The sequence below is a fragment of the Mytilus edulis genome, chromosome 2 (assembly GCF_963676685.1).
Source record: "Mytilus edulis chromosome 2, xbMytEdul2.2, whole genome shotgun sequence".
Classification (NCBI taxonomy): domain Eukaryota; kingdom Metazoa; phylum Mollusca; class Bivalvia; order Mytilida; family Mytilidae; genus Mytilus; species Mytilus edulis.
In genome coordinates, this window is record NC_092345.1 from 41,413,913 (window position 1) to 41,539,247 (window position 125,335).

Sequence of the window (125,335 nt, forward strand, 5' to 3'; positions counted from 1 at the left end):
ACTATAAAAATCCGTTGAAAAGGCTTAACTTATTAGATACAACAGAACCACAACATTAAAATGTAACACACACAGAAACGAACTATAATATAACAATGGTCATTTTCAGAAAAAAAATGGTGGGTTGAACCTGGTTTTGTGGCATGCCAAACCTCCCGCTTTAATAGCAATGTTAAATATAACATTAAAATGACAACATTACATGACAGGACTACAATACAAATACATGGGAGAAAATATAGGACAGAGAAACACACGAATAATAGCTAACAAAAAGTATCGGGTTTAAAATTTAATACGCCAGACGTGCTTTTGGTCCACACAAGACTAAACAGTGACCCTTATGAAAAAAAGTTCGAAAGCCAACACAAGTACAAAGTTGAAGAGCACTGAAAACGGAAAAAGTTCAAAAAAGTTGTGACCAATACGGCTAAGGTTTTCTGTCTGGGATAAGGACATCCTTATCATTTAGAATAATTCATGTTATGCAAACAGTCAATTTTATAAAATTTTATATAATAGATATACATGATAAAACCGAAGTGGTGACTAACTACAGAATAAAAACCGATACATTACATAAAACAACTTAAACCAGCGCATCAGCCGAGTTAGCCAAAGTCATCAACGCACTTGCTGACGTCACATTTGAATTTCTTAAAATATTTTCCCAAAATAAGATAGAATTAGGATAGAATTCAAGATTAGATTTGTAAGACTGATAAAACATTTATTAATATCTATGAAAATTACAATACTTATTTATATCAAATTGTGGTAGTAATTAGATAATTAATTATATTATCTATAGATGCTTACCAAAATTGGGATACACAAAGTGGAAAACATAGAGACAGCACTTTAAGTTACACCAGCTACGTTCTCTCGAACACGATGGACATATTAAGAAATATGATACAGTTTTATCATAAAAAATAGGAAGTAATCTTGAAGTTCATATCAATGACAGAACCCAATTAGATTTGAAAAAAAAGAACAATAAGCTGTATCTATTCCTTATCAGAAATAGTCCTAGTTTTTGTTGTAGTTAGTGTTTCCGAGTTATTGGTATTCTAATATGCTGTGATTTCAATACTGTTGATTCTATATTGATCTTTTTTGTCATGGTATTGCCGATTGTTTTCGACTAAGAAGTTTCAATATATCTTTCGATTCGCTAATCAGCCTCCGTCCGATTGCATCTGGATGGTGCACGCGCCCGATGAAGCTAGTCTGTCCGGGAAAATATTGCTGGATCCTATAAAGTATAAGACAAATTTTATAACACACTAGTTAAAGTAACATTCTTATGCATTTATAAATCAGTTATTTAGTAACTGCATTGATTTATTTTCAAACTAATCCACACTTAAATGGATGGAATAATCCACACTTAAATGGATGGAATGGTGATTGTTGCTTTGTCTATAACCTATATATATATGTGTGTGTATCTTTTATATTTCAGGCAGCTTTCAAGTATTTCAAATAAGCACTGTCCTAGGCTTAAATCTACTTGTTACAATTACCAAATTTAGATCATATAGATGCAATGGTAACTCATTGGTTGCTGTAAGGAAGAAATCTGTATTAATTTCTATGTGTGTCGTTCTGATGTTTTCATTTACTGCTGCTGCATTGTTCATTTGTTATCAGATGCATGGAAACAAGTTTGCTGGATACAGAATCAACTCTGACATTAAGTTGATAGCAGAAATGTTGTATTACCATCTTTTTGAAATAATCCCTACTGTTAGTGTCAACATCATTATTCTAGTCTTCGCGTATAGATACTATACAAATTCTCCACTCAACAACCATACAATTCAACCATCTTCACCAAAGAAACAATTTCTTGCAATCAAAAAGCGTTTTCAAATCAATTTAATCATTTTCTTAAGTTCGTGGTTACCTTTTATAGTTTTCAATGTACTTTATGACTTTCAAAGAAATGGTTCGATGTTTTTCATATGTTATTATTTCATAATTTTCACCAAACTTGTAATGTTTGCACTTAATCCATTTTCTGATGGTTTGTGGACAACCTACTGCAGAAGAAAGGTCAGACTGATTTTGTTTAATTCAGTTTGCTATAAAATAACACAGTATTGTAAAGAACACAACAATATCTCAAAGAATAAGACCAAAGAATCACACCAGGCATCGAATTTGTCTGTATTGACAAAAGAGTTGCCACCTAAAGAAAGACCGCACATAAAATTGAATAAGAATGCCAACATAGAAATGGCAGTTGTCAGTTTCAGAAACATTTTTTCAAACACTACTGTTGACCCAAAGACAGATGAAATATCAAATAGACTATATGCTAGACGAGGAAAACAACATATGCCAATGCTCCAGCTTCGATCAGTATTATCGAAAGAGTTTTTTAAAGGTTTGTCACCATACCGCGATAAGACGGCTGGGTTATCATCTGATAAATTATTAAATGGCAACTGTTTTAAGGATTTCTCTGGTAATATGTCACCTAATCCAGCCACGTCAAAACACGCGTCATGTTGTTCGTCTCCTTATTTAACTTTATCATGTGGTTCATCTATCACTACGCCACTTTTTCAAATGTCGTGCCAGCAATCGTTTGACATAAGTTCTGATTTTGAAATACCAACGTGTTCAACATCTGATATATCACCACATCCGGACAATTTTTACAAATCAATCGATACATTGTCATCTAATGAGTCTGTTTTTCAATGTCACCTGAAACGTCCACCTATTTCTCCGTCAAGTCCGTACTGAGTAAACTACGTTCAATGTCATCACGATCTGATATGACATATGTTACGCTGCGCTCTCCATTGTCTGAGCAAGTGAAGTTAGATTCAACGAGGACTGAAGATGTAACGTCAGGTGCAAAAAGGACCGAACTAGTGGAGTCTCGTGCAATAGGGACCGAACAGGTTCAGTGTAATTCAACACGGATTATGACGATATTATCATTAACAGCATACCCTAATAGTGCGAAATCAACCCACTCGTTTACTTTCTCGCCTCCTCGAGAATTAACACACGAAATGGAGTCGGACGTCCGAGGGTTAAAGAAATTTATGTTACTTACATTGACACCTGCCTGGTCCTAAAAGTGCACGCCCAAGATCATTTTCATTTCCAACTTAAGAACTCGTTCATCATTTTTGTCAACAAGTTGTTTGGAAAGTAAATCACGGTAGGATGAAAAATGCATTATACTCAGTACTCGTTCTTTTTTATTTCGTTGTGAATGCCATTGGTCGACAGCTGTGGTTATAAGTCGGATATGATGTGATGGTAATTCGAATATGACAAGGGCGGTAATTAAATACGTCACTAAGACTGAGTACCGGGAGTCCTTGATATTATTATATATATACGAATTATATGTCCGTATTGTTTATTTTCATTGTTTTACTGTACAATAGTACATTAATTTTTCTTTTTAACTGTGATAGTTTATCGGACATGCCAACAAAAAGATAAATAATTGCTGCAAGAATTTTAAAAATATCGACCCTTACCAATAATCTGATATGGTTAATGAAAAATGAAGATGAGAATTTGTTATCAGAATTATTGTTATCAGAATTATGCATGTTGATTAAGAAAAATGAAAAGTTTCAATGGGATTTTTCTCCTTCTACCACTTGTAATTTGAACTTTATATTTTCCTTATAGTTAGTTCTAGAGCACCGTCCCTTGATGAATCTTGCACAGTAGCAATGTCAAACCTTGATGGTGTGCATTAGTCATGAGGAAAATCACTATTGATTTCACTATATTGGAGTAATCTCATAATATCTGTAGCTAGTTCTGATTGATCTCCCCTTGATGACTTCTGCGTCGTTGTGATATAAAGTCCCTCACTGCTGTGAACTGGTCATAAGGAGAACTACTACAAAATGATATTCTATATTTCTGGTTCTACATTTTATATCATATTCTTTTAATTATTTTTGGGGGATTAAATCGACCTCGTTACACTCAGTGGTTCTTACCATAATTATATCCTACATTGCTCATATTATCACTTTATTACTTTGTGTATTATAAACAGTCCAAATTTGACCTTAACCTTAAAGAAGTTGCAACAGAAGATTTAAAGTTTTAATCTTTAGCATTATACCCCTAATATACACAGAAAAAAAGTCGAACAAAAGAATACTTTAATTTTTCAAAATGGCCACAAAGCCACAAATTCTTTAATGAAAATAAAACACCTATAACACTTCGGTTTTGTACATCTCATGAGCAGGAGATGATGAATCGATGATATAATATAGTCAAATACAAACTTACAACCCAATCAAAGTTTCATGCTTTACATGAATTTTTAAGAAAGTCAATCAAAAACTGACAAAAAAAGAATAATTTTTGCGAAGTTATCTTTCCTTTTCAATTTTAATTTCATTGGAAATAAAAGTGCTGATTTTGAGTTTTCCTCAAGTTAGATTTTATGGGACTTTTTTCTGTGTAAATTTGGGGCGTAATGCTAAAGATTAGAACTACAACATTTTCTGTTGCAATTAGTTGGATACGAGTACACTTTAAGATACAGCAATATTAATCAAAGAATCCTTTTGTATGGCGTATATAACTATGTACATTTCTGAAAAAGATTGTGTTTTGTTCAACAGTAATTTCGTCTGTTCCAAATAAAATATGTTCTACGGAGAGATCAGCTAAGTGTTGAATGTTTTTAAAGAGCTGATTTCTAAAACTTATGTAGAGTGGACATTCTAAGAAAAAATGAATCGAATCTTCTAATGGACACCCACATTCACAACTTGGGTCATTTACTAAATTAACTCTGTATAAATCAGCTTTTAAACTACATCTGTGTCGTAATTTTGTATGTATAGTATTTCTTCCATGCTGTTTCCAATGAAATAATATTTAGGTCTTTTGGAAAATGTTGTTTTTGCTGTATTTAGACCCCTCTACAACGAAATTTGTAACATGCACGTATAAAAATTGCGGTTTTTATTCAACACAATCATAGGTTTGAACGTTGTTTCGACTTGTAGATCTGTAAATTTACTTTCGCAATTATTTTGTTCTTCCCTCGCTGGGATTCGAACTCATGCTACTGAGATATCGTGACACCACAAATGAAGATGGTATTGTTACAGATCAGCTGGCTTATCTATTGTAAAGGATCCTACAAATTAATGCAAGATATACATGCAGTCACGGAAATAATTATATTTATAAGTACGTCTGAACCAGTGACAACTCTACAACGTCGTCTAGCGCGACGGATACAGTGCAGGCGATTTGGTGTCACGATAACTCAGAAGTATGAGTTCGAATCCCGACGAGGGAAGAACAAAAAATTTGCGAAAGCAAATTTACAGATCTTACATTGTTGGGCTGATGTTTAGACGAGTGACATATACAGATTGTACACAGCTATGTATCACCATCACTGCTGGTGATCCCATGGATAAATCTGTTGCAGAGTTGTCACTGGTTCAGACGTACTTATATAAAATAAAATCGGAGTCTAGTATGACGTCCATTATCACTGAACTAGTACACATTTTTGTTTAGGGGTCAGCTGAAGCACGCCTCTGGTGTGGGATTTTCTCGATGTGTTGAAGAGCTATTGGTGGCCTTAAGTTGTTTTCTGCTGTTTGGTCGGGTTGTTGTCTCTTTGACAAATTCCCCATTTTCATTCTCAATTTTGCATATAACTATTTTCGATTGTAAGATGTAATATTTTCTACAGCCGTCGTAGTCGATTAATGGAGAAATAAGTAAAAAGACACATCAAAATGGTGAATTGAGTGAAACTTGCTTCCAATGTTTAAATTCTCTTTTAAACTCATTGTACGGGAAATAAGTTTATGTCCGTGTAAAATTTGAAGTGCTGTTTTTTTCTTATATAGATATAGATCGCTTTCTGACTGCTTTTGTCGAACAATTTCCGTTTTTCCACAAATATATGGCGTAAATCCTTCTTGCATACGCTATGACACTTGTGCCACGCACGCTCGGCTTTACATACATCGTTCCAAAGTAGTGTTAAGTTGTCGTTCCACCACGATTTTTTCATACGTCTCCTTTTGTTACTTTTGCCATCATATATATTAGTTTTACGTTTGACTAGCTTTAAATCCATTTCAGTATGTACAATTTTAACAAAATCTTCATATTTATTGTCTAAATTTAACTGGTTTATTTCTGATTCTTCTAATTCAGTGATAAATGTGTTCAGTTTGGAAATTGTTTCACTGTCGGACATCCAATCGTTCGGAATACTCCGTGTGTCGTATTTAACTGATCTTACATTACCGTTATCTGTTAATTGATGGGACACGGTTTGTTGAACAACATAACCAGGTGTGACAAATGTCCAGCATAACAAAGAATGATCCGGTATATGTTTCGGGTCATAAGAGCCTACAGCTGCATTTTCTTCAATTAATGTTCTTGCTCGAATGACTTCAAAGTTTTGAAAAAATGACAGTTTCTCATAAGGTACTACGCAATAGTCAACGACTGATGATCCTCTGGTCGACACAAACGTAAAGTCATTGTTGAGGGCCCTCATGGGGTTTTTGATTATGTGATTACTTGGCCGTTTTTTTAATGATTATTTGATTATTAAGCCAAATATTTCATGATTATTTGATTACCTAGGACTGTATTTTTAGTTTATGATTATTTGATTACTAAAGATAAGCAAATATTTAATGATTATGTGATTACTAGTATATTGGCACAAAAATGGTGATTATGTGATTACTAGGACCCCCCCCCCCCCCCCCATGAGGGGCCTTATTGTTGATAAAATTTCGGCCATTTAAAATACAACAATTTATATTGCTCAAAAATTCACAAAACAAGTCGCCGTAACTATTAGGTGTAAAATCTACGACATTACGTTCTGGTAAAAAGTCAATTTGTATATGATATCGCACAGTTATTGCGCTTTTGACACTGCTTAGTCGAAGACTTTTTATTGTTAGGGTTATCTCCCCAAACACTGTTTTCTTTGTTCTGAGATCTCCTCCGTAACTGCAAAAAAAAAAGCAACAAATTTATTTCATCAAATTGCTCGCTATCCTCAGGATTTTTTGTCTAATTTTGACGGAAGCGATACGTAAACTCCATATGAGAGTTATTTCCCTTTCTGAATTTGACATAATAAATATATATTAAATGTAAAGCGTGAATGTGAAATAGACCTAAGATATATTGATTTGATGTCTTTGGTTCATTTGAATAAAATTAAGACCAAGGTCACTGAAGGTCAAGGTCATATTCTAAATTTTGACTTCCTTGTTCCATTATCTCCTCTGTCACTTTTAAAGATACATCTGAAAGAATGAGTGCAAACTGTTTGCTTTAATATGATTAAGATAGGATCGTTTGGTCTTGAACAATCCAATGACATTTTATAGGTGTTGTTGTAGCTGAAATAATTTAATTTGAGGTCAATTGAAAAACGGAGGGTCCGTGTGCTTGTTTTCGCGATATAAGCCGTTGAAAATTTGGCGGGAAATAATTCTTTCTAGATTTTTCTTTCACTTAACATGGCACCTTTTTTGTTTAAAAAACTATGAAAAAATAACAAGGATTTCATAAGACTTTGAAATATGGCTTTTTTAAAAATATGTCATAAAAATATGAAAAGAAAAGTACGGGTTAGTGGACATTTTTTTTAATGTTAATAGATAAACACAGAGGATTCAGAAAATCTGGCAAAAATTCAAAAAGTAAAGGAGCAAACAATAGTATTTGTTCATTTATGTATTAGACCGTTGGTTTTCCCGTTTGAATGGTTTTACACTAGTAATTTTGGGGCCCTTTATAGCTTGTTGTTCGGTGTGAGCCAAGGCTCCGTGTTGAAGGCCGTACTTTAACCTATAATGGTTTACTTTTTAAATTGTTATTTGTATGGAGAGTTGTCTCATTGGCACTCACACCACATCTTCCTATATGAGGCCCCTCATGGGAGGGTCCTAGTAATCACATAATCACCATTTTTTTGCCAATATAATCACATAATCATTAAATATTTGCTTATCTTTAGTAATCAAATAATCATAAACTAAAAATACAGTCCTAGGTAATCAAATAATCATGAAATATTTGGCTTAATAATCAAATAATCATTAAAAAAACGGCCAAGTAATCACATAATCAAAAACCCCATGAGGGCCCTCGTATAGATTTCTGTCGTTCATTCCAAACACCAACTTTACCAATCTTCTTCCAGAACTCTCGAGGATCCCGTTTTTGGTCATGTAGAAGTTGTTCCTGACTGTGGTACCAAAACTGACGTTTAGCTTTGAGGCCCCTCATGTGGGGGGGGGGGGGGGGGTCCTAGTAATCACATAATCACCATTTTTTTGCCAATATAATCACATAATCATTAAATATTTGCTTATCTTTAGTAATCAAATAATCATAAACTAAAAATACAGTCCTAGGTAATCAAATAATCATGAAATATTTGGCTTAATAATCAAATAATCATTAAAAAAACGGCCAAGTAATCACATAATCAAAAACCCCATGAGGGCCCTCGTATAGATTTCTGTCGTTCATTCCAAACACCAACTTTACCAATCTTCTTCCAGAACTCTCGAGGATCCCGTTTTTGGTCATGTAGAAGTTGTTCCTGACTGTGGTACCAAAACTGACGTTTAGCTTTGAGGCCCCTCATGTGGGGGGGGGGGGGGGTCCTAGTAATCACATAATCACCATTTTTTTGCCAATATAATCACATAATCATTAAATATTTGCTTATCTTTAGTAATCAAATAATCATAAACTAAAAATACAGTCCTAGGTAATCAAATAATCATGAAATATTTGGCTTAATAATCAAATAATCATTAAAAAAACGGCCAAGTAATCACATAATCAAAAACCCCATGAGGGCCCTCCTATACCGATGGAAGTCACACTAGACGATGGGACAACTAGTACAGATACAAACACTGTCTTAAATAAATGGAAAAACTGTTTTGATAAATTATTAAATTGTAATAATCAGACTATTGACACTAATGTTAATATTAATATTCCAGATGATTTTTTAGATAGGGAAATATTGTATGAAGAGGTAGTAAATGCTGTTATTAAAAGTAAAAATGGCAAGTCACCAGGTATTGATCAGTTGTCAGTAGAATTATTTAGAAATAATGCATTAATGTTAATTTTGCATAAGTTATTTAATATATGTTTCAAGTATGGAAAAGTTCCTTCTGTATGGGGTAAAAGTATTATAACCCCAATTCCTAAGTCTTCAACTTCAGATCCACGAGATCCTTTATCATACAGGGGCATAACTTTAGCGCCATGTGCATATAAATTATATTGCAGTATATTGAATGATAGATTAGTGTATTGGTTAGAAGAAAGAGATATTATTCATGACGAGCAAAATGGCTTCCGTAAAGGTAGAAGTACCATTGACCATCTAAGTACATTAACTTCAATTATTGAAACTAGAAAACTTAAAAAGTTATCAACATTTACAGCTTTCATAGATTTTAAAAAAGCGTATGATACTGTTAGTAGAAAATTGTTATTTACTAAATTGGATGATTTAGGAATTAGTACACATTTTTTATGTACATTGAAAGCTATATATTCACATATAGAATGTTGTATTAAACTTAATGGCAATATGACAGATTGGTTTAGCGTTAATTCAGGTTTAAAACAAGGATGTGTATTATCGCCTGTTATGTTCAATATTTTTATTAATAGTTTAATTGATGTAATAAAAGCACTAGACATTGGTGTAGACATTTATGGTGAAAAAATTGGTATACTATTATATGCTGATGACATTGTATTTATTGCTGAAAATGAAAATAATTTACAAACTCTATTAGATGTATTAAGTAATTGGTGTGTTACCAATTGTATGAATGTGAACTTAGATAAAACTAAAGTTGTCCATTTTAGGAACCCTTCGGTTCAACAAGCATCTAAATCTTTTTTGTTAAATAATAATACAGTACAAATAGTATCTTGTCACCAATATCTTGGTCTATTGCTGACAGAATATCTCGATTATAATGAAATGGCTAAAGCTGTAGCAAGGTCTGCAAGTCGAGCTCTAAGTTTATTAATTGTAAAATGTAAAGCACATGGTGGTTTCCAGCACAGTACCTTTACAACATTATTTGATACTCTGGTCTGGTCAGTCATAAGCTACGGTGCATCCATTTGGGGTACTCGTTCTTTTTCTTGTATCAACGCTGTGCAGAACAGAGCTATCAGGTTTTTTATGGGTGTTGGCAAGCATACGCCAAATGATGCAATTAACGGGGACACGGGCTGGAGACCACCTAGTGTAAAGCAATGGACATGTGTCTTCAGGCACTGGGCAAGATGTTGTGTCATGACCAATAACAGAATAAATTATAAAGTGTTCAAATGGTCACATAAAAACGCTGTAAACAATAAGAAAAACTGGTGTAATAGAGCCATGAAAAAACTTAAAGATTGTAATTTTGATTTGTATACTAGTATTGATTGTGTGCTGCATAAGAATATTGTTCGAGAAATTGAAAATGTTTTATTTAATAAATATATTGTAGAATGGCAAACAAAAATTTTGTCACAGAGTAATGGTAACAAGCTTCGTACTTATAAGCTATATAAATCTCAATATTGTACAGAGTTATATTTAAAACAAAATATGTCTATTAAATTTAGAAGTGCTTATGCAAAATTTAGATGTGGTGTTGCGCCACTTAAAATAGAAACAGGACGTTATGAGAATAAACCAATAAATGAAAGATGTTGTTTTATGTGAAAACATGAAATTGAAGACGAAAAACATGTATTTACTTTATGTCCTTTATATGCAGACCTTCGAAATATATTGTATAGTGAAGCTGTAAAACATAACGATCAATTTCATAACTTGTCTATTGACGAAAAGTTTATATTTTTATTCAGAAACGAAGAACTATGTCAGGTAGTTGCTAAAACCTGCTATAACATTTTATGTATAAGAACAAATTTTTTATTTGTATATAGCTGATGATATATTTTAAATCTTAGATATATATAGTTTTAAAATTGTATAAATTTTGTATATAATTAATCCTTTAATATTAGTCTCTCATAATTCTTAATAGAATGGCACTTGTATATGTTTTAGTATTTAAGCTAATGATATTTTACTGTTAGTTTTTATATACAATATGTTTTATAAATGTTATCCAATATTTCATGTTATACGCAATGTTTATATGTTTATTGGAAAATATAATGTTATACAAGTGGTGAGACTTTAATAAAAAAAAAAAAAAAAAAATATTGAATCTACAAAAAATTTAAGCGACATCTTGCGAAACCACAAAACATGTTTTAAAATTTGGCAGAAGAAAAAAATTTAATCAGAACAAATACAATAGGTCTTTCCAAAGAAAAGTGGAAAGACCTAATTAGTATGATAGTCTCAGGCCATTCAGAAAGTGTAATGACGATTTGTTGATCAGTAACTTTATAAATAAACGGTGTTCTCTCTCTTCATTGCGTTATTATTAACGTACATTGATGTAATATGTATAATATCGTATACCATCATAAAACTTAACAAAAACAGATCTAGAGACATACGCCGATTGCACATTTACTATAGAGGCTCAAATGGGTTGAAAATTTTCAACTGACTGATTTTTAGCTCACCTGGCCTAAAAGGCCATGTGAGCTTTTCTCATCACTTGGCGTCCGTCGTCGTCGACGTCGTCGTCGTCGTTAACAATTTTTCAAACATCTTCTCCTCTGAAACTACTGAATGGATTTGAATGAAACTTAACATGATTGTTCCTTAGTATATCCTGCACAAAATGTGCGCTTCGATTTTTGATCCGTCAAAAAACATGGCCGCCGTTACTTAAAATAGAACATAGGGGTCAAATGCAGTTTTGGGCTTATATCTCAAAAACGAAAGCATTTAGAGCAAATCTGACATGGGGTAAAAATGTTTATTAGGTCAAGATCTATCAGCCCTGAAATTTTCAGATGAATCAAACAAACCATTGTTGGGTTGCTGCCACTTAATTGGTAATTTTAAGGAAATTTTGCAGTTTTTGGTCATTATCTTGAATATTATTATAGATAAAGATAAACTGTAAACAGCAAAAAAGATCAGCAAAGTAAGATCTACAAATAAGTTAATATGACCAAAATTGTCAATTGACCCCTTAAGGGGTTATTGTCCTTTAATGACAATTTTTCACAATTTGTTCATCATATTTGGTAACTTTAAAAAATCTTCTCCTCTGAAACTACTGAATGGATTTGGTTAAAACTTAGCATGATTGTTCCTTAGATTATCCTGCACAAAGTGTGTGCTTTGATTTTTGATCCGTCAAAAAACATGGCCGCCGTTACTTAAAATAGAACATAGGGGTCAAATGCAGTTTTTGGCTTATATCTCAAAAACAAAAGCATTTAGAGCAAATCTGACATGGAGCAAAAATGTTCATTAGGTCAAGATCTATCAGCCCTGAAATTTTCAGATGAATCAAACAAACCATTGTTGGGTTGCTGCCACTTAATTGGTAATTTTAAGGAAATTTTGCAGTTTTTGGTCATTATCTTGAATATTATTATAGATAAAGATAACCTGTTAACAGCAAAAAAGATCAGCAAAGTAAGATCTACAAATAAGTTAATATGACCAAAATTGTCAATTGACCCCTTAAGGAGTTATTGTCCTTTAATGACAATTTTTCACAATTTGTTCATCATATTTGCTAACTTTAAAAATTCTTCTCCTCTGAAACTACTGAATGGATTTGGTTAAAACTTAGCATGGTTGTTCCTTAGATTATCCTGCACAAAGTGTGTGCTTTGATTTTTGATCCGTCAAAAAACATGGCCGCCGTTACTTAAAATAGAACATAGGGGTCAAATGCAGTTTTTGGCTTATATCTCAAAAACGAAAGCATTAAGAGCAAATCTGGCAAGAGTAAAAATGTTCATTAGGTCAATATCTATCAGACCTGAAATTTTCAGATGAATCAAACATCCAATTGTTGGGTTGCTGCCACCTAATTGATAATTTTAAGGAAATTTTGCAGTTTTTGGTCATTATCTTGAATATTATTATAGATAAAGATAAACTGTAAACAGCAAATATGATCAGCAAAGTTAGATCTACAAATAAGTCAATTTGACCAAAATTGTCAATTGACCTCTTTAGGAGTTATTGCCCTTTAAAGACTTTTTTCACAATTTGTTCATCATGTTGACTTACTTTAAAAAATCTTCTCTTATGAAACTGCTGTATCAATTTCGGCCAAACTTAGGCTAAATGAGTTTCAGAGTTTCAGAGTATCTAGTATAAATTTTATATTTCATTTCCTTGTATGTCAAGAAACATAGCTCCTATGGCTAAAATAGAACATAGGAGAAAATGATTTTTTTTTGCTTTTGAAGAAAATAGGACGATTCAAAGAACATTTAAATAAATTGAAAAGCCAAAATAATCATTGATGAGAGATTAAACCAAAAAAATTCAGGTGAGCGATTCAGGCTCTTGAGAGCCTCTTGTTATAGTTTTTATGTGGTGCTGTTATACCAGTTTTTTTTAGTTTTTGTTTTTTTGGGGGGAAGGGGCGCTTGTAAACACGTTCAACCCCGCCATAATGTGTTTGCCAGTACCGAATCAAGGAGCCTGTTAATCGGTGGTTGTATGTTGTTGCTTTGTATCATATTTGTTTTTCGTTTTTCATTTTAAACATAAATCAGGTCGTTAATATTTTTTTATATTTTCATTTCGGGGCCTTGTTTAGCTTGTTATACCGTATGGGTGTTTCTCATTGTTGTATGCCATACGGTGACCCATGTTTGTTAACTTTCGCGTCATTTGGTCTCAGTTGATGGACAGTTATCTTATTGTCATTTTTGCGGGTTAAATTGAATAGGTTGTTCTAAATAAGACGAAGATATTGGCACGTTATGATGTTGCAAATCAACTTTAATTTATCAAAGTACCGAGTGGCTATTTATCCGACCCGCATTGCAATGTGCATGTTATTTTATGTTCCGCAGAACCAAGTGTCTCGCCTACTTTTGCTGTTAGTCGAAGGCTCAACAAGAAAGGGGGGGGGGGGGGTATAAGAAATAAATCTAGATACTATAAACTATATTTGGTTGTAAGAAGATTCTTAGAAAAACTATGTACATTAGTAAGTACATGTAGTTAAAAACAGATGACAGCTAGTTTAAAGGCAATAACAACCAAAAAAAAAAACATGCATCTAAGACAAAATTATCAATCAGTACATATTATACACATCCAACATTCAGTTATGGATTTACGTGTAAAGACGCAATAAACAGTCAGAGATAAACATGACATAGTGCAATAATGCCGAGATACAAGTACCAACAGATTGGGGAGCCATGCATATTTTTTTAACAATGATATTTAGTTTGATTTAAATTTACCGATAACAAAATCAATATTAATACCAGTAAAAAAAATATTCAAAGATCTAATTACAATGTTGAATTGGTAACCTTTTCGATAGTTCATAAATTTATCTGGTTGGTTTTTAAATTTCCGGGCTCGGAAAACAGTGTCTCCATAAAATAAGGATGTGATATCCCGTTTGAAATAAGTTTTCTATAGGTACAACCAAACTTCAAAAATAAATCTTTATATCTATGGACGAATTTAGTATAGGTTTGAAGTACATGTAATATACGGAAGATCAGGAAATCTTTTTTTTACAAAATTTACTCCTAGATTCAAGCTTTTGATCATAAATAAGCTTCTGTCCAAGTTTGATAGAAAATCAGGATTACCGAATGACAATAAAGTAATACAAAAGCACTTTTAAGGATTAACAAAAGAATAACACAGTACGTGTAACACAAATATGTCGTTTAAGTTTTAAGTTGAATAGGCGCTAATTGAAATGACTAAAGGAATTAATTATTCTTTACGTAAGAAAACTAAGAATTATGCTAAGATGTGACTTTATCTATTATTTACAAAAAGAATTATCTTGAAACTTTCCGATTAGATTGATTTTAACCATATTTCACCTTCGAAATTTCTTTTCTGGTCTAAGTCATTAATTTTGCAGTTATTGTTGCTATATCGGCGTATAGTACATTTTTAATATAAAAAATGTATATTTAGCATATTTATAATTCTTACATTTCCAAACATAAGATGATACTAGCTTGCAATAGATATCATTATTGTGACATAACACGTTGGTAAAACATGACTCCATTATTATTTATTTGATTTTAACTATTTATTAATTATTAATTGCCTTGAGTATGTATACAATATCAACGAGAGTGATTTTCTCCATTTTAGAGCTTAAAATAAGTTGTCCACCTTATCCCTCGTAAACCTAGTAACATATTGACCATCATTTCGGTGATTTGTAGTTTCATTTAAAATGTATTCCCAACTAGTAACTGTATTGCAATGTGGGTGGATCGAGTCTGAGCAAGTATGGTATAACCTTATCCATCATATAGATATTTATACAGATAACTGTTTAAGTGAGTTTGTGTTGTTGAAATGTTTTACATACATGTATATTTATCCTTCATTCAATTTCTATAGAAAATAATCAGACCGCATTTTTAGCTGATCTCTAACTGAAAAAAATACAAAATTAATATTTCACAAAAGAAGGGCAAAATTATTTTCAATATAACAAATGAATTTTATGAACTGTTATGATCATTGATTTCAGAATTTCCCACTTAAAACATTGTAAACTTTCCTGGCTAAATCGTCAAAAGAGTTTTTAGAAGACTTTGTCCACTTTCTTCCGTATCTACTCCATGAGTTGCCGGTGACCACACCTCTGACTGGCCTTATATCCGGCTGATTAGAACATCGCACACCACTTATGTTAGACAGCCTATCAACAAGTGATTGGATATCTTTGGATTTCATTTTTTTGTCTCCAGTGAATTTTGCTTTAGCTGGCATCAAACTGTGTTCTTTGCAAACATGATCATGTGCAGTCGGACCTCTGATTGTATATCCGGTTTCTTCTTCTGGTTTAGAGAGTCTGTCACAAGATTCCATTATCTCAAAATGAGACATTGTTTTCGATGAGTAACGTGTTCTGTTTTTGTACCCTACCTTTCCATGTTGTCGGTGTTCCTGTTCTTCTTTCTCGGAAAAGGTATTCGAATGTGTTAGTCCTGTTTCCATGTTCTGCATTTCACATAGATAATTTCTATAAACAATTATGTTCTTCTGTGTTAATTGCCTCAATATCGACAGACAAATTTCAGCTATATATTATTGTAAATCTATTTCTGATAAATAAATATACAATCCTTTTTAAAGTCTATTGTTTGTGCATAACTATGATCGCTAAAATCGATTTCAAATGAATATTTGACAATGATACTACATACAGAGTATTTATGAAATATTTATGCTTGATTTTAATTGGATTATTAAACAATAATCAATTGCTAGCAGGCAATGCCTTTAAAATAATATGTGTATTTCTGTTTACATTAAAGATATTAAATTACAAATATTGATATGGTTTTTTGAAAGAATGACACAAAATGTCAGAATTATTAAAGGAGTAAAATGGTAGGTCATCTTTAAAAAGATAAACTGTCACGATTTATGATATATATACCGAGATTAACAAGCAATAAACCTTGTCTTTACGACAAAACCAAACCAGCTTGATTTGTTTTTGTTTTAAGATGACATGCACAGAAATTATTCCCTCTGTAATTTTCACCTAAATGCTTGTTATTTTTTTTAAAAACTTGAATGTTTTATTGCCCTCGTGCAAACTTTACTGGGAATTCATTTTGTAATGATATTGACCAGATAGCCCCAACGTATGCATAATATATATCAATTCAATTCAATTCAAAGTTTTATTGCCATATAAACTATACAGTTTGTGACATATAACAACAACAAAAACAAATAAAGACAATAACTAAGTAACTCAATATATATACATAAATTCAGGTAAATATTAAAGGGTCCCCTGTCCTCAGTTCCATTGACTTTTTTTTATAAAGGATCCTAGTTTATTCACTTGTGTTGGTGTTGATGGGTTAAGTATATATATAACTCTATCATTGTCAGTGAGATTAGCAAATGAATTACTTTCTCTGTTAATGCAATTAAAATATGTTAATCTAATATTTGAATTATGAGAACAATTTATTAAGAAATGTTTCCGGTGATCATCTAGTACTTTGCATTTTTTGCAAAGTCTCTCTTCGCGAGGAATTTTAAAATGCCTTCCTTGAATGGTCTGATTCTAAGTTTTGTGATTAATTTTCTAAATTCAAAGTTTGGGTTAGAGAGGTAAGGATCAATAGATTTGGCTCAAGTCCTTTATAAAAAAATAATTTACTTTTATCATCAATAGATTTCAACTTATCCATCAACAGGTTGTTGTAATATGAGTTTTTTTGGGGTTTAATATAGCTTTTAATATTTCTTAATTGTTTTAAATTATTACTTATATAATAGTTCTTGTAAAACTGGTCATTATCGTGATATATGGACTACCCACAGGACGGTGGTATTGACTAAGATAGTGATAATGACTGAGCCGAAGGTTGTATCACAATAATGACCAGTTTTTCAACAACTGTTATGTTTATTTCATTGAGAAACCATGTTTTGGCAAATTCGCATAACTTCAAAACGACTAAAGCAAACTCGATTAGTTGTATTTTTTTATGGCAAAGAGTGAAGAACAGTCGTAGTAATACTGCCATGAGTTTAAGTTCAATTTTTCAGTATATATAAATACTTAATCGAGTTCTCTATAATTTTATAATTAACGAAAACATCTTATAAACAATTCAACAACTTAAATATAGTATTGAAAACAGGAAAATGTTTTATTAAAGGGACAATAAAAAGGCAGGACAGAGATTACAACTAAAAAAAAATGAAGGACAAAATTTTTCATCCTAGCCCCCCCCCCCCCCCCCCCCCCCATAAAAATCAAATGGTAGCTCCCTTAGTGTGCAAATATAAAATATGAAAACTTGACGTTCGTGACGTCACATACCAAACAATGACGTCATTCAATAAATTGCGTCACGCCCAAATGACCGTTCTATTGGACCTATTTTGAGGAAATTTTTTCTTAAGCTTACATAGATAGAACCGGACTTTCTGTATAAAAAAAAAAAAAAAAAAAAGTAGGGGTGTGATAAAGGGTATGCGATAAAGGGTGCTCATCAAAGTTGTGCGATATGGATTAAACAGCAGGCTATTTATCAAATATGCAAAACTACTGTATTTACTACTAAACATATGATAAATATAAATATTGGGCTTATGATATATATATATATAACATCTCAATACCTTATATATCATGTACTGTAGTACGACGCTAGATTAAAACTGACGTGGAAAGATAAAACCCGGCCACCGAAATCTTCATTTTTATGGAGCCCAGGTGGTCGTGTGATCTAGCGGGACGGCTACAGTGCAGGCGATTTGGTGTCACGATATTTCAGTAGCACGGGTTCGAATCCTGGCGAGGGAAGAACAAAAAATTTGCGAAAGCAAATTTACAGATCTAACATTGTTGGGTTGATGTTTAGACGATATATATATTTATCATATGTTTAGTAGTAAATACAGTAGTTTTGCATATGTGATAAATAGCCTGCTGTTTAATCCATATCGCGCAACTTTGATGCGCACCCTTTATCGCATACCCTTTATCACACCCCTACTTTTTTTTTTTTTTTACATTGGTTTTTTTTTTTTGCTTAAATTTTTTTTCCCTCAAAATAGGTAAATTTTTTGAATGACGTCATTGTTTGGTATGTGACGTCACGAACGTCGAGTTTTCATATTGAATGTGACGTCACGAACGTCAAGTTTTCATATTTTTTGGCACATTAAATGCAACTATGAAAAATACATAGCCTAAAGGCCCTTGGGCTGATATTGATGTCTCGGGATGATACGACATATGATACGGATTTTGCCATGTATTATTCTCTATATATATCTATATAGGCGATTTGGTGTCACGATATCTCAGTAGCATGGTTTCGAATCCAGGCGAGGGAAGAACCAAAAATTTGCGAAAGCAAATTTACAGATCTAACATTGTTGGGTTGATGTTTAGACGAGTTGTATATATATATATAGATACATGCTACTGAGCTATCGTGACACCAAATCGCCTGCACTGTAGCCGTCCCGCTAAAGCACACGACCACCTGGGCTTCACAATAATAAAGCTTTCGGTGGTCGTGTGTTACCTTTCCTCGTCAGTTTTAATCTAGCGTCGTACTACTACAGTACATGATATATAAGGCATGGAGATGTTATTGTAACTTACAAATCAGCTCACTAGCTATTGTTTACAAAAAGCCAATACACCACCAATCACAGGATAGATTGAGTGGTCATGACTCAAGAAGAAATATCTATTAATTGATTGCTGCACGGAGGAGGAACAATGAATGAACTTAATGGTCAGTTGGAATCAAATAAGTCCATATACAAAAGAATTCTACTACTCTACACAAATTTTCTGATGCAAATGCAATCGTCTATCATGATTATCTCAACATCAAGTGATAACAAATAAATTTAAAAACACACAAATATTGATACGATCGTTTACCAGTCAAAAACGAAAGTCAAATCTCTTTGGCATTATACATCGGAATGCCCTCACAGTCATCGCAATGTAAAAATCAGATGAAAATTAACTCATCACTGATGAGTATATATACTGAATAGAAATAGACCTACTTCTATCAAAAGCATAGTGAACGTGGACATATGGTTTTCAATAATGTTTAGAAACGCGTGCGGTCTGATTTAATTTCTATAGTATTCATAGTGTAATGCGATATATGGAATGTATCTTCAATTGTATTCAACACATATTATGTTTAACCTTTTTACTCATTGATCAGACTTCAACAACTTGACAAATAATCAGTTTTGAAGACAATCTACATGATCTAGTAGATAATTTACAAAATAATACTGACTTTTACAATTAAAAATTAAAAGTATTACCTTATACATTTTCACATCGCACAGAAAAATATTTGGTACGAGTTGGTTGAGTATGAGAGGCCGAAGCTTCAAGGTACGAGTTAACATGTATCAGATTTTGTCCCTATTTGAGACTGAATTGGTAATTGGTGAGACCCGACGAGACTGGAAACGAGAGGCGCGTTTTAGAAGATTCAAGTAATTTATCAACATTGGAAAAAAGTAAACAAAAAATTCTTGTTTTTGTTTTGTGATCTGAATATCTGTCACTGCTCCACGAATAAAAGCTGATTATAAATGATCAAAGAGCTAACTGAGAGTGTATCATAAATCATTTCTAATTTAATTTCCATGGCATAGGCCATAGTTAATCTTCAAATTATCTTTGTCGTGATGACAGAGTAATCTCTCTTGTGAATAATTTATCCTCTCTTGTAAAATTATTATCACTAATGTAGTTACTCCTTTGTACTTAGATATTGTAGGTGGCGCTTTAAAAATATTATAGAATTATATAAATGTGTTAAGTGAAAAAAAAAGAAAAAAATGGTTAAGGTTCATCATAAGGAATTGAAAAATATGGCCGTGTTTACACCTCCAAAATTACTATGAGTACAGACAAACTGGTACATCAAGGAAAGTTTTAAGGCACGGCAGGAACTAGATATATAAAAGTTATATGAAGTCTACGTTTCAGAAAATTAAAAACTTACCTGGATTTTGATGTTCATTTTTTTCCAGTCTGCAGAAGATAGCAAAATAAACAAACACCCGAGTTTCATTTGATACGGTCCACTCAGTTACACAGTTTAAACCTGTTAAATCACCTATTGTTTACAGGTGTCTATTGTCCATCTATTGTCCATTTAAATCAATACTACTCACAACATTGATTATATGACTGGAGCTTCTCAATCGTTTTCGCTACTTAGTTAATTTTTGCACCTTCAGCAGGAACGAAAAAAAATGGATAGCAAAATCTAGAAAAGTTTATAATTTTCTGAAACATAAAATGCATTTAAAATTTATATATCTAGTTCCTGCCATCCCTTAAAACTGTTGCAGGTGTATAGGTTAGTGTGTACTCAGAGTAAAATTTGGGGTGTAAATACGGCCATTTTAGCCAAAAGGTTATGATGAACCTTAATTAGGTTATCGAAATGGCTAGTCCAAATAATTATGACGCCTTGGACGGCTATTTTATAATTTTTTTTGGACGCCCTCCTGCAAATCCAAATATAAAAATACCCTCAGAAGACGGCATGATTATCTGGACTACGAAATGGCATGAAAAAATTAAAAATATTAAAAATTAAAAGAAATTTGTATTATATTAAATTATCCACTAAAATGGTTTGTTTCCTCTATGTACTCCGCATAGTCACAGCGCACAGGTACTTGTTTCTATCCATGGGCATGGGAAGACCCACTATCAACTGATCAACGTAAATATACGTTGATAGTGGTCTTCCCATGGACAGTAACAAGTGCCTGTGGCATAGAGTCTGTTCGCCCTTGGTTGTGGGGGTTATGATCACAGATTCTGCTTACTGTTTTGTTAGATTCCCGTATCCAGCTTACACTATGTACGTAAGCAATTATCATTTTTTTTGTAATTTCCTGTGTCCTGTTAGACTTCATTTCTCGTTTTCACGGCACAATAATTTGACTTTCACATGTCATGCCTACAAAAAATCAGCAATCCCGCATCACGCTTAAACCTAGTCCAAATAATTATGACATCTGGCAAGGCTATTTTAATTTTTTTCTGGGACTGCCTATGACGTCCTAATGCTGAAGCCATTTTTTACGTCTGGAGTTTGAGAGCAAATTTTGGGGGGAACTTTGAGATCTAATTTTGACATAAAATTTTCTTTGCAGGTTTAAAATTTTTACCTTTTTTGTGCTTATTGATGTAAAATATTTCCAGAAATATCTAGAAGAAATGGTAAAATAAGATACGATTCCATTTGAGTCGGGCAAATATTTATTTTGTTTCAAAAACATTTCCCACAATTATCAATGAAACCTCTCTTCCGGTAATTATAAAATATTAAAATCGGTAAGATTCATTGGACCCTAATTTCCGGAACATTCGATTTACATTATCCAGAAATTCGGGTCTTTCAAAATGTGCCGGTTTTAATATCATGAATATTTTATATTCACTCGAAGTGTCGTTTCATTGATAGTTCTGGGAAATCTTTTTTTTAATTTATGTGTTGAAAAGAAAAAGGCATTGAGTATTATATGTAAGAACACATTTCTGTTTACTCTTTTTACTGATTTGTCTACATACGATTACAAAATATATAAAAGCAAATGTCCGCATTTACACTACCAAAAAAACATGATAGCTGAAATGCGGACACAAGATTTTTTGGACAAGTGTAGTGGTGCAATGTCAATACCATGATGTGGAACATACGCAAAATTCTCTTAGTATCTATATATACAGTAATAATGCGAATCCGATACATAAATATGATATCAATAAAGATTTGGATTGATTTGTTTTTTATTTCATTCTTCATATTACAAATATTATGCATTTGGCAGTCTGATTTTTTCTACTGTCAACTGACACGTATTCTGCGGGTGTGACCCGAGAATTTCACAATTTTGAGGGATCAACCGGCACACCCGCCGGGTCATTGAAAAACCCTGGAATTCTGAAAATGACCCGTTTTCACCTGGATTTCTTAGCCTTCAGATTGATTTCATAAGTGATTTTCCCTTGAAATACCGACAAATTCGTAATTCTTCCATGTACAGAAAGTTCATCTAGCTGTGTAAACTGTCAAATTAAGTGACTCATTTAGTGCATGGCTTCACTTGACAGCTTTGGTGTCAAACACATTGTTAATAAACAAGTACCTTAGCTTTAGATCGTAAATAAAACAACTGGAGTTCCTTCCCCTTATTTGTCACCATTCAAAATTGTTCCTTAAATTTACGTTTTTGGGGTGAAAAAAGATAAAATCGAAAGCAAATAGAATGCAAATACATATTGAAAAATTACTTTTCATTATTTTTATACCTTAATAGAAATATAAAATAAATAGTTGAAATTTCTTTTTTTATCAATACTTCCTTTAACTGTTTAACTTTATTTTACTATACTCTAATTTTGATACAAGAAATTTAAATAAAAGAGGGACTTTTTATTATTATTTTTTCACCTTTCCACGTGTATTACAAATTTACGAGCGAAACCTATTTTCAGACATGCTTTAAGATTAGATGCAATGAAAGGGTATTCATGAAAGGTAATTGTATATAGTAATTTCGTTTTGAATGGCGAGAGTAGTTAAAGAAAATAAGTGTTCTCCATTTGACGACAAGGTGTCCGTATTTTAACTCCCTATGTCCGCATTTACATGACTGCGCATTTCCGCGGGTTTTAGATATTTCCAATCTACCAATCAAGAGAGGTGACATAAAAACGCGGGAAATAGTCCGTTTGATACCCCTCTATCCTTTCCTGTCCAATGCAACCACCAGTATGTCCGCAATTGGCCTCTATGGTATCCAAACTTTCGGATTTTAAAAAGTGTCATCAATTAGACGAATCTCCCCTATTGTATTTTAATGTATGAATGAATGAATGTTAACTTTATGCATGTATTTTGTGTGAGGGCCTCAATGAAAATTAGACTAGTTCTAATTGAGTTACCCTCTTTAGATAAAGAATTTATTATTATTATTATTATATTCATTGGGGTGTAAAACGTTGACCAAATATAAAAAAGCAAAGTTCATTTTGTATGATGCGCGGAAGCACTTCATTCTAAAAATGTATGCACGGTCAAAGCTTTTACATCCCTATGAAATTACTTAAAGAAGCATTCAATGGTATTTGGTATGCATCTGTATTACCATTGGCACATCTCATTTCTATGGAGATTGATTAGCCTTCAGTCATGGTTCATTGACTTTAATTTTTATCATACATTGTAACAAACAGAGATGCAACTAATCGTCGGACCTGTCAGACCTAAGGGGCAGAATTTATGCAGGTCCGGCAAAACTGGTTGCTGTGCAGGACCTGATGGCCGGCAATATTTTAGTCTGCTTGGGTCAGCCAAAACTTAATTCCCCGTCGGTCCTGGCAGAGTATTTTGTTTATAAAATTGTGAATTTACAACCACGTTGCATGATTAGATAGAACAACATTCAAGGCTTCGATTACATAATAGAAATCGGGAGTTCAAACTGTTTTAATGATAACTATTATAGCCTGACACCTTCCAAATATCCTTCCTTAAAAAATGAAAATAAAACCTTTTGCAGTATAAATTTCAGTTTTGAAATCGTATGTTTGACATTGTTAATTTATTGAAATATTTATATCAAACGCAGTTATTTAGTTGTAACAGAGAATACACACCATTGGTTTGAAAAATGACGTAACTTTAACCTCCGTAGCAGAGTTCAAAAAATCTATGGGTCACTGAATATTCACAATATATTTTATTTTTTAAACTTTTCTTTCAAATTAGTTTTAATCCAGAAAAAAGTAAAAACATTGCCTGACTGTACCTTAAGTTGAATATCTATATCCAAATTCAATTAATTAAAGCTGTAAATTCCATGATCACAAATTGAATGCTTTGTTTACAATTGTTGAAAGCCATGTGCTTTTTAGCGGGAAAATTCGGGAAACCCCTTAACAGGAAACAGTTACATTTCATTGTTATTTATAGACATATTACAAAGTTTTTACATAGATTATTTTGAGTGAAAATATAGGTCTGGCAGAAATGTGATGGGTCTGGCAAAACTTCGTACCCTGTAGGCCCCAATGTCTGACAGGAAAAAAAAACTGTTTGCATCTCTGAACAAATGGACAAATATGGCCATATTTTCACCTTACAAACTACTCTGTGAACAGACTAAACTGTGCAGTTTGAAAATTTTAAAGGCCTGAGATCCGCTAGATATAAAGTTAAATGTATTTTGGATTTTAATGGGCTTTTTTTACTTAAAGTGTTGCTAGCCTATTGCAATTTCAACATTTGCATTATCAAAATTACAAGACATATCTCTGTGATAACAGTTAATTACATGTACATGACATGATCATGATGTATTAACAATTTTCTTTTCTGCCGTTCATGATTTATTGTCCATGGTCCATAGAATATAGCAAGATTCACAAAATCCAGTTCACTGTCAATTTGGCACAAAACTGTAAAAATTATCAGTTACATTTGTTGTAATTAGTAAGACTAGATCAACTTATTCGCCAACATGCCTGAAATTGTCAGTCATAAAGATTCTGAAAAGTTGTAGGCATGGTCTTTACAAATGTACTTAACTTTATTATCAAATTTTATTTATAGAATTTTTAAACATGCAGAACACACGAGAAGAATTGATAAGTGTTGCAGAAAGGGGAGAACTTGATCAGTTTGTCTCTTTCTTGAAATTGGTAAGTAATAATGTTGAATCTGCAATTTAAAGCTGATTCATTATTATATGTTTGAAACTGTCTTTGTTAGTGTTGGTTTATCATGAATTCAAGTAATCAGCACTTTTTGGCTTTTATGCAGAATTTGCAAAACATGAATTAAATATAAATATCCACAATTAAAAATATGATTTTACCTAAAAAATCCATGAAAATTGGTACTAAAACAAAATGAATTCACATAGATTAAAAGTTGGGTAATTTTCAACATGTTCAAAAACATACTGAGCTAAAAGATAGACACAACATTCCCTTAATTCAAGGACAGATCAGAATTAAAAACGAATCATTATTTTAAATAAACCAGATATACTTATCAGTACATTTAATTTGTATCATAGAAAAATGTAATTTGCCTCATACATTTCATATATACCTGATCATGTCAGAGATAACAATGATTTTTACATGGCTATGACCGTGAGGGCATTCCAATGTATTGTTGCCACAGAGATTTCTACTTGTGTAACCTTTGTGTTTGACTGGTTACCGATCTATAAATAAATGGAAATTATCGAGTGCAAAATAACATTCTTTATTACTAGTCATAAATGAATTTCTCAATGAATACTTATAAAGATATGTTTTTGTTTAGAACATAATTAATATTATGAAATGTATATATAAAAGTAAAATAAATCTTTAATATTTATGCACATGTACTGTGTACAGAAAAATTGTCTTAACAAGTGTGGAAGAATATCTCAAGAACATATTGCGAGAAAATATGAATGCCTACTCAAATCCATTCTATTAGAAAAATTGAATTATTACAGAAGAGCATCCACTATAAACTTGTACTGCACTATAATTAAAATAGTAGAATAAAAAGACATACAAATGCATGAAAATAATATATACATGTAACTGTTATATACAAATATTATTATAATATACATTGTATAACAACAAACCAAAGTATACTGATTTGTATCACTACAATATAATAGTTATTACGGTGAGGCTGAATTCCTTGTCATTTATTCATCATTCACGTATGAACTTGTCGCAGAAAAAAATATATATCTGCACATGAACCTCACTTTCAGGTTTATAGAGATGTGATATTTTTTTCTGACAATCAACAATAACTTGCTGTCATCCGATGTTCAGTACATCAGTACTTTGATTTTTCTTTAGTGCAAAACAGATGGGCATGATTTACAAGAGGTGTTGAGTGGCTGTAGCAAGCCTCAACTGGATAAATTATGGGACAGTATACAACAGAAATGTGCCACTACTTTTATGAGTTTAGAGGTTGCAGAAGAGAATGAAGATCAAATGCAAGAGGTACACTACCACATTGTTAATACAGTCAAATCTGCTTAAAAGGTCAACTCTATTTGTCTAGTCCCACTGTTGGTAGATCACCTCTCTTGTAAGGTTAATTTTCCTTTCCTGTTATAACGAAACTTATGTATACAACACCTATGGTTATAAATGTCGGTTTGACTGAATTCACAAGACTTATTTCATCAATTGCTGTTTTTATAAGCCAGTCTAATTATGGTTTACATTTGTCCATTCATCCACTGACTGTCAGTCTGTAAAACATGTTAAAACTTAGAACAAGTACTCAAATTTCCTTTTTACCTTCTCTGATGTTATTTTAACACAACATAAGGATTTACATGTACTTAAAGTCAGCTCTTGATTTTAACAGTTTCAACTAAAGCAGTTGTTTACATATTGTGCACTACATGTACATGCATACATTTTGTAGGATCTATTTTTCTATGATGATTTACAAATGTAGATATAGGTTCTAAACATAACAGAATTATATCAAATGTGAAATAAATTTGTATGGTATATGTGAAGATGACCACCAAAGCAAGGCCAAACTTCGACCACCCACCCAGTAACCTATATTAACTCTACCATGTGATAGTCACTCATCCCCCTAAAAAACCGTTCATGATGAGGATCAGGCCTCGACAATAACGCTTGTCCGATTGTCCGGTACCAGAGGTAAAAAAGGTCAGACAAGTAAAAGCTATACCAAGCTTGTCCGATGGGACAAGTAGAATCATTCTGCAGAAAATAAATTTTAATCCAACTTTGATGAACAAAGTATAATTATTAACAAAAAAAACAAGAAAAGAAGATTTGTTTGACATCTTTCCTTTTTAAACTGAAACTAATTGAAACTTTTTATTTCTCAGTCGAATAATAAAATCAGACCCCTCAGACTTGCAATCGATAATTTAAACTGGTTCTTTGTCAAGTACTTTTAACAGGTAAAAAGCACACTTTTCTCGGAAACCAGTCTTACCGATCTAATTCAACCATGGGCATTTTAGATAAGGTAACCTTAAAAGACAGTTCGTCACCAGCTCGGAAATGATTCGGCTCCAAGTTTAATAGACAGTTGGGCACTGTAGGAGACATATTTCATAAACATGATTAATAGACAGTTTGGCAAGGCAGTAGACATTTCTGGACCAAGACAAATCAGAACTTCTTTTCGTACCTTATTTTGTTGCTCTATAATGATTAATATCGATGTCCATAACGTATTTTTTAAATAAGAATGAGGAAATTATTTACCATAAAAATCATCAAATCATGTTTGATCTTTATGTAGAAAAAACAATACCAATGCAATGCAGTGACCTATAAGTGTTAATTTCTGTGTCATTTGGTCTTTTGTCTAATTGACAATCATGCCTCATATTCTTTTTATTGATTGCATTTGAATAAACTTTTTTCAACTTTTAAAAAAATAGGATAAAAATCCAATGAGTGTACATTTAGAGGCCAATTAGATGGTGCCTCATGTGCAAAGTATGATGAGACTTTAGCATTGATAAAAACTAGAACCTAAGTCCTGTGACACAACTCAATTCAGTTGTTCATGGCTCATATCTTTTAAAAGTATTTCAAAGGATATAAATCAAATTCTGTTCAATTTCTTTTTAATTCATTTTGTTCCTTGAATCAACTTGAAATGCAAAAAAGGTTAATATTAAGATTTGTTTTGGACAAGTTACAATTTCATTCGGACAAGTAAGTTTTGGTATGTACTTGTCCTACTGGACAAGTTGGAAAAAAAGTTGTTGTAGAGGCCTGAGTGTTCAGATGCACACTGAAGTACATCTCATTCTTGTCAAATTTACTGTTTCATGTTTTAGGAATATTTTCAACCAGTGATTTTCAACTGATTGATTGAACTTGCAATTGCCTTTTGTACTTTATCACCTCAGAACCACATTTTTCTTCCCAACACTAAATGAACAAGGATTTTACCCGGTACTTCCCAAGGTATTTTAAACTTTATCTGACATTTGGTCTAGTTAATGTGGGGACTGAACTGGACTGAAAACCAATTTTAATGGTCATTTTGTTTGTTTCTTGTTTCATATAAAAAAAATATATGGATTATTTACTGGACACTTTGTCAAGTTGAGTAACAGCTTTTAAAGTTTTAAATTGGATTAAACCCATTTTCTTCAGTCATTAGCCAATATCTGATCATGCTGATAGACCTTCTGAATGACAGATTTTCAAATTAAATATTGTTTTGTCTAGTTTTATTGTCTCATCAGGTTTTAACGATGAGAATTGCATGTTTTATCCACTGCAGATGTTTGCATGTCATGTATTAAGTAGATTATTAAGTAAATACCATATATATATCCTACTTTCAGTATGCTTTTCTGATTTACAGGAATTGGAGAAATTGCTAGAAGTTTTGGAAGGAGTTGTAAACCTAGCATCAGCAGCTATAAATCAACAAGAAATCTATGTTCCTGTCTCCTTATATTCCACTTCAGTTGTTTTAAATGGTACTTTTTATTATTTACAAGAAACAGTTAAAATGCCCTTGTGTCCTAAAAAGGAGAAGGGGTTGCTGTACAGTATATAATTTCTTTTAAAAGTAAAATCATAATTGAGATAATGTTGAAAGAGCCACATAAAATACTGTGCTTGATAATTTCATCTTTCTTTTTTAGGTTTTATTAACAACAGGATTTTTGTGACAAAAAATGTCGGTTATTGATTTGGGGATGTACGGTGGGCGGGCGGCCGGTTGAGGTCAAGTTCAATAATGACGATTTTGAATTTTACCGTTCAGGAGTTATGGTTCTTAAAAGATTGAAAAATGACGTTTCCAGTCGTGTCCGTGCATTTACTTGTGAACTGTTCCACCAAAGCTTTTCAAATTTTAATATGTTGTTACTGATGACAAAATGGAGGTCAAGTTCAATAATGTTGATTTTGACCTTTAACGTTCAGGAGTTATGGTTCTTGAAAGATTGAAAAATAGTGTTTCCTTTCATGTTGTTGCATTTACTCATGAACCATTCAACCTAAGCTTGGTACTGATGGCAAAATGGAGGTCAAATTTGATATTAACGATTTTCACTTTCACCGTTTATCAGTTATGGTTTTTGTGATTTTGCCAGGACACAAATAAATGTTAATAATTCCGGTTTGCTGTCGATGTGACAGCCTCTTGTCTTGTTTTAAACTGTTTATTGGATTATCTAGGTACTCATACTTCTCAATCTTTTTAAGTAAACTTGATTGCCATACATACATCATCAAAATCAGGATATTCACCTTGTACACAGATTTTTTTCTCTAATGCATATTCTTGAACATTTTGATAATACAAACTAATTAGGCCAAAGATTTTTCCACTCAAAAATTGGGGAGAGCAAGCGATTTAAAAATTTTGATAAAAAAAATTATTTGCAAATTTTTGAGATGAAGCTTGAAAATTAAGGCGAGCGATTATTTATTTTTTTGTAAACATAAAATCATAGGTTCTGACATTATAGATCAAAACAAGATGGTATAAAATTTGATTTACCACTTGCCTTTTGACATTTCTTTACTTTTAGCAACTGCTGAAGTTTTCCCTAGTTCACAGAGGCATGTAATGCTTACTTTTAAATGCAGCATATATATGAATTCTTGTATTAGGGAGCAACCATTTAACTTCAAAACGGGGAGGGGAATGGTGTTTTGTCTGAGTCAGAATTTTTTTATGCAAAGTGTGATTAATTTTATTTAGTTTTTCAACGCTTTCAATCAAATTTTATTTTTTCAATATTTAAGGTATCTGGATTCAGAATAATTTTTTTTGTCATTTGCTTGACCAGAATATTTTTTTTCAATCAAATTGGTAATCAGAATATTTTTTTCTAGAAAAAACCATAACCCCCCTTAAAGTCAAATGATGGTTGCCTTACTGTTAGTTTCTGAGGATATCAGATCTTGAAATGAATTATTGAATATATATTTCAACTGCTTACAATGATCTTCTTTGAATTACCATAAATGGCTTTCCTCCTGCACAGGACATGACTTATAACTAGCAACACAGCTGTGTCTTGCAAGAAGCAGGAACTGCTCATTCTTTCAGGACACCTGTGTTCTCCAGTTTTTTTGGATTATCTAGAGCTGTTCTTTGATGTGTGTTCATTTTAGCTTTTTAGCTCACCTGGCACCTTCACATATTTAGTCTGAAGTATTTGAGTTTTCTATGATGAGTTCAAGATCAAGTTTATGTTGCTCAAATTACTGTTTTTTGGACTTTGAAAATTTCAAGAAAATAACAGTTATACAGACTATTTTCTAAATGCCTTCTATAAATGGCTTCAAGCTTTTTTGTGAACAGGATCACTTCTGTCATTTCTAACACATCAAATTAAATAAACATATTAGTTAAAATAAGAATAAATATGGACTTTTTCAAGTACACCTATTAAAAGAGCACTCGACTTAATTCGCTCAGCACAATGGTTTTTGGGGATTGTTAAGAACTTTCTGTAAACAGTAAAGGCTAGCACAACAAAAAAAACAACTGAATAATGTTTAAAATGTTACACGTGTAGCATTAAAATCTATGTAATAAAGCAAAGCCAGCAGATAATCTGTAAAAGTCTTAGATTGATTTGCCACAAAATTCCATTTGGCACATGTACAAAATGACACATATCTTTTATTCAGTATTTTTGCTGTTTTGAAATTGATCCACTTTTAAAAATTTCACAATGCTCCTGCCTACAGTATGGGTCATAAACTTTAGGAACAAGATTAATGTATTTCAATTATTTCAGGATTGCTTTTGCCTTTGCCAGAGAAAGCAGAAAAATTGAAAAATGCAATGTCACATTTATTTGAAGTTTGGTGGCAGAAAGAGATACAGGGGGCAGAAGAATTAATGTCTAACACATTTATCTATCTTTTGCAAAGGAGTCTGCAAACTCAAACAGTAAGTCATCAAAGACAAATGAAAAAAATAAAAGCCAAAACTGATTATTTGTAAGAATTTATTTTTAAACAGACAAGACAAAGCTGAAGTATGTTTCAAGAGAATCTCCCTTGGATCGTGGCTTTAAATTTTGTTAACAATATGAAATGCTTAAAATTTCATGTAGTTAGCCTTCCTAATAAGTAGAGAATTTATTGGTATTTTCAATAGATGTTTTAAAATTACTAATTTAAGGCATGTTTTTAATCTCCAACTGCTTTTACCCTTGTCTGTCCATACCTCAACACAACTTTAGTTTATTGTTGTCAACTATCTTCTTAAAAGCTTAATATTTTAGAAGGTGTATGCTTCATACTTTGTATACAGATTCCTTATGTTACAAAGTTTTTGTTTGTCACATGTCCATTGTCCTTGACCTTATTTTCATGGTTCAGTGACTACTTGAAAAAAAGTAGATTGTTTGTAATGTTAATTTCTTTCCTATCATGAGTAATATGATAATTATATTAAGTATGTGCGTACCTTTGCAAGGTCCTCATGTCTGTCACACAGTTTTCATATGACCTGGACCTCATTTCATGTATCAGTGAACAAGGATAAGTTTTGGTGGTCAAGTCCATATATCAGATACTATAAGCAATAGGTTTAATATATTTGGTGTATGGAATGATTGTAAGGTGAACATGTCCAACTAGCAGGTTTCATCTGACCTTGACATCATTTTCATGGTTCAGTGGTCAAAGTGAAGTTTTTTTAAGTTTTGGTCTTTTTTTCTAATACTGCATTTGTATATGCAATATGTCAACTATATTTGGTGTATGGAGATACTTTATGATGTCAGTCTCGCAGGTGTTATCTGACCATGACCTCATTTTCATAATTCATTGCTCAGTGTTAAGTTTTTGTGCTTTAGTCAGGTTTTTATACAAAAAATCTTTTTTGGTTCGTATAATGCTATGATGTCTGCGTCGTCTCGGTTTTCTGGACAATAACTTAAGTACAAGTGAATGGATCCCTATGAAATTTTTACAAGAAGGTTCAATTCCACAAAAGAAAGGTTGGGATTGATTTTAGGGATTATGGTACCAACAGTGTAGGAATTAGGGGCAAAAAAAAAAGCATTTATAGTTTCCGGGCAATAACTTGTGTTTAGGTGTATGTCTCTCTCTAAAATTGTTCTACAAGGTTCAATACTACAAAGGGAAGGCTGTGTGCACAGTCTTGTTTATATTCTGGTTTGTTGTTCAAGAGTTATAGGACTTTTATAGTCAGATTAAAGTTAATTTTTACATGTTGTACAAAAAAGTTTGTTTGCATTGAATTGACAGAACGGGTGATAACAGATCAACTTGTCAACATTCCCATTCTTATCTGATATATAACTAAATTAGCATAAAGGGTGATGAAGTTTGTACTTATAATTTTATCTGATTGTGTTTTGATTGAAGATTTTACCAAATTTATAATTTCTATAAAAATTATTTTTTATACAGATAGTGGATGTAAAGAGAGTGTGGACAGTACACGAAGCTTTAAGTCAAGTTGATTTAACAAATGAAAGCAGTAAAAGCTTGAAAAACCTGTTGAAACAATGTACATACAATATTGCATACCTTAGATGCTCTGAGGTTAGTGGTTTTAAAAATTGCATATATAATGTACATACAATTTGATGTTGTAATAGACAAAATGTGAATATTCATATTGAATATAAATATTAGTCGCATTTCAGCATTTTTTTTTCTCCTATTTTGTGCACAGTGTGGGACAAAATTAAAAACTTCAATATATATATATGTTGTGTACAAGATGTAAGTTTGTAAAAATTAAAATTTGTACAGGGTTTTTGTCGAGCCTGCAACTTTTGTTGCAGAAAGCTCGACATAGGGATAGTGATCCGGCGGCGGCGGCGGCGGTGTTAGCTCACTTCTTAAAAGCTTTATATTTTAGAAGGTGGAAGACCTGGATGCTTCATACTTTGTATATAGATGCCTCATGTTACGAAGTTTCCGTCAGTCACATGTCCAATGTCCTTGACCTCATTTTCATGGTTCAGTGACCACTTGAAAAAAAAGTTCAGATTTTTTGTAATGTTGAATTCTCTCTTATTATAAGTAATAGGATAAATATATTTGACATGTGCGTACCTTGCAAGGTCCTCATGTCTGTCAGACAGTTTTCACTTGACCTCGACCTCATTTCATGGATCAGTGAACAAGGTTAAGTTTTGGTGGTCAAGTCCATATCTCAGATACTATAAGCAATAGGGCTAGTATATTCGGTGTATGGAAGGACTGTAAGGTGTACATGTCCAACTGGCAGGTGTCATCTGACCTTGACCTCATTTTCATGGTTCAGTGGTTATAGTTAAATTTTTGTGTTTTGGTCTGTTTTTCTCATACTATATGCAATAAGTCTACTATATTTGTTGTATGGAATGATTGTAAGGTGTACATGTCTAGCGGGCAGATGTCATGTGACCTTGACCTCATTTTCATGGTTCAGTGGTCAAAGTTAAGTTTTTGAGTTTTGGTCTTTTTTTCTAATACTATATGCCATAGGTCAACTATATTTGGTGTATGGAAATATTTTATGATCTTTATGTCAGTCGTGCAGGTTTTATTTGACCGTGACCTCATTTTCACGGTTCATTGCACAGTGTTAAGTTTTTGTGTTTTGGTCTATTTTTTTCTTAAACTATAAGTAATAGGTCAACTATATATATTGTATAGAAGCATTGTTAACTGAACATGTCTGCCTGGCATGGTTCATCTGACCTTGACCTCATTTTCAAGGTTCATTGGTCTTTGTTTAGTTATCTTGGTTAATGTTATGTTTATGTGACAGTTGTAATAAAGCTTAGCTTTATACTAAGGACTATCAACATAAAATCAATGATTAGTATAGAAGGCGAGACATTTCAGTGTGTGCACTCTTGTTGTACAAGATATGAGTTTTTTGACACATACCTTCTTGCACCAGGTGATACAGTTGTATCTTCTAAAATGTACTAGTTTAATGTTTTAAGTTCAAATTTATAAACTTCAACCTAACATTTAGTGCTATTCTACTTGTCATCCAACTGGAATTGTGGATACCTGAATGGTTTAAATTCAAATTCTATTTTTCTCCTGATACCATATTCATATCCATAAAACGTCTTTTTGTTGTGCCTTCGACTTTAGTCGAATTTCTCCTGATACCATATTCATATCCATAAAACGTCTTTTTGTTGTGCCTTCGACTTTAGTCGAAAAAGCAAGACATAGCGATCCTACATTCTGTATTTTACTTATAAATGGAATTAGTTTTTTCTGCAGGGAAACATTACATTTACTCTGTGGTTAAAGTTTTTAAAATTTTAATAACTTTCTTATACTATTTTGGATTTGTACCAAACTTGGACAGAAGCTTGATTATGATCAAAAGCTAGTATCTAGAATGACATTTTGTTAAAATTTGTACCTGTGTATCTGTATTTTACTTATAAATAGACTTAGTTTTTCTTCCAGTTAATATTACAAACAGTCTGCAGGTAAAGTTTTTAAAACTTTTATAAGATTCATAAATTATCCTGGATTTTTACCAAACTTGGACCGAAGCTTCTTACAATCAAAAGATAGTATCAAGAGAAATAATTTTATTGATTTTATTCCTCATCTTTGTAGAGCCTGCAATTAACAGCAAAATTAGGCGAGACACTTGGTTACGCGGAACCCTTACAAATTTTTGTGGTCTTATAATTTTTTTTGTATCAATGCTCAATATTAGATTGTATCATGTAGTTGTGAAAATATGACAGAAATATGAGAAACAAAAGACTGTGTGCTTGAGTCATCCATTTGTGTTAAGCAGTTCATAAAACACTGATAACTTGTACAAAATATCTGATAATTTGTACAACATTACAACTTGTACACAACATATATATGTATATACGTGTTTTTCAGGGATGCAGGTTTCTGGCTTATATTTTAAGCCAAGAAGTAGACCTTACAAAGATTCTGCACAATACAATAAAAAATCATTTATCTACTACAGCCAGGTATTTATGTTTACCTTAAGCATGTTAAGTATCTCTTATATTAAGTCTTTTCAATTTTTGAAGGATCCAAAGATGACCTGTTGCAAGGGTTATTAGCTGTCCTTACCTAAAAGTGATGCTTAAAAGTTGCAATTAAACAAAGAAAATCAAAATTAAATCAAACTATATCTTGTTTAATTCTATCAACGAAGAAATATTTATTTCTTTCCTTTCAGATCATGGTTAGTTAAGTATGGAGAGATTTACTTTAGAGCATGGCAAAGAGCTGCAGGACCAGTTTTAGAGGTACAAATGTTGGATAACAGCACTAACAGAAACCTTAAAATTTACATTTTTTTGTTAGTGTCCAGGTAGAAATTATAGTTTTGTTTTTACAAGATCTTTTGAGATTTTGACACAATGTTATGGAACATAGAATATTTGTATTCTGGTTTTGGCATTTATGTCTAAATCCAGTTAAATAGTATCTCCAAATGGGATATCTGTCATCATAAGATTAGCAAATTCTTGTCTTATATGCCATGATAATATCCTAACACCACTAGAATTTGTTGTAATGGAGTTACTTCTATAGAGGAAGAGGGACATTTCTTAGTTAGTAAACTGTTTCACTTAGTTGTAACCAAATTTAATCTTGCTCAAGAATTCATTAATTAATTTTCCCAATATTTGATAAAAGTTTTGACTAAGGAGATACATATAATTTGCAAGACTGTTGGTGTATCCATGTTTGAAGTTATGATAATTTTATAGCTTTGATTCCTGATTTTAGTTGGTCCATTAAAACTCATGAATCAATCATACTATTTAGGTTTAAAATCAAGGAAAATAACATTTGTAATATAAATTGTGAACCTTAGTTAAAAAAAATCAAAGTTAGTTAAAAAAAATCAAAGTAAACTTGATCAATTCTTGATTAATTTACAATATACAGTCATAAGAATCGTTGCAATTTATAGAGATGAATTCAAATATCAATTTTACCCTTTTTTTAATGGATAATGATTATGCAGTGAAATGGTTGTTACAGGTTCATTTATGCTGCAATTACTGCATATTGATTTAAAAAAAAAAAGGAATCCAACTTTGCTTGAACAGGAATGTCCCTGAAAATAAATGAAGTGAAATTGTGAACTAGATTTCCAAAACATTATTATTATCTTCATATATAAGCAGCACATATATCAAATAATGCAATGACTGCTTAAGATGACTTAGTCCTTCAAAGATGTATAGCTAGAAATACATATTTTTGGTTCCTTTTTGTTGCCCAAAATAAGGTTGATTTTCATCTCACACAATTGACTAAAGCCCTCAAAATCCTAGCTGAAACCATGAAGGGGGGCTAGGAATGATCTGCTTTATTAAGAGCTTGTTTTATTTAATTATGCTCTTTTAAAAGAACAGATATATAAATCTGCCTATAACTGTTTTCAGTGCTGTAAAATGTCTACAGGGCTCACACTACTTCAGAATTATAGGGAGAAGTGACTTCTCTTTTTGAAACTGATAGGGAGAAGTGGTGAGATTTGAAAGAGAAGTGCTCATTCGTGCGGGTGCGCTACAATGTTTGGATTTTACAATAGTATAAAGGGCCATATGTAAATAATGTTCTTTTTATGCTGTTCAATTCATATGATTAAAAAATTACAATTAAAGTAACATTTGAAATTAAAAGTTGTTTAAGTTTTACTAAGGTTCTTGTGAGAAACTATCAACTAAATATCTAGCACTAAAAAAAAAAAAATTTATTTTAAAAAATGTAAAGAAATTATATCAATTACAATTTAATTAAAAATTGTCTTGTGTATGAAATTCAGTGTTTCTCATAAAAAAATATAAAAGTTATTAAGCTGGGTCATAATATATTGATATTAGCAGAGACATATATACACATGTATATATGTCTCTGATATTAGTAACATTTGAAACATTCATAAAAAATATAGGGAATTATATACACCAATCAATTAGATGTAACCAAAAGTCTCTTAATGCGTGTGGGATGCGTAATTTTTCCCTTTGGGATCAATATTCTTCTGTCAGCTGTTCCATCCGTGCGTCCGTAGTAATTATTGTAAAAGTACGGATTTCGGTCATAGCTGGTCCGGTTCAGATCCGTAGTTTAGAAATCGGTCAATGGCGGACGAATGCAAGAAAATTTACAAAAATAAACGATGTTTGACAAGTTATTTGGAAAGGAACATGACGGTTTTAATGCAATAAATGGATTAAACATTTACTGGAGTCAACTTTTATCACGTTTAAATGAAGTAACAAACTTATTTTGCCGCCGAAATTTAGGTTGATGTACGTTTTCGAGTAACAAGCACCGAACTTGCGAAAATGCACGAAGTGATAAAAAGTTGTATTTTTATCAAATAACCTGATACACACTGCGAAGACAATGCTTCAACCTCTTTTCTAAAGATAATGAATAGTTTATGTCTGAATTTCTTTAATTATCAGTTAAAAATTAATGTTTCATCAACTTGGTAAAAATTGAAAATGTCCGATGACGGAAGCGACTGAAAGCGACTTTCGTCAAGAACAGGGCGACTTGTTTTCGCTTTTGGGGGTCGGGGAAAGCGAAGTGACGGTCGGGAGGGCGACTTCTTCGCCCAAGTCGCCTGGTAGCGTGAGCCCTGGTCTATAGTTATTTATTTTTGCTTATTCCAGAAATTAGAAACTAGTTGTATTCAAGATCTAATGTATTATGCTGTACATGCAAGAAAACCACTCTGCCAAAGTCTTAGAAGGGTAGGCATTAATGATTATTTGCATGCACCTGTAAGGACACACATATATAAATGTTCTATGTATAAATGATCACAACTGAAAAACACAATATAACAAGAAATCATATTTCTGAGATTGCAGAAAGCAGACAAGAACATTTATTTCAGAAGCTCTAGTAACTTTTCATCTTTAGTTATGCCTCCTTGTTCAAGTTCAATCTATTGTTTATGTTATCATATTTATGCCTGCCTATATGTAAAAATAGCATTTTACCTGTCTCGTTTACCGGTTTATAGTATTTTCAATTTGCATCAGTAAAATGTTGTGTGGGTTAAACTTAAAATAAAATACAGTTATCCCTAAAATCATATTTCATATTTTTTAATTCAGTTTTTGAGGATTGGTGATAAAATGATATTAAACTTGTTCTTTTCACACATATTGTTTATTACAGATTCTGTGTTATATACATAATCAAAAGAAACAGAAAGGAGTAGAAGATATGTTACTGAAATTGTATGACCCTATTTTATGGAGGTCTCTAAAGGTACTAGAATATTGTTAAATTAGTTTTTAAAATACATTTTTTTTTTATATAAACAGGACAAAATAACTGCTGGTTTTTGTGCCCCTTTCATAGACAATGGGGGCATGAATTGTTACCCTCAGGCGCGTAGCTCCCTATACGCCAACACGCAGTTGCGTGCACATCAATTTGGCATGCAAAATAAAATTGCAAAATAAACATTTATAAATTAAATGTTTAAAGTAAACACATATGTTGTCACTTTTTTAATTGATGAAATGTCATTAAATAACGGCATTTGGCTTTCAAAAGAGAAGTTCTATTGGAGATCATGAAAAAATCGGACAGTAACTTGTATCTTTTTCAAGATTTGAATTTGTTATACTCAGTCTAAGACATGTTATTTCGGAGCACATTTTACAGAGTATGGTTTATCTGTTTGGAATGAGATGTACCAATCGGCATTAGATTTATCAGAACCCCTCGATAACGTTGAAAATATATCACGGCGATGTGTTCGACAGACTACCATGCAGAGCCAATCCCCCTGCAAACACGCCAAAACAGTATTGGAAAGTCTCATTATAATTTGCGTTTATATACCATATGATAATGGAACTGGAGAGTGTAGTCGCGTCTGGTATTATCAGAAAATCGCTTCTTTGTGTCGTATCTGCTTCTTCGTGTTGTAGGAAATATAACAAACTAACAAATCTCAACATTGTCTGAGACATACGAAACTGACCTGGTATGTAGTTTTGACGAATTCAATTGGGATGTCGCTCGATGGCGAATACGTACGTTGCATGGTTTATAACATCTCGCAAGTGCTACCGTAGAGATCTATCAGTGTACAACGTCTGTTGAAATCAAATGTACGATCAACAATGAACAATGACAGGTTATATCATCGCTAGCATTACTGCATATTCATCGGCGTTTCAGTGTGAATATTGACAAAGTAATAGAGAAGTTCGTTTCTGCCTAGGCCCGAAGAGCAGATTTTGGACAATTTTGAGTACTAGTAAATTCTGTATCCGTCAGAAAAATGCGTAGTTTATGTTTTCAATTAACTATGATATACTCTATTCAGCTTTATTAATAGTTTTACATTCATAAATTGTTTATAAGTCCTATCTACATGTAGCTCCTCTGTCAACTGTCCTATAACCGAAAACCGAAAAAAAAAAAAAAAAACATTTTTCTGCGTAAAAGGGTCCCAAAATTTACATTTTCTTCTATGTATCTTCATTCAAACAGATCAAATTACTGTCCTTGAAAAAACTGTTTTTAATGACAGTTCTTGAAGTTAAGTTGAATTTAATTGCATTCGGGAAACAATATCAGATTGCAGTAATTGTATCATTTTTTTTAGCATAGGTTAAATAATATAAAATAATAAACAGATTAATTGTTCTATAAACATTAAAAGTATTTAGAGACTTATCAAATGACAACAAGTTTAAACTGAGCATTTAAGTGTACATCTAGATTTATTTTTTTAAGGAGGTAAGAATGGAGAGTCAAGGGTCAGGGGCGTAGCTAGAAAGAAACAATGTGCAATCAACTACTTTTGGTTTTCTTCTATCAGACTATATTTTCTTTAACAACATTTCAGACAACTTAATACGTGAAAAACTAATATATTACTGAACAATTTATTTATTGGGAGTTTTCATATTTTTATGCCCCACCTACAATTGCCCCTCCTACGATAGTAAAGGGGCATTATGTTTTCTGGTCTGTGGGTCCATTCTTTCGTCCGTCTGTTCGTTCGTCCCGCTTCAGGTTAAAGTTTTTGGTCAAGGTAGTTTTTGATGAAGTTGAAGTCCAATCAACTTGAAACTTAGTTCACATGTTCCCCATGATATGATCTTTTTAATTGTAATTCCAAATTAAAGTTTTGACCCCAATTTCACGGTCCACTGAACATAGAAAATGATAGTGCAAAGTTCAGGTTAAAATTTGGTTTAAGTTTTTGGTCAAGGTAGTTTTTGATGAAGTTGAAGTCACATCAAATTGAAACTTAGTACACATGTTCCCTATGATATGATCTTTCTAATTTTAATTCTAAATTAAAGTTTTGACCCCAATTTCATGCTCCACTGAACATGGAAAATGATAGTGGAGTGTGGCATCCGTGTACTATGGACACATTCTTGTTTTTATGAGTGTTTAGTTTAATTTCAAGACGAAATGTTAATTATAGTACATGTTACATGTATGACATAGGTATAAAAAAAAAATTACAGGTAAATGTGGCCCAATTTGATTCTTTTTATTGGCACAATTAATACCATCAGAAAAATACCTTTCAAAACTGTAATTTGAGCAAATTGATTCTGCCCATTTCATGTGTCAGTGAAAGGTATAAGTTTTTTTTATACCTTTAATTATATTTTGCATTGAACACATAATAAAGTAATGTCAGTAAATTATTGTTTTAGTGTTTAGAAAATCATGGCCAATGACGATGTCTAACTTACTGTGTGCTTAAAGTTTTTGTCTCATGCTATCGTAGTTCGGAGACATAAGTATACCTTTTATGTTTACAATTAGTTAAATTTAGTTATGCAATTAGGTTAGTTTAAGGAAAATCACTTTAAGTCCTGAGTGATATTTCACATGCCTTTATATTAGTATTTGCTTATCTCATTTCAATAGAGATAATATGACCCTAACCCTAAGAAATGGTGCATTAACATTGAAGCTTTACATGTGAAAGTTTCTGATTAGGTTATTTTAAAGGTAATTACTAATTGTATTAGCAGATGATATTTGATATGCAACAGTTAGAGTTCATTGACTTTGAATTTTTTTTTTCAAATTAATTTTTGATGTTAAAGTGTTGCCATTTTGATTTAAACATTGCAATCTACTATCAAAATCACTCAAAGAAGAGACATATCTGTGATAACTGTTATATTTCCTGGCTAAACGATGTTTTACTTATTTATTATTTCAATACCGATATGTTTTAAGAAAATGTTTTGTTACAATTACAGGTAGCGAATCCTCAGGTGAGAGTCAATGCCACAGCAATATTGATGGATGTTTTTCCACTACAAGATCCAGATTCTAAAATTGAAGAGACAAACAAACTAATGCAAAAACAATTTGATACTATAATGGTATGAGATTATCTGTTTATATCTTATTTTGACTAATGATGGATAGACAATATCAAAAAAATGAATCTTTATGATAGCCATATTGCTTCTATGTTAATAGTTTACCAGTCTGCTAGGCTTTAAAAATGAAATGATTATACTAATAATTTAGAAATTATTGGAAAGTTTTTATTAATGTGAATTTTGCAACTCCCAGTGTATTGCAATAATAAGAACTTGTGTTCTGATATCTGGTTTGTATATCTGTGTGAAGATTTTCAAAAATTGCAACAATTCTGGTATTTTTGTTCATTCTTCCTAAATCTCAATTATATTTCTGAATGTACAGTAGTTTGCCTTCTTGTGAGCTTGATAATCAAAGCAGAATTTGCAGTACTCAATAATATTGACTGAGAATAAAGTGTTAGTAAAATTAAAGATAATATCATGGTATATATACTATTGTCTATTTGTCTATTATACTCCTTTTCGAAGAAAAAAAAAGCAAGATAATGCATTGAACAGATATCATAAAATCAGAAAACGTGAATCAATGAGTATGATTGGAGAAAGCTCTCTTTACCCTTTGGGGAATTTTCAATTAGTTGTTCCGTATTTGTTCAAATGAAGCTATCAAATTTTAGGAAATTTTTCACAAATCACACTTAAACTCAAGTACAATGTACATGGCTGTGATTTGCTAAATCTATAAAAAATATTGTGAAAGAATAGGTATAGATGATCCAATACTGCAATCTAATATTGTTTTCTGAATGCAATTAAATTCATTTCAACTTCAAGAACTGTCATTAAAACAGTTGTTTTATAAAGCCTGTCATTCTGTTTTTCAAGGACAGTAATTTGATCTGTTTGAATGAAGATTCATAAAAGAAAAGTTTGTTTATTGAGTAGGCTACTAGTTAATTGTGGGCAAATTGTAAAAATATTGCATCAAAATTTATACATTTTTTTATAAATTGGGTATTTCACAAAATGATTCAGCATTACTATAAATAAGATCAACAATAAATTTGAGATTTAAATATGTGTAATCAAGCTCTGAATAAAACTGAACGGTATCAAGATTATATAATTCTTGATAAGAAATTAAAAAAAAACTAAACTAATGGTGAAAGTTGCAGCTCTTTATGATACTTTATGTAACCAGAATTTACAACTGTGATGTGATTCATTTGTTGGATTTTAAAAATGACTTTTCAATATGAAATCAACAGGAGGTAAGCTTTTGGCAGCAGCATAGAAATCATATATTCTTGCTTGTATGATTGTACTATAATAAGATTTGTTTGATGAAGAAATGTGTAATTATTTTCCAAACATTTAGACTATATGTGACTTCAGATCTTACTGGATGACCCTGTTCCTGTTGTGAGAAGTACTGCTGTGGCTGGAGTGTTTAAGATCATGTCCGTTTACTGGGAGATGATCCCTGCAGAAATAATACAAAGTCTGATATCTAAAGTTATCCTAGAACTAATGTGGGATGCTTCCTCAGCTGATGTCAGGGAGAATGTCATCAAGGTATGCATTGTATTCATTCATCAAGTAGTGAAGGGCATACACTAGTTTTAATCCCAAGATGATTTTTTACAAAAATTTGCCTACAAGCTGTTTCACAACTAAACAATTCAAATATGTTATTAAAATATACAATTTACCTTCATGTGCTGCTTTAAGAGACAAAAGGGGTCCAAATTTTAGACAAAATTCAAAATTTCATTTTTTTTTTTAGATTTCTATCCTTTGGATACACACACCTAACTTTATTTGTTTCAACAAATTTTTGTTAAAACATTATGAAAATCTTATTTACATAAATATGCTCTTGATATGTACAATAATTAAGCTTAAGAATATACTTAATAAAAATTAAGAATTTAAAATTGATATTATAAATCGGAAGAGCATTTAGTAAAGGAACAAAATAAGATGAAAAAATAGATAGGTTATAGAGCTCCATTTTGAGATATTTGATTTTTTTTTAAATGGTGGGAAAAGGCTGGCTCAGACTTGTCAATCAAAACTGAACAACAAGCATGACAGGAAATCTCAGTCAAGCCTCATGATATTTAAAGGAACTTATACAGAAGGCATACTGCACAGTTATTTTAACACAAATTTCACATTTATTTTGTATAACTTTTACTTTTAAGATAGATTATGTCAGTGGACCTCAATAACACTCAGAATTGCACCACCAATAGAAATTGGCTGCAAAGATCTCTAATATTGGTTTTTAACAAACACCAACAATTAACCTGATAGTGCTAGTTCCACTTCGCATCCTTTCTCGTCTTGTACATTATATTGCATGAGATTGCTCAAATCTTATATGATGCATGTTGTATGGTAAAGACATGAAAACAGGCTTTAAATTGATACACATTATAATTTATGTCTTATTTTCTCTTCTTAGGGTCTTATAGTCCTCCTGGATAATCCTTTATGCCACTCAGTTTTGAAACCAATTCTTCCTGAGTTGAAGAACTTTGTCCATGATTCCTCAGAAAAGGTCAGGGTAGCCATGTTAGATATGTTGCTGAAAGTCAAAGGTCTTAGAGCAATCAGGGTAACTTAGATTAATTTTTGTGCTTGCCTAAAGAAATCTTTAAAATGATAGATTTTAGTTTAATTGATTATGTAAAAATTATTGATGATTGTAATATCTATGATTCCAGAATAATAATTTTTGTTACACTTTGACAATAGGTTTCCATAATTGATGTAGTATACTGTAAATTCAGAAATTATTGCAAGGTTTTTATTATTGCCAAAAATGCGACAGAGTTGTTAACACAATAATTTAAACTCGTATTTTGAAATATTTTTCTCAAAATCTTAAAAATTAAAACTGCATTTAAGTGGAAAATGACAAAATTGCAATAATAAATACATGCAACAATTTCTGAATTTACAGTATTAGTATTGTATTTTCCCTAAAATCCCATCTTTACATACACTAATACAATATAGACACATGCAATTTCATATTATTTATCAGTTGATTTGTCAGTTCATGTTTTTATTATTTTGACAGTCATTGACTGGGTCTTACTAAAATATATATTTTTTTAATGTCTCAACTACACTTCAATAAAATGATGAATGCATTAAATTTATGTTTTTTTATATCAATGCATATATGATGTACATTTCAAAATGTGAGCAAATTAGTATCAATATATAGAATAAATAAACATATAAACATGATAAACACTGGCAACCATAAAACACAAAAATGCCCTTATCCTATAAATGTATACATCAGTTTTTAGCATAACTTTGCTGCCCTGGAAAAAAACACAAAAACTTAACAAAAGAAAATCTATATGGAAACCTATGTTTTGTTGAGATATTAACATTTAAATCATTTGGACTGAAGGATTAGCAATGTTCACTTAGTGGAGAATATCCCCTATGACTGGAAATATTCTCTTTGGAAATCAAAATATATTGAATAAACATTATTAATAATGTCATGCCTTTTTAGTTGAAGATATTTAGCCTGTATAAGATAGTTAAAAGAAAGAAAAAAAATATTTGTATGTCTTTTGACAAATTAAATCTGCACACAACACAGGGGACATATGAATGATGTTCTTTTATTTTTGTACTGGTAACCTGATTTTCCTCAAAATGGATGATAGATAAAATTTTCACTGTGCTTTGTTTTTTTTCAGTTTTGGAGCATTGTCCCTGTTGAGCATCTTCTTGCCAGACTAGAGATAGACACACCTCCTATTGCTAGGCGTATAATGAAGTTGATCTTCTCTAGCTTTATGCCAGCAGATAAACCTGCCGATGTGCAGATCGGTAGATGTGTGACTCTAATACAAACAAACATTGGGGCAGCCAGACAGTTTTATAACAAAGCACAAAACCATATGAGTATACAGGATACAGGTATATGATTTATAACTGGTTATTAGATGACCATTGGTAACGATATATTTATATTCCAGACACAATAAGTTAACACCAATAATCTAACCAATCACATTGAGAACATATGTAAAAATAAAAAAAACTCTGATATGATAAAGTGATTTTGATGTGGTTTTCATAAGTGGGTGAATTTGCATGAATGAAACATATACTGAATGGGAAGTATATTTGGACTATATGGAGCTCAAATGTACTTATGCTTAAATATGCATTTCAGTCCTAAGGAAACTGTGACACATAGTATACTATATATATAGAATTTCTGAAAAATAAAGTGCTATTTTAGTAGTTGATTCCTTTTAGAAAGCATGCATCACATCAAGACTTTAAACATTGGTCATCATACCACATCTTCTAATTTTCATATGAAGACCAAAGAAGATTTGATTTATTTTTTCCAGAAAAAATTGAGAGTAAAAATCTAGTCAACTGAATGTTATCTGAAAATCAACAAATTAAAATATCCCTCTCTGTATGTTGTATAATAATTGCAAGAGATATCAAGCATCGGTGACAATATAATGGAATGTGATACGACTGTCATACAAGTGAGAGGTTTGGCTAGCTGTAAGACCAGGTTCAATCCACCATTTTCTACATTTGAAAATGCCTGTACTAATTCAGGATTATGACAGTTCTTGTCCATTCGTTTTTGTTGTGTTTTGTTATTTGATTTTGCCATGTGATTATGGACTTTCCGAATTGATTTTCCTCTGAGTTCAGTATTTTTGTGATTTTACTTTTTATGCATTATTATAGGTGATAGATAAATTTAAGATTTTATGATTTGCCTACAAATGGAAAGAGCATGTACAAGCTGCCATGTAATCTATTGTAACAAAAGTATAATTGTGTTTTTCCAGTGAATTACATCACACTGTTGTGTAGATGTATACTACAATGTATGAAGGCAGAAGCAATAAAGAACAGATTGAATGACAGTGCTTCTGGTGACGGTGGTAAACTTGATCAAGATGACTCTCAGGTTTGTTAACTGACCTTTTATCAATCCTTTGACCTTGAACAATACATTTCATCAGTACAATCATGGTTTAAAAGTTTGTTTAGCATAGTTTCCACAGCTGTGCATGACAAGGGTAAAATATGGTCATATTTGCCAGACATGACCGATTTGGGGTTTAGGTTAAGAAAAAAAGTTATTCAAATAATCAAAATTAATTTTGGTGATTTCATTGAAATCTGGATTTTTAATCACCATTTTGCACCAATTTTTGTTGGCATTGCTTTTCCACAATAAAATTATTTCTTAATATTTCTTGATAATCATAAGAGCCTTCTAAACCTCAAATCAATAATCTTTTTTAAGTACAATCTTAATTGACTAGGATTGTCAGTTTTCCTATTAAAGGGAGGTTGTTTTCTCCTAGCAATCAGGCTTTCTCTACCAAAAAAGTGCGGCCATGAATGGCACTTAAGTACTGAAAGTGGCAATAAACATCAATCAATTAGTTATAAGCAAAAGGTTAGCTATATCTTGTACCGTATAGCAGGTTATTTCTCAGATGTAAAATTTCAAGCTTTTCATTGAATAGGGTATACAAACTATTTTACACCCTGCAAAAATAACCCGCTTTACGGTATATGGATTTATTGTAAATTTACCATGATTGTATAGTTTACATGTCTTTGTTTTGATAGTCGTCTGACCTAGATCTCATTTCCATGTCTCATTGATAATATTAAGCTTAATTGAAACATATTTTTAAGAGTAAGACTCCTTACATATAAATCAATCATGACTTCTGAAGGATGATTTGAGAAATTTTACATGAAATGACGGATTTTAACCATTAAATATATTGAAAACCATAAACGATAGATTGAAAATTTGAAAATGCAAATAATCAGGAACACGCTCTAAATAGACTGAAAAGAAGAAGGTTCAGGAAGGGTTAAAATTGGCCCTGAATTTTTTATGTTTTATTAAATCGGGCCAAAAAATTACAAATTTCACATAGAAATACTTGTGATAATACTAGTAAGACAAAAATATTTTTTCTGGCACTTTCCTTTAAAATTTATGGAGCTATGACCCCTTAAATAAACATAATTTGTATTACAAGGTCAATTTTGGTACTTTTTCCCCATAATCTGAATTGTTTTTGGCATAGTTAACCTTGGCCTCCATCTACGATCCAAAAAGTTTTTATATTGATGAAATCTATATCAAAATTGGAATCTTTTGGTTACAACACATTTTGGATCGTAGGTGGCGGCCAACGTGTTTCTAAAGCTTTTAGGTCTGAAAAATGCACAAAATCATCATATTTTGACAAAATGTCAAAAATGGGCAAACTTTGGAGAATATTTTGTACTTTTTAGAAAAGAATTGATATATTTAGCATTTAGACTTTTGAAAAAGACCCATTTAAGAACCAAATTGAGACCTTTTTGGTGTTTTACGATTAAGTTGATATTTTAGGCCATTTTGTGCCATAAGTGAACCTTGTCCTTTGAAAGTGAAAATGATCAGTAACACACTATCTAAAAATAAGACAATATCGTGTATATTGACTTATTTCTAGATCCTATCTTACAGATCAGTTTTAATTATTCCATTTCTCTTTTTCCACAATAATATATCCCAAATGTACCATTAAAAACTGGATAAACAATTTTTCTCTAACCTGCAAATTCTGTTGCATTGGGATAGTGATCTGGCAGCGGCTGCATTTAACTAACATGGAATGTTGCTAACCCTGAACACTGCAGTGCTATACGTAGGGTACAGGGTACATCACCACAATGTTTGTATCAAAAATAATGAGCTGGTTATGTAAAGGTCATACTTGTTAACTGCCTTTGTTTATTTTCCCTTACAATTTGGGGGTTTTATTATTATGGTCTCTAACCTAAATACTGGTTTTTTTTGCTCAAATGGCTAGCCATACATTTGGAGGTTAATTGTATGAATGTATTTCAAAAATAGATGCATGTTTCTCTGGTCTAAAGTGCAGTTACTAACCTTTTCAAAATGTCTGATATTGTGTTTGTAGATTCCTTTTAGGAGATGTTGTTTTTAAATAACAATTTTTACCTATGTTTGTGACTTATTACCCTTTTTTGGCAAATTTGGCTATTATCTTAAAGATTTAATTAGAGATTTCATGTATGTGAAATTCATGGAATATTAATGTCTTTATATTTCTTTTAAGTCACAGATGATTGATTCAAGCTAATTTGAGCCTCTTGTTATTGAAATTCTAGTCCTCATAATATAATTACACATGAAATTGACTTGCCATCAGCTTTTGACAAGTAAAATATGGCTGTTTCTAATCCTTATATTCTAGAATTGAAATCATACACTGACAGCACCAGTAAAAATATTTTAATTATTGTATTTTATAAAGATACTTTTATTGCAAATAACATGTTTCAGATTGATGTATCAGAAGATGAACTTTCAGTACACAACATCAAACTTATGTCAGGAATTCTTGAAGCTATAGTGTTGTTGTGGAACTCAGTTTCTGTGGAGTTAGACAAGGTAAATATGCAACACTACATTGAAAGATTTTGCTACCTAATTTTGAAAATCACTGTGCAGTAAACATGTTAAATAATAAAGTTTTGCACTAAAGTTAGTAAGCTTGTCCTGCATTATGAGCATGTTGTCCTATTTAAGTAAAACAATAGGGTTCAATTCTAATTGAATGCAAAGTGCTAAGTAATATATTTATTATGTCTCATTATGGGCATTATTTTTTCTGGTCTGTGGGTCGGTTCATTCATTCTTCCAAACGTACTTCCTTCTGTTGGGCTTCAGGTTAAAGTTTTTGGTCAAGGTAATTTTTGATGAAATTGAAGTCCTATCAACTTGAAACCTAGTACTCATGTTCCCAGTTATACGATCTTTCTAATTTTAATGCCAAATTAGAGCTTTGACCTCAATATCACGGTCCACTGTGCAATTGGGGCATCCATCCATGGACTGTGAACACATTCTTGTTGTCTGTTGATGTATGATCCTTTATAAAACTGCTTCATTTTGTAGCGTTCACATAAGAAATTGCCCTCAAAGCTAATATTTGCTTCTAATTTGAATATTTTGAAAAATCTCTAAAATTACATTTGGAAATATTTAAAACATTAAGGGATTGATAAGAAGGCCTATCAAATTTTGTCATTGAATGTTGATTTTGTAGCAAACATGGTGGGGATTAGGGACACATAATATAATGCACAAAGACGTCCCATTGAAAATTAATTTTTTTTTTCCTTATAACTGTTTTGTCCAAATAGAACATACTTTTTTTATGCGATAAGGTGTTATAGTGTGAAAGTTTAAGGGATTTATGCATGAAAATTAAAAAGTCCTGATTAAACATCAATGGGTGCAGATACACTGGAGTTAAATCCAATTAAACCCTAATGTAAATCACATTTTTCATTTAATTCTATTCTGTCCATCTTAAGGAAGGGTATATCTGGTTTTATTCCAATGACAAATGTAGCACAAATCACAATATAAGAGCCGTGGTGTAGTGGTTAGCGCTTGGACTACAAACACACAGGTTCCTGGTTCAATCCTCGTTTTTGGGAGAAAATTTCAGGGACTGAGTTTTCGGCCCTCCCTTTACACCATTTGTGAGTATGGTCTAAAAAACTATAATAGTCTGTTGGAAGGGGACGATAATTAGCTGACCAATTTTAAAAGAGAGCAATTTCTCTCACACGTAAAAGACACCCTTGTAGATTTTGAAAAAGAGCAGGCTAATTCTGTTCTGCTACTAGGCAGCACTCACAATAGCAAAGTGGTGAAGGATTGATATAAGTTGTTATAATTTGTTTTTCCAATCCACTATAAATAAATATGTTTTAACTAAACTGCAATTTTTTATTCTCATAGGCCAATAAAAAAAACTTTTTTGAAACTATTTGGCATATATTTTGAAAGTTTATTCAAGCATCCTCATTAAATGTTGATTATCTGGATTTTGTAACCATTGAAACCCTAATGACACCAATTGTTCACAGTCTCAAAAGCTTGGAAGAAGCATTGCAAATTCACTAATAGTGGTAAGATCACTACTTAAAATTCAAAGTATAGTGAATTATAAAATTATTCTGGTGGAATATAGCACTGTTTTTAAGCATACCTTCATATAATACTTAATCATGATTGATATTTCATCCAAAGCCAGTCTGAAGAAACATTGCTGTTATCAGAGGCGGATTAAGCGGGGTTTCCCCCCCCCCCCCCCCTCCCTTTTGTGGGAAAAAATTGGTTGATTATATAGGGAATCACTGAAGCTGGCCCCTTCTTAGGCAGGCAGTGGGCCCCCACTTATGAAAACTTCTGGATCTGCCACTGGTTATATCAGTGTGTTAAAATGAGACCCAAAAAGTGATATAATCCCCTTCCCCAATTGCCATCACTATTTAAAAAAAAATCCTAGAAATTTACATTTTAAATGCTATTCTTTGGTTTAATGAAAGTCAAATTTGTTTTCCAGATTTTATATGCCTTAAGTTTTGAATGTATTTAAATGACTGCTTATATGGTATTTTATTTTACAGACATGTAACAAAGAGATTTTAGTTGGATTACAGAATAAGTTCATGGTTGCTTTACCTGAAATGTTTAAAGCCTTCAGTGTAAGACATTATTAAACACCTCTATTGTAATTTAACCCATGTTTATTATAAAAGCATGTATTGTTCAATCAATGTAAATAATCAGATCAAACTTTGCAAGGACAAGTACATACAATGAGCTAGCTAGCACATATCATATGGTTGGAATTCTCCTTGCTCTAAAGAAATGCTTGAAACAGAACGTAAATTAATCTGTAGTTCACATAAGGTCAAGCAATACATCATTGGAATGCAACTGCAATACACATTCTGAGGTCACGTAGGTTCATACAACACTCATCAACAGCAATACACACACGTAGTCCAGCTGTGGGCGGAGCTTTTATGCGATATCTCTGTATAGCATACAGATACAGCCTAGGGATATCTGTTGGGTTGTATATGTAAAATAAGACACCCAATTGCAGGATAACTACATGCCATATAATACTAAAACTTATACTACTGTATATAGTATTACAACATTGAATAGCAGAAATTATAAGTAATACATGATCTACAAACAAGTCAATATTATTGAAATTGTCACTTGACTGTAAACAGGAATGTGTTTCCCTCAACACAAATTTCACCCAAACCACCCAGTTTTAATTCATCATAATATTTTTTGCTCTCTGTCTTAAGGGAAAATTCCATCTGAGTTCATTAAATATTAAAAAAAATTGTAACAATTTTGCATCATGAATTGCATTTCTTAAAGAGTATATTTATATATATCTTGTAAACACATCTCCTCTGAACTTAGTTGGTGTTATTGTACATTTGATATAATTGTTCATATAAACTTTTTTATTTAAGGATTCACAGATATTGACGTCACTGATTATGATAGCTGGTAACCTGCCCTCTAAATCTGTACCTAGTGTCAGGTAACTATAGTTTTATGTCATTGAAAGGTACTAGTTATCCTGGATATCAGCAATCTTTAGGGGTTTTCAAAGGAAGGTATCATAAATCAGTGAAATATATATGATTTTGCCTGTGTTTTGGAAGAAGGCAAGTAGTAATCTTTAGAAATATAAAAAAAAATACATAAAAAAGCAAAGACTATGTTAAGAAGTGAGGCTAACTGGCAGATTTTTTGGCAGATTACTCATCTAGACTAGAGGGAGCTGGATTGGTCGCTTTAGAAAAGCATTTGACCTCCAAGTGCATATATATATATCTCGGTAACTAGTTTAATTATGAGGATTTTATAATAGTGTGCATTTTGAAAACTTGTCTTTCCAAAAAAAATACTTGAGTCATATTTTACTGATAAATTGACTGACTTTTTACAGGCAACATCACATTTTAAAATTCAAATCTGCCGTTTTAGGTGAGACACAGGGTTTCCAGAATTTTATCATGAAGAAATTTCAGTTAAAAATTCATTTGTAATAATTCATTTCATTGTTCATTATCATTTTTCATTTACAAATTGTAAGTAAACATTAAAATCACAAAAATACTGCTTCAGAGGAAAATTCAAAATGGAAAGTCCCTAATCAAATGTCAGAATCAAAAGCTCAGACACATCAAATTAATGGATAACAACTGTCATATCACTGACTTGTTACAGGCATTTTCTTATGTAGAAAATGTTGGATTAAACCTGGTTTTTAGCTAGCTAAACCTCATTTGTATGACAGTCACATAAAATTTCATTATATTGACAAAGATGTGTGAACAAAACAAACAGACAGAATAGGTAAAAATGTAAAAAAATTAGGGTAATTGCAATAATTTTGAAAATATACAGAAATTTTCTATTTATAGTCGAAGTTGTCTGTCCAAATTGAGGAAAATGGAAGAAAATGAGACTGAGGACTATGGATGCTTTTTAGAGGTCATGTGTAACTGGGGGAAAATTGAGGATGTTTTTGAAATGGTGGATGAATGGATAAAAGCATCAATGCCTAAAGCAGTGAAGAACATTTTGGCATCTTATGCTACAGTAATATATTTTAGTTTGTATCTGTAGTTTTCAACTATTTCCATTTTCAATAAAGAGATATAGCCATCATTAACATGATTAAGCATTCCCTCATCCTTTGATTTTGTGTCGCTTATATCCTAATTGAAAAAAGGAAGACTTGGCCATGGGAATACTGTTTCCAACAATGAATTAGTTAGTGATTAGATCAGTTTATTGGGAACATCTAGATGCAGGTCAATTATATTTGTTATGATGTTGCATAAGTACTGGCAGGTCTCATTTCAATGAAGATGATTTTACTTTTCCAGCAGCAAATCAATTTTCCCCTGTCTACTTAAGGATTGTGACTAGCTATTTCTCCTAAACCACTTTACAGAATATTGTAAAACTTTAATAGAATTTTACATTTTTTCTTTAGCACCCCTTGATTTATTTCTGTATAATCTATTATCCAAATGTGTATTTAGTATGGAATCTACTCACTATTAGCAAGTTTTTATCAGATTCTCCATAACCCAAAATCAGAATTACATGAACCTTTGCCAGAATCTTCAACCTATACAGTCAAACCATTAGCCACTAGTCTGATGCCCCAGACTTTTAAAATTTTATTTGGACTAGCAAGTATTTGCAAAACTTAGTTTATGCACATAAGAATGGCGGAATATTGGTCTTCGGACTAGAAGTTGGAAAAGTTTTTGGCGCAGACTGCCTATACTTTTATTGTTGACCTCCTATTTTGTTTTTGGTGTCCAAATAATTTTGAGGTTTCCCTTATTCCTTCATAGACTTAAATAAAGATGAATTCAAGAATGCCATTTTGTATTAAGAAAGCTCTCCTTTTGGTATAACGTATGTGATATTTGCTTTCAGACTGTAAAAAGAACAAGGAAGAGTGTTGGTTTTGTAGAGCCTAGTGCACCACGGCCACAGCTGGGACTAGAGTATATATCCTACCTGATAAAGCATCCAACTTGTCAAGCTATTATTCTGTCAAAATATAGAGACAATGTAGTAGAACTGATAGCAACATTACAAGATGTCAGGGTGAGACATTTAAACAACCTTTCACTAAAGTACAGCTGTACTCAAGATTAAGTTAACAAAATTGCTTATAGTTAATGGTTTTAGGTCCCATTTTTTTTTACTTGTTTGAAGAGATATTTTGTAAATATATATACTTTTTTGGTGTGTAAAGTATCCATTATGGAATAGGTTTTTTTTATTGCCAGTGCAAATATCTCAAGAATGCTAGACAAAGGCTTTACACTCTGGTTGTGGCACATGGTCACATAAACTGATGGTATAAAGCTTTAAAAATATGAAATTAGAAGACCTGGAGGTTTTAAACCTTGTATACAGATGCCTTATGTTACAAAGTTTCTGTCTGTGATATGTCATTGTTCAATGACTGCTTGTAAAAAATGTATAGAATTTCACTTACTGTAAGTAATAGGCTAAGAATATTTGGCATATAGGTTCCTTGTGAGTTCTACATGTCTGTCAGTCAGGCTTACTATCCCCAACCTCATTTCTTCTGAACTTGACAATGTTTTCATTGATACTGTAATGTGTATGTGACACTAGTAATTTTGGGGCCCTTTATAGCTTGTTGTTCGGTGTGAGCCAAGGCTTTGTGTTGAAGGCCGTACATTAACCTATAATGGTTTACTTTTTTAAAATTGTTATTTGGATGGAGAGTTGTCTCATTGGCACTCACACCACACCTTCCTATATCTATGTGATTCTTGAAGTAACATCTATGTATAACAATTGTTACAGATTCAACATCAATCATGTTAAGTATAACAGGCAAGACATTTCAGTGTTTGCATCATTGGAATGAAATAGGCACTAAAAATTCTATTAAAGGTACATGTAGTTGGTAAGGACAGTTTCTTGCTAATTGAAATTTTGTATATTTTAACTATTATGTTACTGTTACAGAAATGTATTGAGGGAAGAATGACAAACAGGATACCCACAGAAGGTGACGACTTTACAGATGATTTGTTGGTGGAATGTTTTACAGTGTACCTAAAGCTACTTGTACTGCTGCATGATGATGTTAGTATATTGAAAAGAATTAGTTTTAACAAACATTTAAAAAAAAAAGCAGCATGTAGAAGAGTATGCCTGTGTTATTAGTAACACTTTTTTTTTAAGCTACCTGTTTTTCATGTTTAAAGATACTTGATAACAGCAATTAGAGATAACAATATTGCGGTCAGTATTGGTAATTGGACCATATGACTTAAATTTTATGTCAGTGGTAACCTATTATCTTGACCTTTGACCTCAAACATTAAATGTCCTCAAACTTGCACAAAAAATTAAAGGACAAAAATCTAAATTTTGAAGGAGTTCTATATCACAAGAAAAATCAAATGAAATATAGTCCCCAGAGATCTTTCCAAGCATCTTCTTTTTATGCCCCACCAACGAAGTAGAGGGGCATTATGTTTTCTGGTCTGTGTGTCTGTCTTTTCGTTGGTTTGTCCCTACGTCTGTTCTGCTTCAGGTTAAAGTTTTTGGTCAAGGAGCTGAAGTCCAATCAACTTGAGACTTAGTACACATGTTCCTTATGCTATGATCTTTCTAATTTTGAAGCCAAATTAGACTTTTGACCCCAATTTCACAGTCCACTGAACATAGAAAATGAAAGTGGGAGTTTCAGGTTAAATTTTTTTGTCAAGGTACTTTTTGATGAAGCTGAAGTCCAATCAACTAGAAACTTAGTACACATGTTCCTTATGATACGATCTTTCTAATTTTAAAGCCAAATTAGACTTTTGACCCAACTTCCACGGTTCATTGAACATAGAAAATGAAATAGCGAGTTTCAGATTAAAGTTTTTGGTCAAGGTATTTTTTGATGAAGTTAAAGTCCAGTCAACTTGAAACTTAGTACACATGTTCCCTGTTGTATGATCTTTCTTATTTTAATGCCAAATGAGATTTTTTACCCAATTTCAGGGTCCATTGAACAAGGAAAATGATAATGCGAGTGGGGCGTGTACTTTGAACACATTTTTGTTGACATTATTTTAATATCTTGAATATGGTTGAGATTCCCATTCGAAATCATGTATTTATGCCCCTGTCGCTAGATGTCGGAGGCATTAACCCTTTCACCTACAGCTGCCCCAAACAGAAGCTACTCTTGAGACGATGGCTTCCCTGGCTACTATGACTCAATTGGGAGATCTTCTTAATAAATATCAATAAAAACTTGTCTGAAATTATTTATGTCTTTATTTCATTCACTAACTCCATGTTCAGAGTTTTGTTCATGTTTTGATAATTTTTTCTTCATAAATTCTTTTATTTTTTGGCATTATTTTGATGAAAATCTCAAAATTCAACTTTTGGACCCAAATAGTACTCATAATCTATTGTAATTTTTTCAGGGTGATAATAGTGCAATACTGAAGCTTGGTCAAGTAATTACCTGGAGTGATTCTCACCTGCTACCTGTATTAGAATCACAAGATCAGTCAAGGTCAAATAATTCTACCAGTCTGTCTTCTGAAACAGATAACAACACTCATTCAAATACACAAGATTTTACTCAAGGTGTATTTAGCCGTACTTTATATAATGTAGATGCTACTGTGTTATTGTCTGGAGGTAGATCCAGAAAACGCTCTATTGGAAAGGCAAAACCACATGCAATTGACCTTGCATCAAATGTAATACAGGTGAGGAAAAAAAATAATTGAAAAGCTATATTATTGTATATTATAAAAAAAAATATGAAAAAGTGGAATATCTGCAGAATAATGATACTATGAACTTTGACCCTCCATTTTCCTACAGATATTCATTTTTCAAATCCTTTATTCCTTTGTTTAAAATCAGCTTGTAGTCCCATATTATGACATCCTTATAGAACAGAAAAATACTATAAATCAATAAACAAATGAAATATAAGCAAAGGAAAATAATTTAATGGCAGATGTTTAGTCATTCGAAGATTTTTGAGCTTGACAAATATTGTAGGCACATGTCTATATAGTTGCAGACTGTATATTAATTTCCTCTTGTTTGATCTCTGTCTCCTTCTCATGTCTCTATAACTACATAAGGCCACAATTAAAAATATTTCAGTTTGCCCAAACCCGACCCATGATGACTGGGTGTGGGTAGGTAGGTAGGCAAATTCTTTTTTTTTTTTTTTTTTTTTCAGAATTTGCATGAAAATATTAAAAGATCTTAAAACCGTATATCTTTTTTTTTCGTCAAACCTTTGTAGAGACAACCAAAAGCCATGACTTTAAAACCTCTATCAATAAATTAGTCTACCATATGATTTGTATCCTGAGATGTTTATAACCCTGACAATTGCTAACTGTGTGAAAGGGCTGGTGGATTTATGAAGTGATTTTCAACAGTTCCATCAACACGATGTTTATGTAAAAAAAAATATCAGCTGATTATGTAATGATTAAATTTGTTTGCAGTTTTTAAATCCTATTTCTATTAAAATAGATTAAATGTCCTAAAATATTAATATGAATTATTATCTACCATCCTTTAATAGTTTGTGTCTTTTTTATGTTTTGAAAACAAAAACAAATTTATATTTTACATTATCACACAGGTAAACTAATTTGGCTATAAATAGATCAAAGCATGTTCTGTAGAATCTCCAAACTAAAAACGTATTTGTTATAATTTTATTTCTTTAAATAATCAAGTTTAATTTTTGAAAATAATCATTATTGATAAAATATAATTGCATAAAGTTAACGTTTTCTGAAGACTATTTATTTTTAGGTCGTGGTTCTAGAGGCTTAATTCCTCACAAATTTGTATAAAAATCCAATATGGCGTTGATAACATGTTTTTACTTTTGCACATGTGAAAAAAATATTTCTGACAAAAGTCAGATTTCTCTTGTCAAAAGGGATTTATATTTATATTGCAATAAATTATTCAGAAGGAGTTACATTCAGTTAAGATTATATTTCTGATTCTGTGAGCAATTATAGTTTTTATCAAATTCTCCCAAACAGCAACGTACTGATCTTGTCTAATGAGACTTGTAAATTTGAACTATTTGAATAAAAGGGCATCTAATTTACATGATTAAGGAAGATTATAATTAAAGACAACAATTTATCAAGAAATAATTCCTTTTTAATCAGTAAAAACAAAATCTTCTTGCTAGATTGTAAATTCGCAACTTCCGGATCCATTTCCTGTCAGAATAACATTGAAAATATTCGATTGCACATGGTTTTGAACAAATCTACCTTAATATTCTTATCAGATATTCGATAACACGATGAAATTAACATTGAGCATATAGGTAAGGGTTTGGTAGTACAGACAACTACAGCGTAAATAAAACTGTGCCACTATACATGTTTTACTTCTTTACGTTCGTTAAATCAGAAGATAAAAACAGAGAACATCGAATATCGATTAACTGCGTCTCTTATACGCTTTCTTTTAATCTTATTCACAGTTACTTTCAAACGCAAAGACGACAAACATTAAGTTTTGTACGATGACGGAGCGGACCCAAAAAAAATCCGAAAAAAAAAATTTCTTCAAAAAAACGTAAAAAAAAGAATTTGAGTCGGCGGGTTTATTTTGGGTCGGTCGCGTTTGGGCAAACATACAATCTTTTTATTTTGGCCTAACCAGTCAAACTTAACTTTCCCAAAATTGATCCTTTCAGTGTCCTGTATTTATAAAGCAAGTTTATTAGGGACCTGCGAATAAGAATTTTCTAAATCTAACATCAAATTTAGTTCCTGACATTATCTCTAGAATTTGAAAACTAATCATAATTAAGGGGGTACCCAACACTTTGATTAGAATAGATTTGGATTGCTTAATTTTCATGAATTTTGACTAAACACTTGCTTTGAGGTGTTGAGAAAAATGCAAAAGCAAGAACTGAAAATCACTATTTAAAGGAATAATTTCATTAGATATATTTAGAAGTTAGACAAACACAGATTTAGATCACTGATAAGCTTGGTTTCCCTTTACTAATAGTATGTGATTTGATTTACAAAACATTCAGCTGCTTTTCAAGAAGTTAATTCCCTTTTGTGATCTGTTTACCCCCTACCTCTCCCCCCCCCCCCCCCCCTCCCCTCATTAAAGTAGCAATAGATTGTCTACGACTATCTTTTCTTGATGAATATATGCTTTGTTTGTATTCTTATCTAAATTTGCAATGTGCCTCACACTGTGCAACCAGGGCCCTTCCTGACCTGTCAGTTAGCTCACCTGGCCTCATCACTTGGTGCATAGATGCCAACCATTACGATTTTTCCGTAGTTTTTCCGATTTTGCGATAAAAACTACGCTATTACGGTCAAAGTCGAATAGTTACGGATTCCCAATCATCGACGTTCAATTTTGTAAAACGCGGATTTTTATGATTACTTTTCCGTCCTGGTCCAGTATTTAGGAAACGCCAATGTAATGCTTCCGGTTTCTCGGGAGTTATTAACCTATTGTTGGGTAACTAACTGACTTCCGAAGAGGCAAACTTGCATTTTATTAAGTAGCTTTTCCCCTTTCTCTACTTCTCCTTGACAAAACAAAAATGTTTGAGTCGAGAACATCTGAACAATTAATGAATGGAATACATACTACAGACAACATGTTAAATGACAAATTTTAGTGTACATCACTTTGCAACCACTCGTCAGTAATTTTTATTGGTAAATGCACGTTTATGAATGATCACTGAAAACTTTTCAAAAATACGGAAAATTTGATAGTTTGTTACTGATTGTGTCAAAAGGGGGTTGGCATCTATGTTGGTGTTCGTTGTCGTTGTTAACTTTTACAAAAATCTCCTGAAACTACGGCGCTTAATTTAACCAAACTTGGCCATGATCATCATTGAGGTATATAGTTTTAAAAATGTGTCTGGTGACCCGGCCAACCAACCAAGATAGCTGCTATGGCTAAAAATAGAACATAGGGGGTAAAATGTAGACTTTGGCTTATATCTCTGAAACCAAAGCATTTAGAGCAAATCTGACATTAAAAAAATTAATCAGGTCAACATCTATCTGCCCTGGAATTTTCAGATGGATCGTCCCAACCCCTTGTTGGGGTGCTGCCCCTGAATCAGCAATTTTAAGGAAATTTTCCTGTTTTTGGTTATCTTAAATATTATTAAAGATAGAGATAAACTGTAAATAGCAAAAATGTTCAGCAAAGTAAGATCTACTAACAAGTCAACATGACCAAAATGGTCAGTTGATCCCTTAAAGAGTTATTGCCCTTTATAGTCAATTTTTAACAAATTTTTGTAAATTTTTGTGATCTTTTACAAAAATCTTCTCCTCTGAATATACTGGGAAATTTAACCAAACCAGTCCACAATCATCATTAGGGTATCTAGTTTTAAAAATGTGTCACAGCAAAAAATAGTACATAGTGAAAATATCGTTTTTGGCACATATCTCTGAAACCAAAGTATTTAGAGCAAATCTGATAAAATTGTTCATTTAGTGAAAATCTTCCTGCCCTAAAATGTTTAAACCAATCAGGCAATCCCTTGTTAGTAAATTTTGTAACTTTTTGTAAATTTTTACAAAATATTTTCCTCTGTAACCACTAAGTTCATGTTAGATAGAGATAATTGTAATCAGCAAGAATGTTCAGTAAAGTAAGATCTACAAACACACCACCAATCCATCACCAAAACACAATTTTGTCAATAATCATCTGTGTTCTTTGTTTAATATGCACATAGATCAAGGTGAGAGTCACAGGCTCTTTAGAGCCTCTAGTTTAGTTGTTTTTAATATCTTCAAAACCATAATAGGTACAGAATTTGACATAATAAAATTTTCAAAACTATATATCTATCTTATCTTGAAAACAATAATAAATGGATAGAAAGTATTGACAACAAAATGTCCAAAAATAAAAAAAGCTAGCCATGAACTCCTTATAGGACTTACTGCCCTAAAATATTTATGCAATATTAGACATTGCATTGCTGAAGTGAGCAAAGAACCAACAGGATAGCCCCCCCCCCCCCCCCCCCCCCCTCTCCCCCTTGATAATGCAGACATGCAGACACCTATATTGTTAACATCCACAGTTGCAGATCCCAGACTGTGAAGTAGAAGGGCAATAAAGCAATGCATGGAGTGGGACTTGTAAAAAGACTGCATTAACCATATATGTAGCTTTATAAGTGGGTGGAGTAATCCACTTCTGATCCATGTGTTCAATATCTTAAAATGATCTTATGATGGCAATTAATCATTTGTATTTCAGGGTTTATTAAGTGTTTGCAGTAACATGTTTTTGATTGGGATAGCTGATGAAGATTTTTCCGTTCAAATTGCTTATTTTTGTTCAGATTGCTTACAAGCAGGTAAGGAAACATTATTTTTCAAAGTTTGACATTGACATTCCCCAAAAAAATAAAAAAAGTTTAATTTTTTGTCAATTGGTGAAACATCAGTAAAATTCAAGTTGTGTATGATCTTTTTCTATAATTCCATTGACAAATCGAATATTCTTTTTAGAAGAAAGTTGAAAGTTGAAAGTCTCAATAAATGATTATAGATCACTTCACAGGTGGTAGAAGAAGCCACAATCACCAACAACAACAAAAAAAAGTAACACTTATTAACCTAAAACTTTTAAATCTATTTAGTCAGATGAAGGTGTGCTTAAATCATGTATTTATGAATGATGCCTATTAATACTTCTCGAATGTAAAATAGTTCTGTTATTATAAAAGGCATCAGATCACAATTATTCTTCCCATTGGTTACAATGCATTTCTTTGTAAAAGTCAAATTGTATTAAAAAAATTGCACCACATCAAACATGAAATAAATTTAAATGCTTATAGACCATTATTATTCTAATAAAATAGACTTTTCCCAGGACAATCAATCATTGCTTTTTCTTATGAGAGCCACATTTACATGTCAATGGTATAATGTGAATCTTGAATAAATCCTGAGGGCTAATTTCTACCCTACTTTCATTTAGGCCGAAAAACTAATTTCACTTTCAACAATAAATTTTTCTCACAAGTTTCACTTATTTCAATATAAATGCAACTGATAGGACCACTTTAATAGTAAACATTTCAAAGAAAACAGTAGTCAGAATACTTAAGAAAAAATACCCCATATTATAGGAACGAACAAAGGAAATTTATTGTGGTCTGAAGCCATAATACAGCTTTTTGTTCACCTTAAATGTCATGTTTTCTTTGCATATACTTAAAAAACTTGGGCAAACAAATTTTTCGACATTTGAGCAAAAACAAAAGAAAAAACAAAACATTTTTAAGCCCCACCTAGGGGCATTATTTTTTCGGTCTGTGCATCTGTTCGAGACAGACAAAGAAGGAATGATGATTGATTGTACATACAATTAGTGTTTGTATATTAGTTTCCTCATGGAGATTGGTGGTTGGGTGGAGATTGGATATGTTCTTCTATCAAAATGTAATCTCTGGTATCATAGGTATGATAGTGATATTATTTGAATGTTAATTCATTATCTCTTTTTTTCAGATTCTGCATTGATCTTACTGCCACAGATAATAACATGTTTTTATCAGGTGACTGAGTTTATTTTGCTCAGTTACCATGTTGTTGACAACAATAGTAACAGCCACCATGGTAACCTCATATCAGACTTTTTTGGCAAGACATTTGTTTCCTTGGCAGTTCACATAAGCAAAAACAAAGAAAATGGAATAAAGGTATTTTTTTTATTCATATCTGATAGAACCACCTTGAAGGCCAAGTGGCCTAAATATTTCATTTATCTTACCTCCAATACATTTCTTGGCATATGATTGGTTAAAAGCAATTTCATAAAAGGTTAGTAGGCCAGGCTTATTTCAATACTCAGTTGCATAAAAACAACACATAGCTCTTAGAATATGTAGTCATTCTGCTCTGTAGTTAAGAAATATGTGACAAAAAGTTTATTTTCTATTGATCCTGATTGCTATCTTTATTCAGGTATTGAACTCATTGAAAGGACCAGTAACAGAAATATTGATGTCTGTATATAAAAGTAATGTGTTGGAATCTACTGTTATCAGAGACCTCAGTGCTACAATGGTGGCTGCTGTCTTGGCTGAGATGTCTAATGCTAGTAGAAATGTAAGTAATGAAGCTATTTTAATCATTTTGTTCTTTTTTCAGGACTATTCAAAAACCCAATGATGGTATTAGGGCCATTATGTTTCTTGTCTGTGCAAATTAGGAATATATTAAAATGCAGGAATGCAAAACTGAAAGTCAGTAAAATATTGAAATGTTAACAAATCTGAATAAAAAAATTGTTGACATCCTTTCATCCTAATCGACAAGTTAGATAATTACTAACACCAAATATATGCCTTCACACTAATATTGATTTTAACACATAATGGCTCTTTATACCATATTTTACCTTTCTCTGTCACTTATGGTTAACTATTTAGAATAAAGGGCCAACCTGTGGTAAATTCTTAATGAATTTAAGCCCAATGAATTATTTCTTAATTAAAATAATGATAGTTAATTCAGTAAAATGCCAATATCAAGCAATTTTTTTACAATTTGACTGTTATATACTTAGAATTAATATAGAGCTTAACATAGGGCCAAACATAATATTCATAGACAGTAAACATATTTTTTGTTGATCTTTTTCAATGGTAAAAGGGCCAGTGTGGTCTAATGTAGTCCAACAACTGTCTCATTTGTCTGTCAATACTGTGGTTGTCAGTTCAAATCCTGCTCATAGCAGGAGCCTTCTGACTTCAATCTTAATTGTCTCAGATTTTCAGTTTTGCTACTGAAGGTCAATAGTTATCACTGAAGGTCAATAGTTATTACTGAAGGTCAATAGTTATTACTGAAGGTCAATAGTTTTTACTGAAGGTCAATAGTTATTACTGAAGGTCAATAGTTATTACTGAAGGTCAATAGTTATTTGAGGTACTCTGGCTTCCTCTATCAATAAAAACTGACTGCCACAAAACAGCCAGTTGTACTGAAAGTGATGTAAAGTCAACTGATATTTTATAGTATGTCTTTCTATGTGGTGATGTTACACTTTTGTTTCAGGTAGGGATGAAGATTGGTACTTATTAAAATGTTTAAACTTGCTGCATTTGTTTGCACCTGTCTTAAGTCAGGAACCTGATGTTCTGTGGTTGTCATTTGTTGATGTGGTTCATAAGTGTTTTTTTTATATAAATTAGATGGTTTGTTTTCCTGTTTTAATGGCTTTACAATAGTCATTTTTATGGACTTTTATAGCTTGCTGGTTGGCGTGAGCCAAGGCTCCGTGTTGAAGACTGTTCTTTGACCTATAATAATTTACTTTTAATAATTCTGACTTGGATGGAGAGTTGTCTCACTGGCACTCATACCACATCTTGTATCTTTAAAGCATTACTTGATAAATGTCAATAAAATATTTTGAGTGTGACTAATGCTCTAAATTATTTAATATACATGTATAATATATTTTAATAATGTCTAAATATTCTTCAAATTTGCCTATTTTTGCTAAACGTATACAAAATCTGACTAATTACATCTCTGTCTAATAGTGTTGTCAAAGCTTGGCTAACATGAACATTTTCAGAAAGCCTTCCTACTAATTTTTAAAAATTACATTAGTAATAGTATCATAACAACTTTTAATTTTTGGTGAATTTCAAGTTCCAAATTACCAGTAGCCCCAGAATGTACCTACCACTTATACCAGGTGACGAAACTTGCTTCAGGAAAATGTTTTCACTAACCTGAACTGCATATATATGTGCGCCAGTAGAATTTGAATAATTAAAACATTGTTTTTCTTATTTACAGTTTGATCTTGATGAACTTTGTGACAGTTTTACTTCATTACCTATTTTGTCAGCATGGCTGTGTGAAATTGTTTGCAGGAAATCTTTTATTGCAAGGTTAGTGATACATATAAGCTAAAAGAAAGGTGAAAGATACCAAAGCTATATTCAAATCATAAAGGGTCTTAAAAATTACTTATCTTTTGAGAAATAAGTTATGATTATTTACTTTTAAACAAAAATTGGGGAGCATCATTATATAGTGGTTGCTATGTCAATATGCCAAAGTCTTGAACAATAAAACTTATATGATTTGAAGATGTAGGCAATGGGAATAAGCCTATCGATTTTTTAGTGAATAGTAGAAAGGCCAAAGAAAAACTTTCAATAGAATCTATATTTGTTACAACTTTGCCACAAACATTTGTTACCATGGAAATTAATTTTTCCTCTGCATGTTTGCTGCAAATTTGCAAAAGAAATTACACAAATATTAGCATGGTATACATCAATGTCATGTTATCTATACAAATTACTGTGCAGTTTTTGAAAAAAAATCTGATCTTTTGGAAAATCATTTTAGTATCAGTTAATATTTATCAAGATACCATAAATTGGGAAATAGTGGTGTTATATGATATTGTGGCATTTTCCTCTCAAAAGACTTGTTTTATTTTGGTGTGTGTAATTTTGGTGCTTTGTCCAATTGATGTGTTTAATATTGGCACAATAGTAGTGAGAGAGCTCTTTCATATATGCCTTTATTTACCTGTTAATTGACAAAATGTCTCAGTTCTGTGGTAACTTTCAATAACCTACACAAACTAGAAACACGATGAAGTTAAATAAATGGTGGAATCGGATATGGATGTAATTGCAAATAATTCCTTAGAGATCTTGGGGATTCAAAGCTGAAAGAAAAGGTGAAATTAAAATGTACATTTTATTAGCAATAAAATCTAAAACATTAAAATTACAAAACAACGGATGGTCATTGAATAAATTCTAATCATTATCTCTCTTGCAGTATATGTTTATCTATTGCCGATCAAGGATTTAAATTTTAATCCTTGTGCCTCCAGCAGTACATGCTAATTTATTGAAGATCAAAAATTACAAGGACTGTTGATTTTCTAATTAATTGTATTTGAAGCTTTAAGGACGTCCATCGGTAGTTTTACTGTCGCAAATTTAGTTTACCTGGTGACGCTGAGCGGAGACAGGTAAACAGGTATTTGCGACAGTAAAACTACCGATGGACGTCCGCAAAGCTTCAAATACAATGCAAAACAATTTCATTATTAAATTTCAATCATGATTTCTGTGTAAAATCTTCATTAAAGAAAATTCCGCGAAAAGATGTTATCTTCTTTGGTCCCTACACTAGGTGACATCATAGTTATGCTTCCGGCGTCAAACATAAACATCAGGCGTTTTCTGGCTTCTGTACCGCTTCAGAATGTTATAAAATTTGATAAAAAGAAGATTTTTAGGTGCAACATGTGAGTTTTTTTGGCTTATTATTGTAGAAATTACATGTCAATATATTCAGCAATTCAAAATGTCGGCTTCCTTAGTTACAGACAAGGAGATAGAGAATTTTACGCTTACTGTCATCCAATCAGAACCATTGTTACAAAATAATTGCATTAGAATGACCAATAACTGCATCTATCAATTATGCTGATAGTCTGGCATATTAATGCAAGTGTAAATAGCAATTCATGTGATTTTTTTCTTAACAATTTTAGAAAATTGACAATTTAATTAGAATCATATGGTGTTGTTGTCATTATACCTATTATTTAATTGTAGGAAATTAACTGAAGACATAAAAGCATTAAAATATTTGCCTGTAATATCAATTTTACCACATGTACATTATTCCCAACATTAAACATTATGATATTGTCATAACTTAGACATTTTTGGTGTTTAATGATCAAAGCTACAGCAATCTTAATGTGAACATGATTGTGTTCGAGAAGTTGCAGCAAAAACTTCAATGTTTGCAAGAAGTTTGCAGCTAACAGCAAACATTATGTACAGGTTTCCTGCAATCATCTTACAGAATTACAAGAAGTTTTGCAGGAAACCTGTACATAATGTTTTGGGGGATTGAGTTTGTAAATTGTATTGTTGGAAGTTTTTATGTTATTTTTCCATTTATTTAAATGTTCATTTAAATCATTCTCAATTGTTGAACAAACAATCTTCACAATCCAGCAATTGAAGTCTTTCATACATTTTTCTCTTATAGGAATTTTCTTACTGAATTGTCAGTATGTATTGATTCAGGTGCCATAACAGACCTACACAACCTTCATGGTGCATCACATTTATTAGGGACTATTGTAAACGGTAAGCCAATATATTTTTGCTCCTAACCGCATATGGTAGAGTCTTTTTTTACTCTGGAAAATTAATCAATAACTGATAGATTTTTCCTAGAATAGTTTTAAAGGTCCCAGTAAATAAACTACACAGAGAACAATACCTATTGTATTTATTTGATGGGACAAAAAAACTTGCAATAGTATTAATTGACAGGTAACTTTCAAGGGAATCTGTGGAAAAGTTTCATTGGGTTCACAATAATAACCATACTATTTCAAATGTCTTGCGGTTTAAACTTTGGACATACTGTGGATTAATTTATTTATTGATGGATTGAGGGAAAAAAATGTCTTTTGTGTGTATTTGATTTCAGGGTCTTGCCATTTCTACATATTTACTTATATAATGTATGTACCTCATTAAACATTTAAAATCATAGTTAACCTATACCAACCAAACTATCCCCAATTATCTTTGTATAATAATTAATCAATGGCTTATTCACGAAAAAAAAAACAGCAATCCACAATAACTACTGAATTACAGGATCCTCACTTGGGATAGTAAACATTTTTGTTAATGCTCAACCCTCCCCTAGCAGTGATTTAACAATTCAAAATAGAAACTAACTGTAAAAATCAGATGGAAATGGCTTTTCTAATGAGATTGGCACAAAAAAAAAAACTAACATAAAGAAATAAGTACTCACAGTTTAAACTGAAAGCTATTTCAAATCCAATTACAACAAATAAATAAATGATGTCCCAGACTGAAGTTTTAAGCAGTACACATCCAATGGATTTAATGTACATCTATATCTATCTTGATAACTTGAAAAAGGTCAGCTTCCCATCACTCAGGTAAACTGTATTGTCATAGTCTTACATGCATCTTTTAAATTCAAAGTGAAATTATACCTTAAACAGTCAGCGAAAAAGAATGATCTTGTGCAATGCAAAGATATAAGAGCATTTTGTTAATAGTAAATATTTATGATATAGATAATTTATTTAAAGGTAAGATAGCTTTCCCAGGAACCAAGGACTGTTGGGAATCGATACACAGGGAATTAGAGAAACTGAATAGGAAAGACATGGAACTGCTTGATGGGAGTGCTGAACAGTTAGTATATATACATGTATAATGATAGTACATGTATTTCTTAGACACAAATTTCACAGTGTTTGTTTTACATGGCCAATGGTAAGTGAAAACTTATCAAATGTCTTATCAATTGGCATCCATCAGTTTTTGGAAGGTCTTCACCACTGATAAGCAATTAGATCTTGTAAAGTTATCAGCACAGAACTTTTTACCATCTCAATCTCCTGTCTCTTAGACTAGTTGCACTACATTTAGTGTCCAATGCTGGAGGTTTAAGCGTCTCTCAGACTTCAGCTTAGACAGCAATTGACAAGACTATGAAGGTGTTAAAGTACTACTGGCACTATAATGTCCTGTACAGTATTTAAAACTGTCTCTGATCAAACTACTTGGACTATAGCTGAGACTTGTGACCCTTACTACTTTTTCTTAAGGGCCTAACACTTAAATTATAATCCTCTATCTAATACTACTTGTACGTCTATTGTTATAGCTATAGCTATTAAAGACAGAGATTGTCACAGCCAACACTGCCACTTGGTCAGTAGCTTTCATTGCAATGACATTTCTACCCTAATATGATAGGCTTATATGTACAAAAATGTATAAAGGCAACTGTTTGTTCATTACATTTATATACAACTAATTGCCAATTTCTTCCCACATCGACAATGGACAAGAACAATAGTTTGGAATTTAATATTCTGACAAATCTAAACAATACCACATTTTCTTATTTTTATATTGGAAAGTCAAGATTTACTGTTAATCAAAACAAATTAATACACACGTCTTTAGTGGAGTTATAGTCTTTTAATGATCAAGTTTGCATTTGTTTTCTTTTAATTACTTGCAATCACTGTTAAATGAAATGCTCTCTGAAGCTTGAAATTATTTATGAAAATTTGAAATATATTGTAATCTTTTGACAATAATGTAATTCTTTTCTTTTACAGAGAAAGCAAGAGATTAATGGATCAGAAATTGGCTTTGATATCCAATGGATTGACAAAACAGTGACAAACAAGTTAATGTGTGATAGCCCAGAGAATAATCTATTATTGTCAATTTACCTATTTTATTACAAAAATGTCATATTAAAAACAAATATATTCATTGCAGTGAACATGTTGAAGTTTTCAATCACAGTTTAGAGATTATACTTTAATGACATAACTGCAAAAATGTTGCAAAATGCCAAATGTTGGAACATCCTCTCCAACAATTTTATTTCAGGACAAAATCTCTTGAACCATAAAGAATATTTTTTTTAGTGCCCTTTTAAAATGGTTAAAATCTAAATTTAAGATTTTATTATGGTGTTGAATTGATATGATTTCAGCCATGCCAATTCAATACCAAGCTAGTTCCTCTAATTCCGCACTGTTGAAAAAGATTTGACATGAAAAAAAAACCAAATCCTTCAAAGCTTCAAATCCAAATTTTAACCCAAATATGAAGTTCAGAGGGCTCAGGGTAAAAAATCCATATCTTTTTAACTATAGGATTTCGCTATTTTTTTCTATAAATGATTTTTATCATATACTTGATAGAAAAATGAAATTTAAAAAAATGGTGTCACCTGTTCATTTAAGCTCTCAATCTGCCTTTGAAAGATGCATGCATTTTTGCTGAGATACTTTTTTTCTGTTGAACTAACAAGAAGAAATAGAGGTAATATGGAAATAAAGAAAAACTAAATTATTTAGTTTAAGTACAGCTTATTTGAAAAAAATAATAAAACATAGGTCACTGATGAGTTAAAAAAGATCTTTAAATTTTAATGGAAAAAACATGGTGTTTTTGAATCAAAGGGAGATAATTTGGAGCTTTTACAATGATACAACATTCTAAAAGTCATCTGGGGCCAGAATTGATTTTTTTTGGTTGATTTTTATATTATATCATAAAATTAACAACTTATAGTGTAATAAATAAAATGTGTAATACATTTTTTTTTGTACAAAAAAAATATTGAAATTTTTGCTGAAATTGTTGTGCCCTCGATTCTTTTAAGTAGTATGTTTGAAATTATTATAACAATGACATTGGAAACTAAAAAATCTTGATTTAAAATTAAAGTAACATGCTTTGATCATAAGCTAAATGTTTAGAGTGGTTATCTTATGAATCAGTTTTATTGTTAATGATTTGATTTTATGTAGGAAGATGTGGCATGAGTGCCAATGAGACAACTCTCCATTCAAATAACAATTTATTAAAGTAAACCATTATAGATCAATGTGTTTTAATGTCACTTTTAAACACTGCTTTTGGGCTATTTCATTGCCAGTTTTTATTGGTGGAGGAAGCTGTAGTTCCCGTATAAAATCACAGACCTTTGATAGGAAAATGACAATCCTAGTCAATTAAGATTGGAGTCTTGTGCAGGAGCAGGGTTTAAACTCATTACCTCAGTGTTGACAGGCTAGTAATTATAGTAGTAACTACTATGACCTTTCGGCTACTAAGGCCTGTTATTGTAAATGAGAGCAAGTTGGAATAATTCAGATGTGTCATTGATTCATTTAATGTGCTTATTAAATGTGGGAAAACCCTTATGACATTTTATGAAACTTAAACCTCAACATAGAATAATTTTATCAAGTATTTAGTCAGTGAGAACATGACTTATTTATTAGTTTAAGCTGGTTTTTAACTAGCTCTCAGTAATTGTTTGTACTCTTTTTATGTTGATTAGTTGTTTTTGTGTCTCTTATTGTCTTTTGAGTTTAGCCAATTAAAGTTTTTGGTCGAGGTAGTTTGATGAAGTTGAAGTCCAATCAACTTGATACTTAGTACACATGTTCCGTATGATATGATCTTTCTAATTTTAATGCCAAATTAGAGTTTTAACCCCAATTTCACTGACCACTAACATAGAAAATGATAGTGCGACTGGGGCGGACACATTCATAAGGGTTTTTCATTGTTGAAGGCCATATTGTTGCCTATAGTTTATTACATCCACTTCATATAAAGTCTGGTGAATATTTCCCGTATTTAAATCATATCACATCTCCTTATTTTTAGCTCACCTGGCCCAAAGGGCCAAGTGAGCTTTTCCAATCACTTGGCGTCAGTCGTTGTCCGTTGTCTGTCGTCGTTAACTTTTACAAAAATCTTCTCCTCTGAAACTACTGGGCCAAATTCAACCAAACTTTGCCACAATCATCACTAGGCTATATCTAGTTTTAAAAATGTGTCCGGTTACCCGGCCAACCAACCAAGATGGCCACCATGGCTAAAAATAGATCATAGGGGTAAAATGTAGATTTTGGCTATAACTCTGAAACCAAAGCATTCAGAGCAAATCTTACAGGGTTTAATTGCTTATCAAGTCATATATCTATCTGCCCTGAAATTGTCAGATAATTGGACAACTGGTTGTTGGGTTACTGAAATTTTTCTGTATTGGTTATTATCTTGAATACTATTATAGATCGAGATAAACTGTAAACAGCAATAATGTTCAGCAAAGTAAGATAAAAAATAAGTCAACATAACCGAAATGATCAGTTGACCCCTTAGGAGTAATTGCCCTTTATAGTCAATTTTTAACAATTTTTATTAATTTGGTATTTTACAAAATATTTTCTTCTGTATCTTAAGGGCCAAATTTATTATAGATAGAGAAAATTTGAAGTAGCAAGAATGTTCAGTAAAGTAAGATCTACAAACACATCACCATCACCAAAACATATTTTTGTCATGAATCCATCTGTGTCCTTTGTTTAATATGCAAATAGACCAAGGTGAGCATCACAGGCTCTTTAGAGCCTCTAGTTATGTTGAAAAAATACAAAATAAAATTGAAAAAGGAAATGGGGAATGTGTCAAAGCAACAACAACCCGACCATAGAGCAGACAATAGCCAAAAGGCTGTTTAATCAGAAAACGGACTTTGCAATAAAATAAGCAATCATAAGAGCAATCATAAAATTTTAATTTGATATCTCGTCTCTCTATTTTTAATATATACCAGCTATAAATAGTGTTTGGTATGACTATATACTACTTCTGTTCTCGTACTATGAACAACAAAATTATTGTGGAAAATATTTCTGTTCTCCATTTATCTTACAACTAAATTGTTAGCTCACCTGTCCCGAAGGGACAAGTGAGCATATGCCATCACTTGGCGTCCGTCGTCGTCTGTCGTCGTAAACTATTTCAAGAATCTTCTCCTCTGAAACTACTGGGCCAAATACTTTCAAACTTTAACTGAATGTTCCTTAGGGTATCTTATTTATAAATTGTATCCGAAGTTTTGATCTATCAACAAACATGGTCGCCATTGCTAAAAATAGAACATAGGGGTCAAATGCAGTTTTTGGCTTATAACTCAAAAACCAAAGCATTTAGAGCAAATCTGACATGGGGTAATATTGTTTATCAGGTCAAGATCTATCTGCCCTGAAATTTTCAGATGAATCAGACAACCCGTTGTTGGGTTGCTGCCCCTGAATTGGTAATTTTAAGGAAATTTTGCTGTTTTTGGTTATTATCTTGAATATTATTATAGATAGAGATAAACTGTAAACAGGAATAATGTTCAGCAAAGTAAGATTTACAAATAAGTCAACATGACGGAAATGGTCAGTTGACCCCTTTAGGAGTTATTGCCCTTTATAGTCAATTTTTAACCATTTTTCGTAAATCTTAGTAATCTTTTACAAAAATCTTCTCCTCTGAAACTACTGGGCCAAATACTTCCAAACTTTAATTGAATGTTCCTTAGGGTATCTAGTTTGTAAATTGTATCCGAAGTTATGATCTATCAACAAACATGGTCGCCATTGCTAAAAATAGAACATAGGGGTCAAATGCAGTTTTTGGCTTATAACTCAAAAACTAAAGCATTTAGAGCCAATCTGACGTTGGGTAATATTGTTTATCAGGTCAAGATCTCTCTGCCCTGAAATTTTCAGATGAATCAGACAACCTGTTGTTGGGTTGCTGCCCCTGAATTGGTAATTTTAAGGAAATTTTGCTGTTTTTGGTTATTATCTTGAATATTATTATACATAGAGATAAACTGTAAACAGGAATAATGTTCAGCAAAGTAAGATTTACAAATAAGTCAACATGACGGAAATGGTCAGTTGACCCCTTAGGAGTTATTGCCCTTTATAGTCAATTTTTAACCATTTTTCGTAAATCTTAGTAATCTTTAACAAAAATCTTCTCCTCTGAAACTACTGGGCTAAATACTTCCAAACTTTAACTGAATGTTCCTTAGGTTATCTAGTTTGTAAATTGTATCAGAAGTTGTGATCTATCAACAAACATGGTCGCCATTGCTAAAAATAGAACATAGGGGTCAAATGCAGTTTTTGGCTTGTAACTCAAAAACCAAAGCATTTAGAGCAAATCTGACATGGGGTAATATTGTTTATCAGGTCAAGATCTATCTGCCCTGAAATTTTCAGATGAATCAGACAACCTGTTGTTGGGTTACTGCCCCTGAATTGGTAATTTTAAGGAAATTTTGCTGTTTTTGGTTATTATCTTGAATATTTTGTACATAGAGATAAACTGTAAACAGCAATAATGTTCAGCAAAGTAAGATTTACAAATAAGTCAACATGACGGAAATGGTCAGTTGACCCCTTTAGGAGTTATTGCCCTTTATAGTCAATTTTTAACCATTTTTCGTAAATCTTAGTAATCTTTAACAAAAATCTTCTCCTCTGAAACTACTGGGCCAAATACTTCCAAACTTTAACTGAATGTTCCTTAGGGTATCTAGTTTGTAAATTTTATCAGAAGTTGTGATCTATCAACAAACATGGTCGCCATTGCTAAAAATAGAACATAGGGGTCAAATGCAGTTTTTGGCTTATAACTCAAAAACCAAAGCATTTAGAGCAAATCTGACATGGGATAATATTGTTTATCAGGTCAAGATCTATCTGCCCTGAAATTTTCAGATGAATCAGACAACCTGTTGTTGGGTTACTGCCCCTGAATTGGTAATTTTAAAGAAATTTTGCTGTTTTTGGTTATTATCTTGAATATTATTATACATAGAGATAAACTGTAAACAGCAATAATGTTCAGCAAAGTAAGATTTACAAATAAGTCAACATGACGGAAATGGTCAGTTGACCCCTTTAGGAGTTATAGCCCTTTATAGTCAATTTTTAACCATTTTTCGTAAATCTTAGTAATCTTTTACAAAAATCTTCTCCTGAAACTACTGGGCCAAATACTTCCAAACTTTAACTGAATGTTCCTTAGGGTATCTAGTTTGTAAATTGTATCCGAAGTTATGATCTATCAACAAACATGGTCGCCATTGCTAAAAATAGAACATAGGGGTCAAATGCAGTTTTTGGCTTATAACTCAAAAACCAAAGCATTTAGAGCAAATCTGACGTTGGGTAATATTGTTTATCAGGTCAAGATCTATCTGCCCTGAAATTTTCAGATGAATCAGACAACCTGTTGTTGGGTTGCTGCCCCTGAATTGATAATTTTAAGGAAATTTTGCTGTTTTGGTTTATTATCTTGAATATAATTATAGATAGAAATAAACTGTAAACAGCAATAATGTTCAGCAAAGTAAGATCTTCAATTCAGTCAATTTGACCAAAATTGTCAATTGACCCCTTAAGGAGTTATTGCCCTTTAAAGACTTTTTTTTCACTATTTGTTCATCATGTTGACTTACTTTAAAAAATCTTCTCCTTTGAAACTGCTGTATCAATTTCAGCCAAACTTAGGCTAAATGAGTTTCAGAGTATCTAGTATAAATTTTATATTTTATTTCCTTGTATGTCAAGAAACATAGCTCCTATGGCTAAAATAGAACATAGGAGAAAATGATTATTTTTTTTGGCTTTTGAAGAAAATAGGACGATCCAAAAAACATTTAAATAAATTAAAAAGCCAAAATAATCATTGATGAGAGATTTAACCAAAAGAATTAAGGTGAGCGATTCAGGCTCTTGAGAGCCTCTTGTTTTCATTTACCTGTATACATTCTATTTGGCAGCATTTCGTTCAAGGTTATGGTTGTTTTTCTGAAATTGTTTAACACCTATTTGATTGATTTTGTATTTAGATTGTGTCAAAAATCAAATTTATACATTCGATGTATGCATATATGTCTCACTTGTATTATGTCTTTTGATTGAGTTACGCCATTTCAAATGATATTTTATAGTTTGTCTTTTTATATTGTGATGTTACACTAGTACTATTGTTTCAGATAAGGGAGTAGGTTGGTACCTTTTAAGATTAGACAGTTGGCTTTCCCCATTTGAATGGTTTTACACTAGCAATTTCGGGGCCCTTTTTAGCTTGTTGTTCAGTGTGAGCCAAGGCTCTTTGCTGAAGGCCGCACTTTGACCTATAATGGTTTACTTTTACAAATTGTGACTTGGATGGAGTCTGTCAGAGCTGTTACATGTCCAGTATTTTCACACTTCTTAGGGTCACTCCTGTATGGGATGAAGGAACTAATTGTAATACTTGAAGGGCATAGCTTGACCCTTATTTCTAATGAGTGTAACTTCACTGTAAGGATTTGAGGCCTTGGAGTCCATGTCCTAGCATGTTTCTAAGACCAGGAAGCAGATATTTAATGGACATACATGTAAATGGCACAACACTGGCTTTACCATGTTTACAATAAAGTTTTCAGAAACTACAAATACAATTGGTCAAATTTTATTCAGGTTTGATTCCTTTATTGATTGTTGTTTTCCTAACATAAAGTGATAATTATTGCATGCAGATATAAAAAAATGAACAATTAAACAATAATCTTACAGAGAGGTTCAGTCTGTTGACCAGGATGAAAACAGGAATTTCAACTGCAATTGGGTAAATAGCATAGCAAGAGCAGACTTTCTTGCAACAGATCCTCTATTGACTTTAGTTGTTTTAAGGATTCTCTAACATAACATTGCTTTATTCCTACATCAGATTGATGTAGTATTCCATTCAACTAGACATGGTTGCATATTAATACAGCCCAACAGATGTCACTTTTAATTAAAAGCATAGGTTTCATTTTTTGTATAGAGTACTTTTCTTTTCTTAATAAGTATTAGTTGTTTTGTTGAATAACAAATATTTCCAAATATTAGAAGATGAGGGTAGCAACCTAACACTACAATCTATCTTAATTTTAAAGAAATGAATTTTAAGGAAAACGCCTTGCTCAAACTGAAGTTATGTTGTGGACACATTTAGAATCTTCATGTAGGCACAATTTTTTTTATTTGTTTGATAGAAGTATTTGGTATGTAGTTTTGAATGCAGAATTCTATAAATAGTAGATTATTTTAATATTTGTGGCAACTCAAATGTTATTCCTTTTCTTCAATGGTGATCTAACTTGGGATTGCCTCCACATTAAATTATGCAAATGAGTATTTCAAGGATCCATATTCCAAGTTAATATAACATGTGTTTAAAGAAAACAATATCCACAGAAAACCTAAACAGTGACTCGTAAAATGATAGACAATGTCACCTGCAAAATACATAAATAATACAAACATTTAAACAACCTGGTGGAAACACTTGAGACAAGTGTAAATATAATTTGGCAGGAAATCTGTATAGTAATTTAAGTTATTTGTTTCTTCTGCATACAATTCTATTAATAACTTGCAGAAATAGAGTAAATGAAATAGCACTTATAAGAGGAATTATCTTATATATCAACACAAAATAGCTGTAAAAATAAAATATATACCATATATTGCACGGGTACTATCTAGTCAAATAAAATATATCTAGAGGATAAAATGCAGTCTAAAAAAAAGACTGAAAGTATACTTTAACAAGATTTTGCAAGTTTTTTTTACAAATTCAGGATTTTGAATCTTTTACATGGTGACTGTGGCTAACTTGAAAGTGAGCTGTTGCTTCATCCAGACTGTGGGATTCAAAACTACACTTGCAGCACTTTAATGGGAAAGATTTTGTATGTCTATGAATATGTGATTGAAGGTGTTCTTTCCTATGAAAGGCTTTATCACACAGAAAACAACGGAATTTTTTTTCTCCATGAATTCTCTTGTGTCTGAAGTAGGATGATCTGTTTGTAAATGTTCCACCACAGAGTTCACAAACAAATTTTCCTGATGAAGGGTCTCTAGGGACTTGATTTGACAAACAGTGTAGCTGTCTTTTCTTGTTACTTCTTGGCCTCATTATCTTACTTTCATGTTGGTCCATTCCTATAATGAGAGAAAGTTCACATTTAAAAAAATATTTGTGTATTCCCTTTGTTAAAATTGTTTGCTTGTCAGTCAATTTCAAGTTTGTTGAGTTTCATTAATGTAATTGGCCAAATGGTGACAGTAGTTCAATAACTGTATCACTAGCCTGGTGCGTTTGACATGTGAATCTTAATTATATGAAAGTCGTTTTTCAAGCCAAAGGTCTGTAGTTTTCTCTGGACACTCTTGGCTTCCACCACTAATAAAAAACTGGCTGAAGCAAAAAAAAGTAGTCCATGTATGAATGGACTATACTGAGAATTCCAATTAAAAAATATTTCCTCTCTTGTCAGACAGACATGTAAACCTTACAAATATTTAATGTACCAAATATAGTTAAGGTAATTGAAAAACAGATCAAAACATAAAAACTAAAAATTGACCAATGAACCATGAAATTAAGGTCAAGGTCAAATTATTCCTGCTGGACAGAAATGAATATCTTACAATAATGTTATAAATCAGATATAGTTAACCAGCTGCTTATTGTATCTGCAAAAACTGACCAAAACACAACCAGGTGCTCCGCAAGGCGCAGCTTTATACGACCGCAGAGGTCGAACCCTGAACAGTTGGGGCAAGTATGGACAAAACATTCAAGCGTGATACAGCTCTGAATTTGGATTGTGATCAAATTTTTGACATTACATGGTTTTTTTTTTACACAAAACAAATGTCAAGATTTTACAAATCAATTAAAGATTTCTTCTTCAAACTTTTTAAATCTAAAATTAAATAGTTGACACAGCATAGGTTTCTGACACAGAATGAATGTGGTCTAATGAACTTAAAAGTTTTTTTTTGCCTTTGAGCAATTCACTATGCTGTTGAATATTAATCCTCTCAAAAAAATGTTTGAAGAAATTTTCTTTTTATTTATGAAATCTGAAATGAGAAAAATTTAAACCCCCCCCCCCCCCCCCCCCCCCCCCCCCCCCCCCCCTTTTTTTTAAATCCCCGTTTCCCTTTCTCCAAAACTGATATCAATTCAAATTTCTAATGGAGTTTGCAACAATAACTACTCTTTTAAATACATCACAAAATATTAAAATGTAAAATAAAGTGCTTGTTATCACTGAATGGTAAAGATTGGTTGGTAGTAAAAGTGAATATACATTGTTTATTGTATACTTCATCAGCAACATTTTATATTGGCAAATTTCCAATGAAGTTATTTACATAAAGTTATTGGCAAATAAAAATAGAAAATGACATCATAGTCATGTCTGGCAAATGTCCAACATACATTATCTAAAAACATTTTAGATAAGATAAGGAAAAAAAGCTTCATCAGCAACATTTTATATTGGCAAATTTCCAATGAAGTTATTTACATAAAGTTATTGGCAAATAAAATAGAAAATGACATCATAGTCATGTCTGGCAAATTTCCAACATATATTATCAACTACTATTCTATACAAAGAAAGATAACTCCAATTGAAAATTTCTTGCTATTGCACAATATTGTGCAATTAGATATTTCTTGCTATTGTGCAATACTGTGCAATTGAAAATTTCTTGCTATTGCACAATACTTGATATGGAATCCTGATTTGGACCAACTTGAAAACTGGGCCCATAATCAAAAATCAAAGTACATATTTAGATAAAGCATATCAAATAAGCCCAAGAATTTAATTTTTGTTAAAATCAAACTTAGTTTAATTTTGGACCCTTTGGACCTTAATGTAGACCAATTTGAAAACGGGACCAAAAATTAAGAATCTACATATATAGTTAGATTCGGCATATCAAAGAACCCCAATTATTCAATTTTTGATGAAATCACACAAAGTTCAATTTTGGACCCTTTGGGCCCCTTATTCCTAAACTGTTAGGACCAAAACTCCCAAAATCAAACCCAACCTTCCTTTTATGGTCATAAACCTTGTATTTAAATTTCATAGATTTCTATTTACTTATACTAAAGTTATGGTGCAAAAACCAAAAATAATGCTTATTTGGGCCCCTTTTTGGCCCTTAATTCATAAACTGTTGTGACCTCAACTCCAAAAATCAATCCCAACCTTCCTTTTGTGGTCATAAACCTTGTGTTAAAATTTCATTGATTTCTATTTACTTATACTAAAGTTATTGTGCGAAAACCAAGAATAATGCTTATTTGGGCCCTTTTTTGGCCCTTAATTCCTAAACTGTTGGAACCAAAACTCCCAAAATCAATCCCAACCTTCCTTTTGTGGTCATAAACCTTGTGTCAAAATTTCATAGATTTCTATTCACTTAAACTAAAGTTATAGTGCGAAAACCAAGAAAATGCATATTTGGGCCCTTTTTGGCCCCTAATTCCTAAAATGTTGGGACCAAAACTCCTAAAATCAATCCCAACCTTCCTTTTGTGGTCATAAACCTTGTGTTAAAATTTCATTGATTTCTATTCACTTTTACTAAAGTTAGAGTGCGAAAACTAAAAGTATTCGGACGACGACGACGCCAACGTGATAGCAATATACGACGAAACAATTTTTCAAATTTTGCGGTCGTATAAAAACGTAATTTGCCCAATACACCATAAAAAATTATGTCAAGGTCAGATGACCACCGCCAGATGAACATGTACAACTTACAAAACACTTCATACAGATAGTAGACCCCTTGCTTATATGGTACCTGAGATATGGACTTGATCAGGAAATCTTAACCTAATATACCGATCAATGAAATGAATCTGAAAGGCATGAGGATCTTGGATAGTATGAATATACTAAATATAGGTATCATTTTACATATAAAAAGAGAGAAATGAACATTTAAAAAACCACAATTTTTTCAAGTAGCCATGAAAATGAGGTCAAGGGTAGAGACGAATAACCTGGGATCACTATCCCTATGTCAGACAGACATATATGCATGTCCACCTTACAATCACGCCATACACCATAATAGTTTACCTACTGCTTAAAGTATTTGAAAATCAGACCAAAACACAAAAACTTATTAACGAATGAACCATGAAAATAAGGTCAAGGTCAGATACCTGCAAGACAGACATGTACACCTCAAAATAATTATATACACCAAATATAGTTAACCAACTGCTTATAGTACTTTAAAACAGACCTAAGCACAAAAACTTTAAAGTGACCAATGAACCATGAAATTGAGATCAAGGTCACATGAATCTAACAGTTGGACATGTACACCATACAATCACTGCATGTACCAAATATAGTTGAAATATTGCTTACAATATTTGAGATATAGACTAAACCACAAAAACCTACTCTTATTCACTGATCAATGAAATGAGGTCAAGGTTGAGTGAAAACTGTCTAACAGGCATTTGTATTTGTAGTATTTATATTTTTATCCATCTGATGAGAAAAGCCTTTTTCAACCAATTTTTATTGTTCGTTCTTATGTTGTACTGTTACACCACTGTCCTAGGTTAGGGGAGGGTTGGGATCCTGCCACATTCTCTATGAATGTGCCTGCCCCAAGTCAGGAGCCTGTAATTTAGTGGTTGTCATTTGTTTATGTGTTGCATATTTGTTTTTCGTTCATTTTTTGTACATAAATTAGGCCATTATTTTTCTAGTTTGAATTCTTTTACATAGTCATTTCAGTGCTTATAGCTGACTATGCAGTATGAGCTTTGCTCATTGTTGAAGGCTGTACCTTGAGTCAGTGACCTGTAGTTGTTAATTTCTGTGTCATTCTTGTCTCTTGTAGAAAGTTGTCTCATTGGCAATCATACCACATCTCCTCTTTTTATATATAATATTAAAATCATCAAATCCTACATGTCCTAGGAGTCTGATAATTTGGCCATGTTAACTTATATTTTCTACTTTTTGATTTTATTTTTTGGATATTTTTGTTTTTAAAGTTTCTCTGTATTATCTTGTTTTTGACAAAAATGCATAATATATCACCATGGGCAATGACTTCTATAAGGTATCGGTTGACTCTATTATGGATAATATTGTGCTGAACATTTTAGCTTCTACTATTCACCCTCTCTATCTTTTATAGTTACAGAAAAGCCCTTGAAATAGATTATTTAAAAATTAAGCGTTTTTCAAGTGTGATTACTCCTATATGAGGTGAATTAACAATTTTGTCCATGTTAACAGTGATATTTATAGATCTTAATTTTACTTTTATAAGATTGTCTTTATCTCTTTGTTTCTGCAAAAAGGGTAAAAATCATCATTAAAATGCAATACCTCCAATGAGGGGGGACATTAACAATCTCTGCTCAGTTCACTTTTGGTGGATCTTGTGGTCATTATAAAAAAGAAGACGTGGTTTGATTGCCATTGTCTTTTTTTGCTAATTTATATTTTTACTCCATTGGTTGAAATTTTTAAAATAATTACCAAAATCTTCTAAATTTGGAAAAAACTAATATTAAGGGGAGGATAAATCCCAAATAGGTTTTCCCCTTTCCTCAAAGTTTCATGGAAGATAGACCTTCACCAGTTGTTCATTTTTACCCATGCCACTTTTGCTCTAACTGCATACATGTATTTTAAGTATATATATATAAGCTATAAATGCTGTGAAATTTTCCCCAAAAAAATATATTTTAAGGGTCATAACTCCAAAATGATTAAGATGGAATTAAAATTAAAAGTCTTTGAGAAAATGGCAATACAACAAGTTTTACACAAAATTATGATTATAAATTATCAAAGTTTATATAAACCCTCCCCGCTAAGAAGCTTGTAAGTCAGTAGAAGTTGAATTGGTTGCTGTCTAATGTAATTGGTTTTTTTTCATTTATTGTTTTGTCAGCTAATAAAGGCTGTTGGTATTTTCATTTTTTATTTGAATTATTACACGTCATGTAAGTGTCTTTTATATAGCTGACTACAAGTATACAGCATAGTTTCTTGCTTCCGCTTCATTTGAATTTTATTGGATATTCTTTTTAATGGCAATCATACTATATCTCCTTATTTTAGATTTAAAATCTACAGGAACCTTTAACTTTTTTTCAATGTCACTTGAAAAACAAAAGACCATTGTCTTGTTTCCCTTGATTTTGAATTCCATTTTCATACTGATTTACTTTCTCACTGAATATTCTATAAATGTTGCTGTCTATAGTTTTTGGAATACATGTGAACAGTATACTTACAAATGTAGGACACACTAACAGACCTTCAAAAAGTATAAAATTATCAGTAAAGTATTGTCTATGAAGGTATATAAAACAAGGAATTAATACAAATTTTAAGTGGCAACACAAGACACTTACAATATCAATTATTTTCATAAATGGACAATATAGATGTTACAACATACCTGGTATCCCCTGTAGCAAATCACTATTATCCTCTCCATATATTTCAGAATTACTTAGCATGTAAGAATCTTCTGCAGTATCATCTCCATTGTATTCATAATGTGTTGAAATATCATGGTTACTGGAAGTGTCCCCTTCTGAACTGAAACTGTGATTGTCATAATTTCCTGTTGTAGAAGGACAACAATATTCATCATCATTGTTTGGCTCTGACTTAACAACAAATGCTTCCCTATTTCGGTGAGCAATAACTCCATCATCAGTTATAGACATACTGCTATGATTATGTCTATCAAAAATCTGATGAGGAATTAAACTTTCATCTTGTTCTGACAATTTCTCTCCTATAACTTCATGATTTCTTGGACTTTTATTTTCATTTCTGAATGATGGCACAAATTCCTGTTTTACTGTTATATTCTGGTGATTTTGCACAGATAGATTATTCCTCATTAGGTCATCTTTCTCGTCATTATTTTTTGCTGTCACTCTACAGACATTTTGTTTAGCTCTCCTTACAGCAAATTGTTCATCTAGTTGGTTTTGAGAAAAATAAAAATCAGCAAGGCTTTGAGATTTTGGTTCTTCTTCATATGTTTGTGAAATTTCATTATCTTTGGTAGAAATCAAGGGATAAGTAATTTCATCATTTGATGACCTTCGTCTTCTTCCTCGTGACCTTGAAAGGGAAATTAATGAACTAAATTGTTGGCTCTTATATAAAGGTGTATTATCCTCATCAAATACAGCTGATTCTTGAGAAGCAGAAATTTCGGTTTTAGTTGTTGTCCCTGCTGGTATAATAATATCATCAGGTAAATCTTCAGTTAGTAATTTTTGTTTTGTTTTTGTTAAGCTTGTTATCTCTTGGCTGTTTTGAATGTTGATACCATTGTTTTCACTTTTTTCTTTGGAAACACCTACCTCTTTTGTTTTATCTAAATGATATCTAGTATGGGCAAAGTCAGGTTGAATTTCTCTCTCAGGTAATTCATTCTCCATGTTCTTTATTTGGCATACATTTGGTCCTGAGTATCCCACAAGTGGATTCTTAATGCAGCTCTGCTTTAAATTATTAACAATACTGTGTAAGAAATTGCCTGGCTTTCGCTGTTTTCTTTGGTTCTGAATTACTTTTTCATTTGAATTATTTTTACAGTTCTCTTGACGTCCAGAAACAGATGTTTGTCTATCAATCTCTACTTTCTGACTTTTCAGCTTAACACATTTCAATTCAATGTTTGTTCTTTCAGATACAAAAGCCCCAGGTGTATTGAGACTCTCCTGTTTATTCGAAAGTTCTATAAGATTTTCATATTCAGTATTATCGTTAGTTATATTTGGTGAACCATTCTGTTTGACACATTTTTCCTGTGTTGGTATGATATACATATGTTCACTTGAAGATGCTGAAGCTGGAGATGAAGTATTGGTTCTACTTGTTTGATTGTACAATGTTGTATGATTTTTATCATAAATTGACCTCTTATCTGAAATTATCAATACAATAACATATATATTACAATGGTAATTAACATTAATTTCACATAAATAGCTCATTAAAAATCATTTTTTGTTAAAGTCTACATTTCATTCATTTAACTGACTCCTTAAATTAAGAAAATAACGACCCAAGAATCTAATGTTGACTGCAAATATAAAAGGAAAACTTGTTCAACTTGTATTGAGACTTATTTCGTTTGAGTTCTGACTCTTTAAATCCACCACAATTTCCTCAACATCTTGTTATCTAAGGCCATTCATAACTATATACTACATGGTATGTATAATTCAAAATAAGAAAATGTGGAGAAAACTCTCAAACCAGAGACTAAATTGAATTAAAAGTAGGCAACTGTAGGTAACCATAAGGCCTTCAACAATAAGCAAAACCCATTCCGTACCGTGAAAGAGGGGAAATAATATATGTAAAAAAACTATTTAAAAAAAACAACTAATGGCTTCATTCTTGTACAAAACAATGAATTGGAAAATAATACAATAAAATTTACTGATAATTTTTGCTATAAAAATGTTAATCTATCTAATCTATTTCAGTTTTCAAGATAAAAGGCAAAAACACTAAAAATAGATACCAACACTTTTATAGGCTTTATAGATGATGTTCTCTCAGGCAATATAGGAAAGGTGTACTGACATAAGAGGTATCTAAATGGAGCATTTGTTGGTAGAAGCCATATTAATAATGTGTATCAGCAGGGGGAAATATGAAAGCATAAAAATATAGCATATGTCAATACACATAATTAACAGGGCCTGGCAATGTTTCATAGCCTAACCGGTTTCAGTCTAAAATGGACCTTCATCAGAGACAGAAAGGTGGATTAATGTTTGCACCCTATTTATATAGATACGGTTACAATGGTGACCAGCGTATCAAAGTGATCAGAGTTTTCAGCTGTTCAGAGATAACCGGAGGATTAGTAGTTTAGTTTCCCGTTTTGTCAATAATGAATTTTTTAAATATGAAAGTTTTTGTACAATAAATAATGATAAAGTTGATTTTCAGATAGCTGAAGAATAATATAGCCTTTCAAATGGGTTTATATGAACATTTAGATTGTTTTAAGCATGTTTTATAGGCCATTGTTTGGTTTGACAGTCTGTCCCACACTTATAGGTACAGAAATTATTGTATAATTTTTAAACAAAGAACCCTAAATCTTTTCAATTCAATTTTATGGAAAATTGAGCAGAAATGCATGATTTTTTTTTACTTCTTGATTGATAAATGTATATGGTTTCAGGGAAAGTATTACTCTAATGGGTTCAAATTCTCTTTTGGAGAGAGTTTTGAAACATTTTCATTTTGCAATATTTTGTAATAAATATATGCAGATTGTTGCCATGGTTACACCGGAAAGAGATTATATTTCACCTTTAAAAGTTTTGGTAAATCTATGGAGGATGCTCTTTCTATAAATATATACATGCATAACACAAATATTATGGCTTATTTGTTAGGTTGGAAGGGAAAAAGGGTTGTTAGAAATTATTCTTACTGTGTATTGCTATTTTAAATGGCGGTTCAGATATCCGGCGGATCAGAGTTATCTTACGCTTAGAGCTCCTTATTGTCAGTGATAAATAAGAAAGGCAATATCAGAAAGGTGAACTGACATAAGAGGTGTCTAAACACATTAGCTTCAAATGGATAACTCCATTATAATTAGATGATGTTCTCTCACATCGTTGACTATGTTGAACACATCCATCTCATTTTACTTTAGTATACAAGTGCAGTCAAGTTTACCTGATACCTTGACTTACAATTTAGTAATTGCCGTTAAAAGTTAGTTGAAATCAAAAGTTTACGACAAAATAGATAATTTCAGCATTCCAGTTGTGAACCTTCCATTTCTAAATATGTATCAACAATCCAGTGCCTGCATACATAATATATATCTCCCTGTTGATACAATATTCTAGGGCTAGTATTTCCTATCATGATTTTCTTGATAGAGGGTTGCTGCTCACAAACAAAGCTATCAACAATCGAAATCACCCCTTTGTAAGGGAAAGGGGCATTAAGGCCTGGTTTCGGCCCAAGAAAATAAAATGTTTGATAAATATTTCAAATTGGCACATAATGTTTAGAAATGCATAGGATTTAGAAATATATATGAAAAACAGAAAAAAAATTATCTGATGACGTCACAATTACGTCATAATATGTATTGTTTTCACAAAATCGATGAAAAATACAGAATTAATGCAGTTTTTATCTTTATTTCCATTGTGGAAACATCATGGGCAGCCGAGAAACAACAAAATAATTTAACAGAAGCTTTATTATATAATTATCGACATAATCTCACCAAATATAAAGTTGTTTCTTGGGTGCGCACATACTTTTTCAATCTAAAATATTCTTAGAAGGAGTAGGTCCGGTAAGGGCAGATTTTGGCCTCAAATTTCAAGTTCATCTAACGAAAGTTTTTGGACACTTTTTAAACACTTACGTGCTTAAGTGTCTATTTTAATTGATTCGATTAGTTTATGTGAAAAAATTTAACAGATTTAGTCATTGAAAACGCTCTGATTCAAGCTTAATTATGAAAAATCTATCAAATATGCAAAAAAAACGTCACTTTTCAGAGGGTTTTTGTCAAAATGAAAGTGGCCACATCCGTGTTCATCCTCAACCTTTATATAGTTTTTGTTTTATCATCAAATACATCTTACATTTCAATATTATGAATGAACACGAATGTGGCCACTTTCATTTTAGACGGAAACCGTCTAAAAGTTAACCAGAATGCTAAAACTTTGAAGATTTCAGTAATTTAGCATGACTTAATGATGCTAGCACTCCATATTTGTGCATTGTATTGTCAAAAACAGCTCATATTTATGTAGCAGAAGCATTTTCCTTTCCAAAATATAGCTTAAAGATAACATTTCCACAATTTTCAAAAATTACTAAATTTTGGGGCCAAAAATGGGTCTTACTGAACCTACTCCTTTGATGAAAAACGAGGAAATTCACAAAATTTTAGAAAATATGCAAATTAAGTCATGATTTGTTGCCATGGTAAGTTGTTCAATGCCAAATTTGTTTTGTTTTCCTGAATACCTAGTACCATATGTATGATAACTTTTAAATTTGCATTAATTTTTGGGCCTTATTGCCCCTACTCCTTTTATGGACGCCATCACAAGTTGGTTTACTATTATGCAATACCTGTTTCCCAGAGACAACAGATATGTTACAATTGTCCAACTATAAACCTGTCCCTTTTTTTTCTGAATGTGACCTACTATCTTATCTTATCACCAGATTTGTACTTCCATCAGCAAAATCATTAGTGCCACATGTAGAGCAGGACCTGTTTACCCTTCTGGGAGCACCTGAACTCACCCAGTTTTTGGTTGGGTTTCATATTGCTCAGTCTTTGGATTTCTGTGTTGTGTTTTGTGTACAGATGTTTAAACAGTTTATTTTCAACTTATGAGTTTCAATGTGACTTTGGTATCTTTCACCTTATTTTAAATTCATCATTAATGGTAATAACTCCAATTAGGAGTTGTCTGACAATTTTTATTATGTTAAATTATTTGAGAATCTTGTCAGATTGCTGCTGAACATATTGCTTTTTTAAATTTTCCTCTCTATCTATTTTAGTTTCAGAATAAGCATTTTTTACTAGAAAAATTTCACAAAAGGCAAATTTGACATCTTTTAAAATTGAAAACTTACCAAGAACCATATAGCCTAACACTTTGTATTCTGCTATTTTAAGGTCTAACCACATGATGAAATGAGAGAGAATCCATGGTTGTACCCTCTTCATCATGTTTGAAAACAATTGTTTGACATCCACCAAGTCTGCCTCCATTTTGTATGGCTATTCTCAGTTTAAAATTGACACAAATATTGGTGATGCACTTTAAAGTATTTACTCTATCATATGGCTTTAATTTTCTTTCTGAAATATAAAAATATTCTATTGTCCTTTTTTGTGCATAAGGGCAAAAAAAAATTATTTACTCAAATTTGTCTCCTTTATAGGAATATGTTGACCCCTGTTTGTCTATCATTGTTTCAAAGTCATATTGTTAAACACAATTTTTGGGTCCCTTTTTGACCCCTTATTCCTAAACTGTTGGGATCATTACCCCCAAAATCGATCCCAACCTTGTGGTAATAAACCTTGCGTTAATTTTTTTATATGGTGGTATAATAAGTTAACATGACCAAATTGTCAATCCTTTTTATTAAGGTATTTACCAATTTTTTGTGTTCTTGTCTAATATCTTAAAAACTATAAAAGATATAATGTACAATTCTAGCTAATCTTGTGGATCATTTTTGCTTTTTACAGTTTCTATCTATCCATTTCTTTTCTGTGGATATAAAGCAAACATGCCAAAAATAGGTGAAAAAAAGCATAAAAGGGCAATATTTCAATAACTGGGGTAATCTGATGATTTCAACAACAAAACTAATTTGTAGATCCTGTCTTAATAAGCATTATTGCTATTTAAAGTTTCTCTGTCTATCAAAATGTTCAAGAACATATAGGCAAAATGAACAAAATTGGTAAAATTCATCATTTAAGCCCTGGTCACAACGAACCTACCACACATCTATGCAGCTCCGCGACATGAAATTTTGTACAACAATTGCAAAATATTTTGAGCATCGTGGCACTGTCGTGTGTCATGGGACGAAAATTGAACATGCACCTTTTTTACTCTAAGATTTTTTGTCATGACACTGTCTTGTGGCTGTCGTGAGAATGTTTACCACAGTTGTGGGACTGTCATGCGATAAACACATTGTCGTGGGTACCAACATAAACAATTTTAATAAAAAATAATCATACGACAGTCGTAAGACAATCTCACGACTGACGCAAGACACTTGTGATACAGTCGCACGATTGTCTCACGAATACCAAATTTTGTACGATGCTCGCACAACATTGATTGTCTGTCTACAACAGTTGTACGTTCGTGCAACACATTTTCGTTTTATTGAGAAGTATTCAATTTGGAGGGAGTTTTATTTAGAAGAATACAATTCAGAGGGAATGAATGTTTGTAAAAACATACAGTCTGCCATTTAAAGAGAATGGTTATTCCACCAGAACGATTACGCTTGGCCCAGCTAAAGAGGCGCCTTGCCGAACTCCAACAAGAGCAAAATATGGTCCTGTTATAGTGTTGATTGAAGCCTGTGAACAGTATAGGAACCAGTGAAATGCCCAACATTGTTGGTTTAGGCCATGGATCGAACGGCGCCTAAGGTTTGAGCAGTATAGTACACTGATCCAAGAGTTGGAGCGGGAATCTGCCGGTGATTTCGTTGGATTCATGTAGATGGAGCCTGGCATGTTTCAAGAGATTTTGTTAAGTCGCCCCTTGCATCACCAACCCAATACATCAGGCCTTCTTTATATATATATACTAGTAGTTTGGACACGTAAGTGACCCGCAACTGTTGTGTGACCGCCGTATGACAGTGGCACAACAATGACATGACAGAAACATGCGCATCCAATGACATGAAAACATGACAAATAGCCACATACAACTCATGATTGTTGTAGGACTGTCACATGACTGACTTGCGCCAAACCCATGAACGTACAATTTCAATTATTTGTTTCTGTCGTGTATCCATCGTGGAAGCATCGTGGACATGTCGCATCTGATGCGACCACTTGAAATATTTTTTTGACATTTTGCATGTCAACTGTTTGATAGATCTTCCATGACAACTAATCGTACGATCTGTTGTGACCAGGGATTAAAGAGCAATAACACATTAGAAATCCTCTGGCAGTTTTGATGTTGATGAACAAAAGGTACATCTCATCATTTGAACATTTCTGCCTCTGTCACATTTTCTCAATTAAAAGCAGTTTTCAAGAAAAAAGAAAAACTTTTAGTTTACTCCTATTTTCTATTTTTAGCCATGTAGGCCATGTTGGTTAGCAGACAGGGTCATCATACTATTTTCAAAATAGATACCCTAGTAATGCTTGTGGCAAAGTTTGACTAAAATTGGCTTTGCAGTAACATGTAGTTTTAGAGAGAAGACTTTTTTTTTTAAAGACAACAAACAACAGATTAAAAGATCACTTTGGGTCAGATGGGCTAAAAAGTGTATACGTTATATGTGATAATAAGTATTGTGTATAAGTTTCATAACATTTGTTAACTTAAGTTAGAGAAGGAAAACGCAAAGTTCAGCAATTTTTCCATTTATAAAGGGGCACAACTCTAGAACAGTTAAAGTGACACTACCTATATTCAAAATTGATCTGTGGTAGTTAGCATTGTGTATAAGTTTCATAACATTTGTTTCAATCAAACTAAAGTTAGAGAAAGTAGACTAAAAATTCAGTATTTTTCCATTTGTGAAAGAGGCATAACTCTAGGACGGTAAAAGTGACGCAACCAAAATTCATACTTAATCTGTTTCTTGTGGTTATTAGCATTGCTTATAAGTTTCTTAACATTTAGTTGAGGCAAACTAAAGTTCGACACTTAGAGAACGGAAACTAATATTTCATCAATTTTTCAATTTTTTAAGGAGCATAACTCTAGAAGGCTTAAAGTGACACCAGCAAAATTATAACTTGATCTGTGTTTTGTAGAAATAAGCATTGTGTATAAGTTTCATAACATTTTGCAAACTAGAGTTAGAGAATAGAAACTAATAAAATGCTTCGCAGAGTGCAGCTTGATAGGACCTCAGAAATCCAACCCTAAACAGTTGGTGCAAGTTTGGACAAATTATTCAACCTTGATACTGTCTGAACTGATTGAATTTTTGACTCAATATAGGTGTCTGGCACAAAATAAATGTGGTGAAAGATCTTAAAAATTTGAAATGGGTTAAAATATTTGTATTAATTTTCAATTAAACATTTCTTGCTATTGTGCAAGACTGTGCTATTAGCATGCTACTGTTCAATACTGTGCTATTTTGCAATACTGCCAATACTTTTCAAAACTGGAATGTTGTCTGGAAACTAGAACAAGAGGCTCGCAAGAGCCTGAATCGCTCACCTGAATTTTTTTGGTTTAATCTCTCATCAATGATTATTTTGGCTTTCCAATTTATTTAAATGTTCTTTGAATCGTCCTATTTTCTTCAAAAGCAAAAAAAAATCATTTCTCCTATGTTCTATTTTAGCCATAGGAGCTATGTTTCTTGACATACAAGGAAATGAAATATAAAATTTATACTAGATACTCTGAAACTCTGAAACTCATTTAGCCTAAGTTTGGCTGAAATTGATACAGCAGTTTCATAAGAGAAGATTTTTTAAAGTAAGTCAACATGATGAACAAATTGTGAAAAAAGTCTTTAAAGGGCAATAACTCCTAAAGAGGTCAATTGACAATTTTGGTCAAATTGACTTATTTGTAGATCTTACTTTGCTGATCATATTTGCTGTTTACAGTTTATCTTTATCTATAATAATATTCAAGATAATGACCAAAAACTGCAAAATTTCCTTAAAATTACCAATTAAGTGGCAGCAACCCAACAATTGGATGTTTGATTCATCTGAAAATTTCAGGGCTGATAGATATTGACCTAATGAACATTTTTACTCCAGTCAGATTTGCTCTTAATGCTTTCGTTTTTGAGATATAAGCCAAAAACTGCATTTGACCCCTATGTTCTATTTTAAGTAACGGCGGCCATGTTTTTTGACGGATCAAAAATCAAAGCACACACTTTGTGCAGGATAATCTAAGGAACAACCATGCTAAGTTTTAACCAAATCCATTCAGTAGTTTCAGAGGAGAAGATTTTTTAAAGTTAGCAAATATGATGAACAAATTGTGAAAAATTGTCATTAAAGGACAATAACCCCTTGAGGGGTCAATTGACAATTTTGGTCATATTAACTTATTTGTAGATCTTACTTTGCTGATCTTTTTTGCTGTTTACAGTTTATCTTTATCTATAATAATATTCAAGATAATGACCAAAAACTGCAAAATTTCCTTAAAATTACCAATTAAGTGGCAGCAACCCAACAATGGTTTGTTTGATTCATCTGAAAATGTCAGGGCTGATAGATCTTGACCTAATGAACATTTTTACTCCATGTCAGATTTGCTCTAAATGCTTTCGTTTTTGAGATATAAGCCAAAAACTGCATTTGACCCCTATGTTCTATTTTAAGTAACGGCGGCCATGTTTTTTGACGGATCAAAAATCAAAGCACACACTTTGTGCAGGATAATCTAAGGAACAATCATGCTAAGTTTTAACCAAATCCATTCCGTAGTTTCAGAGGAGAAGATTTTTTAAAGTTAGCAAATATGATGAACAAATTGTGAAAAATTGTCATTAAAGGATAATAACCCCTTAAGGGGTCAATTGACAATTTTGGTCATATTAACTTATTTGTAGATCTTACTTTGCTGATCTTTTTTGCTGTTTACAGTTTATCTTTATCTATAATAATATTCAAGATAATGACCAAAAACTGCAAAATTTCCTTAAAATTACCAATTAAGTGGCAGCAACCCAACAATGGTTTGTTTGATTCATCTGAAAATTTTAGGGCTGATAGATCTTGACCTAATGAACATTTTTACCCCATGTCAGATTTGCTCTAAATGCTTTCGTTTTTGAGATATAAGCCAAAAACTGCATTTGACCCCTATGTTCTATTTTAAGTAACGGCGGCCATGTTTTTTGACAGATCAAAAATCGAAGCGCACATTTTGTGCAGGATATACTAAGGAACAATCATGTTAAGTTTCATTCAAATCCATTCAGTAGTTTCAGAGGAGAAGATGTTTGAAAAATTGTTAACGACGACAGACGACGACGACGACGACGACGGACGCCAAGTGATGAGAAAAGCTCACATGGCCTTTTAGGCCAGGTGAGCTAAAAATGCATGTTTTGGTCCCTTTTTGGCCCTTAATTTCTAAACTGTTGGTACCATAACCCCCAAAATCAATCCAAACCTTCCTTTTGAGGTATTGATTCTGGTAAGATTTCATAGAGATCCATTGACTTAAAAAAAATTAAATTATTGTCTTGAAACCAAATGTGTCTTTCATTGTCTTTGAAGGACACCAACGACATCATACCAATGTATGAAGCAAAAAATATTTTGGGTGGGTGGGCATAAATATTTTTAAAATAGGAAAAGTAATGAGGTCAAAGAAGTTTAATACAGAAATGGAAAAAAAACAAGCAGAATTATACCTACATATGTTATTTAAAATTTGAAGAAAAAAATAAAGATGGATGTAGAATTAAATGAACATTATTAATGAGATAATCAATCAAAAAAGAAATGTGAAATTATTTATGTTTGATGAACTTCATTGAATATTATTATTTTAAAAATGCAAATTATGACTTCAAACAAAAAATTAGACACAGAGTTTGAATTGATTAAACTTTGTAAGATTATCAACTCAGGTATATGTGCTCCTGGCTAAAATTTTACTTCATGTATTGTATAAGCAATTTTTTTTTCTGTTTCATTTTACATATTGTACATAAATGTCTTCTCAACAACACCTATATATGTATATGGTTTATTGAAAATAAAGACATGTGAAGACAATACGAATCTTAATCCTATTATATTAAAGACAGCTTTGATGGTGGGATAAATGCTACAAAAGTATAAAATCTGAGAAGCATGATTAGGTTAACATGGTTAAGCTAATTCAATTTCACTTCATAGCATTAAAACTAAAGATAGACCAACCACATTATGCAGATGCTGAATCAAACATAGAACCCATAGAAGGGAGAATTCATGAGTTGTCTGAGATCATAGATCACACTCACTTTGTGTCTAATTAGATTTTGTGATAAATTCTAATATTTTCAAGTCGCTATATATTTATATAACTTTCCAGCAAGTTTGTTAATTTTCTGATAATATACATTTAATTCAAAACTAAGTGTGGAACTTGAATTCTTGCTTTTTATGGAATGGACTGATTTTATGATGCATTGTATATTCTCATTTAAACATATGTCTTTGTTCAGTAACTTTGATAATTTTATTCTCTCATTAGTATGATACCATATGTAGTGCTCAGACTACAAGAATTTTATGGCGCTAGTAAATTCATACTTGCCAACTGTCACTATTTAATGGGAATTTCTCCATGGAAGCTCCCAAATGGAAATTTTGAAAGAGCAATTTTATCCACAATTTTCAAGTCGCTATATATTTATATAACTTTCCGGCAAGTTTGTTAATTTTCTGATAATATACATTTAATTCAAAACTAAGTGTAGAACTTGAATTCTCGCTTTTTATGGAATGGACTGACTTTATGATGCATTGTATATTGTATATTCTCATTTAAACATATGTCTTTGTTCAGTAACTTTGATAATTTTATCCTCCATTTTACAAAACTAAGTGGAAATAAAACACAACAATTTTGAAAAAAAACAGCTGGGCCATCAGTGCATGATAGGCCCGTCCCGTCCCTTTTTCAAAAAATAAAGTTCAAAACTTCTCCATGTCATATCAGAAATTTATGAAAAATTTTAGGGAGATTATCTTTATAGATATATTAAATCATTCATTAAAGTTTAATAAAAAAATACCCAAAGCCCTTTAAGGTTATTGCTCGAAAACTGGAAAATTACCCCTTTATTATGAATAAAATTCCCTAACTCAGAAACTTGAAATAGAAAATATATAAATAAAACAAAAGGGAGGGAAAGACAATAGATATAAACATGATAAACAATATACCAAAGTTTCACGAGAATTGCTGAAAGCATTTTTAAGTTATTGTTGGAAAACTGGAAAATCCCCCCCTTTTTTATGAAGAAAACCTCATAACTCGCAAACATCATATCTTAACCTTATAAAAATCAAAAGGGAGATTATGTTAATAGATATAAACAATTCACCTGAATTTCTTGCAAATTGGTGAAAGGATTATTTAATTTGTATGAAAACTGGAAAATCCCCCTTTTTTATGAAGAAAACCTCAAAACTCAGAAATGTAAAATCTCAATTTAAAAAAAGATAGAAAAGGAGCTTAAGTCAATAGATATAAACAATGAACCAAAGTTTCATCCAAATTGGTTTAAGCGTTTTTGAGTTAATATCTGACATGTCAATGACGGACAGACAATGTTGTACCATAATGTGACCTGTAAACAGGCTTATAAAAAGGAATGAAGTATAAAAATAGACAGAACTGAATGTTGTTCACCTGCATATTCAGAAATGGTCACTTTTTGATTTATAGGGGAATAACTTCAATAAGGAATCAAGGATATTATGAGACAGGATGACGTGAACCAAAATAAGAACTGGCTTTTTCTCCACTCTTATCATGCTTATGGTCACCCATATAACATACATGTACATTGTACGATATCATATTATTGCTGGGTATGCAAATATCAAATTGAAAAAATGTAAAAATCTGAGATGAAAATAATTATTATAAAGAATCAAACATTATGAATATTTTGTTTGATCACAAATTTATTTTCCATCTGTAATTTATGCCACTGAAGCATTTATATACATTTCTAGTAACATTAAGTTGTTAACCCAGGGGCAACAGATTTACAATAAGGTACAATTCTGACACATGAATCTCTTAAGATACTAGTTTGACATCTAGGGTAATTATGCATGAGCGGGTTTCCTTGAAAGTACAAAGAAATTATTTCTTATAATTTACTGTTTCTTGAATAATGTTTGGCTTTTATAAATAACTGATATAATTAGCAATAACATCTTTAATCATAGTAATATTAATATTATTATGCACATTTTAACATGCACAAATGTGATAATGAAACTTGTATTCATATATATATACATTTTATTAAAATGAAACAATGTCAACTGGTATTAAATTAATACAGTATAACTACATTTGTATCTATTATCAGTTAACAAAAAAGAATTTTCCCATCATAACTTTAGATGTACTTACAGTTTTACATTACAATCCTATGACTAAATCAACCCAGAAATTTATATCAGTAATATCCCACAATACTCAAAAGTATTACTAAGTGCCCTTAGAGGACTACATCTGTTCAGTAAAATGACAAGTAAAAACACCTAACTTCCCATAGCTAATACAAAATTTGTCCTCAGGGAAAATGTCGTGACAATAACCCTTGTGAACCCCTGGGCTTAAGCAATCTCACAATTTATGATTAATGGATGAAGGCTTGATGACTTATTATACACAATTTAATTGAAAGTAGATGCCCTATAGATATACAGTGGCCTTATTTTTACCAACATTTTTTGTCTCTAGCTTGGGGTAAAGTGCATTAAAAATTTGTTTGTTTTGTCAGAAAATAAAGGTTTAAGGTTTTTACATGAATTTGTTATTTGTGTTGAGTTGGGTATCATTGATACAGTATAAGTCAAAACGAAATCATGTATCATCTACTCCATCATTTACTAGTTGGTTTTACAAATGAAATAAAGGGAACATGAAGGTCTTCTATTGCTGACTATGCAGTATTGGGTTTTGCTTTATTGTAGAAGACTGTACCGTGACCTATAGTAAACCAAGTTTTTAATTTCTGTGTCATTTTGTCTCTTGTACAAATTGGAAATCATACATCTTCTTATTTTTATATGAAAGAGTCATTTGGATTCAAAACCCTACATTTTGATAATGCATTTGTACAACAGACTGAATAAATGATAGTGGCAGTCTGTCATGCTCCCTTGGACATAGACTCTCCTAAATAGTTTGTCACTAGTGTAGAATTACTTAGCTTCATTGGTAAAGGATAGGATAGAATTTGCATATATTATTTTTTTTTCTCACTTTTCTTATATTTTTTACTTACATGTAGGTTTCCGAAAGAAAGAAAAAACAGATATAATATTTGTGAAGTACAGTGGGCTTCTACTGCAAAGAGTTTCAGAACAATAACTAACGAAACATTCATCCAAGGATTTTCAAATTGATTTGTTGATACCAGTGATAAAATGGAACCCAACTTGAATATTGACATTTTGCACTTGTACTGTTCAGGATTTATGTTCCTTGATACATTCAATATTGACATTTTTCACTTTCACAACTATGTAAATGAGTTATGGTTCAGGACAGATTATAAATGGCACCTAAAGTTGTTTCCATGCAATTTATACTTATACTGTTTAACAAATTTGAATACATGGTATAACTGATGACAAAATGGTTGTTAGGTTTGACATTGATGATTTTTTTTTATTTTTGCAGTTCAGGAGTTATGGTCCTGATGGTTAATAGGCATATTTAGTGGATAGTTGTCTCATTGGCAATCATACCCCATTCCTTTGTTTTTATAAAATATGGAAGGTAAAAAAAGCCTTACAGTTTTTTCAAAATACAGAGAGTCAACTTTGCTGTCATTTTGACCGCTCATTCCTAGTTTTTAGTATGTTTTGATTTGGAAAAGTATGAGCACATTGAAAATAACTTTAACCCTGATATGACATGCTTCTTTCACTTTGTAAGCAACACAGTACACATTGATAAATATTTGATATATATATTATCTCAGTGGCAGATCCAGAAATTTTCATAAGTGGGGCCCACTGACTTGCCTAAGAGGGGGCCCACTTCTGACACGCCTCAGTGATTCCCTATATAAATAACCAAAATTTTCCCAGAAAAGGCTCTCCCCCCTAAATCCGCCTCTGTATCTATACTTGGCGCAGATTCTGAGTCTGTACATAATAACGGCAGTTAAAATATACCTCCCTAGTTAATGTATTGTGACTTGTGTGCAAATGGTTATGCTATGCCAATTTTTCTATTGTAACGTGTAACCGGGCGGGGACGTTTAGATATTTTAATCCTCGGGTTCGTTCCAGTTTCCTGCTTTTGAAGAGCAATTCAAAAGTTCTAAAGTCAGTAAAAAAATTTACACTACCACTAACAAATATGAAAAAATACTACTTAAAACGAATTTCAACACCTATCAACCTAACCCGAACCTATTGAATTGAAACTGTTTGAAACTATAGTTTGTAACCTAAATGTATGGAACTGGTTTGAAACCTAAATGTATGGAACTGGTTTGAAACCTAAATGTATGGAACGAGTCTGAAACCTAAATGTATGAAACTTGTCAGACAGTTTGGAGCTATTGTCTGAAACCTAAATGATTGGTACTGGTCTGAAACCTAAATGTTTGGAACGGGTCAGACGGTTTGGAACTATTGTCTGAAACCTAAATGTTTGGAACTGGTCTGAAACCTTAATGTTTGGAACTGGTCTGAAACCGAAATGTTTGGAACTGGTCTGAAACCTAAATGTTTGGAACTGGTCTGAAACCGAAATGTTTGGAACTGGGCTGAAACCTAAATGTTTGGAACTGGTCTGAAACCTAAAAGGTATAACACTTTATTTAATAAACATGTCTATAACTGTCTGAACAATAGGGCAGCACTAAGGCATGGTATGTCAGCAAACACTCACTGCAATAGTGAGAGATGTGAGACACAAAACCTTAGCACCAGCCATGTTTGGACAATCTGTACCGAACCAACAGTCTCAGCCTTTCTATATTCTGACGCAGGTTCCAAGCACTACACTCTACTTAAACTTAACCGACTGCCTGCTATAAACTACTTCCTTTCCAACCTTTCCAATGTTCACTGTCTGCTGTCTTCGGTACAAATGACGATTTGAACTAAATAGCTACCCACTATTAATACTTTGAACGCGGACCTCAAAGAGAGCACCCTAGCAACAACTGTACAGGTAAAGCGTTTGATAGCAACCAAGGATAAAGGGATGATTTTAGATACAGTTTTCAACGATAAAAAGATTAAATGGGAAACTCATAGAGATATCAAACACACTATCTCTGACACTCACATAAATATATATAACTTTTAAATCATTTACATTAACAGTTTTACACTTTCACTTACTTAAAGGGGTCACACTTGCAGCACTACAATAACATGATATACAGCAACTGGCTATACGAAATATTGAAAGGTGGAGTAGAACCTAGTATCCTCCTTTTTTTTGGAAGACTTTTCTGAGACAGTGGTGTCTAGTGTTTCCATATCCGAATTCTGACTAAAAGTCTCTAACATTGAGTCACTTGACTCAATTTCAGAGCTAATCTCTTTATATTTTTTTACGGTCGGTCGTAATAAACAACATTATCTATAAAGTCATCAACATCAAAACCTTGACTAAAAGCCATGTTTATCTTTTCTTATTTTAGTTATATTAGTTATTGGAACCAAATAAAGTATTAATTTCTATCTATTAGTATTACATATTAGATATTAAAGATGAAATAAATCTATACTTAATAACAATAACGTTGTATGTGAACAGTGGTCGGTGATTTCGGAGCTACGAAAAAACCTGTCTATTCAACTGGACATCTCACTCAGTTATTAAAATCAATGTTGATGTCTGAATTGTTTTAATATAATTATACCCAATAATCTTGAAAACTTGTAATAAAAACATAATCAACCTAGTTGTTTTATACTCTGACATCTGCAGAAATTTTTTTTTTTACCGTACACCTTTTACATTATAATAAAAATCATAAACATTTATGAATTACATTAATATACATCTTTATTTTTATTCCTTATAAATATATTTTTCATTGGGGCCGGATCGACTTTACATATGGGCCGGATCGACGTGGGACGGATCGACTTGGGCCGGATCGACGTGGGGCCGGATCGACCCGAAAGCTACAATTATGCCTTAGTTAAAACATATCACAATATGTCAAATGTTTCATAAATACGTTAATTGAGGTATAATTCAGCACATTAATGGTTATTAGTATTAATGCCCTGTTCTGTTGACTGTGGACGTTGTGACTGTTGTGACAGTGAACTTGAACATCAACTTGTGTGTTTTTGGTGTTGTTTTTTTTCTGTGGGGGAGGGGGTCTTTCAGTTCAATTGTCAAATAACGTTACATTTTTTTTTATAAGAAGCATGCCTAGTTCTAGTTTAGGTGTAGTACATACATTTCTGTTGATGCGATGCAACTGATGCTGGTGGTTCCATAATGGGATGGGAATATCTAAATATTAATCAAGTTCGAGCACTATTTCCGGAAATTCTTTTCTTATAAATTTTGGGTAATGCTGTACATAGAAAAATTACTACGGTTTAAGTTAATGCATTCTGAACGTCCCTTTTTTATTAACACGACAGAAGCAAAAAACAATAAGGCCCGGGTTTTCTTGCGTGTCAGTCCCTTCAAGGATTTGTATAGTAAGATTACTATACAAATCCTTGGTCCCGTACATAAAAAAAAATGGCAGAAGAATGTACATGTCCAGCTTGTGGGGTTAAAGTTAGACTTGTATACAGCTTTACTGGATTTATCATAGGACTTTCGGTTTTTATTGTTTTTGGAATAAAATACGAAAATTGGAATGCTGCTTTGTGGGGTCTAATTTCAGGTAAATATATAGAATGCAAAAACAAACTGTCAAAAATAGAGTTACACGTAAATCCTTGTTCTAATTATTGACCTTTCCCAAACCTGACATGTTATTATATAGTACCCTAAGAAGATAAATTGTTTTGAAAATGAATACCAGTTAAAAGTCTTTGTAATAATCATGACTTCTCAGTGATTCATTAATGCTCATAATATATAATAGATCTATGCGGATCACGTATTTGGGGGGAAAAAAAGGGGGAGGGGTGTTATACATGTACATTTTGTAGATCTCCTTACTCTGCATTCTTACTTTAGGAGTAGAACCTGTAGAAAGCATACATTAACCGTACATTAAATGTAGTTCCACATGGGGAGCCAATCTCCCTGCCCTCCCCTAAATCTGTCTTTTTATATAACTTAAGGTTCCACTAAAGTCAAAATATAGAACAATTCATAAACATCTAAACTTTGGCTGTATATTTTTCAGTCCGAAATATGTGAACATATGCTCATTTAAACATACTTTAGGGCATACGTTACAGTTACAGGGGAGGTAATGACGTTGCTAACGTACATTGTAAAATGTAATTTTGCTTTGTTTCATTTTGCAGGGAGATTATGTGGACCAAATTTTATAAAACTGTAAAAGTGAAATTTTTTTAATTTTGATAAATATACAGCAAAAAATGATGTTTTTTCCTCAATTCATGACCATTTGAATAATATGAATTATTTCTGAATAAAAAATGCATAAATTTTTAGGATACGTATAAATGACATAAATTACAAATTATTTAACAAAAAACAATTTGTGTTTATCTTTAAAACAAAAAAGTTATGATTTTCTTTTGAAAGGAAAAATACAGCCACAAATACGAATTTCGAGCAAATATATACAAAATTTCGACCTCATTTAACTCAAATGTAGCACATGAGGGTATATTTTTTATTACATATTCGATTTAATCAGTCAAAAAATAGCCTATATTGAAATTTTCATCAAACTGTACTGTGGAAATTGTAAATAAACTTGAAATTGTTATATTGTGGCTAAACTAGTTTTTGGGGTGATCACTAAAATTAAAATTGGTATGGACGAATACTGTAATATCTAATGCAGTATAAGCTAAATGTTGATTTTTTCAGAATATGTATTGATTTTTGAATTTTAGTTAATTTCGTGTATCTTGGTGAACGAATATAAATGCATTTTAATCGAGACATACATGTATGATGTGAACACCCCCTTTTTTTCCTGGGATGGGAACCCCAAACTTTGGAAAATGGCTGGATCGCCCCTGCTACATTGTATGTTAGATTTATTATACATGTACCTTCTATAGTTCTGTTACTTAATAATGGTAATCCTTCATTATGTACATGTACTGGATAATTATAATGGTAAAAATAAAAAGTCAGCAATTGTTTTATAATACTTGCCATGACCTAAATTAGACACCATTAAATTGTTTGCTGTCAAACTGGTATGTCTTTTTATCCTTTTCCATTTTTCTAGTATTTGCTCTGGGTTTTTTTACAAAATATATCATCTACTTTTGCCAATTTCATAAGTTGAATATTAAATAAAATTTAAAAGAAACCAAAAAAAAACCATGAATATGGCATCAAGAACCAACGTCATTGGTGTAACCTGGGAACAAATGTATTAAGGTACACAAACATTGTTTGCAATCTTACATTGTATGTTCAGCCATGGTGAATAAAATGTTTTATCAAAGAGGATTTCTTATGCTATTAGCCTATGAGAATATGAAAATTTGCAGTCTGTTATTAGGTCTTTCCACTTTTCTGTGGAAATACCTAATGTATTTCTTCTGATTATTATTAAAAAAAAATTCTGCCACATTTTAAATTTTTTTTTAATTATAAGGTTAATTGATTGTTACTTCAACTTGGTTCATTATAAAGCCATATGACCTTTTACAAAAGGTTGGATGAAAAATGACAACCAGAAGTGACATTGAAAAAGTATTTTGAATTCATATATTTTGTAAATTAGATACATTAACTAATCACTCAAGACTCAAAATGACTTTCAATCAACAAGAAGTGCCCAATTATCTCCTGATTTAAAGGCAGAGGTATAAAGAAACTATATATTTTCGGAATCAGTGTGAAAGAAGCTATCATATGAGACTGGAAAAGACATTAAATTCACCGGAAGTAGCAAATTATCTCCCTTATTTCACTCAAAAATATATCAAAACCATTTATGTATTGCATCAGTATAAAGTAACCAGTTTCTTTTCAAAATTTCTTTTATGTGGAAAGACCTTCAATTGTTCTCTGCACAATTGGTTTTTAATTATTATTATTATTATTATTATTATGTTTAAAAAGTTTTAAGTATTTTAAAATTGTTTTTAATTTTTTTCTAGTTACTAGTACAGTTTAGATGCTAAGGAAAATATTTTTCAAAAAATCATGACAGACATTGAAAGTTTATATACCTTAAACAAAAAATATTGAAGAGTGGAATTGTAAAGTCTGCACATATGATGTGCATATTGCTGCATCACTCATTTGACCTCAATGCGTCTGGCGTATATAAAAATTTAGCCCTGGTATCTATGATGAGTTTATTTACAACCACTGGGTCAATGCCACTGCTGGTGGAGATTTATTTCCTCGAGGGTATCACCAGCCCAGTAGTCAGCAATTTTGTGCTGACATGAATTATCATTGATATGGTTATATTTATGAATTAACTGTTTACAAAATTTTGTGAATTTTTGAAATACTAAGGCTTTTCTACCTCAGGCATAGATTATCTTAGCTGTGTTTGGCAAAACTTTTAGGAATTTTGGTCCTCAATGCTCTTCAACTTCGTACTTTATTTGCGCTTTTTAACTTTTTTGGATTAGAGCGTCACTGATGAGTCTTTTGTAGACGAAATGTGCGTCTGGTGTATATACAAAATTTAGTCCTGGAATCTATGATGAGTTTATTGAGTGGTTTCACCAAAAATGCGACTGACTGAAACTTGCTCCCAAAACAACTTACTGGATATGTAGAAACTGCCATTGTAGATAAAAAAAAATGCAATATTAATGTAAATCTCAAATAAAGGTTTCAAATTTAATTTTGATATACATATTACTTAAGTCACAGTATACATTGATGTGCATTAACCCAACAACACTCCACGGACTAACCGAAATAAGTGATTTAAAACAAGAATGTGTCCAAAGTACACGGATGCCCCACTCGCACTATCCTTTTCCATGTTCCATGGACCGTGAAATTGGGTAATTATCTAATTTGGCATTAAAATTAGAAAGATCATATCATAAGCAACAAGTGTACTAAGTTTCAAGTTGATTGGACTTCAGCTTCATCAAAAACTACCTTGACCAAAAACTTTAACCTGGATGGACGAACAGTACCACAGACAGACAGACGGACGGACGAACGGAGCCACAGACCAGAAAACATAATGCCCCTCTACTATCGTAGGTGGGGCATAAAAATTGAAATTAAGTCACAAATTGAGACTTTTTAGCTCACCACTTGGCCTTGTTGTTGTCGTCCATCTGGTGTAAACTATTTCAAACATTTTCTCCTCTGAAAATACCTAACCAATTTCAACCAATTTTAAGCTGTTTGATCCTTCGGGTATCTAGAATAAAGTGTGTGTTTTATTTTCTGCTTTGTCAGAACATGGCCGCCATGGCTAAAAATAGAACATAGGGGTAAAATGCAGTTTTTGGCTTATATCTCAAAAACCAAAGCATTTAGAGCAAATCTGACATGGGATGAAGTGTTCATAAGGTAAAGTTCTATCAGCGCTGAAATTTTCAGAAGGATCTAATAACCCATTGTTGGGTTGCTGCCATTAAATTGGTTATTTTAAGGAAATTTTGCAGTTTTCGGTTATTATCTTGAATAGTTTTAATAATACATGTACAGATAAACTGTAAACAGCAAATATGTTCAGCAAAGTAAGATCTACAAATAAGTTTTATATGATCAAAATTGTCAATTGACCCCTTTAAGAGTTATTGCCCTGTGAGGACAATTTTACACAATTTGTTAGTCATGTTTTCTAACTTTAAAAAATCTTCTTTTCTGAAACCACTGAACCAATTTAAACCAAACTTAAGCTAAATGATCCTTAGGGTGTCTAGAATAAAGTTTGTGTTTTATTTTCTGTTTTTTTCAAAAAACATGGACACCATGGCTAAAAATAGAACATAGGGGTAAAATGCAGTTTTTGGCTTATATTTCAAAAACCAAAGCAGTTAGAGCAAATCTGACATTGATAAAAGTGTTCGAAAGGTTAAGTTCTATCAGGCCTGGAATTTTCAGATGAATCTAATAAGTGATATTGTTTGCCTTAAATTAAGGTGGTACCCAACACTTTTAACTAAAATTAATTTGGCTTTTTTAATTTTATTAAAATTTTGACAAAGTATTTACTTCGACTCTTTTACAAAAATATAAAAATTTCAAAAATTTGAACCAACCGTTTTATCAGAAAAATTACACTGGTTATATAGCAGTTTGACAAACACTTATTTTGATCATTGAGTAGGTACCACCTTAATGGAGAATAAAGGCTTTTTCCCCTAGAGAAGAATCCCAATTTGAAAAACAAAATGGCTTAAAATTATTCCCAAAAAGACAACTATTTTCCCAAATAGTGCAGTAGTAATTGTGCATGAATTCAAACTAAAAAACTCTCATTTATACTTTTTTCATCCCTAAGATTACTATACATGTATGTGCAGACTTGAGGGTCTATTTATGTATCATCACTGACAAAAAGGGGTCTTATTTCAAAGCAGGGTTTGACTCTTGAAATGGGGTCTGTAAATTGAAGTTTCAGTCAAATTCATGGTTTATTCTAAAATTCCCAATTTGATAAAAATTACGCATATTTTCCCAATAAAAAAGGGTAAAGGTAGTTTTGAAAAAGCCAACAATATCACTGCTAATAACCCATTGTTGGGTTGCTGCCACTAAATTGGTAATTTTTAGGAAATTTTTCAGTTTTTGGTTATTATCTTGAATAGTATCAATGATAAAGATAAGCTGTAACAGGAAATATGTTCAGCAAAGTAAGATCTACAAATAAGTTCATATAACCAAAATATTCAATTGAACCGTTAAAGAGTTATTGCCCTGTAAGGACAATTTTACACAATTTGTTAATCATGTTTTCTTACTTTAAAAAATCTTCTCCTCTAAAACTACATACTGAACCAATTCCAACCATATTTGAGCTGAATGATCCTAAGGGTATTCAGAATAAAGTTTGTTTTTTATTTTCTGTTTTTTTCAAAAAACATGGCCACCATGGCCAAAAATAGAACATGGGGATAAAATGCAGTTTTTGGCTCTCAAAAACCAAAGCATTTAGAACAAATCTGACATGGGATAAAAGAGTTCATTAGGTCAAGTTCTATCAGCCCTGAAATTTTCAGATGAATCTAACAACCCATTGTTGGGTTGCTACCACTACAAATGTAAATTGGTCATTTTAAGGAAATTTGCAGTTTTTGGTTATCATCTTGAATATTAATTATGATAAAGATAAACTGTAAACAACAAAAATTTTCAGCAAAGTAAGATCTCAAAAATTAAAATAAACTTTGTTTGATTTCATCAAAAATTTAAAACTTAAGGTTCTTTGTTATGCTGAATCTAACCACAAAAAAAAACTACGATGAAATTAGACTCTTAAACTCTTAACCTAAGATAAATGCCAAAAATCAAGGTGAGCGATTCAGGCTCTTGAGAGCCTCTTGTTTGTTTTACCAAAATATTAAAGATATAGGTTAAGATTATATCTAATTATTAATAAAATTTAAAAAAATAACCTTTTTCTTCTCTTGAATAGCAAGGTGCAATCATTTAGCTGTAAATTCTATTTTTGTTGAAAAAAATGCCACATAATGATGTTCAGTGGTTGCAGTTGTATGTTTATGTGGTTCATAAGTGTTTCTCGTTTCTCGTTTTTATATAGATAAGACTGTTTGAATGGTTTTACACTAGTAGTTTTTGGGGCCCTTAATTATAGCTTGCTGTTCAGTGTGATCCAAGGCTCCATGTTGAAGGCCATACCTTGACTTATAATGGTTTACTAATTGTGACTTGGATGGAGAGTTGTCTCATTGGCACTCATACCACATCTTCCTGTATCTATTTACATAATATGGATTCATTTATTTTCGTGGGTATTAATTTTCGTGGATTGCTGAAAACTTACATATTCCTGGATATTTGATTTCGTGGTTTTGCCAGTCTCTGTATACAAAGCCTATTAAAAATGTGTTATTTGTTGATCATTTGAATTTGTGGTTCACCTGTACCCAAGAAACCCATGAAAATTGGTATACAACAAATGATAATGAATCCACAGTAATAAACTGTTACTTTCTTAACAGAATTTTCCCAGCAGGGCAGGTTTTGTTTGTCTGACAATCATTATCTAGTGATCTTCATTGAATCTGGCTTGAACAATTTGTTCACTGTTTTGTTCATTCAATAAAATGTAGTTAATCCACATTCAATATCAAAATATTTCACTGATTTGTAGTGAATTATGCTCTCATGACAGATCAGTTTATTGTATAATTCATATATTTGTGTTTAAAACCATATTTTTTTTTATTTTCAGGTTTGGCTGCATTAGGAACATTTTTTCTCCATTTATGGTATGATAAGAAGAAATGTCAGGATCGCATGCCAAATCTAAAGTTATTGATGTTGACTGGTTGCTTTATACAGTTAGCTGGAGTAGTAGGATTTGCTGTTTATTTAGCACTTGCTGTTACACTTGATCAAGGTAATATTTTATCTTTGTCATTATTTTGTCTCCTTTTGAGGTAGTAAAAATGTGAGATTTAGGTATGATGTTTCTTGGTGAGGCATCAATAATTTGTGATAAGGTCAGTTTATGGGGAACATCTAATGGTAAATCTCTGATATTTGGGCATTGAATTACACACGTCTTGTTTCAATAAAGAGTATGTGGCCCCTGCCCCTCAGTTTTGGTCTATAGACTTTGAAACTTTCATATAGTTTATATGTTAAAGTTTGTGACTAGGTGGTCAGTTTAAGGGAAAAAACTTATGATAAGTAATGATATTTGGTTTACAGTTGATTTTAGCATTGACACATCTCAATTCAATGGAGACTATTTGGCACCACCCCTCAGTCATGGCCTAGTGCAATTGACTTAACTCATTCACCCAAAGAGGTTTCTGGAAAATCAGGCATTTTCGAAAATTTGCAATCATATGCAAATTATATGCAAATTAGCAGACTCTTGATGCTGTAATTGATGCTCATCTATTAAACTATATATTGAAATTTGGGGCCGATGGCATGGGTGGGTGTGGGTTGGGAGGTGGAAGATTTTCTCGTGGGTTTGAATTGAATTGTCATTTTTTTTTAAACGACCTTATAAAGGTTATAGAGGTAAACATTGACCAGACTGTGTTTCTTTGTCATTCAAGTATTACCCTATAGTTACTGCAGTCCATTCATGCTAACTGGGAGTATATGGGACTTAAGTGTCTTGCTGGCGAAATTATAATTGTTAATCATGCAATGGTTTAAAATTTAATTCTCTGACATAAAAAAAAAATAATCAAACTTCTTAATCATGCAATGGTTTAAAATTTAATTCTCTGACATGAAAAAAAATTAATCAAACTTCTTAATCATGCAATGGTTTAAAATTTAATTCTCTGACATGAAAAAAAATTAATCAAACTTCTTAATCATGCAATGGTTTAAAATTTAATTCTCTGACATGAAAAAAATTTAATCAAAAGTATTCATATGTTTAGTCATTTATATTTGTTATACTTTATGTTTTATACTTACTGTATTAGTTATGACTGAAGCCATGTTAGCATTAGCAAGATATCTGTTAGAACTGAAAATCTGCTTTAATTATCACACTCCAAAGTATTGAAATTATAATAATTTGATCAAAGCTATTAAATGGATTTATCTTTTGCTTGTTATTGCTACTCTGTTAAAGATATAATAAAAGTAGTAAAGGTTATTATGATAAAGTTTTTTGTACAAGAAGACAAACATTTTGAAATTAGGTTTGAATAAATGTGATGACTTCTTATACATTAGGTCCTGGAGTTATTTCCCCTGAAACATTTAAAATAACAATTAATTAATAATACTGAACAGTTTAATGAGTTAAAGATCTTTTCACAACTGAATTTTCATAAGGTTGATGAGAAGCCAATTTTGTTTTCTTCTGGCACCTACATTATTTATACTTTTTTATTCTAATTCCTAAAGTATATGGTTTCTTTCTACATAAGGGAGACAATTTACTACTTTTGGTTTTTCGAAAATATCATTTTCAGTTTTACATGAAAGCTTTCTTCACAGATTCCAAAATAATTTGTTTTTTTATGGTCTTTTCTTTTAATTATTTAAAGGAAGATAATATGCTTCTTCTGGTTTACAAAATATTACTTTCTGTCACATCAATAATGAATATGATAGGTTTTTGTTTGCAGATTTCAAAAATATATGGTTTAAATGTACTAAAATATATGCTTCAAATGTACTAAAATATATGGTTTAAATGTACTAAAATATATGGTCCAAATGTACTAAAATATATGGTTTAAATGTACTAAAATATATGGTTCAAATGTACTAAAATATATAATGGTTTAAATGTACTAAAATATATGGTTCAAATGTACTAAAATATATGGTTCAAATGTACTAAAATATATGGTTCAAATGTACTAAAATATATGGTTCAAATGTACTAAAATATATGGTTTAAATGTAAAATGTGTGCAAGAACTATTTCTGGATTATAAAACACCTATTTAAAAGTCTTATATCATCTAAGACTTTGCAAAGACCCAATGTCTTTTATTACTTTTATTATCTGCTAGTTAAAGTCATATAGTGACCTTAACCACAGGGTTTAAGCTAGGACTTTGAGTGTTTTTAGTCATTTTTCAAATCCACCTTTCCTAGGTAGCAGCTTAACACTAGTAGTACTAAAATAGTTATTGCATAGGTTTATTACATGAACAAAATCATGACTATTTTCGTTTTCAATATTTTCATTTAAGTATTTTAGTATGACGTCCATTTTCACTGAACTAGTATATATTTTTGTGTAGGGCCCAGCTGAAGAATGCTTCTGGGTGTGGGAGTTTCACGCTGCATTGAAGACCCATTGGTGGCCTTCGGCTGTTGTCTGCTCTTTGGTCCAGTTGTTGTCCTTTTGACACATTCCCCATTTCCATTCTCAATTGTATGTACTAATAAAACTATAACAAAAAAGAGGTATTTCTTCAAGAGATACATATTGAATGTCTCAGAACAAAAAAACTAATACAATTGTGACCTATAATTGTTAATTTCTGTGTCATTTTGGTCTCTTGTGGACAGTTATCCCCTTGGCAATCATACCACATTTTCTTTTTTATATATAATATAATGAATCAATTGGTCAATGTTCCTGGTTTTTTTTATTTGCTTATGGTCTGCATATGCTACAGAATAGAGAAAATGTTTAAACACTAAATGTAAAGAATAGAGAGTTATGTGTGCTTAAATATACACAATTGAGAAAAATGGGCAAAACAATAGTGTACAAAACAATTTAACATAAATACCTGGCTGGAAAAAGGGTAATGCATAAAACCAGGAGGGGATAAAAATGCTTTACCATATCAACCAAAGAAATGAGGGGGAAAACAATTGTACTTGATCTTTTCAAAACCCAAAAATTTGCACCAGTTCTTTATTAAAAACGTTCATTTATACCCCTAGTTTTTGGTGGGGTTCGTGTTGTTTATTTTTTAGTTTTCTATGTTGTGTCATGTGTACTATTGTTTTCTGTTTGTCTTTTTCATTTTTAGCCATGGCGTTGTCAGTTTGTTTTAGAAATATGAGTTTGACTGTCCCTTTGGTATCTTTCGTCCCTCTTTTATAATAAACTTTAAGAGAAGATCCTAAATGTTGATTCTCTAAGTGTAATTGGTAAATCTCAAGACGTATTCCTTATTTTTGTTAACTTTTTTGCATTTATGAATAATTAAGAAATGTGACAATAAGACAGTTACCAGGGAAAAAAATGCAGACATTTAGAGTGCAACATACAGGTTTTGACAGTATACACAAGTGTCTATAGTACTCTATACAATATATCAAACCCTAAACCATTCCTGGTCTATAAACTTTGTGTATAAATTGAACAGAAACAATCATATCATTAAAAGGAAGAAAAAGACAGTTTTTCTTGAAACATAATTGGTATCATGAATATGAAGGGATTCTGTTTGTAAAAACATTCGATTTGAAATAATGTTTTTATTTTTGTGTATTTACAGGTCTAATTATTCAGGGAAAAGGATATTACTTAACAACAGTGTGGTGTTTCATGACTTGGAAATGGGGATTTTCCTTTTTTTTCTTTTCAAGGATGTATCGAAGACAGACATTAAATTCTTATGAAGAAATCAATGAAGTGTAAATCTTGCGCATATATATTGTACTATTTTATATCATTTGTTAAAGGTATATTTTGTTGTTATGTTAACTGGGACATTATTTATTGACAGTATAAAAGTCCCAGGTTGTAAGAGCTACATTTAGTTGTTAGAGCCTTCTTGACTTAAGTTTATATTTATTGTTGTTTGTACATATGTGCCAATTCTAAATTTTTTTTTTTGTATTTTCTTACTTACTTCATACTTATTGTTTTAATAAGGAAAACAGTAGTACTGGCCACAAACCAGCAAAAAGTAACAAAAATTTCAGCAATTATACTCAAAAGTAACTATGAATTATTTCTTACTGTTACTTTTTGTGGGTAATCTCAGCCAGTGTCTTTTAATAAATCTCAAATAGGTATGACAATAAATTCCGACTGAAGGTTGTTTGATACAGAATACCAGACATAAGGATGCTAGTTTGGCGGCAGTGGTGTAAACTTAAGAAATAATTCCTTCATGTCATGCTCTATGCTCATTTTAACATGGGTAGGCATTATATTTGTCGATATTTTACACGGAACGTTAGCGAGGTTTAAAATGTGGTCAAATATAATGCCTACCCATGTTACAATGAGCATAGAGCATGACATGAAGAAATTATTTCAATTTTAATAGGACAAATACAGTATTTTTATAGGTCCAAGCATACGAAATTACCTTAAAAATGTTTGGCTGTTCCCGTTTCCTCCTTGAGGAGTCTGTACATTGTATTTCATATTTGATAAGTTTAAAAACTACGAGCAGGGTTAATATATGTTGTTTCATAAAAATATATAATAAAAGTTTATGTTAGCTGCTTAAATGTATATATTTTAAAGGATAACGATGGAAATAATGCTAATATAAACAGTAATTTCGTGCACATGTGTCAAACATATTTTGTGCTCATTAGAACACAGCTTTGTTTAAAAAGCGTAATTAGGACGTCATATTAGAATATATGTTTAACCCAGTATGTGGTGTAAACTATGTTTTTAACGCAGTATGTGGTGTAAACTATATGTTTAAAGCTTTATAGATCAGAATGTAGAAGATCTGGATACCTCATTGTCTTGTATGTAGTCATTACAGATACCTTATGCCTTTCAGATGAAAATCCTCATTGAGGTCATTTTCATTGTTGAGGGACTGCTTGATAAAGTATGTGTAGTTTCTTTATATTGAGAGAATGTCTAACTTATTGTTTGTAAAGACTGTTTGGTAAATATGATCCTTACAAGGCCGTAATCACTTCATCTGAATTTGCCAGTTTTTATATTTCCCCAATCTGATTGTAAGCTATTTGCACTATTGCAAAATTTTTTAATAAGTTTTTTAAACTACTGCAAAATCATTGCTGTCATATTATGGTATCACTATGTGTTGCTATTACATTTGGTTTCAATATAATAACTTGAGTATAAGTAAATGATTTCTATGAACTTGTGCCACAATGTTCCTTAGTTACATTTGTACTACTTTAAGAAAGTTGGGATTGCTTTTGGGGGTTATAGTTCTAACTGTTTATGAATTAGGGGCCATAAACAAGCATTGTTCTTGTTTCAGAACAGTGAATTGTGTATAAGATTTCTATGAATTATACCATAAGGTTCCATACCTCAATCGGAAGGTTGGGATTGATTTTGAGGGTTATGGTCCAAAGTGTTTTGGAATGAGGGACCAAAAATGGGCCATAAAACAATGATTTTCTGGTTACCAGACAATTACTTGACTATAAATCTATTGATTTCCATGAAATTGTACCACAAGGTCCATTTCCAAAAAGAAAGGTATGGATTGAGTTTGGGGTTTATGGCCTTAACTGTTTAGGATTTAGGGGCCAAATAAAATTAAGAATGGAAATGAGGAATATGTCAAAGAGCCAACATCTGGACCAAAGAGCCGAAAACAGCCTTTTAATACATGGACCTTGTATTAACTGCTAATTTCATGACCAATTTCAATGGGGTTTAATTCAAAGTCTTCAATGATCTACAGTTTCTGGTGGTCTTCAATATTTTAAATCTAATGGTGTATTTAGAATTTTTGATTTTGATCCCCGTTTGGAAATTGATCCACATTGAGGTTCAAAGGATCCAAAAATAAAATTTCTTTGAAGTCATCAAATAGGCAAAATTTAAGAGAATATTTTGATATAAAAAAGAAGATATGGTTTGATTACCAATGAGACAACTTTCCATAAGAGACTAAATGACATAGAAATTAAAAACTATAGGTCACAGCCTTCAACAATGAACAAAGCCCATTCCAATAGTCAGCTATAAGATGTTTATTTTTAGGCTCCTTTTTCAAATTGGTCCTCATTCAAATTTCATGGTCCATTTAACATAGAAAATGATAGTGTGAGTGGGGCATCCATGTACTATGGACACATTCTTGTTTTAAATTATTTTTGACCAGGTTTTAATTTGGTCCACATTAAGGTTGAAAGAGTTCAAAATTGAACTAAGTTTGAACAAAAATTGAATTCTTGGTGTTCTTTGATATGCTGAATCTAAAAATGCATTTAGATTTTTGATTTTGGTTAGAATTTATCAAAAATTGAATTATTGGTGTTCTTTGATATGTGAAAACTAATAGATATGAGAAGATGTTGTATAAGTGCCAATGAGACAACTCTCTATCCAAGCCACAATTGTAAAAGTAAACCATTATAGTTCAAAGTACGGTTTTCAACACTGAGCCTTCACTCATACCAAACAGCAAGCTTTAAAGGGCCCTAAAAATTACAAGTGTACCATTCAAACGAAAAAACCAACGGTCTAATCTATACAAAAAAGGAGAAACGAGGAACACTAAGTCTTATGAACCACATCAACAAACGACAACTACCGAACATCAGGTTTCTGACTCAGTACAGATGCAAAGAAATGCACGGGTTTAAACGATTTTATAGGTACCAACCTTCAACCTCACCAGAAACACTATTGTTACATCACAACATAAAAAGACACACTATAAGATATCAATTGAAATTGCTTAAAGACCAATTAACATAAGTGAACATACACTAACAAACAAATGTGATCTATGACACAACGTATCAGAAAGGAAAACCATGACCACCTTCTTCTTCTTCTTCTTCTTCTTCTTCTTTCTTCTTCTTCTTCTTCTTCTTCTTCTTCTTCTTCTTCGTCTTCGTATTCGTATTCGTATTCGTAATACCAAGTAGAAACGGAGTTGTTTTCACTTGTACTATTTAAAAGTATTTTTAAAATACTATATACATCGGATAGTTTTAAAATGTAAAAAATTACTGAACAACTCCAACCCCCATGTACAAGTTAAAAAGTGTCATCCATTAATATATATATGTTGTGTACAAGTTGTAATGTTGTACAAATACAGATTTTTTGTACAAGTTATCAGTGATTTATGAAACGCTTAGTACAAATGGATAATAGAAGCAGACAGTCTTTTGTTCCGCATATTTCTTTCATATTTTCACAACGAATTGATACAGTCTAATACTGAGTAATGATACAAAACACATTATAAGATCACAAAAAGACTTTTTAATGGATATAATTATGGTATAAGGAGAAAATTAAAATTAGAATTTAAACCATTCAGGTATCGTAATTTCCAAGTTGAGAACGAAGAGAATGGCACTAAATGTTAGGTTGAAGTATATAAATTTGAACTTAAAATATTAAACTGATACATTTTAGAAGATAAACCATTATCACCTGGTACAAGAAGGTATGTGCAAAAAAACTTATAACTTGTACAAAAAAACTTGTACAAATTATAATTTGTACAAACTTACATCTTGTACACAACATATACAACACTAATGCTATAGTGCAAAGCATGTGCAACATATATACATCCATATCCTTGGGTTATACTACAGAAAGGTTAAAATGTTTATAGAGTAACGGCACATTGTCTAAAAGATAGCCCATGTTCAAAGCTAGCAAAATTCTTCTTTCCTTCTGATAAGATTTTGTACAGTTAAAACGTTATTCTTATTTCATGTAGTTCACCATAAAATAAAATTGTATTATATTTTAAAAGCACTATTTGGTTTCCTCACAAGTACGCCCTGAATGTGGAGAATAGTTGAAACATAAAACAGATACTTTCATGCCGCATTCAAATATTAAGATAAGGATAAGTTACTATATTATACTGTTTGTTTAAAAGTAGTATCTCTAAAATCTAAGAATGATCGCTGTTTGTTGGTTTGGAACCTTTATGTAATATTCAGTTCTAATTTTAATTTCAGCCTTTTATGGTGGATTTCATAGCACATTTCACTTGTTGCTTTCATTATATGTACTAAATTTAATGTGGATTTCATTGTTTTACTGTAGTAGCTGGGATCAACTATCAGCTGTGTTATTGACTGTTTATCAAAAAAGAATTCATTTCATTGTCTTAGTCCAATGTATCCAATGATGATGTTTTTTAATCTTAATAGATGTGTTTTTCTGACATCATGTAGCAGTATGCAACTTGTGAGCATGCATATCATATCTTCCTCTTCTAGACCACATAATGGACATGTTGCAGTTTCTTTATTGTTACTGAATTTAGCTATGTTGGTTTGTAGTAGGTATGTTCCTGTTGCTATACAACAGTGGTTGATAGACCTTTTCACCTCAGTGACTGATGACCCAATATATTGCCAAATTTGATGCGGTTTTCCTATTTCCAATTGATCTACACAGCGATGTTTCAGTGTCGATTTATTGGCTGAATGTTCTTTATAGGTTTTTGACCAATAGTTATTAATCGCTATATCTTATATTGATGTTTCCACTGTAGTTTGTTTATTTGATTATTCAGTAAGAATTCTAGATTGAGTAGGTCATACAATTCCAACGTTTTGGATACTGTATTATAAAAACTTCCTGGGTTGTTGATGTTGATAGAAATCTGTCTTTGATTAAGTTTTTGTATACTATCATTTTCATTGTTTTGAAGGCTATATAAAAAGCTCAGTTGACGTTTGTGGAGCTCTGCTTCTATGGGTAGTGCACCAATAAGTAGATAGACGGCACATACGGCTGTTCTTTGAGACAGTGATTGGAATTTTCTTAGGCAGTTTATGTGGAACTTTCTAAGGCGGTCAATATCTATTTGTTTTAGTGGTAGTATTTCAAGTCCAAAAAGAAGTTTAGGTATTACATAGCTCCGATATATTTGGTAAGAGGTGATGGAATTTAAGCCATTTGATCCATGAAGTCCGCTGTTAATTAAAGAGTAGAGTGTTCTGCGAGCTAGGGACAGTCTGTCCTCTACATTTATGTTTTTTTCTTTAATTTCAGCTCTTATTATACCTAGATGTCTAGTTTGGTCGGTTGGTGTTATACAAGTGGTGCCGAGATTCCATTGTAGATTTTTTCTTACAGTTTTGCCTTTATTGATGATAACAGCATTTGTTTTTGTTGGATGAATTGTGACCCTGTCCTGCTTTGGCATTTCTTGGAACAGTGTTAAGCATAATTTGTAATTCTTCACTATCATCAGACAGAAGTGCTATATTATCTGCACATGTAGGTGTGCCAGTGTAGATTTTGCCAATTTTCATTCTTACGCGGCTTTTCATTAGTTTATTAAATGCGTTGTTTGTGTAAACCTTATATAGGTGAGTGGAAAGGACTCCACCTTGTCGCACTCCTTGTTGTATTGGAAATTTGTTACTTATTTCTCCTTTCTATTTTATTTTTGAGGACATGTCTGTATAAAGATCTTTGACTATGGACCAAAGCTTTGGATGTATGCAACATTCATACAGTTTATCTAGAATAATGATGTGAGAGACCACGTCAAATGCAGTTTGGCTGTCTACCGCAATCATATATAACGGTTTTAAAGTTACATATTTGGATTCTGATTTGCATTCTGATACGAGAAAGGCAGCTATTAGCATAGAGACATCTTCTGTAAAACCAAATTGCATGTCTGCTTGGATAAGGTTTTTGGTAAGACGTGGTAATAGAACATATTCAAAAAGTTTCGTGATTGTTGGTGTCACTGTGATACCTCTGTAACGTTCTACTAACGATGGATCCTTCAGCTTTTTTTAGTACTGGGTTGGTAATTCCAGTCTTAACGAAAAGCGGTGTTTGTTTTTTACGGCTATGATTTGATTAAAGATGGAGGTTTTGAGATGTTCTGCAGACATGACAAATTCATCCGTAGCTTTGCCCGTGTTTAGTTTTCCTATCGCTTCAACAATTTCGGTTTCTGATAGTGGTTCTAATTCAATGTTCATGTTGTCATATATGAATTTTTGGCATTTGTTTTCATTGTGCTTAATTCTAGAAATGTATTATCATAGTTGTTATCTTTTGGTACAAATAAGTCTTCCATATACTGTGAAAAGCGTTTAGCTTGGTTTTTCGGATCAGAAATATCACAATTGGGTCCTTTTATTATGGAGGTTGTTGAGGTTTTGGATGGGCCTCTATTTCTATTGATAAGTTGGTAAAATTTCTTCATTTATGGGTTTTGCATAATTTCTGAATATATTTTTTGTCGATCTTCATATTTTTCTTTTCTCATCTGTTTTCTGAGTTCTCTTTGAGCATTAATTTTTGTTGTTTTGGAAATGTCATTTGGTTTTCCTTTATCGACCCATTCCTTGTGTTTTGTTTTAGCTGCTTTTCTCAGGGATAGACAAATGGAGAAGCCTTCCACTGAGGGCCCTGTTATTTTATTATTTTTGCTGGAACAGCAGTGGCATCTGCTTTTATCAATTTTTTCATGACATGTTGTAGCTTTTCTTCAACAGACATTGGTGTTGTTAGAACAGCTTTTAAATTTGAGAGTTCATGCTGGTATGCTTGGGTATCGACATTTGACCACTGTTTTTTGATAATTTTATCCCCTTTCTGGGAGATGGTATTTTCCCGTTTGAGATTGATTTTTATATTTGCACTGACACAAGTGTGGCTGGATGTGTTGACCGCATCCATTTCATGTATTTTATATTGATCTAAGATTGCACATGGGGTTGATAAGATGTAGTCAATTTGAGACTGAGAGTTACCATTGTGATGGATAAAAGTAGACGGTTTTTATATAGTATATTTCATTTGGAGATCCATAATAAATCTCTTTAAATGTTCATCATGCTTGTTGTATGATCTAGGCTAATAGAGTGGCATTAAAATCTCCTTCGATAACAATTTTATGTGTGTCACTAAATTTGAATATGATGTTGAAAAGAATATCAATCTGAGTACTCGTCAACGGAGTGTACTGATGGATTGTGAGTTGGTAAGTTGGTACAGATGATGAGTTTTGTTTCTGTATTAATTTCAATGGCTACAATTCTTTCATTTTCATCACTTAACTTCTTCTGACTTTGAAAAAATGCAGCCTAATAGAATAATGTACACAGGTAAATAAAAACAATTTTGTTGAATGGTATACAATATAAATGGAGAACGGACATATTTTTTATTAAGAACCAAGGGTGACTTCCGGTCAACTTTTTACCCTTTTAACGTAATGTATTTATATTTCTCTTTATACCATATTATTTGTCATTAAATTGTCTTTCAGAATCATGTTCTTGATTTTGACCGGGCTTTTTATTTTTTTGTGAATTTTAGTTCAAAGTTGAATATTTGACTTCATCGTTTCTATACTAGGGTGACTTCCGGTCAACTTTTTACCCTTTTACGTAATGTATTCATATTTTTCTTTATATCATATTATTTTTCACTAAATTTTCTTTAAGAATCAATTTACAGATTTTGACCAGGTTATATGCTTTTTCAGGAAATTAAGTTTTAATGTTCAAAAATGTATTGCCAGAGTCACGCTAAGAAAGACTTCCGGTCAACTTTTCGGTAAAAAAGCATATTTAAATATATTATGTTTTAATTTTATCTGATAGTCTATTATATTAGCTTTCAAAATCAGTTTTATTTATCTAGCTTTAGAGGTTCCAGAGATTTTGTTATAATACACCCAATTTTTACTTCCGCGTTTTCCACTTCAGCGTTTTAGACCCTCACCCATGGAATTGTCCAAACCGATACAGGTGAAATACGTAGAATAATAATTGTGGACACAGCAATAAGATCAGATTTAAGATCCTCATGATTCCGTAGTAAAGTAAAAAATACTGTAAAGAGCATTATTTAATAAAATTTGCTCAAATTTGCTCGATTAACCTTGAAGTGAAGACTAATGAAAATTTGCGTGTATAGAGTGAACCCCTAAATAAAATAATACTGTGTTCTTGACGACTTCCCACCGCGATGATCGATAGAAATGATATTTTCCTATATAGTATGTTAATAATTTTGTTGTTTTTGGTACGAGAACAGAAGTGAAAATTTATAGTCATACCAAACACTTATCAATGCTGGTATACATTGAAAATAGAGAGAGGAGATATAAGTAAACATTAAATGACAAAAAAGCAATTAATAATTAAAAAAAAATCATGCAACAGAGACTAAAACATATCCAAAGGATTAAGTATGTTTACGTCATGGACGACAAAGGCTACATGACTTGTGCAATCCAAAAAATAAAGTATCGTCAGACAGTAGGATAGTAAGGGGTTTACCTCTATGAAGAAAATGAACGTGGATGTGTCTTTATACATCCCGTTAGAAAAGTATACAAATTTAGTGTATATGTTATAACCATGTATTTAGAATTTGGATATTGGACCATCTAGATAAATGTCTAATTTCAAATGTTTAAGTTGTTCTTAAACCACATTCAGTCTATTTCTCTCAAATGTACTTTGTTTTAAATTTGACCTGTTGATACTATTTGTAATGATTTTTGTCGAGCCTTCAACTTGATTTCTACTATACTTGGACAGCAGTTTGTTTATGATTATAAGATGATATCCAGAAATAAATTTTGTAAAAACAAATCCTGTTTTATATTCGTAGTTTACTTATAAATGGACTTAGTTTTCTGCCAGTTACCATTTGATTCACTCTGTGGTTAGAATCTTTCAAATTGTAATAACTTTCTTAAACTATCATGGATTTCTACCAAACTTGGACAGAAGCTTTTTTATGATCGAAACCTAGTATCTAGAAGGAAATTTTGTAAACATGTATATTTCCTGTTTTTCTGTGTGTTACTTAATTATGTACGTAGTTTTTCTTCCAGTTAACATTACATATACAATCTGCAGTTAAAATTCCTTAAACATTTATAAGCTTTATAAAGTAGTCGAGACTACTTTTTTTAGTTATTCAATGTTTACTTATTCAGGGTTATATCTCGTCTTTGTTAAGTGTTTGGTATTACTGTTAATTTGCACTTGTTCGTACTATGCACATCAAAATTATTTATTTTGTAAAAATATTTCTTTTGTCCATTTAAACTGTATACCTTACAACAAGATTATTTTCATTTACCTGTGTATATTATTGTATATGGCGACTTTTTGTTCAAGGGTATTGTTTTTTTTAATTGTTTAACATCTCAAATCGGTATACTACTGTTACCTTTATTTATTCACTCCTTATGTTGTTGATTTTGTATTTACATTGTATCATCGATCAAATTTATTCGTTCAGTGTATGCTAACTAATGTTAATAATTATGTCTTTTGATTGAGTTAAGCCATTTCAATTGATATTTCATAGTGTGTCTTTGTATGTATTGATGTTACACTATTGTTTCAGATAAGGGTGAAGGTTTGTACCTTTTTATTAAAACGTACCATTGCCCATTTGAAATTGAAAAATCGCCTAAAAGAAATGATTTACAATGCCTTTCAACATAAAAATGGTAGCATACGCTATAAATTTATAATTTTGGGATATCATAAGGCATATTTTGTTAATAATAAACAAAAGGGTAAAACATGCTTTACAAAGAACAAGGGATCAGTATGGTGGCTTTTCTAATCGACAATATAATTGTTAAATTTGGACGAAGACATTTTCAACAAATTGTCGGCATTCCTGTGGGAACGAATTGTGCACCTCTCATTGCTGACGTCTTCTTACTTTCATATGAATTGGAGTTTCTTCAGACACTTGTCAAAAACAAGAAAATCAAAGAAGCCAGGTTATTTAATTTCACTTTCCGATATATTGATGATGTTTCCGAACTTTTCTGATTGGGTTCTATTAATATGTCCCCCTGAAGTGCAAATTAAGGAAACAACTGACACGGCTCCCGTCACATCCTTTTAAGAATTATATCTCGAATTTGACATGCAGTCATCTCAGTACCGGAATCTATGACAAACGAGACGATTTTTATTTTTGCAATTATCAATTTATCCGTCCTTAGTAACAATATACCAACTTCACTTGCATATGGGATATACATTTCCCAACTTATTAGGTATTTAAAAGCTTGCAGCTCCTACTCATACTTTGTAAAACGTCACCAGTGTATGAGCAGAAAGCAAGTTGATGAACAAGGGGTATGTCAGAGAACGTCTCGTCCTTTTCCTAAAAATAAATTAATCGGAAGGTACCAAGACCATGTTTAAGAAATAATTGATGCAAGCTATACTTTAATGTAGTTTTAACATGAGTAGGCATTATATTCGTGATTTTTTTTTGCCCAAGCGATAGTGGTAATGCCTACCCATGTTAAAACTACAATAAACTATAGCTTGCATCAATTATTTTGATTCTGATTAGGACAATAAAGACAATATCTATGTCCGATGTGTATAAGTGTAGAAGGTTTGTGCAGGCTCTTCCATTAACCTTCCGTTTTTGTTTGTAAAGTAGCAAACGACTGGCACTGTGATTTTTCAGAGGGAGGAGTTTTGAACAGCCGGCATGAACGGTTGTCGTAAATATGTCAATTTCGAAATGCAACACATTACATTCAAGATAAATGAATTAGTAACAACATGTGCTTCATTTAAGAGTTTGGAAGGGTTTTTTAGCTAATAAAATATATTAAATGCATGCCAATTTGATCACATTTATTATTCTGCAGTAGCCAATATACGCATGTGCAAACAAATTTTATTGGATTTAGAGCATGCATTTATTCACAAAGCGAAAAAAACACGTCATATTAGAATGATTAATGTTCCGTATGAATTCATACTTTCATAAATTGTGACTTGTCTCATTGGCACTCATACCACATCTTCTTATATATTTTTCAGAAACCTGCTTTGTCAAATATTTCATTAGAATCCAAATTCAGAGCTGTATCAAGCTTGCTTGTTGTGTCCATAGTTGTTTGTGATTATTATATGAATTGCACAATTGATAGAAATTGTAAGTAGATTCATAGTTCAAAATAGATACAGCATCAATTTCTAATTTTAAAGAAGAAACTGTGGTATATTGTTTAATTTTGTGAATATAATATGAAAAGCACAAATTAAATTGTAAGAAGTATCATAGTTTAAAAATTTACATGGCCAGAATCATATATAGATATACTCTTCCCAGATAAGGCAAGGCATCAAATTTTTATTTTCCAAAACAAACAACATATATATATATATATAAACATAGTTTGAAATATACTAATAATAAGATCCATTTTGTTTCATCTGGCGATCCGTTTATTTGACAATCACCAATGGTAGTCAGCAGGTTATAAGAAGTTTTGAACATCAGTTGTCCGACCTGCTAGTCAAATGCGTTTTGTTAAAAGATACTTTTCCACTTTTTTGTTCATTTTAAAAAAATGATGTAAAAATGTTTGTGGGGTATTTAGACCCCTATACCAAGAAATTTGTTAAGCATGCACACGTATAAGAAAGTGCAGTTTTCATCCAACACAATCATAGGTTTGAACATTGTTTTCAATTTAGATGTATATATATGTATATATATACAACTCGTCTAAACATCAACCCAACAATGTTAGATCTGTAAATTTGCTTTCGCAAATTTTTTGTTCTTCCCTCGCCGGGATTTGAACCCATGCTATATCGTGACACCAAATCGCCTGCACTGTAGCCGTCCTGCTAGACCACACGACCACCTGGGCTTCAGCCATGTATCACCATCACTGCTGGTGATCCGATGGATAAATCTGTTGTAGAGTTGTCACTGGCTCAGACGTACTTATATATGTACAAGTCTAAATTGAAAACTACGTTAAAACCTGATTGCGTTGGATAAAAACCGCAATTTTTATACGTGTGCATGTAAAACAAATTTCGTTATTTATTTTTATATATTTACCAAAACCAATTGTACATCGGACGTATTTTTAACAAAATTATACACGTAAAAGCACGGGACGTTTTGCGCGGTGAATATACTTTTTCCTCAGGTGAATATGCTTATTTATTCAAAATCCTATTCATAAAGAAAAACTTACTAAAGTTTTATCAATATGGAATAAATATATAACTGTAATGCTTTTTCACTTATATGTGTATGGCTCTGGTCTGACTGTGGTTGACATCTTCGAATTGAGATGATTATATTCCTATATATAAGTATTGTCTCAATTATCTAAATCATTGTAAAAAATGACTTTGCTCTACATGGACGCATCATAAGATACATAGTATCACAGACAAAGGGACCATAATCAGACTGTAAAGGAATTTGAAAGTTGTCCTAAAATAATCATAGCTATTAAGATTTCAGGACTGTCCTAGACATTTTTTATTCTAGTGTCACTGATCTCTTGTAGACGAAATGCACGTCTGGCTAACTTATTTATTTACCTTGAGTTTATGTACATGTACACACACAAAACATTAAGAATGCATCATAAGATTAAACACTAAAGAAATTGACGAAATTGATTTTTTAAGCAGAAGAATATAATGTAGTAATACCAATATTAATGTCAATTCAGTCAGTAAGATGTCGTAATACCGTGTTGATTTTGACTGGCCTGCTTGGTGTCAGTAGTAATTTCACTACTTGATCCATTTCAGCATCATCCGTAGAAAATTCAAACTGTTGGCAAAACTAAAATATCAAAGTATTTTTAAAAAGTAAAATCACAAAAATACAGAACTCCGAGGAAAATTCAAAACGGAATGTCCATTATCAAATTGCAAAATCAAATGGTAAAACACATCAAACGAATGGACAACTGTCATATTCCTGACTTGGTACAAGCATTTTCAAATGTAGAAAATGGTGGATTAAACCTGGTTTTATAGCGCTAAACCTCTCACTTGTATGACAGTCACGTCATATTCTATTATATTTACAACGATGGGTGAACAAAACAGACATAATAGGTAAAATTGTCAAAATATGAGTACAGCAGTCATCACCGTGTCACGATTTCAATCAGAACAATAAAGTTTATGGTTAATGGATAAATAATTTGGATCAAGTTTGGTAATATGAAATTAGAATGTTCTGAGTTTTTTTAGTCCTTTGTGACCATTGCAATGAATATTTGCTTAACTTATATATAAGCAAACATAACATAAGGAAAACTTACATTCTTTTGTTTTAAAATGAAATGATTTATTTGGTCGACGAAACTACTCATTTTCTATTCATTTTCCCATTTCTAACATAGATCATTTGATCAGATAAGTCAACACTAATTCCATTTTTAATTGACTAGCTAGAATTGTCAATTTTCTACCGAAA

The 125,335-nt window shown here is 31.9% G+C and overlaps 3 protein-coding genes across 4 annotated transcripts; 2 read left to right on the forward strand and 1 right to left on the reverse strand.

Annotated features, from left to right (window-relative positions):
- Window positions 1-20,097: 20,097 nt before the first annotated feature.
- LOC139510183 (condensin-2 complex subunit G2-like) lies at window positions 20,098-70,003 on the forward strand. The gene is made up of 29 exons (XM_071296602.1): window positions 20,098-20,221; window positions 25,345-25,433; window positions 26,613-26,762; window positions 29,143-29,260; window positions 31,544-31,698; window positions 33,192-33,326; window positions 35,649-35,743; window positions 35,959-36,028; window positions 38,423-38,503; window positions 38,937-39,029; window positions 42,014-42,139; window positions 43,481-43,660; window positions 44,556-44,708; window positions 45,820-46,042; window positions 46,948-47,069; window positions 49,488-49,595; window positions 51,629-51,706; window positions 52,505-52,575; window positions 53,465-53,642; window positions 54,498-54,671; window positions 55,572-55,691; window positions 57,035-57,325; window positions 61,893-61,992; window positions 63,155-63,345; window positions 63,611-63,754; window positions 65,459-65,553; window positions 67,697-67,797; window positions 68,790-68,895; window positions 69,834-70,003. The coding sequence occupies exons 2-29, from the start codon at window positions 25,356-25,358 to the stop codon at window positions 69,895-69,897; spliced, it is 3,600 nt and encodes a 1,199-aa protein (XP_071152703.1). The 5' UTR covers window positions 20,098-20,221; window positions 25,345-25,355; the 3' UTR covers window positions 69,898-70,003.
- A 6,535-nt stretch (window positions 70,004-76,538) lies between these two features.
- LOC139512156 (early growth response factor homolog 1-like) lies at window positions 76,539-100,999 on the reverse strand. Of its 2 annotated transcripts, none has more exons than XM_071299559.1 (4): window positions 100,883-100,999; window positions 88,616-88,844; window positions 83,394-84,884; window positions 76,539-78,077 (listed from the first exon to the last, which is right to left on the reverse strand). In XM_071299559.1, exons 2-4 carry the CDS (start codon window positions 88,752-88,754, stop codon window positions 77,707-77,709), a joined length of 2,001 nt encoding a protein of 666 aa, XP_071155660.1. In that variant the 5' UTR covers window positions 88,755-88,844; window positions 100,883-100,999; the 3' UTR covers window positions 76,539-77,706. The 2 variants fall into 2 exon arrangements, with proteins under 2 accessions (XP_071155660.1, XP_071155661.1); XM_071299560.1 differs by lacking the exon at window positions 100,883-100,999 and adding an exon at window positions 96,844-96,965.
- A 43-nt stretch (window positions 101,000-101,042) lies between these two features.
- On the forward strand, window positions 101,043-113,258 carry LOC139512157 (heme transporter hrg1-B-like). Its single transcript, XM_071299561.1, has 3 exons — window positions 101,043-101,323; window positions 107,951-108,118; window positions 111,669-113,258. The coding sequence occupies exons 1-3, from the start codon at window positions 101,176-101,178 to the stop codon at window positions 111,809-111,811; spliced, it is 459 nt and encodes a 152-aa protein (XP_071155662.1). The 5' UTR covers window positions 101,043-101,175; the 3' UTR covers window positions 111,812-113,258.
- Window positions 113,259-125,335: the final 12,077 nt, after the last annotated feature.

Coding starts and splice junctions, on each gene's coding strand:
- LOC139510183 (XM_071296602.1), top strand. CDS start 25,356: ATGCAGAACACACGAGAAGAATTGATAAGTGTTGCAGAAAGGGGAGAA. Junction 36,029..38,422: donor CTGCAGGACCAGTTTTAGAG/GTACAAATGTTG, acceptor TGCTTATTCCAG/AAATTAGAAACTAGTTGTAT. Junction 63,346..63,610: donor ACAAAGAAAATGGAATAAAG/GTATTTTTTTTA, acceptor ATCTTTATTCAG/GTATTGAACTCATTGAAAGG.
- LOC139512156 (XM_071299559.1), bottom strand. CDS start 88,754: ATGGAGGCAGACTTGGTGGATGTCAAACAATTGTTTTCAAACATGATG. Junction 84,885..88,615: donor GTTAGGCTATATGGTTCTTG/GTAAGTTTTCAA, acceptor TGATAATTTCAG/ATAAGAGGTCAATTTATGAT. Junction 78,078..83,393: donor TTTGCTACAGGGGATACCAG/GTATGTTGTAAC, acceptor CTCTCATTATAG/GAATGGACCAACATGAAAGT.
- LOC139512157 (XM_071299561.1), top strand. CDS start 101,176: ATGGCAGAAGAATGTACATGTCCAGCTTGTGGGGTTAAAGTTAGACTT. Junction 101,324..107,950: donor TTTGTGGGGTCTAATTTCAG/GTAAATATATAG, acceptor TTTTATTTTCAG/GTTTGGCTGCATTAGGAACA. Junction 108,119..111,668: donor TGCTGTTACACTTGATCAAG/GTAATATTTTAT, acceptor GTGTATTTACAG/GTCTAATTATTCAGGGAAAA.